Below are 144,179 nucleotides of genomic sequence, written 5' to 3' on the forward strand. Positions count from 1 at the left end.
CCTGTTTTAGCAGATGGTCCCTGTTCTCCCAAAACAGATTGATTTTTACACTTAGACCTAGGAGGGCTCTGAGATCAGACTATTTTTCTCTCTTGGATGCCTTTTTCACCATTCAGGTGCAATTCATATTGGGGAACACATTGATAGGCACAAATCTTCTTATGTTATAATAAAATAAAACATAAAAATGTACAAATGTGACTAGGCCACAAATTATATTTTTACTTTTTCCAGCATGCGCATTCTGGATCCTCGCTTCACCATCTGCTGCCTCTCTCACATGTCTGCCATGTCTACTCCTGGCTCCCCTCTCTCTAGAATGTAAGGGTCCTCACTACCTCTTTCATCTGTTGGTCATGTCTGAATGTCCCTGTGCATTGTACACTGCATATGGGATGCTGAATTGTGCTTTTTATTAGGTTAGCTATGTGTATTGTTGTATTTGTTTTATTCTAATTTGTGCCTAGGTATTATCTGCTTTATGCATTATTACTGTGTGTGTTTTGTACTGATGTACTTTTGCTGTGAGGTGAATCTGTGGCGCTTTATTAATAAACGTTGATGGTGGTGGTGATGTGGTGGTGATGAGGATGAGGATGATGATGGTGATGATGGTGGTGGTGATGAGGATGATGAGAATGGTGGTGATGATGATGATGATGGTGGTGGTGGTGATGATGATGATGAGGATTATGACAATGGTGGTGGTGATGATGATGGTGGTGGTTGTGGTGATGGTAATGATGATGGTGGTGACGATGGTGGTGATGATGATGATGGTGGTGGTGGTGATGATGATGGTGGTTATGATGATGGTAGTGTTGATGGTGGTGATGATGATGGTGGTGGTGATGATGATGATGATGGTGTTGGTGATGATGATGAGAGTGGTGATGATGATGATCATGGTGGTGGTGATGATGATGGTGGTGGTGTTGATGGTGGTGATGATGATGGTGGTGGTGATGACGATGGTGGTGGTGATGATGATGGTGGTGGTGTTGATGATGGTGATGATGATGGTGGTGGTGATGACGATGGTGGTGGTGATGATGATGGTGGTGGTGTTGATGGTAATGATGATGGTGGTGGTGATGACGATGGTGGTGGTGATGATGATGATGACAGTGGTGATGATGATGATCATGGTGGTGGTGGTGATGATGATGGTGGTGGTAATGATGATGGTGGTTATGATGATGGTGGTGGTAATGATGATGGTGGTTATGATAGTGGTGGTGACGATGGTGGTAATGATGATGGTGGTGGTGGTGATGATGATGGTAGTTATGATGATGGTGCTGTTGATGGTGGTGATGATGATGATGACGATGGTGTTGGTGATGACAGTGGTGATGATGATGATCATGGTGGTGGTGTTGATGGTGGTGATGATGATGGTGGTGGTGATGACGATGGTGGTGGTGATGATGATGACGGTGGTGATGATGATCATGGTGGTGATGATGATGACGGTGGTGGTGATGATGATCATGGTGGTGATGATGATGGTGGTGGTGGTGATCTGGGACGAGAGGAACTTGTCAATATCGGAAATTGGACATGCAACTATATATGTATTAGCCAGGGAAATAGGCACATTGGTAGAGAATAAATATGCCGCAGTTAGTAAATTACCCTTTCAAAGTCCTAGTAACTGAAAGGCTGCATTCTCAGGGAAAATGACTGCCTCTCCCGATTGTAGACGACAGATGCTCTTATTACATGTTGTGTACATTGAGAAGACAGACACTTACATATTAAGCTGCCCCATACTCAGGGCACCAGGTGGAGAGAAATCTCATCATTTTATTTGAATATAATTACAAGAATGATAACTACTGAGCACTACATGTGATTTACTCTCTACCAAGATTATCCTAGAATTAAAGATAATAGTTACAATAATTGAAGTAAAGATCTATCTCACATCACTGCTGTTCAGGGCAGGCTCCAGAATCTTTCCAAAAAGTGCCAGGCATGTACCAGTATTTTCAGTGCATCCATTTTTCCCACTTTCTGATAAATCCAATGGCTATAACCACATGTGTGACTTGCACAAGGCTTTTCAGTAACAGTGTTGCTTACAATGTGTAATTTTCCATACTTCTTAGCTATAATAGAAAATAACACATATGTTTATAATGAGACAACCTGAGGCAGCTCTCTCTGGCAGCAAAATGACAAGAGTTATTTATTCTTCATACAGAGTCTAAATTAGCGGTGTTTTTCTTGTTGGAAAATGCAACAATGCTTTAAAATTACAATATTTTTCATTCAAAGTGCACAGAACGCAAATATAAATAGAAGTTTGCATAAGGGATGAAAGAGACACCATTTCCGTTACACATCCTTAATAACAGCCTGAATTCCCATGGTGCAACAGATTCCTCTTCGTACCAACTACCTCCCCGTTCTGTCACTCAAGTCTCAAAAATATCTTTCCAGTTTTATTGTTGGAAGCTGCAGCTACTATATGTGTTTCTTGTCCTTCTTAGTCTCAATGGCTTTTCACTTTTTAAAACACCAAAGAAACCATATAAGTATTGCTAATTAGCTAAATTGTTGTCTATATCTTGAGCCATGATTAATACGAGCTGCAGCGGCTCTGTCACAAGCCGTAACTGCTCGCTTCCTCTGTCCCAAGGTTGCGTCCCGGCTGTCATAGCAAAAGCCAGGACGTCACTTCCGCCCTCTTTGTCCCGGCCATCACCCTGGCAACGGACATTATGCTTAGTTGATTAGTGCCATGTCCCGGCAAGTGTAGCAGTCGGACGCATGCGCATTATAGGATTTTATTTTAAGCAGAATCTGGGGCTCATTAGCTTCTTGGTGGAGGCCGGCTCCTGATTGGCCAAACTATATATATAGTGTATATAACGTATATATACTGTATATAAGGCAGGAAGGGCTTAGCCTCCCTGCTGGTTATAGCTTCTGTGTTCTGCAGCATTGCTGACCAGTTTCCCTGTTACTATGAATAACCTGCTACTCTTGATCTGATTCCCTGTTGTGACCCTTGACTCTGTTTCTGGACCTCTCTTGTTGCCATGACCTCTGGCTTAGTAATTGGGATGTTTCTGTTCCCTGCCAGCCCTGTCTCTTTGGCCTATTCCTGACTATTCTGTTTGCATCGGATCCACGACCTATAGGACAGTTTCTGGATATTCTGCCATCTCCTGGTTACTCCTCCTACTTCCCTGCACTATGGTTCCTAAACATAGGCTCCTACTACCCAGGAGTTAGGACTTGGGGGCATCTGAGTACCTGTGAGCAAATCAAGCTCTACGGGAAATGTGGCTGCTATAGGTGAAGACCTCTATCACTTGTTCTAGGAGTTCATGTTTGGGACGCTAGGCCTAATAATGATGATTAGATCTGGTCCAGTTTTGTACAACTCCCTCAGTATAACCTAACCACGTAGTTGTACTGTAAAAGTGTGATCAGATACCATCCGCAAGGCAGGGATTATGGATTAGGTGTTTGTCTCTCTGTATTGTATAGATTTGCTGTTTTATCTTATCCAAATTAAGGCTAAATCATATGCCTGCATTTCATGTTTGCTGTGGGCTACATTAGTGAATTAATACCCTTTGGCATGGTGGGGCTTAAACTCACGATAATGCTGTTTGCAGGGCATTGACCTGACTAATATATTTGTTACTTTAGACACTGTTTATCTATTCCTTCTGATCTGTTTGCGTTTTATGGTTTTATGTACAGATTTTAGTGCTAAGAGATTTCTCAATGAGACAGGGTTTGTGATTTACTATATCGTAGTTGAGTGGTACTGTGGTTTTCTTATTTCAATAATATATTTTGTTTAGGCTTAGGTTTATTTGCTCTTATAACAATTGTTAGTAATTTTGCATGAAATGTTTTTTTTACACACCGACAGATATCTGTTACAAACACACTATTTGTGTTAGTATGGTATCCAGTGTTCTTTTGGCACAATTTTATTGTATTGGTGGGATACATAAGAGTTCATAGACCTGTAAGTATTCTAATGCTCTGATTGACTAAAGATTGGTCTTACCATGCAAATATATTCTAATGTTGTGATTGATTCTAGATTGGTCTAGGTCTGTAAGTATATCTATGCGCTGATAGGTTCCAAGTTGGTCTAGTCCTACGACTATTCAATTTCACTTACTGGCTACATGTTGGTTTAAGCCTGGGAAAATGCTAAAGCTCTGATTGACTATAAGTTGAACTAGTGCCAAGACTGTTTGAAAGTACAGATTGTCCACGAGTTAGTTCTAGCCCTGCATTTCTTAAATTTTGTTTACACTTAGACATCACTGAAACTGAAAGTGAATACATAGGAATTAGAGAGTCCCACTTTTTAGTATTATTAATGTTTATTAAAGGGCACCACAATATTTGACAGCGCCATCCAGTGGGGAATTTACATAAAACATAATGGATAAGAAAGCATAATACTGAAACAACTAAATAACTAAAATACTAGACAAATATAAAACAAAATACTAAACATAAAAGAAGCAAAAACAAGGTCACACATCCTGATCAGATGGGAATGGCAAAGAAAACAAGAGGAAAGAGGACCCTGCTCCTGAGAATCTAATGGGGAGGGAATAGGATAAAACAAGAGGAGTGGGTATAACGCTGTGTGGACGTATGGCCGAGGATATGCTGGGATTGTGGGAAAAGAACTAGGTGGGTGAATGATAGGCTTTGATTGAGAGTTGGGTTTATAAGAAGCGTGTAAAACTTTTAAAGCTGTGGTAGAGAATATTGAGTGTTTGAGAGTCTAGTTTGGCAAGAAAGAGCATTCTACAAGTGATACCCATCAAAAAAAGTGTAAAAAAAAAAAATTCTCTCTCAATTGCTATTACACTTCCAAATAATTACAATAATCCCACACAATTATCACACTTACTCCACCTGAAAAACATAATGTATTGGTCTACCTGCACATATACAATAACCAATCTAAGACAGAAAAACAAAAACGTATAAAAAATACCAGAAAACAGAAACAAATTATTTTATTTTACAACATAGACATTTTAAGGTTGAGGTTTAATATGGTTCAATATGCAGTACAAGTTACTTTCTTTGAACTGAATTTTTTTTTTATTTTTTTTTTAAGTAGGCAGAATTATGTCTCATCAGATTTCATGGGACCTACTCGTCACATACTAGCATTACACTTATGGCTTGAGTCATTAAGGCACGCATACTGAGCGCAGCGCACGTACGTACAAGGTAAGCGAGACACGTATTGTCACATACGCAGCTCAATGACTTCGGGTGTAACTGTTCCTACCATATGTGCCGACGCCCGTACACGTCATGAAAAACTAAGATGTTCGTCCGTACGGCACTATTCTGCTGTACCTGCGGCAGCGAACGCAACACTTTCCAATGCCATAGGAACATCGTCGGTGTATTTCTTAAATGTTGATCTGTGTATAACTGACTGCCCTTGTTTGTTATACAGTGGTGGTTGTAATGAACATTAAAATAAGTGTTCCTCGTTGTTATGCTACTTTGTTCACCTATACCACCAATGGTCTCTGTGAATCCCAAAGTGTCAGCATACCTATTACCCTGGTACTCATGAATAGGTGGTTGTTGTTTCTACAATTTGCAAAGTTTGCCACTAAGCCTGGCATTAATACGAGGTGTGCCCCTATTATACTGTACTATTATACTGTACTTGGTCTCTTCTCTCATTGCCTTTTAAACCACTGCTTTACTTAAATTAATCATGATAATATAATAATAATTTATAAACCAAAAACACGCCCCGTCATCACCCTTTTCGCTCCCCAAAATCGCAGGCCGTCGTAAGTGGCGATTGCGTTCGCATGCGTGGAGGTTCTGCGTTCATGGCCGGTAGATCGCTCCTTTTCTGGGCATGCGCACGAGACTTTTGCGTACGATACACACAGAAAGAGGACATATGTCCCTTAATGACTCAGGCCCTAAGTCTTCAGTATTCATTTACATGTTGCAGATTACTAAGCAGTCTACTGCAATATTTTCAGATGCGTAATCTATTGCAAGACATAACAATCAGTGATAGTGGATCACATCACTTTTATTTATTAAAACCTATTTCTAAAATTGTTCTATGCTAAAGAAACTACCATTTGCCAAGTGTTAATATTTATCTATTGTTATCTGTTTGTTTGATGTTTTTTCCTGGTAGATCAGATTGCGATGCTTCCAGGGTCACTGACCTTAACATAAATCTGGAGTATCATACTATTGGTTGACATGCTCAATGGACATCTGGGCATGTCTTCACCAATCTCCAGCTACTGTGCAGACCAAGGCAGGGTACACACTACAGGTTTTTTTACCCCAATTATCGTGCCAAACACACGATAAACGTCCGTTAGGTTCGATATTGCATTAGTGTGTACGTTCTCACGATTATGTTTTATAGTTCCAAAGCACATTGTATCGTTAGATTTGATTTTATAAACGGATTTAAAATCTCTATCAACGAAGGAATGATGTCGTTCCAATTCTGCAGTGTGTGCGTACTCACTACCAGCAGTGTAGGCAGATCTCCAGAGAATTTACAGAGTCGCCATCTTCTCAGCCGATGGTTATGACAGATGAAGAACACAGATCTGAAGGTAAGTCTTGTAAAACGTGTATAGTGTGTACACATAAATCTGAATGCTGATCGGGACTTGGTAAAATCATTTGCAATATCGCATTGGGAGAAATTTTCTGTAGTGTTTACCCAGCCTTATGCTATTCTAACTCTTGAATAACAAAACAGTACAATAACCTCCATGTGAAAATTGCTATATGATTGTGCATTTGTACCATTGTACTACTTTCTGTGGAAGGTTATGAAAAATGTAAGCAGTTTTTTTAAATATTGCATCTGCCAGCATATACATTTTCATTACTATTTTATTAACATATTGTCTGGGACGTCTGTTATGCAAGTTAGATTTATTCACTGTAATTATGTGGCACATCTTGTTACTAGAACACAGTTGCATAGAAACCGTGCTCTTAAAAATAGTATTGTCAGAACCCTGGTATTAAGTAACCCTGTAAAATGTAATTCTCACGGCTTTATGGTAACAGCTATTCTCTAAGAGGCTGCACCAATGCTCTGCATGCTTTAGAATTCTATGTACTGTGATAGATAAATGACAGATTTCATATTCAAGCATTTAAAACATATTAAAAAGGGGAACAGTTATAGTCAAGAACAAATGGATTCTGTCTAAAATTTACAGAGGGAAGTCATTTTAAGCATAATAGTAATGATTTAATATTAGTTTACTCAGGGGGAAATAGATCTTTTTCATAGGGTATTTCCAGATTTGCCTTTCTCCAGAATTTCCTCTGTGTATATAAATGTACAGAATATACTGAATATAAATAATGGATATATGGAGTCAATTACAGCAAGTAAGCACAAGTTACCACGACATAAGAGCGACTTTTGTGTGTTTCCAACATGATGGCGTCCACGTATCAGGCCACAGATATCTGAGGTTACTTTCAAGAAATGAATATTAGACTCAGGATGAAAGAAGCAGTGTGACTTTCAAAGGTCAAGGTCATTTATTAAGATAATTTGATAAGGGGTCAAATGGGACATAGATAAGTATTACTCAGACCTGACATTGATTCACAGGCGAATGCTATCCAGTACTATGCTATACAATACCATATTGGTGTTTGACCGTGAAAACCTTTGCAAGTTGTAGGCAGACAAATGAGTGTGAGCCACTGGAGCAGATAACTAGATGCACTAACTTATTAGGGATTGTCTATAAAAGTGCAAAAATTGCATTAAGTTTTGGAAAATAAAGGTTAGTAAATGTAATTTTGTAAAATAATACGATAGGACAAAGTACCTGTAAGCAATGATCATTAGGCCAAAGAGTGTGCATATACATACTCAATGTATACCATACTTGCCAACTCTCCAGGAATGTCCGGGAGACTCCCGAAATTCGGATCGGTCTCACGGACTCCCGGGAGAGCTGGCAAATCTCCCGCATCCCGCTACTGCCACCACTAAATGATGCGATATGCTGTGAATCGCGTCATTTTGGCCCTGCCCCCCGCTACAAAATGGTATTTTTGTCGTGGAGGTGGGGCCAAAATTACGCGTTTGTCCGCGTCCGCCCCTTCCCGCCCTCCAGTCACGCCCCTCTCCCGGGAAAAAGCTTTGCGAAAGTAGGTAAGTATGATGTATACCTAACGATGGGCCCCCTGTTCCTATGGGGTAACAATTTTATCCTTGTAGGACCGCACAAAAGGCTGAGAGAACAACATTATAATGGGGGTGGTGGTTATTTATTAAGGATTTAGTGGTCATTTGTACATACATAATAATAAAATAATGTTCCTGCAGTATCACTAAGCTACAAAATGTGATTACACCATGTGTAACTATGTGGAGGTGTAGAAGGACGTGATTAGTCTGGTAACCTTTCTTTCAGTGCCAAATAACTTTTTTCTGGACATTAGATTAATAATGGATTAATATAGGTCCAATGTAATTCAGTGTGGCAGTGCTTATAGCAAACATCATTCTCTAAAGTATAAATGTAAATAAATATGTCTACATAGAAGAATATAATATTTTATAATCTAACCAATTATAATACATAAATATGTTTACCACATTATAGGCATACACAATTCCATAGGTCAAATAAATATAATAATGAAATCAACTCCAGCTGAAAAAAAAATACTACGGCAGCAGTAAAAAGGCTACGAGCAAAGTAGTTCTTAAATGAGCTTTTTTGAGGTTAATTGAAAAGATAACAACATTAAGTGATGCTTTTAACATAATTACAATATAGATGTTACTACATCTGCTATAAAGGTAAAATTCATGCTAATGCCACAATATAAGCAACACAACAGCGTATGGCTATTTAATAATGTAAATATGCAATTGAGAAATATTCTTTTGACTTATCACTAAAAAAAGATTTTTTTTTAAATAAAACATTAGGTTACTTCTTACAGTTACTCTTTAAATCCCCAAAGTGGCTCCACTTTCATTTACCTACCAAGAGAATTTGACCTTTAATAATGTTGTTTCCATAAATTCTGATAAAGCCACGGAAAGCACATTATAAGCCTGTAAAATATATTCATTGTTTATTATTGTGCGTTTGTATCTAATTATGAGGGATACCTGATTGTCTACACAACATGACATTTATTGCAATATCACATTTTTTTTCCTAAGGGGCTTTCAGATGGAAAGATATTTGTCATGATTTTTTATGTACTTGAACACTTGCATTGATTTATAAATTATTTCTCTAATTTTATGGACTCTAATATATTTTCACTATTAGAAAGAAAGGAGACAAATAAAATATGTCTGTATACAGCGCCTATACATTAATTACACTGATGTGCAGTTATTTCCAAAGATTCAAAACTCCAAAACTGTTAGATTTGTGTTTTTTTTATATTGAGTTTGTTCCCTATTGTAAAGTGCTACGGAAAATGGCGCTACATGAATAAATCTTCAAGATAGTGATGATATTAATGTAATCAAGATTGTCAATCAAAATACATGGAAATGTACAAATATATATATTAGTGGTTGAAGTGGGGGAGTATACGGTAGTATGGCCCTATACACCCCCACTTCAACCACCACTTTTCCTGTTGCCCTCATTGTATATAAAATTCCATATTGCCAAACCTAAATTTCCACTTCACGCAAAATATTTTTATATATATATATGTAGGGTCCATAGTTGTTCAACAAATGAAAAGGCAAGCACCAGCAGTAGGAAAAATACAAAACCTAATACAAAAATAAAATATATATATATATATATATATATATATATACATATATATATACACACAAGTTAACCCGTGCATGATACTCATGCATTCTAGTCAAATCAAGCTACTTAAGGTGTTAAAAAGGTTCTTGTCATGCATTTGGGGCTAGGCCAGGCCTCCTCAGGGGAAGAGCGTTACTTCCCGACGCAAGCGCCCTTTTTTAACGTGGTTTTGTCCACATGTCACCACCTCATCATTCTTCTCCATCACCTCATCCTTCATCTTCATCGCCACATCCTTAATCTCCATCATCTTACTGTTCTAAAACCTCTCGATACACAACGTTTCTGCTAAACACCTTATCACTGTGCTCAATCAGTCTTCCTTGAAGGGCAGTATTCATAACCTGCACTTTCACATAACTGCTTCTCCGTACTCGTGAAAATGCGACATACAATTGTCCATGACCAAAGACAGGCTCTGGTAAATAAATACCCACACGGTCAAGTGTTTGACCCTGTGACTTGTTAATGGTTGTAGCAAATGCCGCCTTCAAAGGGAACTGCCGCCGTCTTAGCTTAAACGGCAGTCCTGTTTCGCATGGACATATGTCAATCCGAGGTATCATCACCTTCTCTCCTTCAGCAGAGCCAGTCAAAACTTCTGCTTGTATCACATTCGTTTTGAGTGCTGTCACTACTAATCGAGTGCCATTGCACAGTCCTCTCTTAACATTCAGATTTCTCAATAGCATAATAATGCTTCCAACTTTCAATCTTAATCTGTGCCTTGGCATTCCGGAAGGAGTCAAGAGTTTGAGCCCTCAACTCGTAAATTTAGCCTTTACTACCCCTCCCACGGGGGCAAAGGGGGATGATGGAAGTTAACTGACTTCACTATTATAATTTTTTTGTCAAATAATGTCAGTATACCAAATTTCAGGTCAATTGGATGAGCCCTTTCTGAGAAAATAGTTTTTTCCACACACACACTAACACACGCCGCTAGGCTTGTATATATTATATATATTGACAGAAATATTGGGAAAGTAGTAAATGGCAGGTATATAAGACCATAATCTCTTGCATTTGTGTTTTAAAAAAACCAGGGAGATTGTCTGTGTGTGGGAAAAAGCTTTCCAAAGAGTGTGTTTGGCTATAGGAAAGGCCGGTATAAAGGTTCCTGGGCTATGAATGGAGATAGAAGGGCGGGCTCTGTTCATAAGGCCCATTTTGGGTTTTACAACCAGCTAGCAAGTTGCTAGTAACCTAACGAGGTGCTGCTAAAAGACTGCTAGGCAGTTCATTAAGTCTCTAAATACCTGAGGAGGAGGTCAGATGGCTCCTAAGAGATACTGCATTTTGTGATCTGTAAGTCCTGTTGTTTTGTATGTGTGTGGGATACTAGGTCCCTCACTTTAGAGAGGGAGTTCCCATGTGTTAAGTTAGAAGCTGGACAGGCTAGGACTTTTGTTTCTGTTTGTTCATTTTTATGCCTGAAGAATAAATCTAGCTGAAACTAATTGAACCAAAACACAGGATTGGTGTGATTTATCTGGATGAAGTGTTGGAAGTGCAGGCGTCTAACCCCAGGAGACGGTACCCCTAACCCACACATACACACACTAAAACTTTATTTGTTTTTACCATATAATTATAAATGTTCTGGGAACTGCCATGCTGGATCAAAAGAGCATACACATTTTCAAAATATAATAATCATACTGTCACGCGCCGCGGCGGTACTCATAGCTGTCGCCGCTCGCTTCTTGTGCGCCCCGGCATCCCGGCCGTCACCATGACCATCACTTCCCCCTAACTCCCGACTGTTGCCAAGGCAACGGCCGGGCGCTCTGCAAGGTAGCGCCACGTCCCGGCAACAAAGGGACAGTCGGGCGCGTGCGCAGAGACACTTAATAGCCTGATGGCTATTAAGCTATAATTATTTAATCAGCCACCCCCTGGGAATATCTACAGAGCTAGGCTCTAATTGGTCCACTTGTATATTTAAGGCAGTGAGGTCTGCAGCCTCCTTGCCGGTTATAGCTTCCTGTTGCCAGTTTGCTGACCAGCTGTGTTCCCAGTTCTGTCCTGTGGATATTACGATTGGATTGCCTGTGTATAACCCCTTGACTGGATTTGGACCCTTCCTGTGTTGCTTGTGACCCTGACCTTCTTGCCTGTATCTGGACCTAGCTACCGTGCCTGTGACCCTTGACCCCGGCTTATGTATTGGATTCCCTGTCTGCTGCCGGCTCTCAACCCTTGCCTGGACTTCACTCCGCTTTCCTGGGTTCTCCCTAGTTGGTACGCACTTCACGACCCTCTGCTAGTCTGCGGCCAAGTCTGTCCCCACCACTAGGGGCTCCAGTGAACACCTGACTGATAGAGCAGACTCCGGGTTGTGCTGTACCGGCTAGAGGGGTTCCTAACACATACATAAGCTCACATGACTGCTATTCTGAGCTGCTGATAAAGTATCATAATTTGCCTATCATCATCAAATGTCTAAGAGGACTAATATGAGTGTGATCCCTTTATTTTAACTCTTAGGTTTGTTTGTTCTAATGAAGACTGAATGTGAAAAAATATAGGACTAATTCTGAAAATGGGCTTTGTCACAGAGTGAAATGAGTAGGCATATATAGGACTAGATGCTGCAAATAATCATCCCTCCCTCCCTGCTACACACACACACTCATGTATAATCAGACCAATCTCAATAAAGTTTACAGAAAGGTGATAATTGCAGCACAATCAAAAATTGCATGCCCAAAATCCTATTAAGGTGCAGGATTTTCCCTCTCATTCATACTACTTCCATGATAGCAGAAACATCTGCCAAAGCACTACTGTCCCACAAAACTCAGTCATTTCATCAGTTTCACATCAACAATAACAAGTGGGCATTTCAGAAATGTAATTTTTGATGGCAAAAAATAAAATATAAAATTCTGATATTAATAAAAATGAACCAGTAAGGGAAAATCTCAAGATTTACAATCATCATCATCATTTATTTCTATAGCGCCAGCAGATTCCGCAGCACTTTACAATTGGGGACAAACAGTAATAAAACAATACTGGGTAATACATACAGACAGGGAGGTAAGAGGGCCCTGCTCGCAAGCTAACAATCTATATAAAATTGTATGGGCAGAAACTCCCAATAAGGGTCATTTATGAACTGCAATAAGTGCAGAATGATAATGCTTTTTTTATGGGGGGAAATGTGACTCAATGTGCATAGCCCTTTAGTGGTCATAGTATAGTGAAAATTATATATAAAGTTCAATGTTTTATCATTCAATATTTCAAAAGAACACTCAAGATTAATTAATGTATTGTGTTGTCGTGGCCTGGGCGGACTCTTTCTCCCAAACATAGTTCTACTGTCATATCTGTGCTTTATGCTGGTTTAATAAACAAGTAAAATGTGAATGTGGCTCACCAGGACAGGTTGCCCAAAATTACACTTCCTAGAAATGGATTGTCCCAATTTTAAGCAATGTGCTTAGATTGTGAGCTTGAAAATGGCAGTGACTCCGGGTAGCAAAATTTGCAGGAACTGGGTGTATCAGGGTGTTCCTTGCTGCTTTTGCGATAGACGTATGAATTCACCAAAGTTATGCAGCTAAATGGAAAAATTACACTTTCCTGTTTGGGAACGAGATTCTTTAAATAAGATTCAAAGGGTGAGGAAGATACATTTTGGGGGTGTTCCCTGTTTAGTGAAGGTCTGCATAACATTTTTCTTGACCAATGAGTCAGAAAGTTGGAAGGCAGCCTCGTGTCCACCTGCCACTGGGGTGGTAAATGGTGGCTGGGCCCCAACTGTGATAAAGCTATGCCTATCATGACCTGGGCACGCCACCTGTCCCGATTCCTGGTGCTCCAAAGTTGGGAGGTATAAACAATAGAGTCAGGGCAAGGATAAGACCACCCCAAAATTCCTTGATACAGTGTGGATCAAGGGACATATATGTACAAGTATGAAACACCACATATGATCTTAAAATTTACTTAGCTTGTTATGACTGTGGCGAGGGAGAAAACTGTGTCTCGCAATGTACAGACTGGAGGCAACCTATGGACTGTGACTGCAATCGAAATAAAAATTTGGGGCAACCTATGGACTGTGATGGCAATCCCATAACACTGTGGATTGGTGGGAAATATTCTGGTAGTGATGACACAAAATAATTTTGTGAAACCTATTAAAAGTGCAATAAAATTAGTTTCGGGGTTGTTAGCAGAAGTCCTGAAGGTGAATCAAAAAAACTATATAGATATATCATGGTTGCATATTGCAGAGAATTATTACCCCACTGGTGTCTTCTGGGTAGAGATTTTGGTATAAGTAAAAGGTAGGGTGCTTTTCCCTCTATCATATGCAGTTATAGGGTGATATTTTGAGTGAAAGGGAGTTGCTGAATCAGAACATATCTCAGAGGGAAGCTTAAGTACCATATCTCACTCAATGGCCCGGACTTCCCACTGGAATGAGGAATCAACATAAGCCTAAAAGACAATGCACACAGGATAATATGAAGGAATCTAGAATTCTAAACAATGTGATAAGAGTTTGATTACTGATCACCTGGAGAGTTTAGTTATTGATCATCAGTCTAAACCCAAAACCCTGACTGACCAAAATCTGGTAGCTAGTCAAACTTTCCCCGAAAGTCAGGTATACCCAACTCTACAATTGGTGTAATACAAGATTCTCAGAAGATGGAAAATGTCACTAGTTGTCACGGTCCGGAGTTTGGATGGGAGCCCAGTGGCAGGGAGGAAGGCTGGCTAACAGGAGATGAGATGGAAGAAAGGTCAAACAAGCCGGGTTCGGTACACAGAGAGGCGTAGAAGTCCAAAGGTTGAGGCAGAAGCGAAGTGGAGGGCAAGCCGAGGTCGGTACACAGAGAGGCGTAGAAGTCCAAAGGTTGAGGCAGAAGCGAAGTGGAGGGCAAGCCGAGGTCGGTACACAAGTAGTAAATGCTGGTAATCAGGAACAGCAACAGCAGCAGGAGCTAGATCACAGGCACAGAGCACAATAATCAGGCACCAGAGACAGGAACTGGCGAGGCTTTTATAGGAAGTCAAGGGGGCGGAGCTAAGGCATGCTGGAACATCAGGAGATCACTGGAACTGATCTAGAACACAGAATACAGCAAGGAACTGTCCAGCAGCCAGAATAGCTCAGTAGGTAGAGCAGCAGTCCACAGAGGCAGAAGCCCTGGGTTAGAATCCTGACACTAGTGGTATTTAAATTACTACAGTCTTAAGGGAACTGAAGACCATCACTCTCTGCAACATGTAACAAAAAACAAAACAGAAAATAAATGGACCAAAAACAAAAGTATGAAATGAGGAACTAGGACTCCCTGCATACTAAAAAGTTTGAGCGCTCCTTGTACCATTATCCATTTGAAAGAACAGCTATGAGTATCGTGGGACCATTGGAATGATCTACTAAAGATCAGCAACTGCCCGAGTCACTTCAATGTCCACAAGTTGGTGGAGGTGACTAAAAATTTATAAGAGGAAATACCCTTTAATATGGACGTTCAAAATGCAAATCATGGTCAAGGTTCCTTCTGGCCATGTTGCTGAACTGCTAAGAGGACTAAACTATTGCAAGCAAGGATGCAGTTGAAATCATGCACATTGTGAAAAATACTATGGGAGGAATTCAATTGGCCAAGTTACTGTAAAATGTAAAGCGGCCTGCGCACTATTACCATTATTACGGTAATAGTGCGCTTAAATACTGTTATTACGGCAGTTTCAGCGCCGGCTGCCGGGTTAAATTTACCGTAATAACGGTAATAGAGTTATCGCTGCGCTATTTCGGGGTGAATTGAACTCCCCCCTATAAGTGCTAATGATATTTTCGTAAAGTAATTTAACCTCATCAATGCTGTTTCCAAATCATACTAGCTGCTAAGAGCAAAATTGCACAAGTTTCAACTTTGATATTTGCAGATTTATTTAATAAGCCTAAAACCAAAACATTATTCATTAAATGTCACATTAGAATTCATCACTGGTTGACCACAAGCTTTTAGTCCCAGAACTGGCAAAATATTAGTCAAAATCCTAAATAGCTGTTCCTGTTTAGAAAGCAAAATAAATAGAGAAAAATAATTATGCAAATGAAAGATTTTTTTTATCAAGTTGTCAGTATTAATGTACCTTGGTCTAGAGAGAAATAACATTTTAATGTAAAAAAATGAGACGTGAAATTGAGGCAGCTACAACTGTAGTTACGCATTTTACTTAAAACTGCTGCCGTGAGTGATGGCTCTCAAATGCGAGGGACCAATTTGAAACAATGGTCCATTTAAAATGGAAAATGCACTGTAATTTAGACGTTTCATCACGGAAATTGTTAACATGAACAGTTGAAATATATCGAGACCAACGGAAGAGAAATGAAATATAATTTGGATCATAACTGTAACATTGTTTTATGGAAACAGTAATTTCTTTTTATGCTTGTTTATTACCGGCAGTGCGGAAATGATAAAGGGCTGTGTCATGGTCCTATTTCCTCCCTGCTATAGTGTAACGTTAATTCTCTTTGTATGTTATATGTAATTTGTGCGTCAAGCAATCTGGCAGGATAAAAAATCGGAGGCATTACCCATTATCATTTATTAAGGCTACAAGCCAAGCGTGAAAACAAATTAGACTAAAGATGCCGCTTTCACATAAGCTTTCGCCCTTCAATTTTATCTAACGTTCCAGTTACCCTTCGGTGAAACAAGTTACTTTCCTTTATATTGACAAATATATCATTAGAATATAGTGTATGTTAGAGATACCATACTTGTGTAGTTGGGGGGAAAATTTACAAATACAATGTAATGCTGGTACATTCTTTACAGTGTTAGGAGCAAGTTGCTCACTCAGAAACTAATGAATGCAAATATACATGTCACGTTATCAATGTATGTAAATGTTTACCTTTATTGTAATATAAAATAAAATAATTTTCTTTTGCATTGCTAGGAAGAACTTCTTAAGGGTATGTGCCCATGGGCGGATTTTGATCCCTACTTTGCTCCCTTTTCTTAGAAGTAGGCAGAAGATAACCACAAGTACAGGTAGGGATCATTGTTTTGTACATTTGTAAGAATCACTAGTATCCTGGACTGGTTAAAGCAGGTGGGCAACAGGTGTGTGGTCTCCCTACAAAAGTGGCAATCAGCACTTGACTATGCCAGGCTGGTCAGATCACACTAGAAAATGGGTACCAGCAGTATGTGTAACGCCAGCGCCAGTTTGGGGATGGAATTCTGTAGGGTAATCATGCCCACAACCAGAGTGGCGCTCATTTGGCACCTTACAATGCACGTCTTGGTGTGAGCCCGCGCTTGTTGTCCAGCTGCTTTAGCTATGGCACTAGAGCCACGTCATTTTACTGCCAAATTATTTTTATTCATTCCATTCATTTATTTACATTTGTTTTAGCTAGAAAAAAATATATGCCGATGATGACCATCAGCACATATCAGTAGACCAGGGCTTCAGGAAATGCGCCTTCTATAAATTGGCCAATTGCAGGGGGCACTTATATGCACAGCCACCTAATGTAAATTACTTGTACTTGCGTGGGCCACCTTGCTGAATTCGATCATTGCCACTCTCAGAGGCAACCAATGGATTAGAGTAAAATGAGCCACCTACTATCAACAGACTTGTGAAGAATATAATACATTAGCTGTGGCCCCAGTGATGTGACCACCATATACATGGGGTCCTATGGAACCCGGGCTGCTAGTGTGGCTTGCACTTCAGATATAGGTGCTGTGCAAGTTTGTCACAGAATAGATTATCCTGAGAAAGGCTCCATGCAAAGAGGAGAAAATCTACTAATACTCGCTCCTGCCTGGTTACACCTGTAATATTAATATTCCCCTTACTCCCTCATAGACATTACAGCCCTCCCCTACCCTCTACATATGCACTACTTGACTATGTCTGTCCCAAGGCCAGTGCTAGTGTACTAGGCACCCTAGGTGAAGCTTCAGCTCTCCGGCCACGCATATAGAGCACACGTCCTGTAATAGCCTATGTACAGAATTAAATTGTTACGTCTCCACCCTGTAATTCATCCCCCATTACCTCACCCAAACCTGTAATCCATTCCCCCCAACCACCTTGTAGTTCATGCACCTTCCCCTAACCCTCTGTAATTCATTCTTCTCCTACCCAGCCGCATTTTACCATATGCAGAGCAGGGGGCAGGCAGTGGAGGGGATACCAGTATCATTGTTATGACCACACATATAAAGCTGCTTCTCCTCTGTGGCAGTGACTCGGACTATGGGAGCTACATGGTGACATCACAGCAGAGCACCACACGCCCAGCCTCATTATTATTATTTTTAATTATAAGGCGCCACAAAGGGTACATGACATATACAGAAAACGGTGACCCATAACACAACATGATACAGAGAGAACAAAAAATAAAGAACAAAAATATATACACAGACACAGGTAACATGGTAATGCAAATCAAATTATTTCTGGGACAATGAGTGAAAGTGATGGTAGAAATCAGCAAGAAGTAGACCAAAGCTTAAAAAATAGAGCTAGGGAAGCAGGCTAAGAGGTACAGGGGGTGATGATATAGTAGAAGGAGCACACAAGGAAAGAGGTCCCTGCTCCTGAGAGCTTACATCCTAAAGGAAAGGGGGAGACACAAATAGGGTGGTACTAACTGGGGGAGAGAGCCGGGACAAGGGAGTTAGGAGGAGGACTGATAGACTTGAATAAAGAAAAGAGTCTTCAGGGCACGCTTGAAGCCTTTGAGAGTAGGTGCTAACCTGATGGAACGTGGAAGATAGTTCCACAGCTGGGGAGCAGCCCGGGCAAAGTCCTGGAGACGGGAAAGAGAAAAGGTTATCAGTGAAGTAGTGAGGCGGCGGTCACAGGCAGAGCGGAGGGGGCGGCTAGGAGTGTAGGTAGAGATGAGATTGGAGATGTAGGGAGGGGAGCCTCAGTGATACACAAAAGTAGCAGCTAGCAGTATCACACCACTGAGACTAACATCCTTTTCCTCTATATAAGGGAGGAAGAGCAGAAGACAGGATAGAAGGGGAGGGCCAGGCCACACAAAGTGCACACTCTTTACATACCTGTCCCTTTTTATTCTCTCTACGGGGCACATGATGTCACTCATTCAGTGTTTTAGGCAGCCCTGAAATGGTGCTACTGCCTAGCTACACAATAATAATCCTCTGCAGGATGAATTCTTCCACCTTACTTTTCCCTCTTTCCCCTTTTCTGTCCTGGATTTTCTGCTGAATGACGTGTAACAACAGACTGCACATAACAAGACTGCAGGTAGCACAGCCGTTATTATTCACATACTTGTATTCCAGCTCTATCATACTTGCCAACTCTCCCAGAATGTCAGTGAGACTCCCTGAAATAGGGGTGATCCCCGTCATTCTCCCTGATGCTGAGCCAGTACAAGACGTGGTTGGCTTCGCCATCTGTGGCATGATGATACAGTTCAGAAATTGTGTCCTATGTCATGTATTGATGCCTATGGAGGTGGCCATGTTCATCGAGACAAAGATTTAATCAAAGACTGACAGGTAAGACAACATGACTCCAGTAATGGAGACAGAATTGTAAAAGACACTTCAGTCTCTAGAGATTCATTAGCTGCTTTTCTTTAACGCAAAGTTGCCTACTCTCCCGGAATGTCCGAGGGACTCCCGCATTTCTGGGAGAGCAGTGCAAACTCCCGGTTCTCGTCTCCACAATAGATAAGTGACGGGGGCGGGGCTTAATAACGCAGATATGACTACTGTAATTGACCAAAATTGTAATAATCGTTTAGGGGAAGGGGCCAAAATGATGCAATTCGTCAAGCCCCGCCCCTGCACACCCACCTCCCCCGGGATCTCCCTGAAGCCAAAGAGGAAAAGTTGGCAAGTATGAGCTGTATGTATAATCAATGGCACAATACCATTATCCCTGTTCTATATGCCAGATACAACGATGAGTATATGTTCGGTGACATTTAAAATGCAACAGAACTGCATAGTGATTTGTGCAGTGGTTCTTTAATGCTGCAGTGTAATGACCTTTACTCTGTATGCTGCCCAGCCTCAACATGTTGCTGAAAAAGTCAAACATTGGGCAAGGCACAGTGGGCCGACACTGCACCCCACAGGGTTTCCTTTTTCCGATGCTGCAGTTCCAATAACATTTTATAAGAATTTTTACACCATTATGTTAGTGCTTTGTGTCCATATAAGTGTATGTTCATTTGTACTCTGAAAGTATGTCAAGATACATGCTCGAGTGTCCTTACTTTTATAGTTGTGCTTGATCAAAGGTAAGTGATAATTGCAGGATATGGGTTGCCTCCTATTTGCATATGCTTAGTAAATAACGCCCAGAGAGCTCACTTATACTAGTTTTAACTCTTTGGCCACTTGAAATGTCAACGTATGTAGGAGCTAAATTGGCACTGGGCATGTATTTTCCCTATAAAATAACAATGAAACTATGACTACGGTTACTTAAATTTACACTAAACAATAAAATTAAATATCTGTCTAGTGGAAGTAAGACAATGAGTCTTGAATATCTTATTGTTTGCTAAAGATTTGTGCAAACTTTGAGCAGGTTAGTAAATAAACTTTTATGGACAGTATGTAGCATTGGAAATATTTTTTTTGCATAAAATAGGCATTTCTGCACTGTTCATGTGCTCCAAAAAGGTGTACGCATATATCACTTCTGATTGGCTGATAGCATCTTGATCCCATAGATTGTAAGCTTGCGAGCAGGGCCTTCTCACCTCTTTGTCTGTTTTACCCAGTTTGTTTATTAGTTTACTGTGTTTGTCCCCAATTGTAAAGCGCTACGGAATATGTTGGTGCTATATAAATGATGATGACTCTACTTAATTCATTAGTATGACTGCTGTAATATATGAAGTCCTTGCAGTCTACTCATATTAATTGCTATCTCCATGGTTTGTATTTCTTTGAATTTCATTTGAAGTTTTATTTTGTATTTATGTTGTCAAAGTTCTTTTTTTGGATGAAGCCAATATATTAGTAAGAAATATATTTATACACCGTTTTGTTTTATTTGATAAGGTATTTTGTGATCGGTTCGTGTGAGCTAAGGACAGGGATGTGAGCAGCACTGGAAGAGTTAATTCAAAAAACAGATGTTCCTAATCAGTAGTGGACAAAGATGTTCCAAGTCTTCTAAAACATTCCATTTAATCTTTAGGAACCTAAAGAAAGACCCATATTCTATCTCAGCCAATTGTAGATTACCATTTGAACTGTAATACAGCCTATTTTTTCTACTCTGTTAAAAAGGTATTCTTTGTGTATAGAAATCAGAGCTTCCAAAGTGAAGCTTAATGACAACTTTATCACAGCGCACAATTTTTTTCTGTAAATAAACAATTATACTTTTTTTTTCTTAGTTTGCTGTAGAAATTCAATTATTACTCTAACAGTGTCTTGTGTATTTAATTGTGTTTTACATAGTAAATGTAACTGGTGCATTTATTAATTAGTGTCCAGACACTATTCTCTGTTGTGTGTTTAACGTTTCATTCCACTATTATATTGTGTACTAATAGGGTAATGTCAACTCACATCTCACTAGCATGGTGCGTAAGCCCTATAGAATGTAATCCTAGCAGATATGTTAGTATCTTCATATGCCGCAAGCATCTTGAGATGCTCACCACTGAGCATATGCACATAAATGAGCTTTTTCAAGCACACGGTTTTTCTGTGTATGCCCGGGGTGCAGTGCGTCCAACTGCACCTTAGCCCGAATGTTTTGCAATGCCCTGGAACTGCATCTGATGCAAAAGCCTTTTCCCTCATATTTCTAAAAGGATGAACCATATCAACATGATAATAGCTGTAACATTTCTGCAGACAATACAAATTACCATAGTAACTTGCAGGTGAAACAATTAAGACGATTTAAAAATGATTTCCATTCCACAGGAAGAAAATCATGTCACAAAGCACTATGTTATATAAATGCAAATAATATATTCAGGTTCTGTTGCCATTAATGCTGCCTAGCTATAACTAAATACCTCAGCGTTACAAATTGCATATTCTACATTATAAATAATGCAATATGCACACATTGTTATAAATGCTATCACTTAGTGATCCTCAGAATGTAAATGTTACAATTTTGAAAATAAATATATGTAATAAACCGGACACGCGCTCAGGAGGAAATCATGCTGCGGTCTTGAGGGATATTAGCAACCTAATTGTTGTATCGATTCATTTATCACAAAGACACTTTTTGTTCATGTTAGAAATTAGAAAACATTATTCTCGGAGACTCGTGGTATCTAACAATGCATAGTCCATTTAAAAGGGAAATAAATATTTATATCAAGCGTCCTCTTGATAAGTAGTACAGTGAATCCACTAAAATACATTAGTTTTTCAGCTTGACAGTGTAACATTCACAGATTAGTAAGAGTTTATCTTTGCTTATCTCATCACTATATGTTAGGCTAAGGCTTGTCCTTTGCTACTTATAGTATAGTCAGAACTGGTTTAGTTCGTTACCTCTGGATAACAGGTCAAACCTGCATATTAATATGAAGATACCATACTTAATCACAACTTTTCTTTAATGCAGGGCCAGAACTGAGCAATAATATCTATTTTATTGTTTTTTTGTTTATATTTTAAATTAGAAAAAAAAATTGAGATTTTGCATTTATACATCCTAACAAAACTTCTACAGTGTCATGAAAGTTAGCACATTTCACTTTGGGACAGTCCACTTCATTCTTTTATTTGGATGATTCTTTTATTTGGATGTTTTGTTTCCATCTAATCATTTATGAAAATATCCCTGTGATTCAGGATTACACTATGTATTTTTCTCTTTTATTTTGAGACAATATGGGAACAACCCGTGTGAAGCTACACCGAGGAATATAAGTATTACTTTTCATTCTTATTTTTTCACTTATTTGATCGTTTTGATTCCAGTTAAAGAGGCCCCACAGCGCAGAAGTATTTACCTCTCTGCATATTTGAATTTGTTTGACTTGGGTGTTTAGTCTATGGTTTAGTACATCCGCAGCAGTGGCTAATGTAGCGTTATAGGGGATTAGTCTACTTATATACTTTTTAGCACATACATGCCAACTCTCCCGGAATGTCCAGGAGACTCCTGAATTTCGGGTAGGTCTCCCGAAATCCCAGGAGAGTTGGCGATTCTCCCGCTTCTGCCCACTTCACTAAATTAGAGCCAGATTGTACGGGCGGATGGGACGGGGCATCACACTTTTTGGCATTTTGGCCCCGCCCCCAGTGATGTAATGCTTGTTTGGGGTCTTTTTACAGTGGTAAAAAGACCCCAAACAGGCATTACATTGCCGGGGGCGGGGCCAAAATGGCAAAAAGCGCAATGCCCCACCCATACACCCCTCGTGCCCTCCAGGATCTCCTGCACCCGGCCAACATAAGGTTGCAAAGTATGAGTTAGCATAGACTAAAACAGCAACACAGACAATCCAGAAATCCATAGGCAAAGAAAGTACTCTTAGACCGCTATTGTTCTGCTTTTTACAGTTATGTATTACATTAACCAAATGTAGGGATGTCAGTCAAGTAGGAGCCATCTCTGTGCGCACATAAGTACATGCAATGATCTATTCATCCATTAACCATTCTACCTCTGCTACACTCCTGATGTTCATGCACAAGCTTAAAGCCGTTGTGAAACAAAAAAACACAAAACTGCGTTTTGGAAAAAGTGAAGCAACTTTAACTCCGTAATGACTGGAGGTGTGGTATGCTTTAGTGACCGAACCAAAAATATTTGTTATAATTGTCTCAAACCAACAATAACTTTTTAACCACTTTCTGCATATATGTGAATTGTACATGCTTTAGGCTTTCTTTTGATGTTATATTGGAATAAAAAGCCCATTACCTATTATCCAAAATGTGAGCACAGATATAATTGGATTAAATGTTATTGGACATAATTTAGAGTTGTTTATTTTGGCCCTAAAAACACCTTCATGATACTCCATAAATATACACTTTTAGTTTTTGGAGAGAGAGCAGAGTTTGTGGAGGAGCAGACGTTTGCACAGGAGTTGGCCATGTCTAGTTTTGTCGAGCAATGCAAAAAACAAATTTTTATTTTGCGGAGCACCTCTATGAAAATGATATGAAGAGGTGGAGAGAGAGCACTACTAGGGCCACTCCTTTCTGTGTGGGAGGGCACATGGCAATTTAAACTCCACAATAGGATTTGAGCTTGTGTTGATCAGTTCTCATTGTCTATATTCTCCATGGGATATATCTTGCATGTGTGATATCTAAAGCATAGAGGCTTCTTGGAAAACTTAGGAACATTTAGCCTTTCAACTTAGACATCTATCTTTACTTGCACAGAATAATTAATGTTTATTTAAACATGCAAAATCATATGCATAGAAAGTTATATGAAACACTTAATATGAGCATGTTAAGTATTCTAGACTTGTAACATTTTACTATTGGTACAGAAGAGTTGTGTGTTATTTAAGCTTTATACCATTTAAGCATTGTCTGATCTATGATTACACTATGTCAAATTAAAACACAGTAGACTGTTACCATGGGAACATAACAGAATAATTGATATCAGCAGCTTTTAAAAAGTTTCATGCCTTTAATCCATTTTTTACTGGTATGCCTTAGTGACGAGACGTAACAATCACTGTGCAGCGATGGCACAACTTCTCAGTATACTCCCTTATTTATGTTGGATTAATATTTGGTGTCTAAAGTCTGTTTTACATTTCTTTCCCGAATCAGGACCTATGTGTTTATCCTGGAATCTTCGGTCACTTGGGTGTAAGAATTGTAGCACATTGTTCTACTAATACATGTATACATTTTCATTAGCCTTGTATTTGCAGATTTATTCGCAATGAAAAAAATAAAAAAAAATAAATGTATTTGTCCAAGAAATGGATTTATTAAACAAAATAAATCTATTGCTTGATGAAGCATGTATACTACTATTTTGCTAAAATAGGCGGCGGGAGCACTAGAACTGTTCTACTGGCCTCAATTTGGGACAATCATCTGGTTGCTAGTTTCTGTTTACCCAATTTGATTTCATTTGTCTAGCACAGATTTGAACGTCAGAACTGGTTGCTGTTGGTTATACTACATTTTCCCCCTCTAGTAACCCCCCTCCCTTCTAGTTTCCCCCCCCTCTATCTGTTTCCTCTTTATTTCTATATGACGTTACTTGATTAGTATTTGGTATGGTTCTCTATTTTTAAATAAAATTACACCCCCGCCCAAAAAATGCACTAAACAATTTTTTTTAAAAATCAATATGAGCAATACACTGCTAAACTATTAACTTTCTAAATTTGGCATGTTATTATAACCTATTTACAGTTCGATACAGTGGTGCAACAATAAATTATAACAGTGTATGCAACTCACATATAGAATATTACTGCCACCATGTGGTCATCCAGCATATTAAAGACAGTAGTTCAATATTTTGCTGTACAGTACTTTAAGCTTGTTCGAGCCTTTGCTCAACAAATGGGAATAAAAAATAAAAAAACAAAACAAAATTCTGATAATGTGCATTGACTTACAGTAATGAAATGGTATTATTTTGCCTTTGCCTTATGCCCGGTGACGCGACCACTTTTAGGCTTCAGACATAACTATTTGTTTTCAAATAATTATTTTAAACATTTAATATGAATAGTTATAAGGAAAAAAAACAAAAACCCAAAAAACATATAAACAACTTTTAAACCCTCCAAGTCGGGGCCTATAGATAGGCACTCAAAATCTGGGTCCCCACTCCTTTATGTGTCAGCCTCCATGATCTTCTCATTGCCAAACTATTATGCACTATCGACTAAGAATTTAATTAAGTTCCACATTTCCTATTCATAATACTATTAGAATAGTTTGGGACATACCATTTTTCTTTTTTTTTTTTTAATAAACCATAGATTAGATTTTGAAAAAACCATAGAATTGATATAACCATAGCTATTACCTCAGTTTTATTTATGGAAATTTACAGTGTGAACACATTTGACTAAGAATATTTTCGAGGTATGTGTTTTTCATAGATATATGGGATCAGTGTATTGTTGACTTCTAAAATATGTTCCATTTTCATTACAAAGTAGCACAAAATCTGATATTTCGGGTTTTGCTTTTTAGAAATCACTTACAGTTGTGGTCAACATTACTGGCACCCCTGAATTTTAAGAACATCAAATACAATAGCTCCTGAAATAAAGGAATGTAGTAAAAGAGTTTTGGACTATAAAACACTCATGTTTGGCCCCGAACAGCTAAGGATAAAACAGTAACAAATTTAAATAGCAACCCGATGAAAAACTATAACAATTGAAAGATTGCCATTACACAACTATTGGCAACCTTTGGAAAAAAGAGAGAGCTAGATTAGACTCAAGTGTGATGAAGTAGAAATTAGAGTCGCCTGTGATATATTGTCAGCGTTCCCATAACTTGAATTAACCAATGAATTATAGCTTTAATGTTTTAAAAGGCCACTTTTCATTCAGTTACTTTGTCCCAATGGTGAAGGCAAGAGAGCATCGAACGCTATTATCCCCAAACACAAGACATCTAAAGGGTACAAGGCCATCTCCAAAGACCTTGGCATCCATGTGTCAACAGTGCACAATGTACAATGTTATTAAGAAGTTTGCCAGTCATGGAACTGTGAAGAACCTCTCAGGACGTGGGAGAAAGAGGAAAATCGCTGTGAAAAGTCTTCGAAGATTGGTACGAACTGTAAAAAACCCAGCAAATAAACATCCATAGAGCTGAAAGCTGACCTAGAACACCGCACACTTAACCAAGAAGGGCTTTATGGGCGAATGCAAAGGAGGATCCCACTGCTGAATAAGAGACATAAAAAGGAACAACTGATCTTTGCCAAACTGTACCTGGACAAACCACAATCCTTCTGGGCAAATGTACTGTGGACAGACACAAACAAAATAGAGCTCTTTGGCAATGCAGACCAGCAAATTATTTATAAGCGACAAAATAAAGCTTTTAAAAGGAGAACAACCTACCTATGGGTAAACATGGGGAAGGAACCATAATGTTGTGGGGCTACTTTCCTGCCTTTGGTACTGGAGGCCTTGACCATTTTAAAATAAATCATGAAATCAGAGGGTTATCAAGGCATTTTGGAACAAAATCTACTACCCAATGTAAGAAAACTAGGTTTGGGTCAAATAAAATTGGTAAGCATGATAAAGACCCAAAACACACATCCAATACCACAAAAGAATGGTTGAAGAGAAAAAAAAATGGACTGTTTGAAACTGGCCAGTTATAAATCCCGACCTCAGTCCAACTGAACATTTTTGGAGGGAGCTGAAAGCTGCCATTAGGAAACGGAATCCTGCAAAACATTCAAGAGCTTTAACAAACTGCAATGGAAGAGTGGGAGAAACCACCAGCAGACAGATATAAGAAGCTTATAGATGGCTAAGAAACGTTTGGAGGAAGTCATTGGTGCCAAAGGGTGAGCAGCCAAATATTAAAGAAACTGCAATTGTTTAGTAGATGTGATGCTTTTATGGTTGTATTAATAAATTATGACCTTTTTTTTACAATATATTCAGAGTTAAGGTGTATTTAGGAGTAGAAGTGTCTTTGATCTCGGCGCTGTACAATTTTAAGTTTTAGAGATGTATGAAACAAATATAGTAGGCCTCAAAGAACAATTAACAAAAAATACTGGGTCGACAGGATTTCTTTTCTTTAATATTTTTGAAAGTGAAATTATACATTTGTTTAAATTTTTACAAACATACATAGAGGAAAATGGAAACAACACTTCTATACAATATGCAGTTATCTAATGTTACACCACCAGGCTAGTCCAAAAATTCGGTCAGATTACCAATTGGTGTAAAATACTCTTAGATACCACTTTAAGAAACTTTATTAAATGGCAGATCACCAAACCACATCTCTATTACCGTTACGATTATACCCACAGCCTAGGCTCAATGGGGAAAGCCATTTATTGGTCTGATCCCATATTCATGAGAACGCAGTCTTATGAAATCCCAAAGAATTGGTGACAACCCTGAGGCATGAGCCACAAGGTGCCTCAGTGTTGTCACTATTTCTTAGCGAGGTGACTGCCTCTACTGCGTGTAGATGAAATACATATTGAAACAAGCAACTCAATCACTGCTTTCATTATGCAGGATCTTGAACTAAAATATTAATGGTGAACTTTTTGCTGAACCACTTTTTTTTTCTTAAAACAAAACCAACAAAAACCAGCAGTGTCTGAATATTATTTTTATCACCAATGTAACTTTCCCTATTACAGTAAATCACAATTTCACTAAACTGCAACTAAAGATAAATTCCACATAGGGCTGAACTCGTACAAGAACCCCCACACTTTTATTAAGTATTTTTAAACACTCTGAAATATTAAATATTTCATTGTGAGCCTAGAGGATAAATATAGCATTTCACAGGCGATATTAAATTAATTATCTTACTTGGACCTGCCCCACCCACCCTATCTGCTTATCTTCTGAAATCATTGAGCAGACACACAAACAGATCAGCCGGTCAAATGATTGGACTCCTCTATTAGTAAAACAATGAAGCCAAAACAAGTAAATGCTGTGAGCTCTATATAGTGCAGGCAGCCCATGCCTATGCGGTCAGCAGCAAACTAGATTTACAAGCATTGATGATATAACATCAGGCCAGTAAGAGGCATGCTTGTTTCTTAAACAAGCATCTGAGAACGCAATAAATTAAACACAATCTGACAAAACCATATTGCAAAACATCCCTGTGTGTTAAATATGCATTGTTAATGTTTAGCAAACAAATAAAGCGACAGCCTTTTTCTCTAAAAAACAAACAATCAAACACATTTGAACTGAAGATATCCTCATGGATCTTTGGAGTTTAAACAAGCCACTCTCTTTCCAAAACTTTTAATAATGATCAATTTGAAGAGAAATCAGTGTGGCAGACAATGACTCCCAAGTCATTCCAGGCAGATTCCTTTTAAATAGTTTTAACATCAAACAAATCTTGTTTAATGGCTTCTTGACTAACGTTTTCACACTCCTGAAAAATGAAAACACATAAAACAACTTATTAACATAAAGAAATGAGGTAAATGAAGTGCATACAATAGAAATTACATTATTTTTTTTTATACAACGCCTCCATATAACACAACAGTAAACAGAGACTATCTATATACACACACACAGGGTTAGATGCCAATTAATCTACCAGTATATCTTTGTGTCGAGGAATCTAGAGCACCCAGGGGAACACCACACAAACACGTGGAAAATATAAGTCCACACAGATAGGGCACTTGTCCATATCTGTTATGGAGATGTGAGTGTCTTTTGTATCAGGTTAGTCGACTATCAAAGGCATCAATAAACTGTTGCCATAACTGCAGATAGATGTTTTAAGATTGATAACTACACAGTGTTTGGACTGTTGGATTAATAGTCGCTATGCAAAATTGGAAAAAGTTACCCAATGTGGACCTATTGGTTGGATGAACAAATTAATGTAGCCTTTTAAATTCCATAGGAACAAATATCTCACACGTATACTGTAAGCCAGAGTGCGCCTTACTGATGTTACTGCTGCCTCAAAGATCCACTGCCTATTAGTTCAGCCCAAAAAAATGGAACCTACCACTGCATGTAGGTGGAAGTTCCACTTTAAATAATCAATTAAGTATCATAGAACAATTAACACAGACCTTTTCCTATAATACACATTTTCTGGACAATGTATCTAAATAAATATGGGAATCACTTACTGGATGCACACTACCAAAATGTTGTGTGCTTTTTGGTAGATATCTCTGCAAACTAGAAATATGCTTAGGTGTGCAAAGAGGCTGAATATCAATGTCCAACCTTCTACCACATTTACAGTGAGTAAACAATCCTAACAATTAATTAGTTATCTTTTATTTACAGGGCGCCAAAAGATTTCAGCAGCACCGTACATAATACAAACAGTAGACCATACAGGGTAAAACAGTACAGAATAATAAAGGAGTAATACCAAGACTCCAAAAGCTCCAAGCATAGCTGGTACAGTGAAGTTGGAGCAGAAAAATAGGTACAGAAACAGGAGGGAAGAGTGCCCTGCTCGTAAGCGCTTACATCCTACAGGGAGGGCTAATAGAACACACAGGGAGTTAATGGAGGGAGTAAAGGGGCAGGGAAGAGAGAGGTGATGAGAACAAGCACGGAGAGAGGGTTAGGTGGATGGCTGGTAGGCTTTGAGGAACAGGCGAGTTTTAAGTGCCGTTTGAGGAGCACAAATTAGGGGAAAGTCGGATAGAGCGTGGGAGTTCCAGTGGAGGGGGGCATACCAAAGCTTCCTCTAAGGTAGTCGATTGCTATGAAACAGCTGCGTGTAACATTTTGCGTGCAAAGCTGGTATCTTGAGATGCAAAGTCCTGCAATTTGCAGAATTTGAAAAGGGTATGGACAGAGGACAACATAGCAGCCCAGCACAACTGTTCGACCAAAGCAACGTGACATGCAGCCCACAAAGCACCAACAGCCCTGGTGGAATGAGCCTTCAAACCTACCAACACGCAAGCCAAATGAATGGTGGATTTAAGCCAGCAAGCATTCGATTGCCAGCCAACCTTAGTTGTGGGCATCATACAAAATCAAAATCGGTCAGTCTTAGGAATGAAAACCGTCCGGTCAACATAGCACCGGAGGGCCCAGATCACATCCAGAATATGCAAGGACATAGCAGGGTTTCAGAAGCGATGCCGTGAAAGCCTGACAACCTAAAAAATGGCAAAAAACGGGGCCTTGTACCACAAGATATGGACAAAGAGGCAACCAGTAAGGTGTATCTACCACCATCCCAATGTCTGAGTACCAAGTTCTGCGCGACCAATCTGGAGTCCCCAGAATGGCGGGAACCTGTTCTCTTGAGCAGGTGTGAAAGCATGGGAAACGGAGGAAACCAGTAAACCAGACAAAAACAGCCATGGTTAGACATGGCATCTGTGTACCCTGCCGCTGAATCCCTGGATTTCTTGTAGGAGAGAGAGACCTTGAAGTTCCAATGGAACTTCAGGAGATCGATCTTCAGCTGATCGCAAAGTTGAACTAAAAGAGCAAAGACCTCCGCGTGAAGGAACCATTCACCAAGGTGGCTCCTGTTGTGGATGAGGTAATCGTCTTCCCAGTTCTCCATCTCCTTGATGGTTCAGTTAGGTTATTGCTGTAGTGATGAACGACTGGACCTTCAGGGGTTACCAGCTAGAACCTCGACCCTTAAAGAGCACCCAGTATATTGCTCTGAGTTCAAGTACACTGATGAGCAAGGAGAACTCCTGAGGAGACCAGAGGCCCTGGAACCTGAGCTGACCGAACATCGCGCCCAATCCGAACTGACTGGTGTCTGAGGTAACCAAGTCCCCTCCCAAATCTGGAAGGACTGATCCTTGATCAGATGTAGTCTGGTCAACCTCAACATGAGAAAGTGACGTGTGGCCAAGGACAGCGTGATGAACAGCCTGTCCAGATGAAGGGTAGAACCTGACCATTTCTTTAGAAGCTCCCTCTGGAGAGACCAGGTATGAAAGTGGGTGAAGTGTCACACAGCAGACAAGGGAACTGGTCTTGTATTGAAGCAAAACCTTGTCCTCCCGAAGGAATAACTTCTGACACACTGTGTCAAAGTCTAGGCCCAGGAATCGCATTCATTGAAAAAGAACATGGAAAACTTGGGTAGATTAAGAATCCAACTATGAGGTTACAGAAACTGAATAGGTTGCATGTGCTGGAGGATACTTTTGGACAGTGCCTTTGACATGTCGTCAAAATAAGGTATGATAGAAATGCCACAAGATCGCAGGTTATCAGCCAAGACAACAATAATTTTGGTGAAAATTCTCTGGGCAGAGGCAAGACAAAAAGGGTAAAGCCCAGAAGGGATAATGCGCATCTTGGACTGCAAAGTGAAGGAGCACCCTTTATGTCTAAGGATGCCAGCAACGCCCCCCTGCTCCATAGCAGATCGCAATGACTCCATCTGAAACCTCAGAACCTGAAACTGCTTATTGTGAGTTTTGAGATCATTATTGTGCGAAACCAGCCACCCAAGCTTTGGGACCAGAAGAGGTTGGAGTAAAACCTCAAAACTCTTTTCAAAGATGGGACCGGAGCAATCACGCCCAGGATGAGAAACTTTCAGAGAGCACACTGTAGCATCAGTCTCTTTAGTCTGCACAAGGGCAGACGTGTGGTGGAGAATCTGTGTGTGGGTAAGCTTACGAGGTTTATGACATAGCCCTAAATCACAATCCCAGGTATCTAAAGTCGAAGCTCGCTACTGATCCTGGAATCGCAGCAGACAGGCCCCCAGCACAGAAACTAAGGACTTGGGAGCCCAACATCTGCCAGAGCCTCAGTTCTTATGGGAACCACCTCTGAAGGCAGAAAACGGTCCTCTGGAGGGAGCTGCCCTTGACCTTCCAAAGAGATGAAAGGACCAAAATCTGGGTTGCTTTGGTTTAGCACTATTGACAGGAAGAAAGTAGCGCTTACCACCCTTGGCCCCCTGAATGAGCTGTTCAGGCACAGAACTAAACAGAGTAACACTATCAAATGATAAAGACTCCAGAGTACGCCTCAGTGGACCAAGAGCACTACCACAAAAACGCCTCACAGCAATAATGTCAGCAGAAAGCCTGGATTTAACAGAAACCGCATCCAAAACTGCTTGACCTAAGAAATCAGAAGCGTCCTGAATGTGTTCAGCTATTGCCAACCACTCAGCCCTAGGTCTGTGTTTCTGCACACTCTTAGACAACTGTTTCGCCCAGAATTATAGTAAGAAAAAGGAATAGGTTGCGCTTCCTCCAAATATGTTAAGCAGCCAAATAAGAACCGGAGATTGAATGGGAGACCCCTAAAACTCCCGACCAAGGATATTATTATTATTATTATCATCGTTTATTTGTAGGGCGCAACAAGGTTTCCGCAGCGCTGCACACAGTACAAACAGTAGACTATACAGTAGACTATACAGGGTAGAACAGTACAGAACAATAAACACACAGTACCAGTAGTTCAGAAACTCCGGGAGGGCAGATGCAGTAGAGACGGAGCAGAAGAACAGGTATGGAGACTGGAGATATATGAATATAGAAATAGACAGGTTCTGGGTGCTTGTAGAGAGGTATGAAAACAGTTTAATGATGATAAGACTTTATAAACAGTGTGTTCCGGCCGGAACAAAACAACATAGACTGATGTTGTGAATGCAATAAAAATACATACATGTAATTGCAGTACCAACAAATAAAAACAAATAATGCATCAGACTCCAAATGATTTGCACATGAGTCTATAGCTCACTATGGAGCCGTGGGAGTGTGTGGTGCAACGATGGATATACCAACGTGATGCGCAATAATGTAGAGAAAAATTGTCCAACGGTGTTGATAAGACAAAAAATACTAGGCATATAAAGTGTTGTCATGCAGATCGGACTAAAAACGCATTGTGAATCACGGGATACAGGAGTATAAGGTAGTCTATAATTAAACAGCGGTGGTCCCGCAATAGTCCTTAGTACTGTCGGATGATAGCGTACTATATGCTGGAATTGTAATGCGATAGATATCGACAACAAAGACGTTGTAATGTCCGGTGTTAAGAATTAAAGAAGTTGCGCTGATGAAGACAATGCAGGTATAGTGAAAGGATCTGAAAAACAGTTACTCACATGGTGCGGGAACGTCTGAATGTCTGTAGTGCAGGCAGGCACTCAATGGCAGTCCTGCAATCTGTAATGGTGATGTTGATTATTAGGTGCGAACTGAACGCTTACCTCTGATGGTAAGCAGGCACCCAGCAGGGTGCCAGTAAGTAGATCCGATTGGAGTCCTCCTAGTTCCCGGAAAAACCTCTCTCCTTGCGGTCTTAATGGCTTTGTTGACCCAACCTGTTGACATAGCTGGTCTAAACAGACTTCTGACCGCCTGGTATGCAGAACCAAGAAGAAAGTCACAATTCTAGGCAGTAGCATCCCAGAGCAAAACCGCACCCTGCACCGGAATAGCAGTTCTGGATAGACAGACATTGGGCGGATTCAATTTTTGGAGAACTCCGATTGGCTCCAAATGTATTCTGCAACAGGACATTGACCCCAAGCATACAGCCAATATCATTAAGAACTATCTTCATAGTAAAAAAGAACAAGGAGTCCTGGAGGTGATGATATGGCCCCACTGATTTCACCATCAAGGGGTAAATGTATTAAGCTCCGGGTCTTCAACACCCACGAGTTCGGCGTCTTCGGCGTTTAAATTTAAAGCGGCGCTGCCTTGTAAAGGGAAACTTCACAAATTTCCCACCCGCGTGACACAGCTGTCAGGATCAGGATGACTGGGCAGTGCCATAAAATAGTGACTGTCCCGCCTAAATCGGGATGGTTGGGACAATAAAAAAAAAAAATGTATATACACAACACAAAGCTATCCACTTGATCCAACAGAGTGGCATAATTAACATGATAAACTTTCACAGATTCAAACTCTTCACTACTCTAGCACCAAAAACTAGCGATCAAAAATAAATGTAGGGATCAAGAAAGAAAGTTAGTTGCTTTCATTACACCAGTTTTTGAGGTAAACTGGTGTCAGTATATAGTACACACACTACAAAAGTTATTCCTTTAATCCAACAGTGTAGAAGAAACATGATTGATTGATCCAGAGAATTAATCCAATTGCGGTTTATAAAGGTCAGGCAAAATGCACACAGAGGAAAATTATTCCTTACCCCCTAAAAGGCTGTTTCTTAGAGTAAAAACCCATTCCACCACTATGAACAATGCTCAGAAAAACAGACAATTAGCCCCGGGTGTCGTTATATTCATAAGAAAACATAAGAGTGAATAAAAACGAAATGTATGCTATCTTACCGTTAATTCTTTTCCCACAAGCCTTTACTATGATATTGCTTCAATTTTGTTTAGCTAGAGACATGTCAAAGAACCCCCCCCCCCCTCAGAGGCTTTTGAGTACTTCCCAAGCTGTGTTTTGAACCATATAAAAAAAACAACCTGCATGGGAATATCCTAGGCTGCCATAGAATACTTTGAGGAAAAGAAAAGAACAATGAGATAATTCACATTTTCCCCTTCACTTCTCCACAGCAGCCTTTGCTATGGGATATACCAAATCAATACAAAATGGGAACAGAAAGAGAAAAAAAAAAGTCAGTCAGTAAATGAACAGGTCTGCCAAACCGAGACTCTCCCGATGATATCGCATCAAGGGTATAAGGAGTGGAGAAAGGAATTGACAGACATGCATCTTCCTGCTTTGTAGAAGAAGCCTGCGCCTTTATTTTATTTGCCAATGATGTAGCTCCCTCTTGTGTTGAATGGGCTTTTCAGCACATCAGGTACCTGCAGCTTACTCTTCTTGTCTGCCTGTACAATCACTTCTCCGATACTGCTGGACATATCTTGTTTAGAAGGAGCATATCCTTTCCGATGGCCTGCAGGTTATCACAAATAGTTATTCTGTTTTTCTAAACACTTGTGTCCTATACAAGAATATAGAATAGTTCTGGCCAGAACTAAAGAATGCAGTTTCTTCGTTTTCTCATCTTTAGGTTGTGGAAAGAATGCCATTAGCACTAATTCTAGATAAAGGCGGAGTAAATATACTATTTTTGGTAGAAAACAGGATTGGCTCTCAACTCTACATATGCAGGAAATGTTCCTTGCATCACAGTGCTTGTAACTCTCCAACATACTGGGCAGAAATCACTGCCACTAGAATTAACACTTTTAAAGTAATCCAATTCATTGGTACTTCTTGTAATAATACAAAGGGGTTGTTCATTAGAATATGGAGGACTAAATTGAGGTCCCATGGTGCTACAAAAGGTCTGACTGAAGGACGGATCCTTTTTACTGCTTGGGGAAAAAAAATAATAACTAGTTCTTCTTAAGCTAATTTGTTATCCAATAGGACATTTAATGCTGACTATTGTACATTTGGTGTGGCAAGGCAGGACGTTTAGCAAGTCCATCTTGTAGAAAGTCTAAGGGCTAGATTTACTAAACTGCGGCTTTGAAAAAGTGGAGATGTTGCCTATAGCAACCAGATTCTAGCTGTCATTTATTTAGTGTATTTTACAAAATGACAGCTAGAATCTGATTGGTTGCCATAGGCAACATCTTCACTTTTTCAAACCTGCAGTTTAGTAAATATACCCTTAAGATTTGTTGAACAGTCACTGAAGCTGGATTAAATTTAGACAGAAATATTTTCCATATTCTGTATTAGATAACATTTTTTTTTAAATAACTTGCAGGAGTGTACTGATCACCAATTCTGATATTACTTTACCTCTGAGCAATTACCACTCAATCTCCAAGCCATCAAAGCTAGAGGTTTTAAATTTTAATTTAAAATTGACCTCAGTTTAGTACATCTGCCTGACGTGGCATTCTGAGTTATTTCCATTATATCTACTTGTAGAAACCCAAACTTGTTTATTAGTAACCTCCTGATTTAGACTTCACTCCCCGGGATGGGTTGGATAAGTGTCCAACTGAAATAGTTAGCTTGTATGTTCTGCTAGCATACTAATTGTAATGTGGACTGTGCATTTACCTTATTTACTGCCCAAAGCATGGTTTTGCCATCTCTGCCACCATTGCTCTGCTTCTGGTTCCTCCCTGATGATTTATGAAGCAAACCAAGGTTATGTTGTCACAGTATACTCTTAGAAGAAATATTGACATAAACATCTTGGACAAAATATTGGTTTGGAAAGCAATTCAACACTTCCAGTATCTTTTCCAGAGAAAATATCTTTCTGTGACCATGAACCTTGTTTTATCGTCTCTTGAAGATGTGATCCCCATCATGTTGCACTGGAGTCTGTTTTATCAACCTTTCTGGCTTAAAGAGACATTCCTCTTCTCATTACTTTTGGGCTTCTCTACGGGTTGAGAGATCTCTTGGTGGCCTGATAATTTTATAGTTTGATCCCTCATGTGCCAACTTGCCCACATGACTACTTCTATTGCCAAAGAATATATTCCCAGCAGCCATACCTACTTTGGTTATCAATAGACCTTGCAGAATTGTGTGTAACAATTCTATCTCTATCTTACTTGAAGTTTCTGAGCAGATGAACCAAAAATTCCTCTGTGATAATGACTGAACTCTATTCTTTATCCCCCTCTTTATAACACCCAACACCCACTGATCTGAGATGGAGTATGTCCATACTTCTGAAAAATGGGAAATTCTGTCCCATGTAGATGTTATTGAAGGCTGTTCCTGACAATAGTCATTGTTGTGAACCTTGATTTTCTCTGCCATCTTTAGGGCTAAAGGGCCAAAAGAACTGTATAGGTGCAGTATAGAAATTTTGCGTACATTACTGTTTTCCTGGCATATAACTCTTTGAAGTTTTAAACTGTTGATGAGACATTGAAGGGACAGAGAGGAAGGGGAGGAGCAGTTGGTTTGTATACTCTCAGAAGGGGGTTTTTGATTGACCTCTATCTAGTTAAACAAAACGGAAGCAACCCCATAGTAAAATGCTGGTATAAAGGAGTGAAGGGAAGAAATGCTAAATTCTGCCCACATCTAGAAATCGTAAGAGGCTTAATATTATAGGCTTTTATTTATTTTTACTTCAAATATTTACAATTAAAAAAATAAATTTTTAAATAGATAAGTTAACATGTGACCACTATGAATTAAACATTTAACCGTTTTGCGCAGCTATATATTGAATTAATACAACAATACTTACACATATTCTCTGAAATGAAGGGCTAGGTGAATACATCACTTTGGCTGCAAATGGCTTTTATGGAGAGGAAATGTGGCCTCATGGTCCAGTTTGACCTCTTCAGACAAGTAATGTTTAAGATTCCATTTCAATGCACTAGGATTTAGCGTCACCTTGTGAGAATCTATATATGCTGAATTCTCATTATAGCAAACATCTTGTAAATTCTGATTAGTGTATGAGAGCGGTTGGAACGAATATGTTGACGTACAAGTATCTGCTGCAGCTTGTGCAGAGGTTCCTCTCTGCTCACAGTCTATTGCAAGACCTTTAGAGACCAATTTATGTGCCAGATTCCCATCACCATAAAGGGACACTTCTGTAAGATTTCTGCCATTATATCTAATAGGCAGAATGAGCAAGTCGTGGTTCTGTACAAAATGGATAAAAAAGCCAACAGCATCTTTGGACCAACATTTGCTAACTTTTGGAAGGACACCATGCAGTGTGCAGTGGTAGGTCAGTGCCGGTAGACAAACAAGTTTATCAGAAATCCTTTTCAGCTTGCCAAAGTCTGAGTAAGGAATGGACTTGTAAACTCCAAAATCAAGAATGTACAGCAAAATGGAGTTCATGTTAATGCTCACTATTTCCGACCTGCACCATTCGTTTTCTGCAAAACACTTCATGAGGCCAATAGAACCAGGTCTTAATGTATCAACAGCTAAAGGCAAGAGGTCATCTGGCAGCTTTTGCATTAACTGTGATAAGTTGTTCATTATATCAATAGAATCCCCCAGCTGAACAAAGAAATTGGAGGGATCGTGAAATGAAGTAACGAACCCAGGGTAGATCTGTAAAAGTTTTAGGGAGGCTCTTTGAATTGGAGAAGGCAAACTTTGGGTCTCTAAGGGACAGCAAGATTCTGCATTGCTCCGTTTGTTTTCTGCTTTCTGGTATTTTCTATTTAAGTACTGCATTAGCAATAATCCATTTACTAAAATCTCCACTTTCCATGCATTAATAGATTCCAAAAATGTAAGAAACATGATTTGAATCTCTTTTGGCAAAATGGATTGCATTCTTGTTTTAAACACATTTTTTCCAATTGTGCTAGTCCACGACCATGTACAAGGAACTGCTTGCTTAGGTATCAATAGTTCTGCAGCAGTAAGCCTTTTTGCGTTGTGTACACTTATTATTTCACGTGCACCATGGTCCACAAAGAACACAGCTATCTTCCTTGTGCTTCTAAAGACCTTCTCAATGGTTGCACGGAGCCAAGCTTGCATTTTATCTGATTTTGCTAAACAAGGCATTCCTTCCGAGATATCTTTTAACATAAGTCGGTTGTCAGGCCGCTTTAATGTAGCAGAAATGTGTGCACTTAGTTTAGGTTCTTCGGAATATTCAGCCAAGTTGACAAAGAGCATTCCACAATTGGCGATGTAAATATGTTTAACTTTTTCTATCTGACCTGGCTTCAATATCTGACTATTAAATTCATGAACAATTGTACTTGTATTAGGTATGACTACTTCCTCTCTCATAGTTTTGTTTGAGACATGAAAATAACTGAGTTCTGATTTTGAAGGACAGTCTCTTCCAACCATGGAAGGCTGTTTTGGAGGAGACACAAAGCTTTGAAGAAGTTCTTCTAAAACAGACTGTCCTTTCCAGGTTATATTGACTTCCCACCGTGTGTCATGCTTGCAGAGAAACTCACAATTGACTGGTTCATTTGAAACAATCTCAGAAAACTTTTCTATAACTTGTTTACCCCATTCACTGCTATTTTGAAGTTTCTCTACACCAGTGAGAAAAACAGACACACTTAACTTGGGTATAGTTAAAAACTTTTCTGGGAGCTTAAAAATGCATGAAGAATTCACGTGTGCTGTATTGCCATAATCAATAAACTCTACTTCAAATGAATTGTCTTGCAGAATTTCTTTAACCTCTGCTCGATAAAATAACTCATCATCTGGATACTGAGCGACAACTAAAGAGCCTTGACCAAGATCTTTTACATCAATGATTTGGAATGACATATCATTGAGATCGTCCCCTAGTTGCATTATCTGATTCTCATTTTCTTTAAGCTGTAAGTAAAAACTGGATGGGTTGTTTACATGGGAGACATAAACAAGACAATTATGGCCTGCTTCTTGAACCACTTGAGGAAGATCAATACATTTTACAAGTTTTCCATGGTTTGTTCGACTCCAGGAAGAAGCATTAACATGGATGTCATCTCTAGACTTTGAAGCTTCTACCGAATCAAATAAAGAGGTTTCCTGCAAGTCTTTAGGATTGTCTGAGAAAGACTTTAGTTGATTGACGGGTATTTCATTTCCATTTAAATCAGATAAATAGATTGTTTTGCATGCATTTTCTCCACGGTGACAATGAAATTCTTGAATTTTCTTCTGATCTTTTGTAGTGTCAACATCGCCACAATTGTTTGGTTTAGCGTTGCTGGAATTTGCATCTAATGCCTTTTTAGTTTTCGCTTCTAAAGGATGCATGCACAATAACTCCCTAATTTTTTTATTTACCGAGATATTTCCACAGTGCAGTTCCAATTCTAGCTGTCCTTCAATATCTCTGGATACTACGACGGCATTTAACAGTTTGCCGACACACTGATCTTCAAACCACGCTTTAGCTTCTGTTGTGAGAGGGGCTTCTTTTAAGCCCGATAGATAACAAGGTATAGCTTGCATTGGTTGAAAAAAAATATCTGTAGCTTCCTCAGGTATTGGCAACAATTCACTTTTCTTCACCACCTGACTGTCTCCAAAGTCAACAAAAAAGGCTATGAGCAGAGAGGACGACTCTACAGGACATGCCAACGCTCTGTAAAAATTGCCGTCTTGATTGTACTTAACAATACACAGATTCTTTGCTTTGGTCACAGTTCCTGACTTTATCTGCTCACCTATCTTAGATACTTTCTTCATTAACGAGTCAAATATCTTGTCATTTTTTGCAAGTTGGCAATAAAACCTTCCAGTATTGTAAACAAAAGTTATATATACATCTTCTTCCCTTCCCATTTCAATGTCAAAACTGGAGTAGCAAAATGTATGTAGATGAATAGATGGAACTGTTCTTCGTAAGACTAGAAGACCTTTACTAGCTAGTAACTGGTTTGCATTACCGAAAGGACTTTCTAAATTTACTGCATTACACAAATCCTCAGAACCAATACTAAACAGAGCAATTATAGTGCATTTCATGACATCATGGGCAGAATCAACAAACGTTCTAAAATCTTCACATGCATTAACAGACCATTCGCGATCAAGGTATAAAGGAGAAATTATCGCGCTCAAGCAGCATCGAAAAGCCTGTCCTTCAAGTGTAAGAAACTGTGGCTTAATTTCTCTAAGTTCTGAAACCAAGACTCTCTCGGTATTTCCATAGTCAATGCAAACAACATCAACTTCATTTCTTGAAACGCGTTTCATAATAGCTGCTCGGTAAAACTTGCCAGTGCGTGAGGACTTTGCAACACAAGCGATTTGTCCATGTTGATACTTGCTCCTGCAAGATACATAAAATTTCTGTATTTCATCCATTAAGAAAGCTAATTTGGGAAGGTCGCTGGACAGCTGGCACCAGAAATTTCTTGGCGACTCCATGTGAGAACATTTCACATCTACTAGAGACCCAGGCTTAAATATATATTGTTTATAATAAACAGGGGAAACACTGGACAGGAGCAGTTCTTTAGGTGGTGTATAAAATGAAGATTTTGGCTCAATGGCTTTTAGATTCAAGGTCCAAGTACACACTGCCATCATTTGATCTTTTTTTGATCTGTAGTTTTGAACAGTTATACTTTTACCGACTTTCCTTTCATTTTTTGTGCCATTTTCTTGGGAGATGCACTTTGGACTTAAAGAGCTTGAATTTAAGTTAATTTTCCAGAATTCTGCATATCCAGCTTCCACCAGAAGCGTGACAATATCCGAGGACTCAGAGTTCTCCGAAAGGCGCACTTCCACCACATATTTGTATTTCTGTTTTGTTAAAACATGGCAAAGGAGCGCTTTCCCAGACACTATTTGCTTAAAAAAATCGTTTGCACTTTTAATCCACACATCTTCAAGCGGATAAGCGTGCGCTAGCGTGCAGCACATTGCCAAGGCAGGCAAAGCACTGAAGTGCGGCAACAAAACCTTGATGTCATAGAAAGGAATGGTCTCTGTGTTACCAAAGTCTATGAAATAAACAGAAATTTGGGGACTGATCACTTCCGTGACTACGGCTCTGTAATAGTGGCGGTCTTTTGCGTAAAGTGCACAGCAGAGCTGTCCAGGTTTTGGATCTTGCAAAACCATTTCCGTAAGCTCACATTTACTGTATCTCTCAGCGATCTCAGCCATCATGGCAGAAAACTCATTCTGACACTCATCAGTTCTTATCCAAAAGTTTGAAGGGTTCAACACATACTCAACATAAACTACATGGACAGATTCCAAATCCATCTGTATGGACTTGTAAGAAATGGTTTCGTCTTGTTCCAATGTGAAAGTCTCAGGAAAAACTATGCTTTGCTCTTTCCCATCACATTCTGACTTTAAAATTTCTGTATAGGAGTTTGGAGAAAAAAATGGAACTTGCTTGTTCGTCAGATGACATTTTGCGTTAAGTTCATATTCCTTATCATACAAAGATATGAAAAATAGACGTTCATCACTACAGAAATTGTTTATATGACCAATGACAACATGTCCCATCAACGCCTCTTTAAACACCTCAAACTGCTTTTTTTTGACACTCTCTATATGATCATTTGCCCGAGATAATGCACACGGGATTGCCATCATGGGCAAAGACAGGAACTCTGGTTGTAGCTTCTGAACATAAGAGGACAATATGGTTTCACTACTGCCGACATCAATAAACCAGACTTTTACCTCGTTACAAGAGATAAGTGTCTGAATGATTCCCCTACACCATAAGCCATCATTTCTCTTGGCAGCACAAAGCACTCCAAAACTGCCAAGCGTAGAAGTTTCTTCTGTTTGAACAGTTTCATAGTGGGAACGCATAGAAGCAGACAGTTTATTTAACTCTGCCTCCCATGACAATATACGACAATAAAAACGATCTGGACTCAATGCAGCAGAGATTTTAAGTTTTTCCATGGTGCCCACACAAATATCAGGTCTTAGATGATCCAGTATTTTTTGGAATCGTGGAAAATTGTCATTCAAACTGAGAGAGATGTCCGACAGTTTCTTCTGTTGAAGCAAGTCAGGCATTTGCTTGGAATGAGAGTTTGTTGGGACTTTGTGAAGAATTTCTACTAGGAGGCAGAAGGAGTCCGAATCCATGTACTTTGCCAAATTGAATTCAATGGCATGGCTGATGACTTTTGGTACATCTAATAGAATAACTTGATGTGGCAAGAAGATTTGCACCTGACCATTAAGCTGCTCTCCCACCAAGGACGAAAAATAATTCACAGCTCTTGAGGTCCACTTCTCATCAAGTGGAAGTAAATTAGAAAATATCCCATTCACTACTTTCGGTGGAAGGGTGAACAATTCACCAGTAGCCAAAGCAATTTGCGGAAGACCAACTTTGACTACTTTCCCTAGATCTATAAGAGCTACTTCAAATGTTTGCTTCACTTTATCCCAAATTTTTCCTCTGTGCCATACTCCAAGAGGTTTATCTTGCACCAAGCAAAACTCTCCAATATCAATGTCCTCATGCACTTTTGGAACAAGCTGTATTTCCTTTTGTAATATATGATAGTCAAATTCAGAGTCTGATATGTACTTTCCTTGAAATTTTACCAATACATCACCAGGGTGGCAATTGATATTCAAGATCTTCAAGTCCATTTTCAAATCAGACTTTTCTGTCAAAGACATATAATCCATTGCATCTGAAAATAGAATAAATAATGGTCAGTTTAAAAAGTCAAATATTTTAGGGGTTCAGAGCACTCATTTTTTTTTTACAGTCAAGTCTAAAAATATTAAAGGGCTAGATTTACTAAGCTGCGGGTTTGAAAAAGTGGGGATGTTGCCTATAGCAAACAATCAGATTCTAGCTGTCATTTTGTAGAAAGTACTAAATAAATGAAAGCTAGAATCTGATTGGTTGCTATAGGCAACATCCCCACTTTTTCAAACCCGCAGCTTAGTAAATATAGCCCTAAGACTTTCAGACATGATTTATGAGCATATTTTAACTCTGGTGCCACCAACTTCACTGCAGCAATAATGCTCTTTAATCCACCTACCCCCAAAAGGCCATGGATGTCTATGTGAGAACTTCTTAAAGTGGCCTCATGTGGGTGGGACTAAATCAACTGTAGGTGGGGCCAACACAAAAGTAGGCGGGATTTTTCAAAGTAAGGCCTATGATCAACCCGCCACTGGGATCAGCGATGCTATCCTTGCACATGGTCACTTAAGGTTTTGCTCTACTCTGTAAATTAGTACACTAAATTTGGTGTGTTTACTATAAAATAGGTAACATGATAGTGTATGAATTTATTGGTGGTAATTAGAAAACATGATGCTGGGTAACTGAAATCTTTATGCAGATCAATGACACTACAGCCCCAACCGAGATTATTTGCACTTCCTCAGACAAATGTTCCTAATCTGGGCCTCTCTATCGACAGTCAACAAATAGCAATCATTGGGTATGTTGGGTGTATGCAGTATTAATAAATATTTTAATTGAAATAGAAGACGAGTCACAATAAATTACTTCTTAGAGATGGTTTAAATTAGGTATAAATGTAGTTTTCTCTCAGCGATACACATCCACTACAGACATGTACATCTGTGCAATGATTTTCTCTGCTAAACCAACCAAGCGAATACGCAGCTTCACGATCTGCCTGCAAAGTTTGTGCTACTACCCCCTGCCAGAACTAAAACTACTAACATACATTGCTGTGGTCATCCCAGAGCTAATCAATGCAGCTTAATACTTCATGCTGCCATTACCAAGAAATCTTATCGAGGTCGGAGACATTGTATGGATGTTGGCGTGACAATACTATGCATACTTCTCTCAGTATAAACCTCTTGTATTTAGAATCAGGGCTGATAGGCATCGGTTTGTCTGTGTGACTACCTCAATCTTTTGTCTGTGCATTGAACTTAAGCTGGGTAAACACTATATAAAATTACTTCAGATGTGATTTCTGTAACGATTTTACCACAATTGAAAGTCCCGATAATCATTCAGATCCATGTGTGCACACCTACACCATATAGCTTCAGATCTGTGCTCTTCACCTGTCATAGCCATCTGCTGAAAAGATCGTGACTCTGTACACTCTACGGGTGTTTAGCTACGCTGCTGGTCATGAGTGCCTACACACTTCCACGTTTGCCCAACATCGTTGGTAATGATTGTTAGGAAGTTTATAAATCCAAATCAATAAATCCGATGTGCTTTGGTACGATAACACATGATCGTGGGAGCGTGCACACTAATGCGATATCTGACCAAATTTATTGTGTGATCTACACAGTAATTGCATCTGTGTGTACCCAGCTTTAAGTTAAATTCTACTTCTACAACTGTCCAGGTTGTTGAATTAGATTAATAAATGCAACCAGCTCTGTTATATAATTGTATTAAATATGCCTCAAACCCCCAGTTATCTGTATGCCTTGGTGATTGTGCTGCATTATAAAGTAATGCCGAGTATACATCTTCATCTTCTATTACAGCTGTCTCTATGCTTTACTATGGCATATCTGTCTATTCTACACAGTGGTACCCTCTACCTCATCAACCCATAACGTGCACAGTGGACAGACGTACCAATCATTAAACTATGCACTGTCAGTAAAAACCTGGTTGACACTTTTAACATCATTAAGAAAAAATAGAGGTACTTCTAAAAAAACAGACCTATCTTTTGCATCTACAGTACTACTGAAATATTACAATCAATCCCCTTACTGATAATCCCTGAGCCCCCTTCTACTTTTAGCCCAAATTCGGACTCAGCGTAATAATGTGCAAGTAACATTTTTTCTTTACTTAAGCAGTTATTAAAAAATGGTCAATAAAAAAAATTATTTCAATGGTTGACAGCTTTGACAATCTGGGACATTTATGAATACTGGTACAAAGGGGAAAAGGTGCAGTAACTGCACCGCATCCAAACATCTGAATAGTTGCTATAGATAGTATGAGAGAAAATTAACACAACAACTATAAAAGGTATAATTGGGAGTTATAGAAATATTATCATATATTACAATAGTGGTTATTTTATCAGCATGCACAATAGTTAAAACAAACACACAAAAAAAGACAGTAAAATGCTCCACATTTATAAATAACTCTAGTAATACTGTTACTGTATAAATAATCACTACACCTTACATTGGCCTATTGTAAGAAAAGTGCATGAACTGCATAAGATTTATAGTCACATGTACTATTTACCTTTTAACAATATAATGCTGAATTTTGCACAGTGAAGCCGAACATCCAAAGTCCATAATTGCATTTTCTTAGTTTAATAGCTTACCTGTGCCGGCGTCGCTCAGCTCAGCTCCGTGATGCAGGAGACATCCTTCTGGGTGAAGCTGAAACAAGTCACGCGAGTGCCTCATTAATCCACGAAATTCACAGTAAGGACTATGGCCAATCTGCCCCTGGACCTGAATGAAGTCCAAAGTGTTAAAACTATCTCCCAACCTGCTACTGGCCTTATCTACAACCTCTCCCCTGTAGGCTAATCATAACCTCTCCTCAGCCTAAGCTTTACTTCACCTGTAAACTAACCCTAGCTTCTTCACTACAGCTTTACCCTAACCTACTCCTACTCCCTCATAGACCAGTATTAGCTAACCTGTGACACTCCAGGTGTTGTGAAACTACAAGCCCCAGCATGCTTTGCCAATATATAGCAGCTTATTGATGGAAGGGTATGCTGGGACTTGTAGTTTCACAACACCTGGAGTGTCTCAGGTTAGCCAACACTGTCATAGACTAACCCTAATCTTTCCACTACAGCTTAAATCTAACCTACTTTTACCACCTCAGTCTAACCCCAAACACCTCCTCACAGTTTATCCCCAATCTCCTCCTACCTCATCACAACCTAACTTTACCCTATTTCTACCTCCTCTTAGCCCAACCCTATCTCATACCTACTGAAAGCTCCCCCGTGGGACCACTAATTTGCACCCCGACTTCAAATGAATCTTCAGCCTAAATCTAACCTAGTATAATCCAAGTGCAAGTTGTGGTTCTAAGACCTGCGGAAGAAAATATATTCAGGGAATTCAATTCCCCCCGAAAGTACCGCCGCGCTAAAACTATTACCGATATTACGGTAGTTTGAGCCATGTCAATGCAGAAATATCAGTAAAAAACAGTATAAAACAGCTGTCATTCCACAGTAATCGGCCGTCATTCCACATAATGAGACTTGTGTGGTGGGGTACAGGTGTGGGGGAGCGCATATGCAAACGGATTAGTGTGTGGGATTAGGGGATATGGGAGAAATAGGGGTGTTTTTGGGAGAGAAATGCAGGTTTTTACTGATATTTCTGCATTGACATGGCATATAAAACGGCTGTCATTCCACATGTAAAACATGACCGAGTACCTTAGCAATAAGTGTGTGTGGAAGATATATTTAAGAAGTTAAAGATTTTTTTAAAATATACATAAAATTTAAATTTGCTATCATAGAAGTCTATTGGCATTCCTTGTAGCAGACTGAAGCTGTCATTCCTTTTATGTGCAGTAATATATAGGTATATATGTGCAATAATACATATCTCACCGTGTGCTCCCCATACACCTGGGATAGAAGAGGATCTGCATTGCTGTTTCCTCTTTGACCCTTATTATGTCCACATCAGAGCTGATCTCCCGTCTTCCCTGAGTTTCCCCCCCCTCACTTATCTCGCATTGTATTATGTTATTGACTTACCTGCGCCGGCGCCGCTCAGCTCCTGTGATGCCGGAGACACCTGTCTGGGCGGAGCTGAAGTACGTCACGTGACATCCTGGGCAGCCCCTCCCTCTCTATGACCGGCAGCCGCCTTATTTGTTCCTGGCTGCCTGCCAGTACAGCGTCACCGAAGTCCGCCCATTCAAACCCTGAGAGGCTGTGTTCAGACGGCCTCGTGTGGTCCATCCGCCCCTCTTTATATACATGTTAGATGAACAAAAAAAAAAAAGGATATCAGACCATACAGTATTTTCTCTTTCACTTGGTTGACGTAAGTTTTGTACTTTATACACACTACTGATGTCTATGGTTGATGATGTGTGTGACCCCCAGGACCTGATATAATTATTGGAAGCTCAGTGATGTCCCAGCACATATTAATGACATTATTGAGATGCACAAGAGGACAAAAACGAAAATAGAGAGATACAGACCTCCTGTAACATTATCAAGTCTCTAGAGTCACTAAGTAAAGATACTGCAAGGAAATTAGGAAGATTATCAGGTTTTACATGTATATTAAGCAGTAAGCCCACTCAAAAATGAATTTGCCAGCTTGTTTCAATTAGGTTGCTAAGCAAAGGAGGTTTCACTACATATGTATCCTATATGTTTCCTAGGTTCTAACAAGCGATTTCAGGCAGAAGCAATATTTAAAGTAATCCGTAAGCTGTAGTGCCCGACATTGCAAATTGTAAATATGCAAAAGAAGTTTTGTGAAGTTAATCTATAAATAGTCAGGATATTCCATTAACCAAGCAGCAGATTTGTCCCTTTATTACAACTGGAGGTCTTGCATTCAAGTTATACAAGTGATACTACCCTTAAGGATTTAACTCTGAATGGAGTTCTTGACATAGGCTGAGAGTGGAGTTTGCATACAGCTCTATACTCCACTTTCCACACATACCATTGTAAATTGAGTCAATATTATAACACTTATTTTAGTTGCCCTATATGAAATAGGTCTTGCAATATTAATAGTAATTACTGATATTCATGTACATTAGTGAAATATTTGAAATATGTTATAATACATTAATTGCCATTTTATTATATATTGTTGCTCAGTGGTTAGCACTTCTGCCTCACAGCACTTGGGTCATGAGTTCAATTCCCGACCATGGCCTTGTCTGTGAGGAGTTTGTATGTTCTCCCCGTGTTTACGTGGGTTTCCTCTGGGTGCTCTGGTTTTCTCCCACACTCCAAAAACATACTAGTAGGTTAATTGGCTACTATCAAAATTGCCCTTAGTCTCTGTCTGTGTGTGTATGTTAGGGAATTTAGACTGTAAGCTCCAATGGAGCAGGGACTGATGTGAGTAAGTTCTCTGTACAGCGCAGCGGAATCAGGTGCGCTATATAAATAAATAAATGATGATGATATATTGTTGCGACATGAATTGCGCAGTGTTAAAATAAGTATTCAATGTGTGAATTGTTTATATAATGTGAATAGCTATGCTTATTCTACTATACAAAAACATTCAGTGGATATACCGGTTTTATAAATCAAGTCACAGAATTTTAACATAGAAACATAGAATATGACGGCAGACAAGAACCACTTGGCCCATCTATTCTGCCCAATTTAAATTTATTTTACATTTCTCTTCTATATATAGAAATGGTTTTACTTTGGTCTTACTCCTGACATTTCATGGCATATTGGGCTGGTGGATCAGATTGGTAATCAGGACTTCCAGACTTTAGGCTAGATTTACTAAACTGCGGGTTTGAAAAAGTGGGGATGTTGCCTATAGCAACCAATCAGATTCTAGCTGTCATTTTGTAGAAGGTACTAAATAAATGAAAGCTAAAATCTGATTGGTTGCTATAGGCAACATCCCCACTTTTTCAAATCTGCAGCTTAGTAAATCTAGCCCTGTGTCTCTTTAAGCGCTTTCCAAAAAGAGTGTGACATAATTCTTGGTCCAGCAAGGAGGGAAGACAATGTGGCTCAGCAGATGTATCAGCACTCAAGTGTATACAGCTCCTCTAACATAAAGTTGTATATTAGGTCCAGTGCAGTGGACAACTGTTTCATTGAAAGTTCTTTAATTATTTGCAGTGTGTATTTAGAATAAAAGTGCATTTACTTTACCAGCTACTTGTCTATGTGATTTCATACCTACTAGGGGTACCAGCTGAGCCTGTCTGGTGTACTGGGTTGTCTTTGAGCACTTCTTGCCACCTAGCACGTAAAAAAGCTGAACATAAACCCAGTAAGTGAAATTTGTATCAATGTTTGAATATAATGCATAATATATTCTCAGCATATTTGGTTCTCTGAAGTTATCTTAATCATTTTTTTTTTATTTTTTTTTTGTATCTTTCCAGATCATCAAGAACATATATCAAATCCTATTTTGTGAACAGATAGTGGTAAATATTTTGATCATCTTTGTATTTTTTGCTGCAATCAACATACCATAGATTGAATAATCCATGATATCGATTACATTTTTAAGAGTTTCAACAGTGTTTTTATCCATGTTGGACAATTTCAACAATATACTTTTCACTCCACTCTTTGGGGCAGATTCAATTCCCCGTACTGTTCTTTAGAACAACGCTGGCGCGCATTATTACTTGTAGTACAGGCTCATAGAGCTGCAAGCAAAAGTCAGTGTTGAAATTACTGTGCCAACAGTAATAATGCGTATCTATTACCACAGTAATGGTAATAGTGAATCTGCCCCTTTAACTGTATGGATCTGAAATGTCCTGCGTTGTTTTTTTTTTTGGTTTTTTTAAACATTCTCACTGATTAGTAATTTTGTTTTCATAACATCAACATTTATCAATCAATGTTGCTAGATGCAACATTACAGACATCTGCTGTCTCAGTCATGAAATATCAGGCATACACAAAGACTTTCAATCCCATCTCCATGGTTAATGCCCTTGCAGATGAAGAAGCAAAATTCCTCACAGGAGGTATCCAACCTTGGAGTATAATAATTGCAGGCAAGGTCATCTTGGTCAATCACAAAACGGGAGAGAGAGACTTGTGGAAAAAAATATTAAATGGGTTTTGTAACCACTAATTTAGTCCTCAACACAATGGCACGGTCTGATAAAAAGAAAAGGAGACAGGTTCAAAGTAAGGGAGGGAAGAACTTGATATAAAAGAGCTGGCATAAGAAGGATTTAAACTGACACAGGTTATGAGCACAACAAACAGTAACTCACTGGGTGTCATGGTCACTAGGAGTCTCGACCCAGAATTTACCAGAATAGAGCTCTACTCACCAGAGGCGCGAAGTCTAACACAACGGCTGGTCTTCTCCAAGAACTCCCGCAAGGAAGGATGGGTTTTAGCGGCTTCCACTGTGCAGGTCGCGGCCCTCTGGAGAGTATGGTAAATGGACGGATACAGCTATACACGATGGGAACAAGGACCTCCTAGAGCTGGGTTGAAGGAGGATTGCCAGGAGAGTAGATAGTCTCTGGGTAGTAGGAGCTGTACTGACACAGCGAGAGGAATGACCAGTAATAGCAGAGAATAAGTAGTTCAATAGTAACTGGTATACAGATGAACTGTAGACGGTAGATAGGTCACAAACGTAGAGGAAGACTTGTTCAAGTTGCCAGTGTATTGCAAAGTAACGGGGTAGTCTCCCTCTCCACTGGCATCTTCCCCTCCTCCTTCAAACATGCTCTCGTATCCCCCATTCTTAAGAAACCTAATCTCAACCCCACTTCTCTCTCGAACTATCGCCCTATATCTCTACTCCCCTTTGCCTCCAAAATTCTTGAGAGGCTCGTCTGCAGCCGTCTTACCGCCTACCTTTCTGAACACTCCCTCTTTGATCCTCTCCAGTCTGGTTTCCGCCCCCTTCACTCCACTGAAACTGCCCTGGCTAAAGTCACCAATGACCTCCTCTCTGCTAAAGCCAGGGGCCACTTCTCCCTTCTCATCCTCCTTGACCTCTCTGCAGCCTTCAACACCATTGACCACCCCCTTCTCCTCCACACCCTCCAGTCTTTCGGCCTCTCCGGCCCAGTCTTGTCCTGGTTCACCTCTTACCTTGCTGACCGATCCTTCTCTGTCACCACCTCTGGGTCTCTCCCCCCCGTCCCCGTCCACCCTTCTAGTCGGGGTCCCTCAGGGCTCTGTTCTGGGACCCTTATTCTTCTCTCTATACACCTCCCTGGGTGAACTCATCAGCTCCTTCGGCTTCAACTACCACCTTTACGCTGACGACACCCAGCTATACCTCTCCTCTCCTGATCTCTCTCCCTCCCTCCTCTCTAGGGTGTCCGCGTGCCTCTCTGCCATCTCCTCATGGATGTCCTCCCGCTTCCTTAAACTTAACCTCGCCAAAACTGAGCTTATAGTTTTTTTCTCCCCCTCATACCTCATCCCCTTCTGACCTCTCCATCACTGTCGATAACTCCTCTATCTCCCCTGTCCCCCAACTTCGCTGCCTTAGTGTCATCCTCGACTCCTCTCTCTCCTTTGGCCCCCACATCCTCTCCCTTGCTAAGTCCTGCCGCTTCCAGCTGCGTAACATCACTCGCATCTGGCCCTTCCTCTCCCAAGACGCCACCAAATGTCTCATCCACTCTCTGATCATCTCCCGCCTGCACTACTGCAACCTCCTCCTCACTGGCCTCCCCCACTCTTATCTCGCTCCCCTTTGATCTGTTCTTAATGCTGCTGCTAGACTTATTTTCCTTTCTCGCCGCTCCTCTTCTGTCTCCCACCTCTACCTAGCCCTTCACTGGCTCCCATTCCCCTTCAGAATCCTCTTTAAACTCCTCACACTCACATACAAGGCCCTCGCCAACTCCACTGCGTCCTACATCTCTACCCTCCTCTCTATTCACACTCCATCCCGCCCTCTCCGTTCTGCCTCTGACTGTCGCCTCTCTTCCCCCCTTATTACCTCCTCCCACGCGCGTATCCAAGACTTCGCCCGCGCTGCCCCCCTCCACTGGAACAAGCTCCCTCCCTCCATCAGAACTTCCCCCAATCTGTCCAGTTTCAAACGGGCTTTAAAAACTTACCTTTTTCTTAAAGCCTTTCGGTCTCTCACTTAACTTCCTACCTTATCTTCTGCCTCCGTCCCCCTACTCTCCCTCTCTCCCCTGTGTCTCTCTGTCTGTCCACCGCTCCCCTTAGATTGTACGCTCCTCTGAGCAGGGCCATCTCTCCTCCTGTTTCCACCACGCCTAACTCTGCTCTCCAGCTACTTAGCCCTCCTCCTCGAGGACCATCCACCCCCCGTCCCCTCTGGGGGTCTCCCTGTCTTCCACGCCCTCCTTCTTGGGCTCCGTTGTTTGCAGATCCTCCCTCCCCCTTCCCCCGCCCTCTCTAGCTGTGCATTGAGCTTACTGAGTTACTGTGCTTACTGTTTACTGTACTGTGCTGTCTCACCTTGTACTGTAACTCGTTTGTCCCTGTACGGCGCTACGGACACCTTGTGGCGCCCTACAAATAAAAATTAATAATAATAGTTTGCGGCTGGCAGCAGTACCACTGATGCAAAGTAGAAACTTAGTCTAGATACAGGTAAGATACAAGGTGGCGTGAAACGATCTGTGGCTGACAGGTATTACCACAGGCGTGGAATGAAGACTTGTCCAGATTGCAGGTAGGATACAGGGTAGCGTGGAACTATCTGCGACTGACAGGTATTACCACTGGCGTGGAATGGAGACTTGTCCAGATGGCAGGTAAGATCCTGGGTAGCATGGAACGCTTGCGGCTGCCAGGTATTACCACTGGAGTGCAGGAGAGTTTCCACAGCAGACAGGAACCACGGACAGAAGCAATGAACACCTTGGTTACCTCAGAGGAATGGGGACCAAGAACTGGCAAAGGTAGTAGGGCAGCAGGTGTCTTAAATAGTGAGGAGTAATTAATCATCCAATGAGGAGAGGAACAAAGGATTTATCAGTCCTATAGGTCTGCACATGCGCAGACCCCTGGTCAAGATGGCGAACGGCCGTGGCGCAAGACAGGCGCTGGCAGAGCAGAGAGAGACCTAGATCTTGAACCAGAGGAACCAGCGATCCGGTGAGTGACACTGGGTAGCTTGCAAACTTATATGACGTCTGACCTCTCACAAGAAGACAATTATTAGCCGCACGAAAGGAGACAATTGAACCCAGCTTAAGAAAGCTAAATACGCACTCTTCTACAGGAGGTGCTTCAGTATACAAACTGGCTCCAAGGCATTACTATTGTAGATTTCTAATGAGTCACAGCTAGAAATGGGGAATACAAGACACACAAAACAGACATACAAGGTAGTCAAAATAAATGAAGACATGAAAACAAAGGTATGAAGGGCCCTGCTCATGAGCTGACACTCTTAATCAGGCAGCCTTCCCTTTGGTTCTCCCTTCATCTAAACATATCTCTTACACCTTACTTTAACCAAAGTTATTATAAACAAAATTGTCTCCCCTGACCAAGAGTTATCATAAACCAAAAGACCTCCTCTGTTTCAGCTATGTTATATTCTAATACTAAGTCTGACATGTGAATTCGCAAGAACAGAGACATGAACTTAAGTGTAATTTAATATGGAAAATAAATCAATGCTTAAGATGAAAACCAATAAACAAAAATGATATACAAATATATAATATAATCCTTTCTTGTAAAATAAAAAGGATTAAAACACAAACAAATGGTACTCGCACAAATGATCAGATATCTGTCTGCTAGTAGAGCATGCACACTGGAACACTTCTCAATAAGAAATGGACTACCAAAAGTGAACAAAAACTGCTAGATTTACGTAACATTACAGAGCCAGGAAGACTAAATAGTTTACGGCCCTCTTTTCAAAACATTTTTACTCAGGCATTCTTCATACTGGCCTAACTTCTTACCACCATGTCCTACAAAGATCGTATTACCTGCCATGAACAGGTCATAATTTTCCCTTCATTTACATACCAGACATAACTCCTCTATTTCCCTTCATTCATCATCACTCTTTATTTATATAGCACCACTGATTCCGCAGCGCTGCACAAAGAACTCATTCACATCACTCATTCAAGCTTATCCCAGCTGCTCAGCCTCCTGTCAACCAGTTGAGATGCCCTAAGATATCACAGACCTACAAAGAATGTCAGGGTTCTGTGTTTGGATATTATTGATGATACTGATATAACCCTAAATAGAATTCATAAATACCTCAATGGTAGAGCAAAATAATTAAGAGACAATCAATGAGATACCAATGTAATTTAATCTCTCCCTCTCAGGTTTTAACCCATGTTTGGAAACAGTTCCTGTAAGCAACACCAAGCTAATACTATGAATTAAATCACAAACCCCTATTTGCAGTTTTATATGTATTGTGAGTAGCTTGCATATGACAGTGAATAATTTAAATTGGATTCTGGAGGACGAAGGAAACCAGTATAAGGATTTGCAAACTGGTGCTGCAGATGTGGAGTGGCATGAAAGGATTGGTCTTGCTGTGGCATCTGAGATTGAAGCAGTGATAGATGGGTGAGGGGAAAGCCAGATAAGATGCTTTAGTAGTCAAGGTGGGAAATGATGAGGGAATGAATAAGAGCTTTGGTAGCAACTTGGGTAAGAAAAGGGAATATTTTAGGCAATATATACAAGATGGAGGTGACAGGATTGGGAGAGAGATTAAATCGGAGGGATAAAGTACAGAGCAGAGTCAAGTGCGTCACCAAGTAAGCATGCTTGGGAGGCTAAGGAAATTGTGGTGTTATTGACAGTAAAGGAGATTTGAAGAAAGGTGGCGACTCTGAAAGGAGGGAGCATGATAAACTCTGTTTTGCTTTAGATAGCATTGGGACATGTGATCACAGAGAGAGATAGTTGATTACAAAAGCTAGTACAGAAGGGGAAAAGTATGGGAGGACAGGTAGACTTGGGTGTCATCAGAGTAGAGGTGGTACTAGCTGGATGGCTTATTTAGGATTGGTGAGATGAGCACATGTTTGCAGCAGGATGGAAATGTGGCAGTGAAAGGAGACAAGTTGAAGAGGAGAATATGTAGTGAGGAAGGGCACAGTAAAAAATTGAAAGGGAATAGGGTCAAGGGGGCTTGTTGCAGAGTAAGATGTTGAGATGAGTGCAGATACTCTTGGGTGTGGATTGGGATAGTGTAGGAGAAGGAGTGTTTTACGCAGGATTTGACATGAGGCAATAGCTTGTTGAATGGTGTTGAATAATATCTTTGAAGTAGTTGGCATTGGCTGTGAAAGTGGATGGGGTAAAGATGCCAGTAGGCAAAGAGTTGAAGTTGGCAAAGAGGTGATTATGGTTAGAAAACTGGGTGGATATTAGAGAAGTCAAGTATGGTTGATTGGCAACTGAAAGGACAGTGTTATAACATGAAAGGATGAATTTAAAGTTGAAGAAGTTAGCAACTAAGCAAGTTTTCCTTCAGTTGCGTTCAGTAGTGTGGGAGAACAGAACGGATCTGTTTGTTGTGCCATGGTTGATGTTTGGATCATTGGAGACTATGGGGTAAATGTATCAAGCTGCGAGTTTGCAACTCCAGCGATTTTCTCAGGAGAGTTGAAACTCGCCGATGTATGAAGCTGAGATTTCATGCAAAATCGCCAGAGTTGTGCTTCTGTCAAAATCGCTGTTTGCAAAATCGTGATCAAACTCCCGACTGTTTGCCACTGCAGCTATACAGCTCTCAAATGTATGAAGCTGCGAGTTAGCAAACTCAGGAGAGTTTGCTTCAAAACACGCCAGATACAACACGCTGCTTGATAGCAGCGTGTTGTACAAACACATCACTGTTACACTGCCCTGGCAGTGTTAAAATGGTAAAGAACAGATAAAAGTTGAAAAAAAAAAATAGCGGGGGGACCTCATGCTTTTTTTTTTTTTCAACTTTTATCTGTTCTTTAACATTTTAACAGCTGCCGGAGCTCCGGCAGCTGTATGACAGGTCAGTGTAACAGTGATGTGTTTACATCTCACTGTTACAACACAGGAGAGTTTGCCAAACACAGGGAGTGTTTACATCGCTCAAAATCGCCAGAGATGACCAGCGATTTTGAACATGAGTGTCAAAATCGCAGCTTGATACATTTCCATTTTTTTAAAAAAAAATCGCGGGTAAACACCCGCGATTTTCCGCGATTTAAACACGCTGGCAAACTCGCACTTTGATACATTTACCCCTATATGTGGTATCTGTATAGTGCTGAAGTGAGAGTTTTGTTGTAGAAAGAGAAAGCCTGATCAGACAGGACAAGGAAGTCTTAGGTGAGAGTAGTGGTTTTAGTGAAAATGAGAAAAAGACCGGGTAAAGAGTATTTAGGTGTCGCTGTGTGTATGTGAATTTTGGTGCAGGGCAGGAACGTAAGGTAAGGTGAACCTGAAGCAAACAAGTCTTTCTGGAGAAAATAGAGGTGGTGAAGCAGCAAGAGAAGACACAGCCAAGGCAATGTCTATCACAATGATTGGAAGATGAAGTCCACTGCAAGAGAACAAAGGAGAAAGTGAAGTTGTGTGTGTCAGTAAAGATATTGGAGTTGTCAATGGCAATATTTAAATCACCTAGTATGAGAAGGTAGGTCAAAAAATTGGAAATGAGTAAACCAGACAGCAAAGTTGTTAAGGAATTGAAAAACTGCACCTACACACTATAAATGAATGCAATGCAAAGTGGGAGAGGAGGGAATAGACCGAGAAAGTGTGGACTTTAAAGTTAGAGAAATAATGGAAGGGTTCTAGGGGTAGGTTCAGCATAAAAGAAAAAAGCCTACTTTGCTACCTAATTTGATTCCAGGTCTGGGAGGGTGGCTTAATGAGAGCCTCCCATAAGCGACGTGCTTCAGGAATGTTGTGTTAAACTAGGTAAACCAGGTTTATGTAATGGTAATGAAGTTAAGTGATTTTGAAATTAATAGATGATAGATGGAGTTGTTCGGAACATAACTTGCATTCCAAAGTGCACAGAAGAAATGGAAGGTGGAGATAAGTGGATAAGGTTGGTTGGGTTGGAAATAGGAGGTGGATGGAAAGTTTTGGGGTGGAGTGTGAGCAAATGGTGGGGCCAGGGGCAGAAACAGATTTAGACCTCATGGGGCCATAGGCAAGATACCGGTTTGGGGGCCCCCTACCTGAAACAATCCATAGCACTATATTTTTGTACCATACAATATACCCCTATAGTTGAGTAGAAGGGAAGCTATGTGCCGCAAAAGGAGGGATGGCCATACCATTGGGGGTGTAACTTGCATCGTTGAGGGGCGTACCTAACATGTGAAAAGAGCTAGGCCACCCTCCTGCAGAAAAAGGCAACACTAAATAATTACAGAGCAGTCTCGTTTTTTAAGTAGTTGGGTCAAAACAGCCTAATAAGTATAAGTCAGGACAGAAATGCTTATTAAGTTGTTTGCAAGAATACACATAAATCCAAGGATGTGCCCTTGTAACTTTTGTCCCTCTATCATCACACTGCCCCTTCACAATAACACATTTGCCCCTTCATTGTCACTTTTGACAATGAAGGGACAAAAGGGGCATCATAACACTATGCCCCTTCATTGCTACTTTTGCCCCTTCACAATATCACCTCTGTGCCCCTTCACATCACCTTTGTGCCCCTTCACAATTGTATTTGAAACAACTTGTTTACCCTTTATCGTTGTGTGCCATTGTGCCTCCGTTAGTTTGCATACTTTTCTACTGCTTTCTTCTCTTCTGTTTTCTTCTTTCTGTTTTCTCATCTTCTGTTTTGTCTTCTTTCTTGCCCCGTCGCGTGCGCTGCTCCTCTCCACTCCGCAATGAGTCTTCTCTGAACATGATGTTGAGCGTGATGACATCACACGGCATGACTCACGCCCGACACAGAGTGGAACGCAACGGAGCAGGGAGGAGGCTGCTGGGGGCCGCTGCAACCATGTGATTTTGGTTTTATTTTATTTTTCTCCCTCGGACACAAGATTTTTGTTTATTGGCTGGCATACCCCACCACCCGCCTTGCTGCCAGGCCCCTTGGGGACCGCTGGGCCCTAGGCAGGTGCCTACGTTCACTAGTGGTAAATCCGGCTCTGGCCAGGGGTTGGGCAAGATGCCGTAAGCAGAAAAAGTACTTATAGGGCTGCGCTCAACTCTTTATAGGTAAGTGCAGCTACACTAAAAGGAATCCCTTCCTCTATTACATCCAATTCTAATAAAGTATGCGCTCAATTGCCTATAGAGGGAATATTAAAAGGGTGGATACCAATGAATAAAAGAAAGCAGTTTAATAATAATTAACGTATCTAAAACAACACACAATGTGTGTATAGAATTAAATGAACAATCCAAAGCAATACAAAAATTGCAGGATGAAATGAACAGGCAACAAGAAAAAAATACAAATGATTGATGTGATGAATGGTAATAGATTAACCAGACAAAATTAATTATGATTGACAAAGCAACTAGAAACGGACTAAATTTAGTCCAATATCACAAAGTTCACATGATTCCAGTAGTTCAAATAACAATGACTGAGTCCTCTAGTACCAGAGAAATGTAGAATGAAAAGAATGTGAGAACCACCAATAGGGTAAAGTTCTTAAACTCACTGTCCTCTGTAACTTGGTCGGAAGTCAAGCGGCTGACAAGGTGCAGCATCTGCGGTTCAATGTTTCTGAATGCTGGTACGCTGGATTACCAGGTTATCAATCATCGACAGCGGGGAGGTGATAGGGTACTGAGTAGAACAGAGCGGCAAGCGACGTGCGTTCCACAATGGAACGCAAAGTATCCACTTCCTGTGTGACGTCACTATATGGGCGTGTCCGAACTCGTTCCATTTGACAAGCAAAGTTCTTCAGGGGGTTGTGTCCATCAGCATGAAAGGAGGATATTTATAATCCTTATAGTTAAGTAGTTGTATTGCACCGCACCAAGTAGACCATTAATTACTCCCTTTATGTATATAATTTGCGGATATTCTCCTTATAACACCTAGTGGAGGGTGCACTCACACACTATAGTAGAATCAATATTATTAAAGGGAAGAAAGAAAAGTGTGTTCTAAGGATGAGGCACTCAAATGGCCATAAATCTTTAAAACTTGCAATTTTATTAATTTATATTTAAAATAAATATCCAAAAAATAGATCCCTCAAAGGGCTTGTAGCGAAAATATTAAAAGTAGAGTGTAAAGGATAATGTATTGAAGTAAATATACTGTTAAAATAGGTAGAAACAAACTACCTAGCCGCGCGATGCTGCTCAGTATAGTCCTTATATAATAATGTTATAGTTAATATTTTCAACAGACCTCATTCTGAAAACTAATCTAAAGCCACTTGCAACCAAAAGACTTTGGCCTCAATAGTGTGTTGTTGTGGTAGTCCACATATAAATTCAGTATACTATGGATGATACTTCTTCTTATCAATTCTCTAAGTAATATTCTTTTCTTAATTTCTTACAAGTAGATTTATTAGTGCCATCCGTTGTTTTGTGGCTATGTTATCCCCTAATCTATCCTTTATATTACCCCTTAGGTACTTAGTATACTAGAAAAAGCGTGTACACTTGCCTCAGTTAGCAAGTTACATTCACACAGGACTGGTATACTCTGGCTTGCCTATATCTTGTAGCGCCTCTGTTAGTAAGTTGCATTCACACGGGGCTGATATATTGTGGCTTGCCTATATTTTGCAGCACCTCAATTAGCAGATTACTTTCACACAGGGCTGGTATACTATGGCTTAGATATAATACAAGGAGTCCCTATATTATGCGGGGCCCGGAGGAGAGCAGGCTCAGTTGAATAGAGAACACTTAAACTCCCTACAGATATATTTTCTAAATAACTGGTCTATAATGTTAATTTGTCCGGATCAAACGAGCAGCGAATGCAGCATCCCCCGACGCGTGTTTTGCTATAAGGCTTTGTTAAGGCAAGCCGATATTCGTGTTAATTGGTCTTTTAAGGAGAGAGAACCTAACACATTTAATAACATCACATGGCAACATTGTTGGCAGCCCTATTGGTCATGTGATCGGGTCTGCCTATCATCTGGATTGTTGATTCAGGACGGAAGTATCCGTAGATGCTGGGAATGATCATTTATATTAGTGAAGTTATTCCACCTAAATAAACAGTTACTTGTTATAGAGTATAAAGGTGGGTTATTTTAATAGTGACTTATCATGTTTTAGAGGGGTATTAGTGATTAACAGTATCGTAGCATAATATCCAAGATCCGCCCACATTTGATAGCATCATATATAGCAACGTTGTTAGCAACCATACTGATCATGTGGGTACCACATGATCACCACAGTATGCAACGATACTGTTAATCACTCATACCCCTTTAAAACATGTTAAGTCACTATTAAAATAACCCACCTTTATACTCTATAACAAGTATATATAACAATTATTTGGATACACTTTTATACAGTTGTAGACATTAAGCGCACATCAATAATATACCAATGTATGGTTTTGCACAAATAGCATTACATCCTATGATTGTTGACTCCTAAATTAATAACACATTAGGTAAATGTTATCAAATAAATGTGCATGGCATATTAATCCTAATTAAAGAGATCGCTCTAAAATCTACAGGGCGGATTGCTATAGATATGGGGTTAGATGGAAGGGAAATAGACGGGTTAATAAATGATGAGGAGAAGGGGGGATTACATTTCTATTGAGTTAATCCATTTTAACATAAATCGATTAAATTAAACTTGTACACAGCCAAGTGGGTGGAGTAAGAAGGATCTACCGCCAGTCTCATTACTACCACTACTCTGCTATATGCTAAAACTTGCCACTTGCTTTATCTGAGATGCAGCCACAACAGACAGGAAGGCAGAGGCCCCCTGTTGCGTATACAGGCTAAACAGACGTGTTGGCCACTGAGTGATGAACAGGGCTAATTAGCATGAGCTCACCTGTCTCTAGACAGTTTTAAAAAAACACATCCCCTCCATTCTATTGCTAAGTTGGGAATTCCCAAAGAAAAGTTACAACCCCAAACAAGACATTTCCATACAAAACACATCCCAATGTAACACGATAAGTGCATTTGCAATTCTATACATTGGTGTCTGCACCCCTGATTGAAATACATTTCTACATGGTCCAGCCTTAAATAAGTTATTGATAAGTGATCCAGTCACACCACCATTAAAACTGAAGGTCACATAACGCTATCCTTTCAGTCATTCCGACTAAATAATTGATCAGATATTTTCTTTTTAGACCCAATTACAATGACCTGTTTCTAGGTTAGTGTTAGGTTTCAAAGTTACCTTAGTCAGTATTTACGCCGGCCTTCCTAGGGCGCGGAGTCTAACGGCCCTCCCGGTCTTCTCCAAGAACGGCCGCAAGGCAGGGTGGGTTTTGCTGCCGGAGAACCGCAGATCGCGGCCCCCAGGTTAGCCTACTGACGTAAGGAGAGAGTTCTATGAGATGGACAACCAGAGGTACGAACAGGCCTACAGCTAACTGATGACCAGGTTCACTAACCGTATATCTAGAAGGTAGCAGCCTGGAGTAGAAGCTGGTTGGTATGCAGGAAACAATCCGCGGTGTAGCCCCAGGGGCAGAAGGATAGTCAGGAACACAGCCGGTTTGGTACACAGGAGTCAGTCCGATATGCAGTACCAAGGGTGAGGCAGGAGAGTAGTCTGGGATATAGCTGGTTCGGTACACAGAAGTCTGTCCAATATGCAATTCCAGGAATGAAGCAGGAGAATGGTCAAGAGAACAGCCAGTTCGGTACACAGGAGTAGCAAAAGGGAAGCACAGGGGAGACAGGAGCACAGAGAACACAGCCAGATGGAGGTAACTCGTTGCTCTGACACAGACAGTGTGTCAGAGCAGCGCTGAAGTAGGATTTGAATTCCCCGCCCAGAGATCAGCTGACCTCCGCCGGGACCTACCCGGAAGTGCGGCGGTACAGAGCGGGGAATCGGCACTGGAACACCGTAAGCGCCGTGACAGTACCCCCACCCCCCATTAAGGATGGCCACCGCACATCCTGTAAGGTTTCTGAGGGAATTTGGCGTGGAACCTCTTCAATAATACTGGAGCATGTAGATCACATGCCGGGATCCATGAACACTCCTCTGGTCCGTAACCTTTCCAATCAACCAGAAATTGTAGGGAACCTCTGGAAATGCGAGAGTTTAGAATTTCTTCGACCTCAAATTCATGATCTTGCGTAGAGATGGAGGCAGGAGGTCTTTTGGAAGAGGAAAATCTATTAATGACAAGTGGCTTGAGGAGGGAAATGTGAAACACGTTGGGAATCCTTAAGGTAGGAGGTAATTTTAATCTGAAAGCTACTGGTTTGATAACTTCCAAGATCTTGAAAGGTCCAATGAAACGGGGAGCGAACTTCCTAGAAGGAACCAACAGTCGAAGGTTCCGCGTAGACAGCCATACCTTATCGCCAGGAGAGAGTAATGGGGAAGGTCTTCTCTTATCAAACGATTTTTTACTGATGGCAGTGGCATGAAGCAGACTACGTTTGATCATATCCCATCTGGACGAGAAGTCTGACCACAGGGAATCTACAGCAGGAATTCCGGATGTAGGCAGATCATTAAAAGGAGGAACTCTTGGATGAAATCCTTGGAGAGCAAAAAAGGGAGAAACTGAGGTAGAGTCATGAGAATTATTATTGTGAGCAAATTCTGCCCAAGGTAACAAATCGGCCCAATCATCATGTTTGGCTGAAATGAAGCATCTGAGGAATTTTTCAAGCTCTTGATTAGTCCTCTCCGTGAGACCATTACTTTGGGGGTGGTATGCAGAGGAAAAATTCAATTTGATTCCACAAACACGAGAAAAGGCTCTCCAAAATTTTGCAACAAACTGAGTTCCACGGTCTGAAACGATGACTTCTGTGCAACCATGGAGGCAGAATATTTCCTTTATAAAAAGTTGTGCCAGAACTGGAGCAGATGGAAGGCCTTTTAAAGGTACGAAATGAGCAGCCCGAGAAAAGCGGTCCGTGACTACCCAAACCACGGAGAAACCTCTTGAAGGGGGTAAATCAGTGATAAAGTCCATAGAGAGATGACTCCATGGACGATCCGGATTGGGCAAAGACTGTAACAACCCATAGGGAGCTTGTCGACGAACCTTGTTCTGGGCACAGGTGGAACATGCCGTAACAAACTCCCGAACATCAGAGTGGATAGATGGCCACCAATAATTTACGGGAGACGAAATCCAAAGTCTTCTTGATCCCGGCATGGCCAGAGAACCGAGAGGCGTGAGCCCACCTGAGGAGTCTGGACCGAAGACGAGGAGAAACAAAGGTCTTCCCACGAGGAATCACCAGATGAGCAGGGGTGGTAGCCAGTATACATTTCGGACCCAGGATGGGTCTCGGAATATCCTCTACAGCATCCATGGCATCAAAGGATTGCGAAAGGGCATCTGCTTTCTTATTCTAAGAACCTGGTCTAAAGGTAATGATCATATCAAAGCGGGAGAAAAACAAGGACCATCTGGCTTGTCGAGGGTTTAAGCAAGAAGCAGTTTGCAAATATAAAAGGTTCTTGTGATCCGTAAAAATCGTGATCGGAAACCTGGCTCCTTCCAAATGATGTCTCCACGCTTCTAAGGCTAATTTGATGGCCAGGAGTTCCCTATATCCAATGCCATAATTCTTCTCTGCAACAGAAAGTTTACGGGAAAAGAAACCACAAGGAGACAATCTTCCAGAGGAGTTCTTCTGTGACAAAATAGCCCCCACTCCAACAGAGGATGCATCGACCTCAAGGAAAAAAGGAAAGCTAGGATCCGGTTGATGAAGAATAGGAGCTGACGTGAAGGCTTTCTTTAGGGAAGAAAAGGCCTTTTCATGCCTTAAAGAGGCCAGAGTTTAGTATTGATAGCCTTCTTAGATAGTGCAGTAATAGGTGCGATAACTGAAGAAAAGCCTTTGATGAAATGCCGATAATAATTGGCGACGCCTATGAAACGCTGGATCGCTTTCAGACCTATTGGCTGAGGTCATTCAGAAACCGCCTTTACTTTCTCAGGTTCCATGCGTAGCCCAGAACCAGAGATCACGTGTCCAAGAAAGGGAAGATGGTCCTTCTCGAAGATACATTTATCCAGATTACAGAACAGCTGATGTAAACAAAGACGTTCAAGCACCAGGGAAACATGATGGCGATGCAGAACAATGTCAGGAGAGAATATCAGGATATCATCCAGGTAAATCACCACGAAGTAGTAGAGAAAATCTTGAAAAATTTCATTGATGAAGTTTTGAAACACAGCGGGGGCATTACATAACCCAAAGGGCATAACTAAATATTCAAAGTGTCCATCATGGGTATTGAACGCCGTTTTCCATTCATCCCCTTGTTTGAGACGGATCAAATTGTAGGCACCCTTAAGATCTAATTTGGAAAATATAGCAGCCCCCTTAATCCTATCAAATAGTTCCGAGATCAATGGTAAAGGGTATTTGTTTTTCACAGTAATGGCATTCAGCCCACGATAATCTATACACGGGCGTAGACCCCCGTCTGTTTTTTTAACAAAGAAAAAGCCGGCTCCTGCAGGGGAGGAGGATTTCCAAATAAAGCCCCTTCTTAGATTTTCTTCTATGTACTGAGACATGGAGTTGGATTCTGGCAGTGACAATGAAAAAACACGTCCTCTAGGTGGTATTTTGTCTGGTAACAGCTCAATAGAACAATCCCAAGGTCTATGTGGAGGTAGCTTGGAGGCCTCCTTTTCGCAGAACACATCTGAAAACGAACGGTATTGAGGAGGAATACCAGTGGACGTTAGTAGTGCTGAAGGTTCATTATTGGTGAGCCTATTGATCCTGGGAAGGCAGCGAGAATGACAAGCTGGGCCCCAGGCAAGAACTTCTGGCCTGTGCCAGTCTAAAGTGGGAGAGTGGCTTTGGAGCCAAGGAAGACCAAGAATCAGAGGATTAATAGCCTCTGGGATAACTAACAAGGAAATTGATTCAGTATGCAGGGCTCCTATGCGAAGAGAGAGCTTGATGGTGCGTTTCTTGAGCGATCCTTCAGTAATGCGATTTCCATCGATAGCTGTGAGGCTGTGATAGCAATCGGGGGATCCAAGGGAAGAGTAGGTAAGGACAACTTCTCCACTATATCGGCTCTTATGAAGTTCCCTGCTGCTCCGGAATCAATGAGTGCTGGAAGAGAAAGCTGCTTGTCAAATGATTGTAACAGGACTTGGATAGAAAAGCTAGGATCAACAGGAGAGGAAATACGTACACCTAACTTGGCCTCTCTAGCATCAGTTAGGCTCGATCGTTTCCTGGACGTTTAACAAATGACCAGGTTCTCCGCAATAAAGACATAAACGGTTTTTGAATCGCCGCTCCCTCTCTTCCTGAGAGAGATGAGCTCTTCCCAACTGCATTGGTTCCTCATCAGACACCACCGGACTCTGAAAACGTGGGACCAGACGAAAAGGAGAACGACGAGAAGTCTCCTTCTCCTGAGAGCGTTCACGGAATCTAATGTCAATCTGGTTACATAGGGATACCAAAGCGTCCAGAGAAGTTGGGAGTTCACGACCTGCCAATTCGTCTTTGATGCGGTCGGTCAAACCCTGCCAGAAGGTAGCTACCAGGGCTTCATTATTCCAGCGTAGTTCGGCCGCCATAGTACGAAACTGAAGAGCGTACTGGCCTAGGGTAAGAGAGCCTTGGCGCAGACGAAGGATGCCGGAAGCAGCGCTGGAGACACGTCCTGGTTCATCAAAGATATGTCTGAAGGTCTCCAGGAAGGTGGAACAGTTATGTAGTGAAGGATTATTGTGCTCCCATAGAGGAGATGCCCAGGCAAGAGCCTGACTGGACAGTAAAGAAATAATGTATGCTACTTTAGTTTTTTCCGTAGGGAAGTTTCCTGGCTGAAGTTCGAACTGAATAGCACACTGATTTAAAAATCCACGGCATGCCTTGGGATCCCCATCGAATTTTGGGGGGTTAGGGATACGAAGTTGAGAAACTGACGGGAGAGGAGCGGCAGCACCCCCTCTGGGAAGGAGCAGGTTGAGGAGGAGTTGGTGGAGGGTCAGGTACAGCTGCCTGGATTGCCTGAGCTGAAACGGTATTCTGAAGTGTGTCCAGATGAGCAGACATGCTCTGAAGTAACTGTGCCTGGTTCTTTTCCTGTTCCTCTACCCGGACAGCTAAGTGTTCCAATAAATCCCTAGCAGAGGGGTTCCCATATCCGTCCATCAGATAGATATGTGTTTGTGTCAGAGCAAACTGTTAGGTTTCAAAGTTACCTTAGTCAGTATTTACGCCGGCTTTCCTAGGGCGCGGAGTCTAACGGCCCTCCCGGTCTTCTCCAAGAACGGCCGCAAGTCAGGGTGGGTTTTGCTGCCGGAGAACCGCAGGTTGCGGCCCCCAGGTTAGCCTACTGACGTAAGGAGAGAGTTCTATGAGATGGACAACCAGAGGTACGAACAGACCTACAGGGAACTGATGACCAGGTTCACTAACCGTATATCTAGAAGGTAGCAGCCTGGAGTAGAAGCTGGTTGGTATGCAGGAAACAGTCCGCGGTGTAGCCCCAGGGGCAGAAGGGTAGTCAGGAACACAGCCGGTTTGGTACACAGGAGTCAGTCCAATATGCAGTACCAAGGGTGAGGCAGGAGAGTAGTCTGGGATATAGCTGGTTCGGTACACAGAAGTCTGTCCAATATGCAATTCCAGGAATGAAGCAGGAGAATGGTCAAGAGAACAGCCAGTTCGGTACACAGGAGTAGCAAAAGGGAAGCACAGGGGAGACAGGAGCACAGAGAACACAGCCAGATGCAGGTAACTCGTTGCTCTGACACAGACAGTGTTTCAGAGCAGCGCTGAAGTAGGATTTGAATTCCCCGCCCATAGATCAGCTGACCTCCGCCGGGACCTACCCGGAAGTGCGGCGGTACAGAGCGGGGAATCGGCGCTGGAACACCGTAAGCGCCGTGACAGTTAGCTTTTGATCCCAAATTAACTGATGGCAATTAGTTGTAATTCAGCTCTATGTACCATTTCCATTATGCATTATTTATAATATTTTGAGCCCTTGTTTAAAACAGCATTTACTGGCTTTGATTTAGAGCTGCTTTGTGACTATGCCCTTGTTGGAATTTGTTGATGCAAATTTAATTGTGTGTGTGTATGTATATGTGTATGTATATGTATGTATATGTATGTGTATATATATATATATATATATATATATATATATATATATATACATATATATATATATATATATATATATATAAAAATATATTTACAAGTTAACCTGTGCATGATACTCATGCATTCTAGTCAAATCAAGCTACTTAAGGTGTTAAAAAGGTTCTTGTCATGCATTTGGGGCTAGGCCAGGCCTCCTCAGGGGAAGAGCGTTACTTTCCGACGTAAGCGCCCTTTTTTTAATGTGGTTTTGTCCACATGTCACCACCTCATCATTCTTCTCCATCACCTCATCCTTCATCTTCATTGCCACATCCTTAATCTCCATCGTCTTACTGTTCTAAAACCTCTCGATACGCAACGTTTCTGCTAAACACCTTATCGCTGTGCTCAATCAGTCTTCCTTGAAGGGCAGTATTCATAACCTGCACTTTCACATCACTGCTTCTCCGTACTCGTAAAAAAGGCGACATACAATTGTCCATGACCAAACACAGGCTCTGGTAAATAAATACCCACACGGTCAAGAGTTTGAGCCCTCAACTGGTAAATTTAGCCTTTACTACCTCTCCCACGGGGGGAAGGGGGGATGATGGAAGTTAACTGACTTCACTATTATAAAAAAAAATTAAAATAATGTCAGTATACCAAATTTCAGGTCATTTGGATGAGCCCTTTCTGAGAAAATGTTTTTTTCCACACACACTAACACACGCCGCTAGGCTTGTGTATATATATATATATATATATATATATATATATATATATATATATATATATATATATAATCTTACTGAAATACGCTTAATATTAGTTGGTGCTTCGTATACTGATCCACTTGTAAGAATTGTATTATTTCATTGGGAAAGTGCATATCCACTTTATTATTATTATTATTATTATTATTATTATTATTATTAATAATCGTAAATAAATGCAGACATGAAAACAAAGTGTATAGAGGAACCTGCTCATTAGAGAACTTACATTTTAAGTGGAGAAGTCCTGTAGGTGGGAGTGAGAGGCGGTTACCAGAGATGTGACAAGGGGCAAGTCAGAGGTAAAAGAGCAAACGCAGGATTTGTAGAGAGGGGTTTCCATGCCACACCACCAGTGGGCGTGGCCAGCATGCATCAGGGCGTAGCTATAATTTTAGACAGTGCTTGGCTGCTTACCAACTCTTCCTAAACCCATCGTATACAATGCTGCACTACTGTTACGTGCACACAGCTCTCCCTTTTTGAGCAGAGCTCTGTGAAGTGAGACATACCTCCCAACTGTCCCTACAATAAGGACAAAGTCCTGATTGAGTGTGTCAGAACAGCTGGCAGACTGTCCTGCTCTCTCCTACCTGTTCTTGCTGCTTTCAATACTTGTTGGGGAGAGACGGCTGTGAACAGTGGAGACAAACGATCTGCACACAAGCTGCAAAGTGGCTGGTCCCGGGGCAGGGTCCAGCCACCTCAAGCATACAGTACCCCAGGCTGGGAGAGGGGGTTTCCAGGCACTATGAAATCCCCCTCAGTTTGCCTATGAGGTAGATCTAAGAGGGCGGGAGAGATTGTATTTTGATATGAGATTTGAGATGTATGGAGGGGTGGTGGTGTTGAGGGCTTTGTAGGGAAGGGCGAGTAATTTGAATTGGATACATAGGGAGTCAGTGTAGGGATTTACAAAGTGGTGTAGCAGATGTGGAGCAGTGAGAAAGGAAGATCATTTATGATGGATTAAAGTGGGCATAGATGGGCATTAGGAATGCCAGATAGCAGAACGTTGCAGTTGTCAAGACGGGAGATGATGAGAGAATGATGATGAGAGTTTTGGTAGCATGTTGGGTAAGAAAAGGACACAGTTGACAGGACTTGGAGAGTCTGAATGTGAGGAAGGGGCGGAAATCAAGTTTGACACCAAGGCAGCGAACTTGGGAGGCTGAGGAAACTGTGATTTTATTGACCGTGACTGATATTTGAGGGGAGGTCGTGACTCTGTTCATGCAAAATCTATAGATAAATAATATTCCATCCAATTACTCTCAGCCCACAGTTGGATACAATCTTCTTCCAATAACAATTGATAGCTTGTTGAACTAAAAAAAAACTAATTTAAACAGTGGTAGGTAGGAAATACTATTAATATTAATGTTTTATATGTAACAAATTATTGATATTTTGCAAACTAGTAATACTATTAAACCCTTATGATTAATAACTTATTTTAATTATTATAATGGTTTCACTGTATGACTGCAAACCTTTATCATTATCAATAAATAGCTTGGTTTATAACATTTTGAGTGTTCCTGTATTTGAGGATGGGGTAGAATTGTTCCTCTGAAACACCTAATAGAGAACACAAGTCAGTCTGATCTTTCATTACCAATGTGGACGAAGACTGTCAAAACACTGTTTATCCAGAAATGGTTAGTGCTTTTTTAAACAATTTTTATCAAATACATATAGCTTGCATTTGATCTACAGTGACAGTGAGTCCAAGTGGCCCAGACTGGAGTAGCAGCAAGATTCTAACATAACCACTTTGAAAATCTTTATAAGACTTCAAATGAATTACAATTTGTATTGGCAAGTGAGTAGCACTTCCTATTCCCCGCCTGTCTCCCATTTCACAATGTGCCTTCCATCATTCTGGTTTTGCTTCTCTTCATGTCTCCCCTGTTTTACACTGTGCACTCCATGCTGCTTTTGCTCCCCTTCACTTACCTTTCTATTGGCTTATTCTTATAGCTCCTCTCTGTGTGCACCTCACTGCAATTGTCGGGTGTGATGACGTCAGGCCCAACATTCAGTGAGACGGGAGGAGGATGCCGGACGCTGCCGCATCAAATAATTTTTTTATTTTTTCCTGCAATATGCGTTTGAGCAGTATGCGGGCTGCGAGCCGTGAGTTTGACACTTCTACTGTAGTATGTGTCAAAATAAGGTGGTTGTAATTTCAATGAGCTGTTCGTAGTAGTATTTTCGCCAGCAATCAGAGGCGCATGCAGGGAAACCGCTCCGCTCCGCTAAAGAAGTGCCCCTACACAGCGGCACTGTACTATACAGCAGCCGCGGTGCTGTCAAAAAACCGTCTGCGGCGGTGCTGTATTGTATACAGCTCCTCTGCGGACGCTTCTTTGACAGCGCTGCGGCTGCTGTATAGTACAGTGCTGCCGAAAGCGGGCGCATGCGCAGTAGCTCTCTCGCGGGTTTTTTTTGCATGCGCCCCTGAGCGATGGGGCTCAAACCACTCCAAGCGCAAGTACAAGATACTTGCAACTCTAAATACACAGTGCATTAATTTTGCGTAAATGGAACATTTTTACGGTGCACAAATGCACTTATATGCAACTCTTAGGCAGGTCTTTTGTATGAATAAATGTTTTAAAGATACCAGCTCACGTCCAGGATGCTCTCCTATTTTATCTCTCTTAAGTTTCTTGGCCTGAATAAAATACAGTACAAAGCAATCTACTTAAAGAAATTATTTAACAAATTTTCTTAGGCTTTACTGCCTCAGACTATTTCTACCGAAATGGGTAGTAGTATGGTGTACAAGGAGGGACAAATAAAATGTTATACAATTCTAGGTTCTGTTCATTCTCTTAGAGGTAGATTTATCAAACCTTCTAAAAAGCTAAAGTGGAGGTGTTGCTCACAGCAACCATTCTAACTCATTTATTTGGTACAGTGGTGGGCAACTAGTAGCCATTGGGGCATTGACCATTTATCTTGCAAATAGATGCTTGTGAGGAAGCTGTCGGCTTAAGTTGCACATGACACACCCCATGCTTCAGCTTCTACAAATGGCAGAAAAAGAAAAAAAAAACAACTTACCTTTTCTAAGAGTCACACTGATGAGTCAAACACAGCACACCAATGTGAAAGATTATTAAGACATCAGATTCTAGGGCCTAATTCATTAAGGATCTTAACTTGAGAAACTTCTTATTTCAGTCTCCTGGACAAAACCATGTTACCATGCAAGGGGTGCAAATTAGTATTCTGTTTTGCACATAAGTTAAATACTGTCTGTTTTTTCATGGAGCACACAAATACTTGATAGCTTATTTGTACACTGAAATTTAAAGTTGATATTTGTGTGCTACATGAAATAAGAAGTTTCTCAAGTTAAGATTCTTAATAAATCAAGCCCCTAGTTCTCATTTATTAAGAGTCTACAAAATGACAGCTAGAATCTAATTGGTGTCTGTAGGCAACATCTCCACTTTTCAAACTCGCATCTTGGTACATTTACCCCCTGGTCAGGCTTAAGAGAAATGCTCAAAATATATTGACACCTCTATCATGTCTCAATCTCGTACACCTTGTATTTGTAGAATGGTGGAGGATTAATGTACAAACTAGCATCTCATTAGACAGTCCCCTTGAATCCTGGGAGGAAAAAAAAAGGCAATTTGGAGCCCTTGTACTAGCTATGGTGTACATAAGCTGCCCACCTTCCAGCGTGTACTTGGAAAGAGTGTGTAGCGTAGCCAGGAACATTGTGAGTGATCGTAGATGGAGACTGGTATTCATCAAAATGAATTACAAATTAAATGAGAAATACAGTTGTTGCCAATCACAAACAGAATCTGTAACGGTATAATCTGTGGAGATGAACTAATATTGTGATAATGATCTTGACATCAGTGATGCGGATGATGAGTGATGACATTGTCATCATAAAGGAAGATGACCATTGTTAGCCAAATGCCCATTAGTAATTTGTTAAAATCCCTATCTATTCTGTCCAGTTCATAAACCAACATTCAAAATGGTCTCTTTTGTGGAGGCCCAAAAAAATCAAGCACTTCAGCCACAAAAATGGCATTCCCTGTCGCAGAAGTGCTTGGTTTGTCAAACTATGCACGTTCTTTTTAACATATGGGTAGGTGTAAGGGCCCAATGACAATTCCATCTTGCACTCTTATCTATCATGGCCTTGGTCTATCATCTTGTGCAAAATGTCTACTGATGCTGCTGCTTTTTGTCTAACGAACTCTGATTACAGCCCTTTTATTTTCTTTGAGGCATGCTATCTAACGTTAAAAATATTGTGTCTGTGGTCTTTCTCCCACCACTTTTCTTCTGGGTGCAGCCCATCTTCATCTATGTACTTGTCTAAATGTCTATTGATGCTGCTGTCCATCTAATGAGCTTTGATTACTGCCTGTTTACTTTCCATGACACATGATATCTAACATTAAAAATATTGTGTCCATTTTCCCCAACATTTCACTTCTGGGTCAGACGCACCTTTGAATATTTCCTTTCTAAAATGACCATCCTATTAGCGAGTGCTCTGCCACTATGTTTCATAGGGTTTGTACCATGCTTTGGTCACAAAACTTGGTCAGAATGTCTTAAAAATAAGTGGTCAGTGCAGGAGATGGCCTGTAAAATGTCTGGATATTTTTCGGCATTCAGCGACTGCAGCAGCTTGAAAAACAATTACCTGCCATGCCACCAACTGAAGCAAGATGTGGTAATGAGGTGGAGTTCCACACTTTATATGCTTCAACGATTTTCTAAAACCATTTCCGTTTTGGGGTGGGCCTATCCTGGGATATTTTTCTTTTCCAAAATTATCATCCTATAAGCCAGTACTCTACCGTTATGTTTTGAAAGTGCCCTCTACTTTATTTAATACCATCCTGTCTGCCACTGCTGTGCTACGATGTTTCATAGGGATTGTATCTTTTATTAAACTGCTCTGGCGCTAAACTGAGCCAGCCAGCTTGCTGCAGACTTTAGCCAAAATTTAATATTTTGACAGTTTTGAATAGGGATGAGCGCACTCGGATTTATGAAATCCGAGCCCACCCGAACGTTGCGGATCCGAGTCGGATCCGAGACAGATCCGGGTATTGGCGCCAAATTCAAAAGTGAAACTGAGGCTCTGACTCATAATCCCGTTGTCGGATCTCGCGATACTCGGATCCTATAAATTCCCCGCTAGTCGCCGCCATCTTCACTCGGGCATTGATCAGGGTAGAGGGAGGGTGTGTTAGGTCGGTGGTCCTCTATGCTGTTTAGTTCTGTGCTGTTTAGTTCTGTGCTGTTTAGTTCTGTGCTGTTTAGTTCTGTGCTGTTTAGTGCTGTGCTGTGCTGTGCTGTGCAGTGCTGTGCTGTGCTGTGCTGTGCTGTGTTCTGCAGTATCAGTCCAGTGGTGCTGTTTGCTGTGCTCTGTCCTTCTGAGGTCAGTGGTGCTGCTGGGTCCTGTGCTGTGTCCTGTTCAGTCCAGTGGTGCTGTGTCCTGTGCTCTGTGCTTCTAAGGGCATAGTTATTTCCCCATTATTCCCAAGTTTTTAAAAAATAAAAAAAAAGTAAAAAAAAATAAAAAATTAGAAATTAAAAAAAAAATATATAATTATAACCAAATGTGCAAAACCAAACCAGCAGTATAAGTCCATTGGTACTGCAATATTACCAAGTTCACACATTCTGCAGTATCAGTCCAGTGGTGCTGTGTCCTGTGCTCTGTCCTGCTGAGTTCCGTAGTGCTGCTGGGTCCTGTGCCGTGTCCTGTTCAGTCCAGTGGTGCTGTGTCCTGTGCTCTGTGCTTCTAAGGGCATAGTTATTTCCACATTATTCCCAAGTTTTTAAAATTTAAAAAAAAGTAAAAAAAAATAAAAAATTTAAAAAAAAAAAAAATATATAATAATTATAACCAAATTTGCAAAACCAATCCAGCAGTATAAGTCCATTGGTACTGCAATATTACCAAGTTCACACATTCTGCAGTATCAGTCCAGTGGTGCTGTGTCCTGTGCTCTGTCCTGCTGAGTTCCGTAGTGCTGCTGGGTCCTGTGCCGTGTCCTGTTCAGTCCAGTGGTGCTGTGTCCTGTGCTCTGTGCTTCTAAGGGCATAGTTTTTTCCCCACTATTCCCAAGTTTTTTAAAAATTAAAAAAAAGTAAAAAAAAAAAAAAAATTTAAAAAAAAAAAAATATATATAATAATTATAACCAAATTTGCAAAACCAATACAGCAGTATAAGTCCATTGGTACTGCAATATTACCAAGTTCACACATTCTGCAGTATCTTGTGCTACATATAATGGAGACCAAAAATTTGGAGGATAAAGTAGGGAAAGATCAAGACCCACTTCCACCTAATGCTGAAGCTGCTGCCACTAGTCATGACATAGACGATGAAATGCCATCAACGTCGTCTTCCAAGCCCGATGCCCAATCTCGTAGTACCGGTCATGTAAAATCAAAAAGCCCAAGTTAAGAAAAAGTAGCAAAAAGAGAAACTTAAAATCATCTGAGGAGAAACGTAAAGTTGCCAATATGCCATTTACGACACGGAGTGGCAAGGAACGGCTTAGGCCCTGGCCCGTGTTCATGACTAGTGGTTCAGCTTCACCCACGGATCTTAGCCCTCCTCCTCCTCCCCCCCCCTACAAAAAATTGAAGAGAGTTATGCTGTCAGCAACAAAACAGCAAACAACTCTGCCTTCTAAAGAGAAATTATCACAAATCCCCAAGGCGAGTCCAAGGGTGTTGGTGGTTGTCAAGCCTGACCTTCCCATCACTGTACGGGAAGAGGTGGCTCGGGAGGAGGCTATTGATGATGTAGCTGGCGCTGTGGAGGAACTTGATGATGAGGATGGTGATGTGGTTATTGTAAATGAGGCACCAGGGGGGGAAACAGCTGATGTCCATGGGATGAAAAAGCCCATCGTCATGCCTGGTCAGAAGACCAAAAAATGCACCTCTTCGGTCTGGAGTTATTTTTATCCAAATCCAGACAACCAATGTATGGCCATATGTAGCTTATGTAAAGCTCAAATAAGCAGGGGTAAGGATCTTGCCCACCTAGGAACATCCTCCCTTATACGTCACCTGAATAACCTTCATAGTTCAGTGGTTAGTTCAGGAACTGGGGCTAGGACCCTCATCGGTACAGGGACACCTAAATCCCGTGGTCCAGTTGGATACACACCAGCAACACCCTCCTCGTCAACTTCCTCCACAATCTCCATCAGATTCAGTCCTGCAGCCCAAGTCAGCAGCCAGACTGAGTCCTCCTCAATACGGGATTCATCCGAGGAATCCTGCAGCGGTACGCCTACTACTGCCACTGCTGCTGTTGCTGCTGTTAGTCGGTCATCTTCCCAGAGGGGAAGTCGTAAGACCGCTAAGTCTTTCACAAAACAATTGACCGTCCAACAGTCGTTTGCCATGACCACAAAATACGATAGTAGTCACCCTATTGCAAAGCGTATAACTGCGGCTGTAACTGCAATGTTGGTGTTAGACGTGCGCCCGGTGTCCGCCATCAGTGGAGTGGGATTTAGAGGGTTGATGGAGGTATTGTGTCCCCGGTACCAAATCCCCTCGAGATTCCACTTCACTAGGCAGGCGATACCAAAAATGTACAGAGAAGTACGATCAAGTGTCCTCAGTGCTCTTAAAAATGCGGTTGTACCCACTGTCCACTTAACCACGGACATGTGGACAAGTGGTTCTGGGCAAACGAAGGACTATATGACTGTGACAGCCCACTGGGTAGATGCATCCCCTTCCGCAGCAACAGCAACAGCTGCATCAGTAGCAGCATCTACAAAATGGCTGCTCATGCAAAGGCAGGCAACATTGTGCATTACAGGCTTTAATAAGAGGCACAACGCTGACAACATATTAGAGAAAATGAGGGAAATTATCTCCCAGTGGCTTACCCCACTTAGACTCTCATGGGGATTTGTGGTGTCAGACAATGCCAGTAACATTGTGCGGGCATTAAATATGGGCAATTTCCAGCACGTCCCATGTTTTGCCCACACCATTAATTTGGTGGTGCAGCATTACCTCAAGAGTGACAGGGGTGTGCAGGAGATGCTTGCGGTGGCGCGCAAAATTGCTGGACACTTTCGGCATTCAGCCAGTGCCTACCGCAGACTAGAGGCACATCAAAAAAGCATGAACCTGCCCTGCCATCACCTCAAACAAGAGGTTGTGACGCGCTGGAACTCCACCCTCTATATGCTGCAGAGGATGGAGGAGCAGCAAAAGGCCATTCAGGCCTACACAGCCACCTACGACATAGGCAAAGGAGTGGGGATGCGCCTCAGTCAAGCGCAGTGGAGACTGATTTCCGTGTTGTGCAAGGTTCTGCAGCCATTTGAACTTGCCACACGAGAAGTCAGTTCCGACACTGCCAGCTTGAGTCAGGTCATTCCCCTGATCAGGCTGTTGCAGAAGCAGCTGGAGAAAGTGAGGGAGGAGCTGGTAAGCCATTGCGATTACACCAAGCATGTAGCTCTTGTGGATGTAGCCCTTCGTACGCTTTGCCAGGATCCGAGGGTGGTCACTCTTTTAAAGTCAGAGGAATACATTCTGGCCACCGTGCTCGATCCTCGGTTTAAAGCGTATGTTGTGTCTCTGTTTCCGGCGGACACAAGTCTACAGCGGTGCAAAGACCTGCTGGTCAGGAGATTGTCCTCTAAAGAGGACCGTGACATGCCAACAGCTCCACCCTCATTTTCTTCCACATCTATGGCTGCGAGGAAAAAGCTCAGTTTTCCCAAAAGAGGCACTGGCGGGGATGCTGATAACATCTGGTCCGGACTGAAGGACCTGCCAACCATTGCAGACATGTCTACTCTCGCTGCATTGGATGCTGTCACAATAGAAAAAATTGTGGATGATTACTTTGCTGACACCATCCAAGTAGACATGTCAGACAGTCCATATTGTTACTGGCAGGAAAAAAAGGCAGTTTGGAAGCCCCTGTACAAACTGGCTCTATTTTACCTGAGTTGTCCCCCCTCCAGTGTGTACTCGGAAAGAGTTTTTAGTGCAGCGGGGAACCTGGTCAGTGAACGGCGAAGGAGGTTGCTTCCTCACAACGTTGAAAAAATGATGTTTATAAAAATGAATAATCAATTCCTCAATGAAGTACAGCACTGCCCTCCAGATACTACAGAGGGACCTGTGGTTGTGGAGTCCAGCGGGGACGAATTGATAATGTGTGATGAGGAGGAAGTACACACTGTAGGGGGAGAGGAATCAGAGGTTGAGGATGAGGACGACATCTTGCCTCAGTAGAGCCTGTTTAGTCTGTACAGGGAGAGATGAATAGCTTTTTTGGTGTGGGGGCCCAAACAAACCAATCATTTCAGCCAAAGTTGTTTGGTAGGCCCTGTCGCTGAAATGATTGGTTTGTTAAAGTGTGCATGTCCTATTTAAACAACATAAGGGCGGGTGTGAGGGCCCAAGGACAATTCCATCTTGGAACTTTTTTTTTTGCATTATATGACCAATCAACAGTCGTTTGCCATGTTCAAAAAGTAAAACCAAATGTAAAAAAATTCAAGAAATTAAACCAAAAGTAAAATGCTGTGTCATAATTTAAAACAAGAGGTATTGACGTGCTCTAAAACTACTGTATTGTTGTTTATATTTTATAAACACTACACTTGAAAGCTTGAGTCTTTCAATAGAAAAGTAACTGTCCATTGCACGAATATTTGCAACAGGGACAATTTTAGGGTTAAGAAAGTCAACTAATAACACTTCGACGCTGTCTGTCTTTATAAACACTACACTTGGAAGTTGGAGGAGGTATTGTGGCCCCGGCACCAAATTTACTACCGGGGCCACTCCACTGTGCAGTCCATATTTAGGTGTATCAGATATTAAACAACGGTGACAGTTGATGCCCAATTTTTTAATTATATTGTGGCCTCGGTACCAAATTGTGTACCGGGGCCACCACACTACGCAGTCCAGATACTTGTTTGGTGGAATTCAGACCAGTTGAGGGTTTTATTATTATATTGTGTGGACCACTCTATCTATACCACACTACAACTCTATACCACTCTATTTCATACTTTAATTCTATTTCATACTTTAATTCTATTTCATACTTTAATTCTATTTCATACTTTAATTCTATTACTAATTAATTACCATAAAGAGGAACAAAATAAACCAATTTTACCAAAAGTATAATATGACTTAGACTTACAAACACTACACTTGAAAGATCGTGCCTTTAAATGAAAAAGTCAGTCTTCATTGCACGACTATGTGCAACAGGGACAGTTTTTTGGGTTTACAAAGTCAAACAATAACACTTTGACCCTGTCTGTCTGGGATCTCAATGACGAATTGTCTGTACCATGTTTGGAGGAGGTATTGTGGCCCCGGTATCAAATTGGGTACCGGGGCCACCCCACTATGCAGTCCAGATACTTGTTTGGTGGAATTCAGACACGTGGAGGGTTTTTTAATTATATTGTGGCCTCGGTACCAAATTGTGTACCGGGGCCACCACACTACGCAGTCAAGATAGATAGATGCGTATTGCGTATCATAGATAAAGTACATTCAGTGGTGTGGGGCAAATTGAAAAATATTCAAAATGCACTGACATTATCAAAAACAAGAGGTTGTCACACGCTAAAACTCCAACATGTATATGATGGAGAGGATGGAGGAGCAGCCGTATGTGTAGTGTAATGCAGATCTGTTGAAGGTTTTTTATATATTTTATTGTGGTGCCCAGTGCCCACTCCTCTACGCAGTCCAGGTACAATTATTGGTGCGAATCATAAAAGTTCAGGGTTTTTAATATATTGTGGTGACCCACTCCTCTACGCAGTCCAGGTACAATTATTGGTGCGAATCATAAAAGTTCAGGGTTTTTAATATATTGTGGTGACCCACTCCTCTACGCAGTCCAGGTACAATTATTGGTGCGAATCATAAAAGTTCAGGGTTTTTAATATATTGTGGTGACCCACTCCTCTACGCAGTCCAGGTACAATTATTGGTGCGAATCATAAAAGTTCAGGGTTTTTAATATATTGTGGTGACCCACTCCTCTACGCAGTCCAGGTACAATTATTGGTGCGAATCATAAAAGTTCAGGGTTTTTAATATATTGTGGTGACCCACTCCTCTACGCAGTCCAGGTACATTTATTGGTGCGATTCATAAAAGTTCGGGGTTTTTAAGATATTGTGGTGACCCACTCCTCTACGCAGTCCAGGTACATTTATTGGTGCGAATCATAAAAGTTCAGGGTTTTTAATATATATTGTGGTGACCCACTCCTCTACGCAGTCCAGGTACAATTATTGGTGCGATTCATAAAAGTTCAGGGTTTTTAATATATTGTGGTGACCCACTCCTCTACGCAGTCCAGGTACATTTATTGGTGCGAATCATAAAAGTTCAGGGTTTTTAATATATATTGTGGTGACCCACTCCTCTACGCAGTCCAGGTACATTTATTGGTGCGAATCATAAAAGTTCAGGGTTTTTAATATATATTGTGGTGACCCACTCCTCTACGCAGTCCAGGTACATTTATTGGTGCGAATCATAAAAGTTCAGGGTTTTTAATATATATTGTGGTGACCCACTCCTCTACGCAGTCCAGGTACATTTATTGGTGCGAATCATAAAAGTTCAGGGTTTTTAATATATATTGTGGTGACCCACTCCTCTATGCAGTCCAGGTACAATTATTGGTGCGATTCATAAAAGTTCAGGGTTTTTAATATATTGTGGTGACCCACTCCTCTACGCAGTCCAGGTACATTTATTGGTGCGAATCATAAAAGTTCAGGGTTTTTAATATATATTGTGGTGACCCACTCCTCTACGCAGTCCAGGTACATTTATTGGTGCGAATCATAAAAGTTCAGGGTTTTTAATATATATTGTGGTGACCCACTCCTCTACGCAGTCCAGAAAGATACCTTGTTGCAACGTTTTGGACTAATAACTATATTGTGAGGTGTTCAGAATACACTGTAAATTAGTGGAAATGCTTGTTATTGAATGTTATTGAGGTTAATAATAGCCTAGGAGTGAAAATAAGCCCAAAAACTTGATTTTTAAACTTTTTATGTTTTTTTCAAAAAAAATCCGAATCCAATACCTTAAATCCGAACCGAGACCTTTCGTCAAGTGTTTTGCGAGACAAATCCGAACCTCAAAAATAACGAAAATCCGGATCCAAAACACAAAACACGAGACCTCAAAAGTCGCCGGTGCACATCCCTAGTTTTGAAGAGCTCATTAGACAATAAACTGTAAATTAATGTTTATGCTATATATACTAATGTAGGAAAAAAAAATACCTCAAAATCAAATGTTTTTACCCATTGTCACGATTTTTAATGAAATCCTGATTAAAAAAAAAGAAAAACCGCAAAGATTTTTGATTGAGACCAAAACACAAAGAAATTTTTAGAGCCAAAACCAAAACACAGGGGTCTGCGCTGATGAGCAGTTCCGATTCTGTGAAATTTGACAGCTGCCTGTTTTGGAGTGTCTGTGTGTGTTTGTGTGTGTGTTTGTGTGTGTGTGTGTGTGTGTGTGTGTGTTAGGGAATTAAGACTGTAAGCTCCAATGGGGCAGGGACTGATGTGAGCGAGTTCTCTCTACAGCGCTGCGGAATTAGTTGCGCTATATAAGTAGCTGATGAGGATGATGATAGGGTTCCAAATCTATTCAAAAAGGACTGGATTTCTCACGCCAAATTCGGATCTGAAAACAAGGCAAAACTTATTTTCCAGTAAAAATACAAATCTCGTGATTTTTGAATCGATATCTTTATATATAGCCCTCCCTCCTGTTCTCATCTGACATTTTAGAAGAGAGCACGTGGGGAGGAGGGTGGCGGCAATTTATATAACAATCAATATCTGTGATTTTACTGCAGTTTACTGTATGTAGAGAACAGTCTGCTAGAATTGTGTGCTGCTGATCAATAAGGTGTCAGAGAGTTTAGAGTATTGGCTGTTATTGGTTGTTAATATATATATATAGTGTAGACATCCGAACTACTTAGTGGCGAAAAACAGGGTGCTGTATGATTGTGAGTAGCACACCCCAAAAAAACAAATATATTTCTTCCATTTAAAATCCAAAGTTTTTGAAGCTGAAAGCAGTTTTGCCTCTGTTACAGCAAGTGTCAATTGTGAACACAATTTATAAAAAATTTATGTGCAGCAACTATCCTTTCACTTGTTTTCATTTCCACTCTTCATCATTATAATCAGCTATTTATATAGCGCCACTAATTCCGCAGCGCTGTACAGCTTGCAGGTTTATGAGTGATCTATTACAACAGCCCTTCATTGGAAAACATTCTTTTATTAGAACATTAGTACTCAAGTTTCCCAACCCTTGGTGGCTTCACACAGGACAGGTGACAATTTTAATTAAACAAACAATAGGAGTTAATCACTAGCTCAGTGATTATGATTAAACCACATCCTGAAGCAGAGAGATTTATAATCTGGCCTGGTACAACCCTTAAAGACTACACTTGAAAATCTAATTTGTAAGATTTGATGAACCGTACATTCTTGATATGGAAAGACAGCTGTTAAACGCAGTAAAACATTTACACTTTGCTGAATGGACACAAACACATTTCTGAAAGCAGTTCCAGGTCCTGCACTCCATTAAGTAAATAAACTGCTAGCACCAATATATAAGTGGCGACCTAAATTATGGAAACACTGATGTAAAGGGTCTCAGGAGGGTGCTGGGTCACCATAAGCCAACAAAACAGTTTCTTGGCATAGTTTCTATAAGTGTATGGAACTTTGCTGGAGATATGTAACAACATTGTTCTGCAAAACTTTCCATCAGTTGATGCTTTGTAAATGACGGTAAAGAAAAAGCTGTCTCAGATACTGCTCCAAAACAATAATTGATAATATCTTTGCTTGAAACTTTCATGCCAACATTCCGTAAGCTAAGGGTAGTGGCAAACTGGCAATCTGTCTACGCCTCCACAGGGGGACCAGACATCGTTAATAAGTTCAGAGCTAAACAGAACAGTCTTCATCAGAATAGCTTCTGCCAAACATGTCTCTTGATATTTTGTGTGTGAAAGTGTGTCCTGGTAAACAAAATATTGGGAATTAAGTATACGAGTATGTTTCGCTTGAGCACGGTGGCGTAGTGGTTGGCACTTCTGCCTTACAGCACTGGGGTCATGAGTTCAATTCCCGACCATGGTCGTATCTGTGAGGAGTTTGTATGTTCTCCCCATGTTTGCGTGGGTTTCCTCCGGGTGCTCCGGTTTTCTCCCACACTCCAAAAACATACTAGTAGGTTAATTGGCTGCTAACAAATTGACCCTTGTCTGTGTCTGTCTGTGTGTGTGTGTGTGTGTGTGTGTGTGTGTGTGTGTGTGTTAGGGAATTTAGACTGTAAGCTCCAATGGGGCAGGGACTGATGTGAGTGAGTTCTCTGTACAGCGCTGTGGAATTAGTGGCGCTATATAAATAAATGGTGATGATGATGATGACATAATGTCCCTAAAACCACATGTAGGTTGGGGCCAGCCATACATTGAGGATGAAGATGGCAAAAAAGACACATTTATCCCAGAAAAAGAAGTGGGAGTGGTCTATGGACACAAGGCAACTGTACCAGCAGTTTTACCTCACATCCATTGCCCGCGCGTACTGAGGGTTCACCAAAGGGTTCAATTGAACCTTATTTTTTGAGCAATCACAGAACTTTAGAAGCGTCTTTAGCATAATGCATATTATTGGATAATAAATGGGTAAAAATAAAACATGATCCCACTGTGTAAATCAGGGTTGTCCAACCCGCGGGCCGCATGCGGCCCAGCCCGCCTGTAAATGGGGCCCAGCGGTTGTGGCAAGGGGGCAGCGCTGTTAATGAAAAAAATATCCTGCGAAAAAAAAAAAAAAGAAAATACTTACCTTGCGGTCACGTCAGCTGGCGCTCCGGCTCTCTCCCTGGTCTCCTCCGTGCGGTGCTCGCAGTGAATGTCGGGGGTGACGTCATCACACCCGACATCCATTGCGTAGCGCAGCACAGAGGAGTCACCCGCGCGAACTATCAGCAGCAGTGAAAGATTATCCAATATCTTATTGTTGTTACTCTGAATTTGGACTTTCTGCACCATGCAATTATGAACTAGCTGTGTTCTCTGTATGTATCTAATATAAATATTAAGAGATGATTGTATTTATAATATTTTAAACCATTTTAAATGTACAGTGCTGAGTAGGGTGAAATTATCACCCACTGTTACCCTCATCGGAGGCTGCTCCATGAGCCATTTTTCCCGCCACCCTATCTTTAAATCTCTGTAGATTTCTATTAGTCCTCCTGATGCTACCTATATCGGTGACCATTTCAAACTGGTCAATAGAAAAAATGATTCATGGGTGCAGAAAGAGAAGAAAAAAAAGTTTTTGGCATTTAATTCCCCGAACCCCACTAAGGGGCAGATGCAGGTAAGTTAAATTGTAGCTGGTAATGGGACTACTGCTTTAATCATGATTCTGCAACAGGTTTCCTAACTCTTACCAACTTCATTTCCAAGTAAGTTTAATATTGTAACTATGTTTTCTATGTTTTTTTGGATGATCAGCTATCGTTAGTGTTAGTGTATTTTTTGTGTGGCCCAAACCAACTCGTCGTCTTCCAATGTGGCCCAGGGAAGCTAAAAGGTTGGACACCCCTGGTGTAAAGCATATTGGGTTCTGGTTCTGCAATGGGAAATGGGTGAAAAATAAATTAAAAGGGGTATTATAAAATAATCTAACCTCAATTAGTGATCATCACCAGATAAAGGAGCAGCAGTCGCTGCATGTGTGTTTTACACCCAATGCACCACAGACCACCTGTGTTTCTCCAGCTGAACCACAAGTCCAAGCATGCCGGACAAAGTTCAGAGAAAGAGACACGGGTTGCCTGTCGAGGAGTTAGACCACATCCATGCAGGCTGAAAATAAACAAAAACGTACATGAAAAAACAGTCAGTATTTAACTTATGTGCAAAACAGAATACTAATTTGCACCCATTGCATTGTAACATGGGTTGGTCCAGGAGACTTAAATAAGAAGTTTCTTAAGTTAAGATCCTTAATGAATCAGGCCCATTATGCTTATTGGACACAATTCTCACTGTTTGTTCTCTTCTGGGCTTTATATGTTAATATTTATGGAAAATGTTATATACTGTATAGTGTTCTCCCCAGGAAATTTTGCCAGCCGGGTTGCATTAAATAATAACCGGGTGGGGTAGTTGTAATACTTTGTAATAATATTGAAAAATGTTGGAGGTTATTGCCCACACCTGCCAGGACTGGTCAGACTGGTGGTCAGTGGTCTAACACACACTGCTGGCTGTAGTGCTCATATAGTGCATGTTCTAATAGGAGAAACAATGGTTTATTCTATTATAATAGGACTCTGTTGGGCTCCAAGAGCCGTGTGGCAAGTGAAAACAGCCGGGTGGATCACCCGGGAAATAGGTGCTGGGTAGAACGCTGCTGTAATATAATTAGTTTTTTGCATTACTAAAACAAAACAAAAAATTAAATAAAATGCATTAAACCAATTTCATTTCTGTTTTATGAGTTTTCTAGGGCATTTCTATAATTTAATTATAGTACTAGTCCCACTTCAGTTAAACCATAGGACCATGATCGCGCATGCTTTGCATGCCACAATATGCTCAATTTCTTAAGTGGTATAAAGTGATATTTCTTGATTGGTATAGGTCTGATATGCTCACCTTCGTGATTGTTACAGTCCTGACATACTCACCTTTGTGATTGGTATAGTCCTGATATGTTCACCTTTGCAGTTTCTTCAGTATCACGGAGCCAGGGTACCGATATAGTTACCTGAACTTGTGATGGCACCTTTGTCATTCAGGAGCTGCCGATTAAGGTTTAGTATCTACATAACTGGGGCTCTCATATGACACATTGGTGTGGGATGCTTTAAGAAAATATTTAGGTTATAGTTCATATAGCACAATAACACTTCTATGTTAATGTAACATGGGAACCACAAACAAGTGAAATTTGTTCCCAAATCTGTCTTTAAACCCATTGTAATTCACACCATGATGAAATGTGAGAACCCCAGGCTCAGATGGCAGAATAGTAGGGGAAGCAGAGACAAGGGTCTCGCCCAATTTGTAGGCCTCACCCGATTCTTCACCATTCCCAGTATGTCCACTGTACTGCTCATATGGTTACTACAGGACAAGACGTGAATCTGTGCACCTCCTCTCCAGTGATTATATGGGGAGTACAACTGTCTGACCAAGGATTTGTCACACTGATTGGTATGTGTGTCACCATCTGCTCCCTGTGGTAGTGACTGCGCATGGAATTTAGGTGTAGTGTTACTAAATAGGACATTTCCTGGGGTAGATTTTGAGGAGGTGACAGTGTGGAGGGTCTTCTTGCAGCATAGGGACTGTTAGGTAAATTAATGCAAGTTAGAGGCAAGTTCAAAAAACTGTGACTTTATTAGCATATTTTGAAAACATCCAGAGTAACCAATGATCAGAACAGCATGCTTATGATAAATACACAGAGAACAAAGTTTCTAATAATGACCGTCTCTGACCACTATAATTAACTATATCAAGAGACACTGGCAGTATATAGTACTTCATACAAAATAATAAAAGTGCAGATAGTAGCAACAGACAGTTCTCTCACAATGCAATCGTGGTTATGTGGTGTATCCAATATTCCTGATTACTTGAAAGCAGCAAAATCCCTAGTACAACTGAGACAAGCTTAGAACCCCTCAGTGTAGTATCAGCAGGCAGAGTGATATAGAACGATATTCTTCCTAGCCAGCAGACAATTGTTCAATATATGCATTTCTATGTTCAATCTGTGGTACTCAGCGAGTCTGTTAGGAACCCCTCCAGCCAGTACATCAAAACCCGGAGTCTGCTCTGAAGTCTGGTGTTCACTGGAGCCCCTAGTGGTGGGGACAGACTTGGCTGCAGACAACAGAGGGTCATGAGTTGTGCATTGACTGGGGAGAACCCAGCGATAGAGTATAGGAGCAAACAGCAGAGTGAAGTCCAGGCAAGGGTCGAGGGCCGGCAGCAGACAGAGTATCCAGTAGACAAGCCGAGATCAGAGGTCACAGGCAAAACAGCAGCGTAAGAGTCCAGGCAATAAATCAAGGGGCACAGGCAGTCAAACGTAGTCAGGTATCCAGGCAAGGGTCGGCAACAATAAACAGATAAGAGCAAGCAGGTGCAGAGAGCAGGCTAGAGCACTGAAACAGGAACTATAACATACTTACCTACTTTCTTCAGCTCCCTTACGGGAACCAGCCAGTGGAGGGGGGGCGTGAGGGGGTGGGGCCGCACAAAATCGTGTTATTTCGGCCCCGCCCCCTGTGACGTCATGACGCAAATTGCTGGCTGTAGTGCTCATATAGTGCATGTTCTAATAGGAGAAACAATGGTTTACGCCGCGATTCATCGGGAATCGCGGCGTTTGGGATCTAATTCTGCCCACTTCACTAGGAAGTGGGCACTTCCTAGTGAAGTGGGCAGAATTCGGGAGATTGCCACACTCGCCCGGGAGTCCGGGAGACTCTCGCAAAATGCGGGAGTCTCCCGGACATTCCGGGAGAGTTGGCAAGTATGAACTATAACCGGCAGTGAGGCCCAGTCCTCACTGCCTTAAATACTATGATGGTCAAATCAGAAAGGAGGAGGACAGGCCTGATAATCAGACTCAGGAGGCTGCTGATTAATTACTAGCTGGGAACTAGCATAGGTCATATCACAACCAGGAACATGTATGAATGACAAATAGAATCATGTGAGAGCTCCCCTGGAGTTGGAGGATGTCCCTACAACCTCCAAAAATATAACAGTGCATTGAAACTAATGTAAGCGCTCGGTTGCTACCTTACGCCAGGATGCGGCGTACTGCCGCGTCTCGTAACAGTGTCTGAAGTCTTTGTATGCTATTTGCCAAGGTAGTAGGTCCAGAACTAAAGCAGAAACCTGTAAACTGAAGAATCTCAGAGAGCAGTAAACTCTATCACTGCCAAAGAAACATAGAACAGGAGGGGGGGTTTAAACTTCACAGGTCCAACCAGGTTAGAAGAGAAGTGCACCCTAATTTAGTGAGACAGGTGTGCAATGACACATGCTCACCACAGCTGAAGAGGTAATGTCAATATACACAGTCAGGGACTTATGCTTACATTAGGCTACACATTGTTATAATAAGCATTTCAGCCTAAATAAGCCTCCAGCTTTAAACAAAATAGTTGGAAGCCACTGCAAACTGAATTTGTCCCTCTATACTCAATCAGTTTCGGTGCCGGTACTTAGCACTTGTGAGCCTACCAGTGAATTATGGCCAGCGAAATATCTCTATGTTTATGAATGATTCACATAACCCATAGTTCACCAAACAGATTTTCTTATTAATTTTATTATTTCTTATTCATTTTGGTAAAAACGGTCTCCCTGTATAATATAATGGATTTTTTTTATTATTATTCTTCAACAGTGCATTGGTTTTGATTGTGAATAGATACAAAATTACTTTTAGAACATAACCAGTTTGTGGCAGTTTTATGCCCATTTAATATCTCTCTGAATAAAAACAAACAGCGCAGAATTACATCAATGCATATTTAGATTTGCGTCATGTGACGCTGATGTTGATTTGCATGATTGAGAAAAGATGAAGTGACAGGAACACCCCGAGTAAAGAATTCAATTGGTGGCTATACCACAGTAATAGGGGAGGAGTCTACTAGGTCTCCTGCCAGTGGTGAATATCCTCTATAGATACAGAAAAGTCTTAGTGCCCACAATATATTGAACAGACTTAGCTTTTAAAGGCCCTTTTGGGTTAAACTATTATATCTATAGTCTGCAGGCCCATTTTTGCACCTATGGTTTTATATCTGGCCCCTACTCCTTAGGATCTGGAATGAGACAGAGTTGTCCCTTATCCCTACTTTTCTTTGACCTCGCAATTGAAGCACATTTAAAATCTGCAGCACAGTGGCCTAGTGGTTAGCGCTTCTGCCTCACATCACTGCGGTCATGAGTTTGATTCCCGATCATGGCCTTATCTGTGTGGAGTTTGTATGTTCTCCCTGTGTTTGCGTGGGTTTCCTCCGGGTGCTCTCTTTTCCTCCCACACTCCAAAAAAACATACTGGTAGGTTAATTGGCTGCTATCAAAATTGACCATAGTCTATCTGTGTGTGTGTGTGTATATATGTTTATGTTAGGGAATTTAGACTGTAGATTCTCTCTCTCTGTCTGTGTATGTTAGGGAATTTGGACTCTAATCTCTCTCTGTGTGTGTGTTTTTTAGGGTATTTAGACTGTAAGCTCCAATGGGGCAGGGACTGATGTGAATGAGTTCTCTGTACAGCACTGCAGAATTAGTGGTGCTATATAAAATAACTGGTAATAATAAATCTGCAAAAAAACAATAGGGTATGTTGCCTATAGCAACCAATCAGCTTCTAGCTTTCATTTATTTAGTGGATTCTACAAAATGACAGCTAGCATCTGGTTGCTATAGGCAACATCAATTCAAAAACAAGAAAAAGGACGCTGGATTTATATTGGTGCACTCAAAGTCTCCAGATTATTCCACAAATTATTTCAGAGATCCTAAAAATAGGATTTAAAACATAACTTTTATTATGGATTTAAGTTAAAAATAATAATTTATTTATGTTTTATTTTATTTTTTATGAAAACAGCGAAATATTTGTGATTATGTGCAATAAAAAAGTGATTAGTAAAAGAAATGCTGTGTGTGATCTCTTTGATTAGTATGTATAAGGTTGGTTTGCCTTTGGCTATATGTGGATGTTATTATATATTGTTATGTCCTTATAAATCTGTATTCCCCCAATGCTTATATATAAGGCATAACCTTCCTGCAAACTGAATAGTCAATCCTTCTTTTGTTGCTGTTGCTACTACAATCGTAACAAATATTGACCCCAAAGAAAGTACTATGTAGCTAATTCTTATTAGGGCATATATGTATGTCGTTAATGCTCTCATTCCATGTGTTGATAGTATCGGATATTCTAATTGTAAACCTTTAACTATATAAACTAATGATCTTAAGCCAAAAGCTTACAAGCTGATTTTAATGTTCACTAAGCGTGTTGGCTGCCAGTTCTATAGAGATAAATCTTGAATCATGGTGCTTAGGCTATCTAGATGTCCAATAGTAATCATGGTGCTTAGGCTATCTAGATGTCCAATAGTATTCTGTTTGGCTCTGAACAGTTTTACTTACATCTGCTCTGCTCTATTGATCAGTTCTCCGTTGATATTGTACCAAAATAGATGACGGCAGTATGGTGCTCTCTTTCTATTATAATTCTAACTCGGAGGGGTAAATGTATCAAGCTGAGAGTTTTCCGGCGGGTTTAAAAAGTGGAGATGTTGCCTATAGCAACCAATCAGATTCTAGCTATCATTTTGTAGAATGTACTAAATAAATTATATCTAGAAGCTGATTGGTTTTTCAAAGCCGCCGGAAAAACTCTCAGCTTGATACATTTACCCCAGAGTTGGGTCAGTATGAGGATTGGTATTACAGGTTATTTATAAATTAGACTTTGAGTGCACCAATATAAATCCAGCATCCTTTTTCTTGTTTTTATATTGATATTGTAAACTGCGCTGGGGGTTGCACCTCGTGCTAATTTAATGACAAAACAGAATGATCTGTGAAAAATATAAGATAATTGGATAGCAAGAGTCCATTTAAATTATGTACTATTGCGACATATTATTCTTTTCCCCTTTTGCTATAGGCAACATCTCCACTTTTTCAAACCCACAGTTTAGTAAATATACCCCAATGAGTGTTTTCAGCTCCCAATAAATCTAAATGCTAATCTCACTATTAAATTCAACGTTATGAAGAAGAAATAAATACAGTTATACATGGATAAAATGTGTTACACAGTGCAAAAAGCGGAGAAAACCAAATTCAGAAAATTTACGTAAAGATTTCAGTGGATTCAAAACTAATATCTGATCTAAGAACAAAAAGTTTTGAATGGAATGTACAGGGAAATTATGTTCTCCTGTCAGCACTTTGAAGAACAAAAACTAGTTGTACGAACTGGTTACAAGTATTGCTGTGAACAAGTTTGATTGAGCACTTCATCTTTACTTTTGGTTATTTTGTTAGAAGAAATATTTGAACATTTCAAACTGGTTCAAAATATTTTGATCGAAATTCACCGGTTCAATGGTCTGTCGAAGTCAAATAATTGGATATGGTAATTTCAAATTAATATCTATCAATACTATTGTCTACGTCTGAAATTATGCGAATAGCACGCTATGGTGTGGAGGAGCGTAATTTAACCACAACACGTGCAAACACTTATACACACATTTACATGAACACATACACTTGTAATTAGTTCATATAAAAATAGTTGCAACACATAGTTATTTGTAATGAAATGTAGCGGAGTTTATAGTTAAATATTATAATGTTATGTACACTTTAGTGAGATCTAAGGTTCAGGTCACAGGAAACATATCATGTCTGGTATCATTCTAATCCCCTATTTATCCACAGACGTCCGGTTCAATCGCCTAAAGGATCGCACCTTGCGTATGCTAGATATGGATTATAGGGAATAAATGATCATGAATGGTATTATGTGTGTAATGTAAATAGACCAGATTGAACCAGCTTTCGGCGGGAAGATTAGTATACACCTTCTGGAGAGCTGACCCCCACCCTTGGAGGGCATCGTTTGAATTGGCCAATGACCTGCATTGCACTGGACCTTCCTGAAGCCTGAACCTATGGAAACATGCCAAATCATCTGTATTGTTTTCACTGTATCACTGACTGTATATAAGCAGGAGTTCTGGGAACAGCAGACAGTCTCTTTGACCACAGACTTCAGGACTAAATGACTGTATGCTGAATACAGGGCGCCTGCGAATGTAACTGCTGTACTTATTTTATTTGAATTGTTACTCTGCTGATTTTTGCTATTAAATCGCATTGTGCTTTGGAACCACATAACTGAAAGTGGACAATCGTTATTGGATAGCGACTAGACGTACATAACAGTCACAGACAATTAATGGTACATTTTTCAATAGATGCTGATTCGACTTTGCAGATCAGGACCTGACAGTCTCTTTCACAGAGCACATTCGTTCACCATTCGAGGTTTGCAGTCCGTATTCGAAGTTCACGTCCGCGTTAAAATTTGTATTTTTAAATACTCTTAAAATACTTTTATAACATTTATTTTAATTAGAAAAGTGAACACTAAAGTGTTGGAATTTCACTATTTGCCAAGGTTAGCCGTTAGCATCCAGAAACAGTTAAATTTTATCAATTTAAGCTTGAACATGTTAGAGCTCAATCATGTGCATACCGACTTGCCCAATGTTGAACAGGTTTTGCCCATGGTCAAAGTGGCTCAGATATGGTCGTACCTGTTCAAGTTGCTCAAAACTAGCTCCATTTTTAAAATCAACCTACATTTTGAGAAATTCAAATAATCTTTTGGTTTGATTCGGTGAACCAATTTCAAAAACAAGTTAATGCAGGTTCGAGAATCTCTGTTTGTTAATATAAACCATAAAAAAATGTGAAAATGTTTCTCCTACGTAGTGTGTGCTATTTGCTTGCCCTCTGCTGATACATGTATATAGCCAATGTTATCCTTTGGGAAACTTAATTCTAGTTGTGAAACTTAATAATCTTGATGCTGAATACAGATGAAACTTCAGAATCACCTCCTAAATTAAATTGTTGGCAGATCTCACAGTAACATTTGTTGATCACGTCTGTGTATGAGACAATTAGCTAAAAGTTATTTAAACATTTCTTCCTTTCTGGTTTCCAGAATTTTTGGAGAGTGGATATTTCAGATAAGAGATTCTATACTTATTTCTATTTCTATGTGTTTTTTTTTTTTATTATGAGTGCAGATGTTAGAGATTTATCATTCCTCTTCCTGAATGATTTGGACCACCAGTAAAATGTATACCCAGTTGTGATCTTTGAACAGACAAAATTAGGAAAAAGTTAATGATTTGGTTTTCCCTGTAAATCTGTAACAGAAGGTATATGTTTATAAACAAAGCAACTGACCTAGAACTACTGGCTTCCATTGGCTACTTTCATGTATCCTCATAATACAAACAAAGTAACAGGTCAGTTCCAGTTCGTTGTTGTTACACTTAATATTGATAGAGGGCCAGTGGCAGGCAGCCACTTAATATGCGCAATAGTAAAAGAGTCATAGGTTCTCTCCGGCTCTTTATAGTTTGTTTTATTTTGGACATTTCAGTACCTGGAACTGTTTTAGATGGAATCAGAAATACTTGTTTATTAACCCGTAGCAACCACTGATACTTAACATTCCGTGATTTAACTATTACACTAAACAGATGCAAGCTAGAATCCAGTGGTGGCTGTAGATCATAGCAAACTTGTGCTATTTATCGAATGCATCTTTCTCTTAATAGCCAAACTATATTAGTAGGAATAAATCCCACATAATAAGGGTCATTTATGAGCCATAAAAGCTCAGTGTAAATCAGAGGTGGAACTCGCAAACTGCGGGCCCCGGTGCAAGGAGGCGGGGAGGAGGGAACCGGGGCCCCCGGCCCTCTGCTTCTGCCATACAGTGGGGCCCATTATCTCCATGCTGCACCAATGATAGTTCCACCACTGGTGTAAATGCTGCTAGTGATATCATTCGCCTACATTTGTGCCTTGTTTTACACGGAATCGCACATGGGGCTGTGGACCAAGATTGGGACTTATGCGTGGATGCCAAAGTTTGCACCAGTCTATAGCAGGAGGTGGGCTGATGGAAGGTGTTCCTCGCTAAGTGAGGACTAAACCCACAAATGCACCTCTCGTTGCAGAGTCGTTCACTACTTTGCAGAAGGACAAGCCGCTTCTTTCCCACAAAATGACTTGACTACTCCACCACTTCTGATCGCCTAAACATTGTTACTGGTCCCTATACTATAGGGACGAGATATGATGGGCATTATTCAGTGGCGAAGTGGACATTAAGAAGTGGCGGTATGAAAAATGTAATGGTAATCATCATCATCACCACTTATTTATATAGCACCACTGATTCCGCAGCGCTGTACAGAGAACTCATTCACATCAGTCCCTGCCCCATTGGAGCTTACAATCTAAATTCCCTAACATACACACACAGGCAGAGAGAGACTACGGTCAATTTTGATAGCAGCCAATTAACCTACTAGTATATTTTTGGAGTGTGGGTGGAAACTGGAGCACCCGGAGGAAATCCACGCAAACACAGGCAGAACATACAAACTCCACACAGATAAGCTCATTGTTGGGAATTGAACTCATGACCCCAGCACTGTGAGGCAGAAGTGCTACCCACTAAGCCATCGTGCTGTAAGTGAATAGAATGTGATAGTCTTACAATGATGGCAGTAAGAGAAGTGGCGGTATGGCATACCACTGTATACACCCCCATTCGACCACTGGCGCTATTCATGTTCAGGTATAAGTCCATCTGCATGGCGTATCTTGCGTTAAATAGCTCTGCACATACTCAGAAACGGGACTTGTGTCAATTAACACAATTGTATGCAATTCATGTCTGGATGCATATGACATTTACAACTACCTATGATTTAAAGGGCTGAACGGGAGAGGGAAGGGGTATATGGAAGTAGACAATGTATAGTAATGGTGTGCTGACACAGAGGTGGCTGATTCAAGTCCTGTCTTTCTCGTAAATACATGTTTTTAGCCGTATCATTTGCTCCAGCTCCAGGACAGGTGCAAATGTCGACTGATAGTGATGACAGTCACGGCATCGTCTTTATATTGCAAATTACAAGCGTGCCACTACGTAACACAGAACATGTTTATGCAAGTAAGGTATACTATAAAAATGCATCGTATTTACAGTATGCATTAAGAACATCCTGATTTACGTATTCAATGTAAGTAAATACATTTTATTTAAAACACATATTTTTATTAATGATTCTATTATTATGGGTTATTAATCTCTTTTATAGAAAAAAAATATTTTTGCATGCGATCAGATGGGACTGTATATTGCACATATGTTTGTGTGTATTCTGCACTGTGTTCTATCTGTCTACATACGGTAAGTCACGTTCAGGTAGACCGCACTTACACACGGATTCAAATTCTTGAGATCCACTTGAAATTAAATATGGGCATATGTACGCTCAAGTTCTGTGCTCGCTGGAAAAAGAATTCCAGAACTCTCGCAAGTTTTGGATCGATATCTTCTATAGCTATAGCCCTCCCCTCTGTTCTCATGTGCCATATTAGAACAGACAGCATGCTTGGAGGAAGGTGGCATATATATATATATATATATATATATATATATATATATATATATATATATAATTAGTGTAGTATTATGTATAGACATAATTCTAGTATTTCTATTTAATGGGACACCATTCCAAACTAGTATGTCTTTCAGATCACATTTAGTGGTAATAAACGCAGGGCACTGTTGCTGTATGACTCTGAGCAGCACACCACAAAAAACAGTTGGATTTATTTAATTTTAAATTCAAAGTTTTTCTAGTTAAAGAAGCAATCTTATGAGGGTCAGTTTTAGTGACATCTTTATAAAGCAGGCAAAAAATGGGGTTTAACTGTGAGCAGTATCCACCAAAAAAACAAATATATTCATTTCTTTTAAAAATCTTTACTCATTTCTAGTCAAAGTAATTTTAAATTTTTCGAGGGTCAGTCCCGGTAACTTCTTTATTAAGCATGCAAAAAAATGGTTGTTTTTGTGAGTATGAGTAGCAGTGTAGCAAGACCCCCCAAGAAGCAAAATATTTTTTTTCTTCTAATATCTAATGTTTTTTTCTATATTGCACTCAAAGTAATTTCATCAGGGGCATCTTTATTCTGCAGGCAAAAACAGGTTGTAGTGGCTGAGTGTGAGCAGCAATTTGTAGTGGCTGAGTGTGAGCAGCAGGGTGTAGTGGCTGAGTGTGAGCAGCAGTTTGTAGTGGCTGAGTGTAAGCAGCAGTTTGTAGTGGCTGAGTGTGAGCAGCAGGGTGTAGTGGCTAAGTGTGAGCAGTAGGGTGTAGTGGCTGAGTGTGAGCAGCAGGGTGTAGTGGCTGAGTGTGAGCAGTAGGGTGTAGTGGCTGAGTGTGAGCAGTAGGGTGTAGTGGCTGAGTGTGAGCAGCAGGGTGTAGTGGCTTAGTGTGAGCAGCAGTTTGTAGTGGCTGAGTGTGAGCAGCAGTTTGTAGTGGCTGAGTGTGAGCAGCAAGGTGTAGTGGCTGAGTGTGACTAGCAGGGTGTAGTGGCTGAGTGTGAGCAGCAGGGTGTAGTGGCTGAGTTTGAGCAGCAGGGTGTAGTTGCTGTGTGTGAGCAGCAGTTTGTAGTGGCTGAGTGTGAGCAGTAGGGTGTAGTGGCTGAGTGTGAGCAGCAGTTTGTAGTGGCTGAGTGTGAGCAGCAGGGTGTAGTGGCTGAGTTTGAGCAGCAGGGTGTAGTGGCTGAGTGTGAGCAGCAGGGTGTAGTGGCTGAGTGTGAGCAGCACGGTGTAGTGGCTAAGTGTGAGCAGCACGGTGTAGTGGCTGAGTGTGAGCAGCAGGGTGTAGTGGCTGAGTGTGAGCAGTAGGGTGTAGTGGCTGAGTGTGAGCAGCAGGGTGTAGTGGCTGAGTGTGAGCAGCAGGGTGTAGTGGCTGAGTTTGAGCAGCAGGGTGTAGTGGCTGAGTGTGAGCAGCAGGGTGTAGTGGCTGAGTGTGAGCAGCACGGTGTAGTGGCTGAATGTGAGCAGCACGGTGTAGTGGCTGAGTGTGAGCAGCAGGGTGTAGTGGCTGAGTGTGAGCAGTAGGGTGTAGTGGCTGAGTGTGAGCAGCAGGGTGTAGTGGCTGAGTGTGAGCAGCAGGGTGTAGTGGCTGAGTGTGAGCAGCACGGTGTAGTGGCTGAGTGTGAGCAGCACGGTGTAGTGGCTGAGTGTGAGCAGCAGGGTGTAGTGGCTGAGTGTGAGCAGTAGGGTGTAGTGGCTGAGTGTGAGCAGCAGGGTCTAGTGGCTGAGTGTGAGCAGCAGGGTGTAGTGGCTGAGTGAGCAGCAGGGTGTAGTGGCTGAATGTGAGCAGCACGGTGTAGTGGCTGAGTGTGAGCAGCACGGTGTAGTGGCTGAGTGTGAGCAGCAGTGTGTTCTTTACTTTGACTCTGAGCAGCACAACCCCCCCCCCAAAAAAAAATTGAAATAAGAACACATTTTTTAAATTAGTAGTATATTGAGTAGTGTCATAAGAATTGTAAATAACATTCCCTCCTTTCCCTATCTCATTGGTTGTTCCCCAGGTATGGTGGCGGGCTTCTACAAGTATCTCAAACTTGTGAAAGTAGCATTACTCCTCTTAGCAATCATGGATCACTGTACAGATCAGGAGCAGCCCAGTACCAGTACAGGCAGTAGTAGTACTTTTACGGTTACGACCTCTACTAGTAAAAAAGGTCATGTGGGAAGAAAGTGGAAGAAGGAGTCCTCAAAATCCAAACACTATTTGTTAAATTCAGTCTCAAAGAAAACATCAGTTCTTGTTGTAAGGTGGAGAATTAAGAGCGAAAATCCTGATGAATGTGATGTGTCAAAAAAATAGGAAAATAGCTAACATTCCATACACTACCCGCAGTGGCAAGACTAGGCTCAGACTATGCCCACTTTTTGCTAGTGGGAGTCCTGCTACTACTGGTACTGGTATACATACTAGAATGGCCATTGCAATACAAAGTGCCCAACATGGTCCTGCAACTTCCCATGCACCACCTTCTCGCTACGAGTTTAGGTCTGTCACTGTCACCTTCAAAACAACCAAACCAGTGCCTGAAGATTACACTGAGGCTGAAGAACAACTTGGGCACTCACAGAATTCCGAGGAGAGTCTAAGGGTATCCATGAGTGCTATATGTGAGTCTGAGGTTTCGGATTGTGACACTGTCATTATAGAACAGCCTCCTTCCTAAATTACTCAACCATTTGGAAATGTGAGGATGAGTGGTAGTAGTACTTAAGCTGCCCACTCACCAGTGTTTACTCAGGAAGAGTGTTTAGCGTAGCCAGGAACATTGTGAGTGATCGTTGGAGGAGAATACTTCCCAAAAATGTAGGAAAACTGGTGTTCATCAAAATGAACTACAAATTGTATGAGGAATACCGTTCTGCCGACCAATTATAAACAGAATCTGTAGATTCCAGTGGGGATGACTTCATACTCTGTGATGATGATCATGATGAGGATGATGATGAGGGTGATAACATTGTCAACAGCATAGAGGAAGATGACCACTGTTAGCCAAATGATCATTAGTCATTTGTTAAAATCCATATCTATTCTTTCCGGTTTATCAACCAAAAACCAAAATGTTCTCTTTTGTGGAGGCCCAAACAAGTCAAACACTTCAACCACAAAAGTGGCGCTCCCTGTGGTTTGTTAAATTATGAGCTTTTATAACATATGGATAGGGTGCGTGGGCCCAAGGTCAACTCCATATTGCACTATCTTACATTATAGCCTTGGGCTATCATCATCTGTTAAATGTCTACTGATGCCACTGTTTGTCTAACGACCTCTTCCTCTTCCACCAGAGTCAATCTGTTGGAAAAACTCAGGAATGTCATTAGCGGCGTTCAGTGACCGCATGTAGATACTTTATGCACACTGCTGTACCACTAGGGATTATACCTTTTAGTAAACTGCCATGTATTTTTGGCGCTCCCCGTCAGTAATGTTAGCCAGCCAGCTTGCTGCAGACTTTGGTTAAAATTGGTGAAAATTTGGACATTTGTGAAGAGATAATTAGAAAATAGACTGTAAAAACTGTAAATGAATGTTAATGCTATAAATAGTAATATAGGAGCAAAAACAGCTCAAACTTACATCATTTTACCTTTTTTTCACAAAGTTGAATTAAATCCAGATCCAAAACTGAAACCTTTCAAGAGTTTCAGGCAAAACCAAAAAGACATTATAGAACCAAAACCACATCCAAACCGAAACACAGGGGTCAACGCACACCTCTAAGTCAATTAAACTACCAGTATGTTTTTGGAGTGTGGTAGGAAGCTGGAGCACCTGGAGGAAACCCACACAAACTCCAGTTGTTGCATGAACTGAGCACTAACTAAACTTCACATAGGGATTAATGACTCTTACACTAAAGTAATAAAGTGAAAGCCATTTTGGATGCTATAAATACCAGATAACAGAAAATTAACTTTGCATAGTCTATTCTTTTTGAGTTGTGATTAGTAGCAGAATTACAACAGAGACTATTCCTCAGCAATTGAAGAGTTAATAGTTACATTTAACTGATTACAGCAGGGAGGAGAAATGATTGTGTGAGTTTATATGTTACCCCATACTTACCTACTTTTAGTAGACTACGTCCGGGAGAGGGGCGTGACTAATGGGAGGGGGCGGGGCACATTGATTCGCGTTATTTTGGCCCCACCCCCACGAGTAACATGACATTTTATCACGGGGGGCAGGGCCAAAATGACACGATTCTTGGTGAATTGTGTCATTTTCACAAGGGAATTCAGGGATGCGGGAGAAATGCCAGCTCTCGCGGGAGCCCGGGAGACTGCCAGCTCTCGCAGGAGCCTTGGGAGTCTCCTGGACTTTCCGGGAGAGTTGGCAAGTATGTGTTACCCATGATCATGTTGTTTCTTCTTCCTGTTTCTATGTTATCCTCCCTTTTGTTCCTCTGTTTTTGATGTGTTAGAAACAAGTCATGATATTCTATTTATCATACATACACTGAATACACTGAATAGTGTCCTTCTCTATTCACTTGCAAAGATTCTGGACTTACAGATCAGTATTCTAACACTCATTTAATCTGCTTTCTATAACGTCCAGGCGAGCAGTCCAGCTAGCAAAGGTGCCGAACTAAATCCTCTTTGATTATACTGGGTTTTTGGAAGGTGTCGTTGTTTTTTGGAGCAGAGCAGCGGAATTTGTGGAGCAGAAATTTGCACTGGATGATGGGACCATATAGGCGCACAAGGTGAAAAAACAAAGCAATTTGTGGTTGGCATCCAGTGCTCTTTGTAAATAAGGTGCTATGTTTTCCAAGAATGCAGTTCTGACGACTAAAACCACCCATGTGCTATAAATCATAGAAAACGAGAACGAACGACTAAAAGTAAATCACTAAATGTAGAATTTTGATCATCGTGGACAATGTCAGTTTGAGAATATGTAAAAATGTTCTAAAGTACAAAGGAAATTTTTATTTTTTGCTTAGCTTTAATGTTTCATTAACGGCCAAGCCACACACAGGACAGAGTGCAGCCAATAATTCCCTGTCTACAGGCCAATTTGTTAATTATTTCTGAAAAAATGACAAACAGGAATCGCTTACAATACATTACGGGAATGGAGGAATGCTGGTCATACCAGGAGTATGAAATGCTATGTCCTGATTTCTAGTTGTCATACAGAATTGTTAGGATTGCTGTTGGTGTTGCTGTTTGGAGCAAGCCCAACCATTTTCATTTGACAAATATCTTCCGTATTTATTGCTCTGTATTTAATGCATGACAGCAGAAACATTAATGGTTTGCAAATGATCAATTCAGAATAAATGACTTGGGTGTTCTCCTTTAAAAATGACCTTAGAAACTTTCCATCTTTGGATAGGCTGAGATAGTACTTGCTTATGTCAGAGATATATCTGGAACTATTAGTGCTCTTCTGAAAAAGCATATTTGTTTCATCCAAAACAAGACACCAGCAAGACAATGAAAACCTTTATTTCAAAAGCACTTAAATGTAAGAAAGCACACATAATTTACTGCCCTCGGTGAGTAGCAAGACATTTTGGAGAACTGCCCTAAAAAAAATATTAATTTACAACATTTCTATTTATTGTACAATATCAATGAATTATGTGTGAGGCAGCTCCTGCTTTGGTTAAAATATTCAATGAGTAATTGCAGTGTCATCATGTAAAGGTTCCAACATACATTTTCAAACTGTGCTGCTCTACATTGGTGAGTGGAATAGAAAATAATTATTAATCTAAGAGTAGCCTGAAAGCATAAACCAAAACAGCAAAGATAAAAATAATTCATGTGGCTGTTTTCTTGAGGTATAATAAATAAATTGAACAGATGTTAGTTATAAATTAAATTCAAAAATGATATATATATGTATATATATATATATATATATATATATATATATATATATATATATATATGTGTATATATATATATTAGGGATGAGCGCACTCGGATTTATGAAATCCGAGCCCACCCGAACGTTGCGGATCCGAGTCGGATCCGAGACAGATCCGGGTATTGGCGCCAAATTCAAATGTGAAACTGAGGCTCTGACTCATAATCCCGTTGTCGGATCTCGCGATACTCGGATCCTATAAATTCCCCGCTAGTCGCCGCCATCTTCACTCGGGCATTGATCAGGGTAGAGGGAGGGTGTGTTAGGTGGTCCTCTGTCCTGGTAGATCTCGTGCTGTGCTGTTTAGTTCTGTGCTGTGCTGTGCTGTGCTGTGCTGTGCTGTGTTCTGCAGTATCAGTCCAGTGGTGCTGTGTGCTGTGCTCTGTCCTTCTGAGGTCAGTGGTGCTGCTGGGTCCTGTGCTGTGTCCTGTTCAGTCCAGTGGTGCTGTGTCCTGTGCTCTGTGCTTCTAAGGGCATAGTTATTTCCCCAATATTCCCCTGTGTTTAAAAAAATAAAAAAAAGTTTTTTTAAAAAATACCAAAAACTACTTTAATTTTTTTTAATTACCACAAAATTTGCACAACCAATCCTGCAGTATAAGCCCATTGGTACTGCAATATTACCAAGTTCACACATTCAGCAGTAAAAGTCCAGTGGTACTGCAATATTACAAAGTTTACACATTCTGCAGTATCAGTCCAGTGGTGCTGTGTCCTGTGCTCTGTCCTGCTGAGTTCCGTAGTGCTGCTGGGTCCTGTGCCGTGTCCTGTTCAGTCCAGTGGTGCTGTGTCCTGTGCTCTGTGCTTCTAAGGGCATAGTTATTTCCCCATTATTCCCAAGTTTTTTAAAAAAAAAAAAAAAGTAAAAAAAAATAAAAAATTTAAAAAAAAAAAAATATATATAATAATTATAACCAAATTTGCAAAACCAATCCAGCATTATAAGTCCATTGGTACTGCAATATTACAAAGTTCACACATTCTGCAGTATCAGTCCAGTGGTGCTGTGTCCTGTGCTCTGTCCTGCTGAGGTCCGTAGTGCTGCTGGGTCCTGTGCCGTGTCCTGTTCAGTCCAGTGGTGCTGTGTCCTGTGCTCTGTGCTTCTAAGGGCATAGTTATTTCCCCATTATTCCCAAGTTTTTAAAAAATAAAAAAAAGTAAAAAAAAATAAAAAAGTAAAAAATAAATAAATAAATATAATAATTATAACCAAATTTGCAAAACCAATCCAGCAGTATAAGTCCATTGGTACTGCAATATTACAAAGTTCACACATTCTGCAGTATCAGTCCAGTGGTGCTGTGTCCTGTGCTCTGTCCTGCTGAGTTCCGTAGTGCTGCTGGGTCCTGTGCCGTGTCCTGTTCAGTCCAGTGGTGCTGTGTCCTGTGCTCTGTGCTTCTAAGGGCATAGTTATTTCCCCACTATTCCCAAGTTTTTTAAAAATAAAAAAAAAGTAAAAAAAATAAAAAATTTAAAAAAATAAAAATATATAATAATTATAACCAAATTTGCAAAACCAATCCAGCAGTATAAGTCCATTGGTACTGCAATATTACCAAGTTCACACATTCTGCAGTATCTTGTGCTACATATAATGGAGACCAAAGATTTGGAGGATAAAGTAGGGAAAGATCAAGACCCACTTCCTCCTAATGCTGAAGCTGCTGCCACTAGTCATGACATAGACGATGAAATGCCATCAACGTCGTCTTCCAAGCCCGATGCCCAATCTCGTAGTACCGGGCATGTAAAATCCAAAAAGCCCAAGTTAAGAAAAAGTAGCAAAAAGAGAAACTTTAAATCATCTGAGGAGAAACGTAAAGTTGCCAATATGCCATTTACGACACGGAGTGGCAAGGAACGGCTTAGGCCCTGGCCCGTGTTCATGACTAGTGGTTCAGCTTCACCCACGGATCTTAGCCCTCCTCCTCCTCCCCCCCCCTACAAAAAATTGAAGAGAGTTATGCTGTCAGCAACAAAACAGCAAACAACTCTGCCTTCTAAAGAGAAATTATCACAAATCCACAAGGCGAGTCCAAGGATGTTGATGGTTGTCAAGCCTGACCTTCCCATCACTGTACGGGAAGAGGTGGCTCGGGAGGAGGCTATTGATGATGTAGCTGGCGCTGTGGAGGAACTTGATGATGAGGATGGTGATGTGGTTATTGTAAATGAGGCACCAGGGGGGGAAACAGCTGATGTCCATGGGATGAAAAAGCCCATCGTCATGCCTGGTCAGAAGACCAAAAAATGCACCTCTTCGGTCTGGAGTTATTTTTATCCAAATCCAGACAACCAATGTATGGCCATATGTAGCTTATGTAAAGCTCAAATAAGCAGGGGTAAGGATCTTGCCCACCTAGGAACATCCTCCCTTATACGTCACCTGAATAACCTTCATAGTTCAGTGGTTAGTTCAGGAACTGGGGCTAGGACCCTCATCGGTACAGGGACACCTAAATCCCGTGGTCCAGTTGGATACACACCAGCAACACCCTCCTCGTCAACTTCCTCCACAATCTCCATCAGATTCAGTCCTGCAGCCCAAGTCAGCAGCCAGACTGAGTCCTCCTCAATACGGGATTCATCCGAGGAATCCTGCAGCGTTATGCCTACTACTGCCACTGCTGCTGTTGCTGCTGTTAGTCGGTCATCTTCCCAGAGGGGAAGTCGTAAGACCGCTAAGTCTTTCACAAAACAATTGACCGTCCAACAGTCGTTTGCCATGTTCAAAAAGTAAAACCAAATTTGAAAAAATTCAAGAAATTAAACCAAAAGTAAAATGCCGTGTCATAATTTAAAACAAGAGTTTTTGACGTGCTCTAAAACTACTGTATTGTTGTTTATATTTTATAAACACTACACTTGAAAGCTTGAGTCTTTCAATAAAAAAGTAACTGTCCATTGCACGAATATTTGCAACAGGGACAATTTTAGGGTTAAGAAAGCCAACTGATAACACTTCGACGCTGTCTGTCTTTATAAACACTACACTTGGAAGTTGGAGGAGGTATTGTGGCCCCGGCACCAAATTTACTACCGGGGCCACTCCACTGTGCAGTCCATATTTAGGTGTATCAGATATTAAACAACGGTGACAGTTGATGCCCAATTTTTTAATTATATTGTGGCCTCGGTACCAAATTGTGTACCGGGGCCACCACACTACGCAGTCCAGATACTTGTTTGGTGGAATTCAGACCAGTTGAGGGTTTTATTATTATATTGTGGGGACCACTCTATCTATACCACACTACAACTCTATACCACTCTATTTCATACTTTAATTCTATTTAATACTTTAATTCTATTTCATACTTTAATTCTATTTAATACTTTAATTCTATTTCATACTTTAATTCTATTTAATACTTTAATTCTATTACTAATTACCATAAAGAGGAACAAAATAAACCAATTTTACCAAAAGTATAATATGACTTAGACTTACAAACACTACACTTGAAAGATGGTGCCTTTAAATGAAAAAGTCAGTCTTCATTGCACGACTATGTGCAACAGGGACAGTTTTTTGGTTTACAAAGTCAACCAATAACACTTGGACCCTGTCTGTCTTTAACATACTTGATGGGATCTCAATGACGAATTGTCTGTACCATGTTTGGAGGAGGTATTGTGGCCCCGGTATCAAATTGGGTACCGGGGCCACCCCACTACGCAGTCCAGATACTTGTTTGGTGGAATTCTGACACGTGGAGGGTTTTTTAATTATATTGTGGCCTCGGTACCAAATTGTGTACCGGGGCCACCACACTACGCAGTCAAGATAGATAGATGCGTATCATAGATAAAGTACATTCAGTGGTGTGGGGCAAATTGAAAAATATTCAAAATGCACTGACATTATCAAAAACAAGAGGTTGTCACACGCTAAAACTCCAACATGTATATGATGGAGAGGATGGAGGAGCAGCCGTATGTGTAGTGTAATGCAGACCTGTTGAAGGTTTTTTATATATTTTATTGTGGTGCCCAGTGCCCACTCCTCTACGCAGTCCAGATACATTTATTGGTGCGAATCATAAAAGTTCAGGGTTTTTAATATATTGTGGTGACCCACTCCTCTACGCAGTCCAGGTACATTTATTGGTGCGATTCATAAAAGTTCAGGGTTTTTAATATATATTGTGGTGACCCACTCCTCTACGCAGTCCAGGTACATTTATTGGTGCGATTCATAAAAGTTCAGGGTTTTTAATATATATTGTGGTGACCCACTCCTCTACGCAGTCCAGGTACATTTATTGGTGCGATTCATAAAAGTTCAGGGTTTTTAATATATTGTGGTGACCCACTCCTCTACGCAGTCCAGGTACATTTATTGGTGCGATTCATAAAAGTTCAGGGTTTTTAATATATTGTGGTGACCCACTCCTCTACGCAGTCCAGGTACATTTATTGGTGCGAATCAAACAAGTTGATGGTTTTCTTATTATATATATTGTGGTGACCCACTCCTCTACGCAGTCCAGGTACATTTATTGGTGCGATTCATAAAAGTTCAGAGTTTTTAATATATATTGTGGTGACCCACTCCTCTACGCAGTCCAGGTACATTTATTGGTGCGAATCAAACAAGTTGATGGTTTTCTTATTATATATATTGTGGTGACCCACTCCTCTACGCAGTCCAGGTACATTTATTGGTGCGATTCATAAAAGTTCAGGGTTTTTAATATATATTGTGGTGACCCACTCTTCTACGCAGTCCAGGTACATTTATTGGTGCGATTCATAAAAGTTCAGGGTTTTTAATATATTGTGGTGACCCACTCCTCTACGCAGTCCAGGTACATTTATTGGTACGATTCATAAAAGTTCAGGGTTTTTAATATATATTGTGGTGACCCACTCCTCTACGCAGTCCAGGTACATTTATTGGTGCGAATCATAAAAGTTCAGGGTTTTTAATATATATTGTGGTGACCCACTCCTCTACGCAGTCCAGAAAGATACCTTGTTGCAACGTTTTGGACTAATAACTATATTGTGAGGTGTTCAGAATACACTGTAAATTAGTGGAAATGCTTGTTATTGAATGTTATTGAGGTTAATAATAGCCTAGGAGTGAAAATAAGCCCAAAAACTTGATTTTTAAACTTTTTATGTTTTTTTCAAAAAAAATCCGAATCCAAAACCTTAAATCCGAACCGAGACCTTTCGTCAAGTGTTTTGCGAGACAAATCCGAACCCCAAAAATAACGAAAATCCGGATCCAAAACACAAAACACGAGACCTCAAAAGTCGCCGGTGCACATCCCTAATATATATATGTATATATATGTGTATGTGTGTACATATTTATGTGTGTATATATGTGTATGTGTATATATATATATATATATGTGTGTATATGTGTATATATGTGTATGTGTGTATATATATATGTGTGTATATGTGTATATATGTTTGTGTATATATATATATATATATATATATGTGTGTGTGTGTATCTATATATATATATATATATATATATATATATTAGTAAGTGTAATCTCTTGTTTGCCTGGTTGGTGGTGGTGGTGATGTAGTTTCACACCTATGTAGTACCATTGGGTCAGCCAACTGGTTATCGCTCATTCTCTCTCCTGAGGCTTGATAGCAGCTATATTTGTAAAGTGCTGATTCTTCAGGCGTAGCCAGGGCGACGCAACCTTTAGGTGAAAATATGATGGAACCAAGGATGCCTAAAATTAAATGGGTAACATAACTGCTATTATTTTTCCTGTAGCGTGAAGATGCTCTTTTATGTCATTGATAGCCTGGGAGTGCATTGCTAGGTTATGATGTCACTGTCCAATGCTACATACCCAGTCTGACTAAAGCAGAAAATGCCGCCAGCTCTGCTGCCAAGGTAAGAGTTACGGTAGAAGTGTAGCACCCAAGTAGATGGACATACAGAGGGAGGGACGATTTTTCGCTGGCACTGGGTGTAGCAGTGTACAATTGTCATTGTTGAAATGATTGTGCCCCAGGCCATCTCACTTGCAATTTTATCTCCCAATGTTATTCTCCAGCAGAGTCCGCTTAGTATAACTTACTGGTGACTTCATTAGTACAGAAGCTGACACAGAGGGGCATATTCAATTGAGCCACAACATCGTGGCTGCGCATTTTTTTAGTTATCACTGTGCGAACGGAATTCCACGGTGTTGCTGTAACTCAAAATACATATCAATGAGCTGATGCGAGAGTCAGGTTCACTTGGTATTATTCAACCACACACAGGCACATATCAATGAGCTGATGCGAGAGTCAGGTTCACTTGGTATCATTCAACCACACACAGGCACATATCAATGAGCTGATGCGAGAGTCAGGTTTACTTGGTATTATTCAACCACACACAGGCACATATCAATGACAAGTTTTTAAAAAGCAAATGTTTTGGGTTTTATTTGTTTGCGGTTCCAGGTATATGCTGTAGGTGGTGCTATTGCTTTTTTCTCCATCCCCACTTAACTTCTAACTCTTCTTCCAATGTTTCAGCAACAAAAATCACAGTATTCTACAGTCAATAGAGCCTAGAGACTATTGAATGATATACCACAGTATGGAAATGTGACAATTACCATGGCATTGACACAACTGCACAAGTAAAAAGTAATTTGTGGCTGAAGTTGTCTTACTCATTCACACAGCGTTTTGTTTTTTTTGCAGAAGTTGCCACTTCAGAATGTAATATGACTGTGAAAATCGGCCAAAAATTGCCCATCACTGTTAGCAGAGCCTGACCGGTGACAGAGTAAATCGTGGGGCCTGGCAAAGCTATGGAAAAACATGCATACAGACTAACAGAATGAATTATAAGTATAGCTCAGGCTGCACATTACAGGTAATTCATCACAGATATCATTGATAATTATGTAATTTTCATGATTTGATGCCTGTGAATAGATTGCTCATTGTGCAGCCAAGGTAACATGTATGCAAACAGAGAGGCAACATTTGGGAAAGACTTAGGGGTCGCTAGCTCTCATGTGGTGGCCTAGTGGTTAGCACTTCTGCCTCACAGCGCTGGGGTCCTGAGTTCAATTCCCGACCACGGCCTTATCTGTGTGGAGTTTGTATGTTCTCCCTGTGTTTGCGTGGGTTTCCTCCAGGTGCTCCGGTTTCCTCCCACACTCCAAAAACATACTAATAGGTTAATTGGCTGCTATTAAGTTGACCCTAGTCTGTCTCTCTGTCGGTTTCTGTGTGTATGTTAGGGAATTTAGACTGCAAGCACCAGTTGGGCAGGGACTGATATGAGTGAGTTCTCTGTACAGCGCTGCGGAATCAGTGGCGCTATATAAATAAATGGTGATGATGACGACTCTGGAGGTGCACACATGCATCAGGACTGCATATAAATACAGACACATAACAAAAGCCATTATTTTATACTTTGTGATGTCATGTGCCTATTTTTGTGACTATCTCGGCAAAATGGATTTGATTGTGCCATGAGCAAATGATTTGCACAGTATGATGACCGGATAGATACAATAATGAATACCTCCAAATATGTAGACATGTGAAATCAGGTCAAAAAACGCCCTGCCCTTGACCCACCAAAATCTTGCTTATACACTCAGAAAGCCCCACTTTGGGGTGAAACTCCACCCACTTTTGCACAAGTTTCTGCCCTTTTGAAGGCCCACAAATCGGAACTGTTCTGTCAAAATCGGGACAGTTCGGTGGTACGATAATGCATACTTACCTACTTTTGAAGGCAGCTGTCCGGGAGAGGGTCAGTCGAAGGGGCGTGACAACGCGTGGTGTGCCGTTAGGCTCTGCCCCCTGTCAATCCTATGCAATTTCGGCCAATCGCAGCAGGGGGCTGGGCCACGAGGCCGCGTTTAGCCACGCCCCCACCTATCTTCAACAACGGAGACAGCTGGATCCGGGATTTTTGCCTGCTGTCTTGGGAGTTCGGGAGAACTCACAAAAATTCGGGAGTCTCCCAGACATTCTGGGAGAGTAGTCAACTATGCGATAATGCAAAACATGCTTAAACAAGATTTTCTTGCCGGGGGTGTTTTTTTTAGAATAAAAATTGGTCACATAACTATACCACCTCGCAGGTGGCGGTAATCAAACCTTAGCCACTAATTCCATAGGGTGTTGTTTGTTCAGTCTGTCTATATGTTATAGAGGAGGAGCATTAAAATGCATACAAAACCAAATCAAAATGTAATATATGAAATTGGGGAAAAACAGCAGTTCTAACATTCTCTTACTTTAATCTGTAAAAGAGATTCACTTTCCCTTATATAATTTAAATTAATTTAATATTACTCGGGCATTTAACATTTGACCTCACAGCAGTGAAATAGGCAATGGATAGAATGGTGCTTTGCTAGGAAATGTTGAAAAACAAGTTTGTGAGATCGCAAGAGGACATCAGATTAGTCCAGCAAATATTTAAAAGGCTTATTGTATATACAATAAATGTGTCCTGCCAGCTGTTAACTTAAATGCCCTACTACTAGTGTTATTCTTTTAATCCTCATGTTAACAACCAGCGTTAATGATTAGCAACAGAATAAACGGCATCCGTGTACTATATAGACAAATATATTTTTAAGGAAAATTAGTATGTTTAGAAGAAAATCACAAAACAGACCTATGTTATGTGTTCTTGGACATAAAAATGCCTCTTTGCATCTCCTAAACATAGAGGTATCAAAAATAGTGAAAACCGATTAAGGATAAAACATGGTAATTTAGTGACTCATATGTTTATAGTTATACTTTATGGCTATGCAGGATAAATTTACAGTATGTACAGTACCTTTTTAATTGTATACATATGCTTCAGGGAGGGAACAATGCGGGAAAGGGGCGTTTGGCCATAGTCAATATACAGTAAGGGCGTGGTAATCGCGAGCACACGACGCAGCAACTGATGTAAGCTTTGGTCATCTCAAAAGTTTTTCTCCCGTATCTCTTGCTCCAGGTACAGGGCTAGTCTGAGTGCCACTTGCATGCTAGAACAGGTATATGCAACATGTAGCAATTGTAAAAATATATTTTATGTACAGTAGACATTCATAACATCCTAATATATGTATTTCATGGGAAAACAATAAAAAAAAAACACTTTTTTTTTATGTTTTATCATTACAGCTTATATTATTACCAGGTTACATTAATTAAAAAAAAAAATTCTGTTTGACTTCCTCTTTAAGCTGTGTCCAGTAAGACACAGCTTAAAGAAGAACAGGCGGATACAGTGAAGCACTAAGGGGTATATTTACTAGGCTGCAGGTTTGGAAAAGTGTTGATGTTGTCTATAGCAACCAATCAGATTCTAGCTGTCATTTTGTAGAATGTACAAAATAAATGATAACTAGAATCTGATTGGTTGCTATAGGCAACATCGCCACTTTTTCAAACCCGCAGTTTAGTAAATATACCCCTAAGTGTATGTAGCTTTATAATTTTATCCATAGCCAAAGTAGTACAGAGCTCTTAGCATTCTTATTTTTAGGTGTTGTGAAAATAGCGCTCACCACAGACATGTATAAGCTACTGTAATAAGTTACATTAGGCACTCTAACCCTATATTTTATATTTTATCTTTGTTTTTCTCTAATGGAAATAATAAGTAACGAACATATAGAATTGTTATAGGACATTACGTTGTTTCTGCGATAATGCTAGAAAGGCTACCTGATAAGCTAACTGTAGAGTTTAATACAGTTCCATTGTTTGTCTTCTTTTCCCCAGAATCTTGGTTATATCCTCTTGCAGTACAATAGCTTGGGAAAGGTCTCCTGGTCTGGTAAATGCAAAAAACAGGCCAACTGGTGGCAAAAACCAACCCTCTGCATTTGTTCATAGCTTGCACAGAGGGATAACAAAACACTATGGGCCTGATTCAACATGGCACTATGTCCTGATATTGAGCGTATCAATTGCAAAATCACCCTGGCATGCTCAGAACCAGCAGATACTGTCGCGGAAGTAGCCTAATTTTTCTGCTGTATCTGTTGCTCCAGCTCTGGTTGAGCTGACAGGTGGCATTACAGCCGGTGGACCCGTTGGCTCTATACAGTGTAAAAAACAATGGGTGGGGTGTCTTCCTCCTAATCAGGGCCGGACTGGGACTAAAAAATCAGCCCTGGCATTTATAGCACACGGGTCCACCTCTATTGATGAGCAGGAAATAAAAATGCGCGCTGCAGCGCAGCATTATGTTGGGGGCGTGGTCAAAATGGTGCGTTGATACATACATTATAATAAAACATTACATTTATCAGGCCCTCACCATCCACATTACGCCACCCCCCCAGACACATTATGACACCCCCAGCCCACTGCACTTATCTATGCTTCTGAGGCTGCTGACATTCCTGTAGAGTGAGCAGGGAAGCTCTTAGTCTCACGAGATTAATAAATCTCATGAGACTTAGAGCTCCTCGGCCTGCTCTGCAGGCTGTGCCCTGTCCGGGACTGGGAGCACAGATTCCTCCTGCTGACCAGAACTGGATTAAGGCTCGGGGGGCCCACGCACTTAAGTCAAGGGGGCTCCAATGATGTAATTTGGATATTAGACACATTTTTGACAAATACACAGGCAATACTGTGTGCACTACTGTTAGGTGCACGCAATTCTGCCTTAACAAGCAGTACAGTCAGAAGCAGGACATATCTTCCAACTGTCCTTGTAGTCAGACCAAATCCTGACTAAGCGGGTCAGTCACCCACCAAATTTAGAACAGTTGGCAGACTGTCCTGGTCTCTCCTACCTGTCTTGTCATTGTCACCATTTGTGGCTGCTGGTGTCTTTACATCAGTTGCTGCTTGTCTGTATCCTGGAATGTTGGATGCCCTATTTGGAGAAAAAAATGAGTACATGAATATTAGCCCCAGTGTTAAATCAATATAGCATCCATGTTTTAAAATTAGGCCTCACTGCAGCCACAACATTAAAATACTAGTATTCACATTTGATAAATACATCTATTTCCCTCCAACTAGCCCTGACATTAAATAGTATTCCCATTTAATAAATAAAACTATTCCCTTTTCTCCAAACAACCCCAGCAATAAATGAAATAGCATTTAAGTTTAATAAATATATCCATTTCCCACAAACACCCCAGGCATTAAATAACTCATAATCACATTTAATAAATAGATCTCATTTTCCCCAAACAGCCCCACATTCAATTAATAGCTCCCAAACCACCCCAGCATTAAATTAAAAATGCAATCACCCCATCTTAAATTGATAGGTCCCACTATTTAATTGCCCCACCATCACTCCACAAATAAACTAGCACCCAATAATTAGCCCCTACCTGCAATTCACCATTAGATTAATAGCCTACCTCCCACATTATAGTAAGACCCTCCCCCCCTCACACATTATAGTCATACACGGGCCCACACACACATACTTTAGTTACACTGTCACACACACATTATTGTCATACAATGGCACTCACACACACACACACACACACATTATGGTCATGTCACCTATCACATGGTGCACGTCCCATGTGACCCTCATCGCCAGAGCCATTCATAGGGGAGGAGGGGACGCGCGGCCAGCAGGAAGTAAGTGTAGGGCCGGCCCCATTACTCAGTGCACAGACTGTCGTGCCGGATTCTGGCATGACAGTCTGTGCGCTGAGCAATGGGGCTAGCAACCGGCCCATCTGGCCATCGGCCCTTCTGGCATTTGCCAAAAGTGCTGGCCAGTTCAGCCCTGCTCCTAATTCTATTAGTCCTATTGCTGACAGCCCTAGTGCCGCTTCCCACAAAATTGGGGGTTGGAGAGGGGAGCTGGGGGGGTCCCCCCGATTTCACGATAACCAGCATTAGGCAAACCAGCCAGGTTGGTAGCACTATAGCAGGGGTACACGTAGAAGGGGGTCCCCCTACCATAATGACAAACCAACCTCAGGCTGTCCAGCGCTAAAGAGTGGCGGCTGCAAAAAACTTGTGCTGGCCCACCCTCTAGAGAGGCCCTGCCTCGTGCTGAAAGCGCTAGGGGGCCTATTTATCAAAGCTATCCCCCTGTTAAATTACCGCTAAATTACTATGTATCAGTCTAGCATCAAGATATCTGCTGCTTTGCATGTATTATCGTTTTTCTGAGCACTTCACATAACAGTCTATGGGTAGTGCTCATTAACGCTATGTATTAAAGTCTGCCCTGTGAAAACTTTCTCTTTTTCTACATGTCTGGCGTACATTTTCCTAACTGAAAAACATTCTCATCTGTCAGCTCTGCTCCGAAGAGCAGAGCTGGACAGCGCATGTGTGGAGGGATCATGTGATCCCTCCCTGTCACATGACTCACCTTCTTGAAGTCCAGGATGTTACTGCGCTTGCTCGAGGTTTTTGGTCGGTGCATGCGCATTAACCAAAAAAAAATTAGAAGTTCAGCACTTTCTTCGGATGAGAAGAGGATGAGAAGAGACTGCGATGAAGAGGTGAGTCACTTCTCAGAGACAGCAGGTTATCGCCACTGCTGTCCCCAAGATCTTTTTTGATACATTGCCGAAAATTTTCAATCCTTATCAAGGCGATAAAGATTAAAAAGTTTCACCCAAAAAAAACCCAAAGACGATGGCTACATTGCCAATAGTCAAAGATGGAGGAGGAAGACAACCAGGTTTGTCTGTATAATTTGCAGACAAGTATTAGAATTAAGGACGGCCTACCAGGGATTAAACTGTTTTTTCCATAATTTATTAGCTTTAGAATTACCTCACTTATCCAAGAAACTGGTGAAGCACTAAATTAGGTTATTTTAGACCAAAAAATTTGTATTTTTTTCAAAAATAGCAAAACAAAACCAAGCCAAACCAAAACACGCAAGGGCGATTTGGCAAAACCAAAACATGACAGTAATTCAGATCCAAAACACGGGGGTCAATGAGCATCTCTGAACCCTCGTGAAGTGGTTTTGGATTTGGTTTTGGATCTGGATTAGCTTCGTGCTTTGGTTTTGGAAAAACCACCCTTTGTTTGTTTTGGTTTTGGATTTTTTTAAAAAAATTGCTAAAATGTTGCTCTTTTTTTAATCCTACATTATTATTAACGTCACTAACACTAATTTAAAGTCATTTGCAGTCAATTTTGACCACCTCACAATATTATTTTCATACACTTTCAAACAAAGATTGCAGCAGTTCTTGCCAGTGATAAGAAAAAGGCTCTTGTCATGCCTGGGCATAAGACCGAAAATCCACCTCTTATGTGTGCAATTATTTTTACACAAATCCTGACAACAGTTGTCTAGCCATTTTGTCACTCACCGGACTGTGAGTGCTACTTCCCGTGTGCAGCCCTTTCAAACCTTCAGTACATGTTCCTTTTAGTTAATTGGCTGATCAGGCAACACTCCCTATTTAAAGCACCTGTTGTCTATACCTCGTTGCCTGATCTTGGAGTCTCATTCCCCATGAGCCTCTGAAGGTGTTCCTGTGTTTCCTCGTGTATTCAGCTCCTGCTGATTCCTGTTGTTTGTTTGTGGTTTCCAGACCACTTCATCTCTCCTGTGTTTCATCGTGACTGCACCAGCTGATTCCTATCCGCTGCCTCCGTGCACTACAGTTTCCAGCTCACTTCAACTCTCCCGTGTTTCATCGTGACTGCACCAGCTGATTCCTATCCGCTGCCTCCGTGCTCTACAGTTTCCAGCTCACTTCAACTCTCCCGTGTTTCTTCGTGACTGCACCAGCTGATTCCTATCCGCTGCCTCCGTGTATCTGCAGTGCCCTGCTCATCGCACCCTCCAGTACTCCTCGTATCTGCAGCCAGCTGATCCGCACTCCGTGCTTCTACAGTGTTCCTGCCTGTGTCAACTCGCCTGTCTGCATTGGATCAACGCTCCGCTGCCTTCATCTCTGCTACACCACTTCTACTCTCCAGTGATCTCCAGGTGTCCAGTTCTATATACTACTGCTTCCTGAGTATTGTTTCCATACTTGCTGGTCTACCTACCTGTGCGCTGCACCTACTTGGTTACCGCTTCCATCCTTCTGGGACTTCGTCTCCTGCCGGCCTCCAGCCGTACAGGTATCCCTGCACCTCTTACTGACAGCCTGCTCTCCTGAACCACGGTATGCATACTTATCATTGACTGCGCTGGTGTATTGCATACCTTGCTGGACTGAGTTGTTCTCCTCTGGAGTTACCTATCCACTGAGACTGTTGCCATCATTTGACTGTGTTACCTTTTAGCCTGGATAGTTCTTGTGACTTTGTATATTTGTGCAGTGCTGCTCAGTTATTACTATTTTGTGCATATCATCGTGGGATCAAGTTCAGTGTGCCCGTGTATACTCTGCATTACATTTATCTCCCCGTGCTCCTCCTCACTTATATATTTCAGTGGTACAACTTGCTAGAGGCAGACCACTGTTCCCTGTTTCCTGAGTCACCTGTTTCCAGTATCCTTTCACATAGCAGTGGTACAACTTGCTAACGCAGACCACTGACTTCCCGGATACCTCCACCTGGATTCCATTCCTTCACCTAGACAGCGGTACAACTTGCTATATGCAGACCGCTGACTCTCATCACCTCCTCGTTATTTCTGGACATTCCTCCTCACTATAGCAGTGGTACAACTTGCTATCCGCAGACCATTGACTACCCTCACGTTTCCTTGTCCACTCAGTTCCTCGTGTACAATTACCTATATATTACCAGTGCTGCTAGTCATAGACTTTCCACGAGCATTCTCTTACCATCTGCTGTCTCCTGTTCCGTGATCACCCCGCTACCAGAGTACCACATTACCACCTATACTGCTCTGGTAAGTCCATCATCTGGTGATACCTGGGTAAAGACTCCTAGTGCCCGTGACACATTTGTAGCATTTGTAAAGCCACACTCAGTAGAGGTAGGGACCTTAACCACCTAGGATCCTCATCCATGTTACGGCATTTTAAGCTTGTTCATGGGAAGCTGTTGGGAAAATCAGAAATTTATGTTAAAATAATAACAACAAGCAGTCCAGCATCATCTACCTCCCTTCTCTCATCTACATCCCAGCACCTGCAATCTACACCCCCAACACCTTCATCATCAATATCCTCACAATTGATGGGAGTTAGACCTGCATCCAAGTTGCTAAGGCTAGATGACTCCTCTGCTAACCATGATCCCTCTGAAGAATTATTGAGCGTTAGTCCCGCTGCTGCTTCTACTGCTGGGGGTGGATCTTCAACCCAGAAAAAGAATACTAGTAGTTTACAACAATTGACTGTTAAACAATCCTTTGCTAGAAAGTAAGAAAGCTGTCACCCAGTCGCAAAGCTTATCACAGACGCCATGGGGACTATGCTAGTATTAGATCTGCGTCCAATATTCACTATTAATGCAGCTGGTCACAACACCATTTTACTAGAAAAGCTATTCCTCGCCTCTACCAGAAGGTTCGTAAAAATGTAATTATTGGGCTACAAAATGCCATTCTACCCACTGTACACTTAACCACAGATATGGGGACAAGCGGAACTGGGCAAACTAAAGATAATATGACTGTGACAGCCCACTGGTTTGGTGTTTTGCCTTCACCAGCAGGAACAGGCTACTCTGTGTATCAACTGCTTCACTAAGAGGCATATTATTGTTATTATATATATATTATTATTAGTGTCAATAGTGTTATCGAGGATAAGGTCACCTCTAAAAAAGAGATGGGTTTGCAAATAGCATCTAAAAATTTGAAGGCTGTGGGAAAGTCGGATTGAGCGTGGTAGGGAATTCCATCATCATCATCATCATCATCATTTATTTATATAGTGCCACTAATTCCGCAGCGCTGTACAGAGAACTCATTCACATCAGTCCCTGCCCCATTGGAGCTTACAGTCTAAATTCCCTAATATAGAGACACACACTCACAGACAGACAGAGAGGGAGAGACTAGGGTCAATTTTGATAGCACCCAATTAACCTAATAGTATATATTTTTGGAGTGTGGGAGTAAACCGGAGCACCCGGAGGAAACCCACGCAAACACAGGGAGAACATACAAACTCCACACAGATAAGTCCATGGTTGGGAATTGAACTCATGACCCCAATGCTGTGAGGCAGAAGTGCTAACCACTAGGCCACTGTGCTGCCCCATGGGGAGCAACATGGGAGAAGTCTTGAAGAGGTAATATCACTGATAACTTGTTTTAAAAACTAAGGGATGTCATTGCAACATGGCTTATTCTGCTTCAACTTTCCTGAGGATATGTGATTTCTGATAACGCCACCAATATTGTTAGAGCATTACAGCAGGGGGAATGCCATCACATTTCCTGTTTTGTTCACACAATCAACTTGGTGGTACAGAACTTTTGAAAAAATTACAATGACATGCAGGAGATGCTGTCTGTATCCCAAAAAATTTAAGGTAATTTTTGGGATTGTGCCACAGCATGCAGGAGAATGCAGCAGCTGCAAGAAGACTATAATTTGAGGGGGAATGTACTTTAGTCCAGCGAAGTAGTCACCTGTGAAGAGAGTGCAGACACAGTTAGCTTGAGTCAAGTGATTGCCTTAATTATACTTTTTGAGAAGCAGCTAGAGAAATTGAAGGAGGAAATTAATCTAAACAAATCCACTAACTATATTGTAATCGTAGATTAAGTACTTAATTTGCTTCGCCAGGATCAAAGAGCTATCAACATCTTGTAATGACATCTCCTCCTTCAGTTTTTCTGGCAACTGTTTCTAGGAAAATAACATAGCTTTCCCAAAACACCCAGTGGTGATGCAGATGTGTCAGCACAACATTTTGACATTTGGTCTGCTCTAAAAGAATTGCCCAAAAATCGTGACAGCTCTGCCATAAAATGAACTAAAAATTCCATGAGGAAGGGCATTAGGCAAAGTACACAGACTTCTGTGATGGTGGATTCCAGCAGGGATGAATTAGTATTGTTTAAGTAAGATGTACACAATAATGAGGTGAATATGATGACAGTGTAGATTGCAGGTGCTGAAATCTAGCTAAGAAAAGGGAGCTACCTGATGCCGGTATGCCTGGTAATATTTTGGGTAGAATGGCATCTGGGCAATTTTTATGTTTTTCTACAGTAAACTTTCACCTTTTTTGGAGAGGTTTTTGTTTCTTTAAAAAGGTACAAGCTTTTTATTTACATTTTTATTTCCCTGACTTAAAACCACTATACACTTGAAAATAGGCTTTAGCACATGAGGTAGAGGGATTAGTATCATCATGACTGAGACTGGAGAGTGACAACAACAATGTCACCCCTCCTGTTTCTGTATGAGCTATGGCACAGTAGAATGTTATTGAAGACTTTTAAGAATACTGACAGCCATATTATTACAATTTCTGTTTCAGCACTGAACCCTGCCACCTGTCCTGTTTCTGAGTGAGCTATGGTACAGTAAAATGTAACTGCAGATTTAGACCAAGACAGCTAGCCCTATAATTTCTATTTCCGAAATGACTCTTAGCAATGGAGCACTCCTCTTTGTGTGTTACCTATATAGCACAGTAGAATTTGCCTGCAAATTCAGAAGACAAGCCTGCTAGCCCTCCTATTTGTATTTCAGGAATGACTCTTAGCAATGGAGCACTCCTCTTTGTGTGTTACATATATAACACTGTAGAATTTGACTGCAGAATTACACCAACCCTGACAGCACAGGTATTTGTATTTTTCTGCAATGAGAATTAGCAATGGAGCTCTCCTGAATGTCACTGTAGACTTTTTTGAACACTGCTGCCCCTCCTCTTTCATTTCTATCTACTTGGCTGACCAACTGCTCTACACAGTGTGCTACCCCTTCGGTGTCTCTCTTTCAAATGGCGCTAGATCGCCGTAAAGGGCGGTATTTATAGATTCCAAAACTCGCGAGATCGGATGATATAACAATGATGTTTTGCCTCGTTTTCAATTAAAAAAAAGAAAAAATACCAAGCCGAGATCCCCTAAGTTCGTGTGTGTTCGGTTCCCGAGGAACTGAGCCTGAGCATCTCTAGTCTATGTAGCAGGTTAGTGTGTGATTGGATGATGATGTCACAGAGTGAGCACAGTGCAGTCACACAGTCTATGTAGCAGGTTAGTGTGTGATTGGATGGTGATGTCACACAGTGAGCCCAGTGCAGTCACACAGTCTGTGTAGCAGGTTAGTGTGTGATTGGATGGTGATGTCACAGAGCGAGCTCTGTGCAGTAACACAGTCTATGTAGCAGGTTAGTGTGTGATTGGATGGTGATGTCACACAGTGAGCGCAGTGCAGTCACACAGTCTATGTAGCAGGTTAGTGTGTGATTGGATGGTGATGTCACACAGTGAGCGCAGTGCAGTCACACAGTCTGTGTAGTTGGTTAGTTTGTGATTGGATGGTGATGTCACAGAGTGAGCACATGTCAGGTTTGCACACGAAGGAATGAGTGAGATCCTGCTGTCTTAACTGGTATTGACTAGACTTCCCCAGAGGCGCGGAATCTAACAAGATGAAAGGTATTCACCAGGGATTCCCGCAGAGGAATTTGGGCTTCAGCGGCTTCCACCCTGCAGGTTGCAGCCCTCCAGGGAAGTTCCCAGTGAGACAGATGGAGAATAGAACTAGGCAGCATACAGAGAAATGCAGTTCAGATGATAAATGGTGATAATGGTAATACCACTTAATAGTGGAACATAAATACAAAGTTCAATGAAATACTGAGTAAACTACAGGTGATGGATCACGTCAGTATACAGGAGAGTAGGAATAGTCAGCGACGTTCAGTAGTGCAGACAGAATACATAATGAGTGTTGGTCACAGCAGGTACCACTAAGGAGTGGAACATAAATACAAAGTTCAATGGAATGCCAAGTATACTGCAGATGATGAGCCACGGCTGTTATACAGGAGAGTAGGAACAGTCAACGAAGTTCAGCGGTGCAGGCAGAGTAGATAATGGGCGTTGATCATAGCGATTGCCACGAATAAGTGGAACAGATGAGCAGAGATCAGTGGAGTCCAGATATGGAGCAACGATGAGCCACAGCTTACCACAGGAATGTGGAACGAGTCAGCAGTAGTCAGCTGTACATGCAGAGCAGGTAACAGCATAGGTTATAACGGAAAAAGCATCTGAACCAGGCCAGGTGTAGACTTGAAGAACCAGCAATGAATAGGTGAAAGGAGGAGCCTTATAAAGGAGGACTGACCAATGGCAGAAAACTGGCTAAAACACAGGTGAAGTAATTACAGGTGCAGACCGTGGGTGACAGCCTGTACTAGGAAGAGGTTTAAAGTGATAGTCAGTGTATTGAGGCTCGGGTAGAGATACCCGGGGAGCGGAGTGTGAAAGCACAGTCTTACAGTCTATGTAGCAGGTTAGTGTGTGATTGGATGGTGATATCTCAGAGTGAGCGCAGTGCAGTCACACAGTCTATGTAGCAGGTTAGTGTGTGTTTGGATGATGATGATGTCATAGAGTGAGCACAGTGCAGTCATACAGACTATGTAGCAGGTTAGTGTGTGATTGGATGATGATGTCACACAGTGAGTACAGGGCAGTCATACAGACTATGTAGCAGGTTAGTGTGTGATTGGATGATGATGTCATAGAGGAAGTGCAGTGCAGTCACACAGTCTATGTAGCAGGTTAGTGTGTGATTGGATGGTGATATTACACAGTGAGCGCAGTGCAGTCACACAGTCTATGTAGCAGGTTAGTGTGTGATTGGATGGTGATGTCACAGAGCGAGCGCAGCGCAGTCACGCAGTCTATGTAGCAGGTTAGTGTGTGATTGGATGGTGATATCACACAGTGAGCGCAGTGCAGTCACACAGTCTATGTAGCAGGTTAGTGTGTGATTGGATGGTGATGTCACACAGTGACCACAGTGCAGTCACACAGTCTATGTAGCAGGTTAGTGTGTGATTGGATGGTGATATCTCAGAGTGAGCGCAGTGTAGTCACACAGTCTATGTAGCAGGTTAGTGTGTGATTGGATGGTGATATCTCAGAGTGAGCGCAGTGCAGTCACACAGTCTATGTAGCAGGTTAGTGTGTGATTGGATGGTGATGTCACAGAGCGAGCGCAGCGCAGTCACACAGTCTATGTAGCAGGTTAGTGTGTGATTGGATGGTGATATCTCAGAGTGAGCACAGCGCAGTCACACAGTCTATGTAGCAGGTTAGTGTGTGATTGGATGGTAATATCTCAGAGTGAGAGCAGTGCAGTCACACAGTCTATGTAGCAGGTTAGTGTGTGATTGGATGGTGATGTCACACAGTGAGCGGAGCGCAGTCACACAGTCTATGTAGCAGGTTAGTGTGTGATTGGATGGTGATGATGTCATAGACTGAGCACAGTGCAGTCACACAGTCTGTGTTGCAGTTTATTCTGATGATATTTTCTTACTGACATGCCTAGCCAGAAATTGCTGAACTTGTGGCTTGGTTGTGATTGTCCTCCTCTGGCACCAAAGCCACTTTTGAAGCCTCTAATAAATATCATGTTTCACAACACTGCTCAATGGAACACAATGACAATGATTAGATACAATCCAAAACTTATAGGAACACAGCCATTTGTGGATAAATTGCTTGTTTCCTAATACGTACTCACCAATTTTTTCTTGTTTCCGGGAGATCCTGGAGGTGAAGTAAAGTGCGAGTGTAGCTGGGCAGGGCATAGAAAACTACGTTTTTTTGACCTAGCCCCATGACTCAATCACGTAAATGTGTTATTTTACTTTGAGGGGTGGGGTAAAAATTACAGATTTCACCAGGAATCACGTAATGGAGTCTTCTGGTCTGCCACCTTCACCAGGAAGTTGGCAGGATGTTGGAGATTTGACCTGCCCTCCCGTTAGTCTGGGACACCTACTCGGAATTGGCAGTCTCCCAGATATTCTAGGAGAGTGGGAACGCATGTCCTAATATGATTTGTATTTTAAAGATTTCATTTTGCAACACAGTACTAAAATAGAAGCTACATCTATACCTATAGAATTTTAAGGACACATTCAGGGTACTGTACAGACCAGTATATTTACAATGATAAAAGATTACTTTAGCTAGAAAAAGGGATAACTCCGCTGAAATATGTGATGATGTCAAATACTGCATTGATCTTTAGCCATCACTAGGGCGCATGATAGCTGTAGGTGATTAAAAGTCATATACTGATTGCTGACTCAGACACCATTTATCAGTAAAAGAGCATACAGGTTAAGGTTTTTCGAAGCAAGGTGGGGGAGGAGAGCCAGAGACTGAATAAGTGGACATGCAGTTTTCCACAGTTTTATCAGAGAAGCTGTAAAGAAGCTGCTTTATCTCATCTACCTTGGATTATAAAGAAACTAGGAGAAAATCAGTCTTTATTACTAAATTTAGACTTTGTCCCAAACAAGTCTGTTGGCTTTAACCTTTGATCGCTGTCATAAATATATTCACTGCGTGGCAGTGATTGTTCTTAGCAGTGAAAGAACAAAATACAGCTTACTTAGTCATGCAAAATGCTCATTAGGCTGAGAAAACAACCTGGATGTTTCCTGGGGATGTGCTGGAGAGATGCCAAAGGAACTATCTCCCTTTAGTTTCGAAACATACCTAAGGATTGCCTTACAACAGGAGTAGGTAACTTGTATCTCGCCAGCTACTGTGGAACTACAAACGCCAGCATACCCAGTCAGCCAGAGGCCAACGGTGCATGTTGGGATTTGTAGTACCACAGTAGCTGTAGGTCCACAGGTTATTCTCTATTACACAATATACCTTTGTCTTCATTGTCAGAAGCAACACATGGTTTTCTTATTTGTTGCAAATCAAGTTTAAAATATTGTTGTATAATCAGAATCTTTAGTAAATAAATGTATTATCTGTTACCTACAACATTCTTGTGACACAACCAGATAGCTATTATGATACAAAACTGATTCCTGACACATTGTTTAGGAATCACTGGAGTGTGGTGAAAACATAAAAACATTAAAAAAGTTGTTTGTCTAGGCACTGAAACTTGAGTCCTCTTTGGGCAAGTGCCCACTATATTACCTGCCTTCTAAAACTCATTACCTAAAGTTAGGAGCACACTATTAACCTCAATGACAGAGGTGAACTCACAGCGCAAACTGTTTCTTGATTTTTAGGTACTGGGAGGGGGAGCATTTCACACATGTGGTGGCAAAGGACTTGCTTCAAATTGGGGTTCCTTTCTAAGTATTTTGCTGTTATTCTCATCTGATTTCCAGTTATAACATGACACAGAATTTGGACTTCCACTTTAAATGCCTGGACAGAGAAGGGCTTCTTTCATTCTTTTTCGTTTTGATTTTTATTTCTTTGAAGCTCAAAAAACACCAAAACGGACACGAGGTTTAGTCAAATAAAAACTTGTCATGCTGATTCTCGGGGAATCGTAGCAGGTTAGTGAGGTTGGCAGATGCGGAAGAATTGCCAGCTCTCCCGGGATTCTGGGAGACCTACCCGGAATTTGGGAGTCTCCCAGACACTCCGGAAGAGTTGGCATGTATGAAAAAAACCTACAGTCATGGCCAAAAGTTTTGAGAATGACACAATCAGGTCCGCCATCAGGGGGGTACAGGGAGTACAGCTGTATGGGGCCCAGCAGCAGAGTGGGGCCCCACAAGCCCAGGGCCCAAATACATTAATTAGGGGTGGGGGACTCCGCAGTGAATTAAGGGAGATAGTAGCTATGCCTGAGATGTGAGAGTTGGTTGGGGAGAGACCTTTGTGTGTAATTAAGAATGCGGCAATGGCCCCCCTTGTAGGCATCATGTCTGCCTCCGCTCCCAAGATGTCGGGGCCCCACAGTTGGCGCTATTTGCTTCAGTCGCAGCCCCCAGGTGCCCGGCACCCGGACAGAGAATAATTAATAACGTCAGGGCGCTGTCAATAAAGAGGAGCCGGAAGGAAACACAAGAAGACACAGAGAGGTAAGTAAACTACTACAGGGGTTACATGGAACCAGGGATGGGGGCTGACTGTAGAGAATGGGGGAAAGGCAAATGTGGGGTAGAGAATAATTTAAAAATTATGATGGGGTGAGAAAAGGAAGTAGGGGGGCCCTGCCTATTATATTTGTACTGGGCCCTGCAATTTCTGGTGGCAGCCCTGGACACAATTATTGGTTTTCACAAAGTTTGCTGCTTCAGTGTTTTTAGACCTTTTGTTCAGATGTTGCTATGGTATACTGAAATAAAATTACAAGCATTTCATAAGTGTCAAAGGCTTTTATTGACAATTGCATTAAGTTTATGCAAAGAATCAATATTTGCAGTATTGACCCTTCTGTTTGAAAACCTCTACAATTCGCCCTGGCATGCTGTCAATCAACTTCTGGGCCACATACTGACTGATGGCCGCCCATTCTTGCCTAATCAATGCGTGGAGTTTGTCAGAAATTGTGGGTTTTTGTTTGTCCACCTGCCTCTTGAGGATTGACCACAAATTCTCAATGGAACTAAGGTCTTGGGAGATTCCTGGCCATGGACCCAAAATTTTGATGTTTTGATACCTGATCCACTTAGTTATTACTTTCGCCTTATGGTAAGGTGCTCCATCATGCTGGAAAAGGCATTGTTCATCACCAAACTGTTATTGGTTGGGAGAAGTTGCTCTTGGAGGATATTTTGGTACCATTCTTTATTCATGGCTGTGTTCTCAGGCAAAATTGTGAGTGAGCCCATTCCCTTGGCTGAGAAGCAACCCCATACATGAATGGTCTCAGAATGCGTTACTGTTGGCATGACACAGGACTGATGGTAGCGCTCACCTTTCCTTCTCCAGACAAGTGTTTTTCCAAATGCCCCAAGCAATCTGAAAGGGGATTCATCAGAGAAAATGTCTTTACCCCAGTCCTCAGCAGTCCAATCCCTGTACCTTTTGCAGAATATCAGTCTGTCCCTGATGTTTTTCTTGTAGAGAAGTGGCTTCTTTGCTGGCCTTCTTGACACCAGGCCATCCACCAAAAGTCTTCGCCTCACTATGTGTGCAGATGCACTCACACCTGCCTGCTGCCATTGCTGAGCAAGCTCTGCACTGGTGCCCGATCCTGTAGCTTAAACAACTTTAGGAGACGTTGCTGGCACTTGCTGGAGGTTTTTGGGTACCCTGAAGCCATATTCAGAACTATTTAACCTCTCTCCTTGAAGTTCTTGATGATTCGATAAATGGTTGATTTAGGTGCAATCTTACTAGCAGCAATGTCCTTGCCTGTGAAGCCCATTTTGTGTAAAGCAATGATGACTGCATGTGTTTCCTTGCAGGTAACCATGATTAACAGAGGAAGAACAATGATTTCAGGCACCACCCTCCTTTTAAAGCTTCCAGTCTGTTATTCTAACTCAATCAGCATGACAGAGTGATCTCCAGCCTTGTCCTCAACACTCTCACCTGTGTTACCAAGAGAATCACTGACCTGATGTCAGCTGGTCCTTTTGTGGCTGAAATGCAGTGGAAATTTTGTTTCTGGGATAAATTTCATTATCATGGCAAAGAGGGACTTTGAAATTAATTGCAATTCATCTAATCACTCTTCGTGACATTCTGGAGTATATGCAAATTGCCATTATAAAAACTGAGGCAGCAGACTTTGTGAAAAATATTTGTGTCACTCTCAAAACTTGTGGCCATGACTGTACAGTATTTCAAAAACTTACTTCTGGGTTTACTGTGTACCTATGCAGGTAAGCAATGCACTGCTGCTCTAAAGTGTCTCATAGAGTTACAGGTGTGACCAGATAATCCACACTTTGGATAGTTATGGAGCTGGAGGTGAGCTGTGTATCATAAAACATTACAAATGCAACAAACATGTGAATTGTGACAACCAAGTTATTTTTCCAGTGTTATTGTTTTTATTATTTTAGTTATTAAATTTTTCCATGTTTATCTCCATACAAGTAGAACACCTTTACAGATAATCTGATTATGTTCCATTAACTAAATATTAAGGAATGTGATGTTGTTGTTTTCAGCTGTTTCTTGTTTTGTTTTTTAATTTGAATATCTTTTATTTCTATGTTTATTATTGTCTCCCAAATAAAAAAAAAACATTGGACACTATAAACATACTGCATTTTAATATTTATATTTCCTTTTATCATGGCTGTTTTATTTATTGGAATTGTCACATAAGCACATGTTGAAATCATACTTGCCAACTCTCCCGGAATGTCTGGGACACTCCTGGATTCCAGGTGGGTCTCCCGGACTCCTGGGAGAGTATGGCAGCCTCCCGCATCTGCTCACTTCCTAGTGAAGTGGGCAAAAATAAATCCAAAATGCCACGATTCCCTGAGTATTGCGGCATTTGGCTCCGCCTCCCGCTGTAAAATGACATGTTTGCGTCATTTCGTCAGGGGGCGAGGCCAAAATTACGCGATTTTTTGAGCCCAGACCCCCGCACGCCCACCTCTCCCCCACAGCTGACGGACGCCGACTGCCATAAGTTGGCAAGTATTATCAAAATGATCTGTACTTGCTTTCTGCAAGTAGAAGCTATAGGGATCTGGACTCCTCCAACCCCAGCTTGCTGAAGGTGGGAAGTTTTCTGTTCTATACCTTTGTTAGTTCATTAAAAAACATTTTTTCCTGTAAATCTTGATCTTGAGGTTGCTCACTGATTTGCTCTAGTCACAGTCTGAATTATTCCGAACACGGTCAATATTATATTTTTTCTAAAGAAGAGATGAAACTGACCTTTATGTGAGGTCAAAGCCTCCAATACAGATCTTATATGTCAAAGTTCGAAGGAATATTAGCTAACAATGCAATTTAGACCAAATAAATGACATTAGTGAGCTTCCTGAGATGCTATCTGCTCACACAGAATATTTATCTGTTACCTCAATCATTATATCGCTATTCTGTTCAATGACCTTATTTACCTGAGATATTGTAGCTAGTGATTAAGGAGAGAAACTTTCTTCCCTTTATGAGGTCAGTGCCAGTGTTTCTGTTTTGTTACTAGAATTACACATATAGTATTACGGTTTATAGGTTTTTTCCTCACAAAATTCCTTTATTGAAAAAGATAGAAAGTGTTGCCCTTCTAACTATATCCAATGGTAACTTAATTTCAGAACAGCTTCACTAAAAATAAATGTTTTCCATTCTGTGGTGAAGATCTCTGATTTTAGCTGTAAATACCCCTCCACCCAATTTGCTGAATCACAGGGATCCTTTTTAGTGCTTACATTCTCTGCAGTTTTCATGTAGGCTTCAGACTGGGCATCTGAAATACATGCGGACCGCAGGTCCCGATCGGCGTGAGTTTCTCTTAGGCCACAACATTGTGTTTCCAAACTGGGGGCATGTTACTAAAAATAATGTGTTGGACAAATCCAATGAGCCAGGTGGACTTTGTGCCTGGATAATACGGCGATTCACCTTCTTCTGAAAGTTATAAGTCCAACATGCCATACTAGAGATACATCAAATCCATGTTTTAGGATTTTCCTAGCCATTCATCCCTGCTTTGACTACATACAGATCCTCATGTGAATCCTACTTTCCATACTAATATTAAGCAAGGAGGTCCTAAACTATAATATCTCCTTCATAGTTTTTGCTTTAGAAGTATAAATTATCCTGCCCACTAAAATCAGTACCCAGGCATTGGCAAACCGAGGGGGGGAGGGGTGGGGGTGGGTTTCCTAGTGCCTGGAACCCCCCCCCCCCAAGCCTGGGGCACTGTATAATTGAGGTGGCTGGACCCTGCCCCCGCTTCACATGGCTCTGTTTGAAAAGAGAGAGCTGCGTGCACCTAACAGTAGTGCACAAAGCATTGCCCATGTATATTATGGGGATAGGAAGAGTTGGGGAGCAGCCAAGCACTTCTAAAATTATAGCCATGCCCCCATGCATGCTGGTCACGCCCACTGGCGGCGTGGTGTAGAAACCTCCCGCTACAAATCCTGCTTTTGCCCCTGCCAGGTTGGAATTTTAGGATGTCTACAATTGGCCCAAACTAATCTTTCTTAGATTATTAAGGATTCTACCAAATCCTAAATCTTTTCTGGATTTGGAACATCCTTATCACCTACTAAGGGCTGCTTACTGTATATAATATGATGTTTTCTATCATAATATCAAGAACCATAACATGCAAGCTAAAGAATATCCATGTACAGTATATATCACTCATTCAACCTGAGATCAACTGCAAAATTGGGAAAAGGATGAACAGTTGCTTTCGAGTCAGGTACAGGGTATACACCTCAATATTCTTTTGTATGAATGATAGGTGTAATATATATTGTTTACTACTAAGTTGAATGTGGTGAATGGGTAGAACTTGCAGCAAAGGAGTGTAATTAAGACAGAGAAATACCAAAAACCACGAAATGCTCTTTGGTTCACAGACAATAAAAGGATGAGGAATCACACTAGAAGCACAATTATGTTGTTCAGGTAAGAACAAATTCTGTGATTTACAACCAGTGTACAGAACAAAAGAACTGATACTTGGCACTAAGGAGTTGTTCATACACACAGAATTAGATATATACCAAGAATTACATCCGGGACAAGAAATAGCAATGTCAATATAGAATGAGCACATAATTAATATGTAAAGAGATGTGTACTATATTGTGCTATATAAATAAAGGTTAATAGTTATTATAGTTCCCTTACGTTGACTGGTGATCCTTTAAAATTCCCTCTTCTTCACATGTCAAAGTACAAAAGTCAACTATACACAATGGAGGTATCTATTTTGTGGGTTGACTTCCCATTTCCTTTTTCTTTTTATTGTGATAATATGTTTTGGGGGGGATTTTAAAAAATGAACAGGGTGCGATACAGAAAAGAAATAGGGAATGGGGGTGGAGCAACAAAGCTTGAATGAGCATGCACGTCTTACTTTAAGAACCATATAACAGATATTGCAAGATACTTCGATAAATGTTCAGAAGAGCAAAATATGGATTGGGTTTCCATGCCAAGACAAGACTTTGGGATCCAATCAGAATAGGACATATGCATATAACATGACTAATAGGTCTGTTTTTATGTCATATTGTGAGTGGACATTGGCATGAGTTGCCATATAATACTTTTGTAGGTATGGAAGGCCTAGGAGAATTTGTAAAATATACTTTCTGCCAAAATTTGAGCTTTCTGCTCAACCAGACAAAGCGGGAGATGTATTGATGTAAATTTCTGAGGACATTGAAAGGGATTTACTGGCACAGTTTGAAACAGGTAGATTAACCTTGGCAGAACATTCATCTTTTCCACGGCCAACCTATCTTTTTTAATGTTTCAATTAGCAGAGAAAAATTAGCAAAAAATAAATGGTTATAGTGCCTGGTTAGGTGAGTGCCCAGATATTTTATTTTGTGGGGTTGTCACCTGAAGCTTTAAGGCACTGTTCTCCATCTGGTGGTATAGTACTTAAAGTGTGATGCATAAAGGGCCAGGAAACACAATCAAAGGCTTTCTCTGCTTCGAGAACCATCATGGGAATAGAACTTATTAGGAATCAGTGATATCATCATTTATTTGTAGGGAACTGCAAACTCCACAGCATCGGACATACGGCATACAAATCACACAAATACAAATTAAACATATTAGCAAATCATACAAGTACAATTTTTTTTTATTTATTTTTTTTAAACATATTTTTATTCAATTTTTGTCAAGGAGAAGCGGTACAGCATATGGTATGATAATACTACTCATAACAGTATTAACAACAAGGGTTTATAATACAGAAAGGGTATAGAACTCAGAACCACTACAGAAGGAATGGTCCTCAAATGTCACATGTGGACAGACGTATGTCAATAGTATAATGGTTATGAGATATCTGAAGTACCATGAAGGGAAACAGGTGAGGGGGAGAGGAAAAGGAAATATTTGACGATGAAAACAGAGAGGAGGAGGGTAGAGGGGGGGGGGTTGTGTTAGTAGAGGTAGGAACAGAGAAGAAGGAAGGGAAAACAGGTCCTACCGAGCCTCAGCTCAGGAATTTACTAAGATATCTATTTTTTCACTTTTTAAGAAGAGGAATGTGCAGCAGAGAAGTAATCCTGCCACCTATGCCATGTGGAGAGAAATTTGTAAGGACGATCATTAACTATACTAGTCATGTGTTCTAGGTTATATGTATACCAAACACTCTGAATTAGTTCAGGAATAGAAGGGCTCTCTGGTTGTTTCCATTTCCTGGGTATTAAGCATCTGGCTGTGGTCAGAATATGGCCCGGGAGTAACCACATTATTTTGTGGGTGTTAGGAGGTAGTCTAGGGTGGAGAAAGTAAGATATATGGAATTGGGGTCTTAGGTTAGTTATTTTATAAATAAGGTCAGCTACCTCCTTCCAGAAAGGGATGATTTTTGGGCAGCTCCACCAAATATGAGACAGGGAGCCACGTTGGCCACAATTGCGCCAGCAGAGGTCAGAGGATGTCGGATAGATTGTTTTCAGTTTGGATGGGACTAAATACCAGCGGAATAAGAGTTTGTAAGAATTTTCTTTTATCTGTGTACAGATAGAGGATTTGGCAACTGCCTCGCGAATCTCCATCCATTCCTCCGGTTCCAAACACTCAGCCATCTCCTCCTCCCAGCGGAGCTCATTAGCCTCTTTGTCAGGCAAATTGTGATTCATTAGTAGAGAATAGAAAGTGGATATTAAGCCTTTAGAAGACATTTTGTTTTTACAGAAGGTTTCTAGGGGAGAGAAATTGTGAGGAACCCGAGGGTCTATTAAGGTAGAGAAAATGTGCCAGATTTGCAGGTATTGGCAAAACACGGAGGCCGAGAGGTAAAAGCGCTTACGGAGATCAGCAAAGGACTATGTCAGAGAGAAACAAAATATTCTGTTTTGTCCATTGGGAAAAAGATTTTGGATTGATACCCGGGGGGAAAGAGGGGTTATGCCACAGTGGAAACATCTGTTTAGGATTAGCCAAAAGCTTGAAAGTGCGGGTGCAATATTTCCATATTTCTAAAGAGAAGCAAACTGTTGGGGTAAGAGTGTGAAGAGGAAGGTCTTTAGGGTCTAGCCAAAATAAGATATTGGAGGATAGCCTCTGAAGGAGGTCTGCTCCTGTGTCAACCCAAAGCCTGGTCCATGGAAGGGAATGAGAGAGAACTGCTTGGGTGAGATGAGATGCCAAGTAGTATTTATGGAGGCAGGGAAGCCCCAAGCCACCGTTACGTGCATGACGAAAGAGAACTTTGAGGCGAACTCTTGGACGTCGGCCTGACCATACAAAATGTGAGATGCATGCCTGGAGGTATTTGAGAAAAAGTAATGGGACACATACAGGTAGGGTCTGGAAGAGATATAGGATCCTTGGCAGAATATTCATCTTAATTGAGGCCACTCTACCTATCCAAGAAATATACTTCGGGGAACAGGATTTAAAGTCACGCTTCAGGGCGGTTACTAGTGGGGGAAAGTTGGCAGTGAAAAGATGATCATACGTTTTGGTAAGATAAACACCTAGGTACTTAATGTGATGAGGCTGCCAATGAAATTTGAAGGTGTCTTGCAAGTGTATTTGAACGTTGGAAGGGAGGTTGAGGGATAGGGCCTCAGTCTTATCAGAGTTGATTTTAAAGTTAGATTCAGCTAAAACAGATGGAACAGAGACATGAGGGTTTGTAAGGGTGAGATGCACGTTGTCTGCATACAGGGCTAGTTTGGAAGATCTTAAGCCTGTGGATATACCAGAGATGTTGGGGTTGAGGCAAATTTTGCAAGCAAGAGGTTCCATCATTAGAGCAAAGAGGAGGGGGAGAGGGGGCATCCCCGTCTGGTGCCATTCCGAATTGGGAACGCCGCTGAAGCATATCCATTGGCCAGAACCGTTGCTGAGGGGTTGAAATAGAGGGAGGCAATTCCATTAAGAAAGGGGCCCTGAATGTTCACTACTTTGAGGACCTCACGCATGAAGGGCCATGAAACCCGGTCAAAGGCTTTTTCAGCGTCAAGCGCGAGCAGCAGAGCTGGAGTTTTGAGCTTATTTGAAGCATGGATCCTAGTATTATCGGCCGCTTGGCGACAAGTACAATTTTAAGTAGCAAATATACAAGTAAAATTTCATAAGTACAAATTAAACAAAGACGTAAAAATCACACAACTACATTTAAGCATAAACATAACAAGTAAGGGGGGCAGGACCTGGCAGCCATTTTGAGCAGATGCATATTTTTTCGCCTCCTGTATCCTGAATCAAAAATCTAAGCCCGTCAGGGACATCCTCTCCCTAACTCACATATTTCTCACAGTTTTTGATTCAAGTGAGGGCAGGGAGTAAATAGGCCCCTTTATCCACCTAATGTCCCCATCAGAGCAGCATATTGAATTTCAACCACAATCAGGCTTCACTGGCTTACCATTCCCTTCTGGGACATTAATACCATGAAACATCTGCAACCTCACCGTGCACTCACTCCATTGCTGGGCTGTCAGAACACTCAGTTTGCACTCCATATGTCAGTGCACAACTTCCGAATGTGTCCTCCTAACAGGTGGCCTCCGTCCATAGTGATGCCCATGCTTGTGCACCACACCAGCCCACTGGAAGGTTCTAGACTCTACAGAGTGAACGGCAGTGTCCATCCTATCAACCCCCCATCGCTGAGTGACGAAAGGCACCTCATATCAGGTCAGCACTTTCGCACTGAGGATGTCAAACCCTCGGACAACTTCCCTTACTGCATGATCCTGTAGGTGAGATGCGGAGTCTATCCTTCACACACTGCTCACACACACACTACCTGATCAGACATTTGATGCCTCTTTTGCGGCTCACAGAGTGGCCTCCCAAGTCAGATTTTACAGACTCTACATGGCACATTCCAGATACAAACTAGCTGTCTGCAGTTGGCACGAGGTGTTGACACAGGAACACACAATTTCAACCACCCAGAGCTCAGTATCCTTTTTCACCAACCTTGCCCTACAACTGGGAAAATCACTTAAATCTTGGAGTGTGCACACTTAATAATACAGTACTTTATCTGGAAAATGTCCACTGTACCCTATAAAAAACTTCAGAGCCAGAGATTGGCCTAATAGCATGTGCTTCTCTGTAGCTCCTTCCGAGGTTCCAGCTAATTTGCCAATATTGGGGAGACACCAACTCACCTTTTATCTGCCTGGAACATCAAGCAGCAGCGTCTGACCTACCTACAGTTCTACACTGATAGCCTTCCTCTAACACCAGACTCAGGGGGCATTCAATTGCCATGTAGTGGCCAAATTAGAGGTTGCCAGCTGTTCCTAGTCTAAGGGACTTCGCTTAATTTCATGCCTTGTGTCGTGCCATGGTCGCTATGTGTGGCACATTTTGACTCTGTAATAATGCTCTTCTAATACTCTCCTAGGGTGACAGTAGCTGGAGAAGCCTGAAACTGGCTATGTTATGTGTTGATGTTTACTAGTTCACTGTGCACATCTCCTGTCTATCGGCTCTAAATAGGGAAAGACAAGAAGACGCCGTCCAAGAGAGACACTGGGAAGCCGAGACTCAACAACATAAGAGGCATTCCAACAACTGTTGGCTAACTCACCTGCACTAAATCCTTGCCCACACTCACCTCTCTCGCCCTCACAAGGAATAAGTGAGGGAGCTTCCACCATGGCTCATACATCTGAGTCTACTCAGCGAGATTGCAGTCACTTGGGAGAAATCCAAAGCTACCTTAAAACTCTTCCAACTAAACTTCCAAGCCTTAGAGCTCAAGTTTTAAGAGACCTTACATTTGTAAGTGACAACGATCCAATCAGACCTGACTCAGGTTTCTGACTGGGTTCTCTCACTGGAGGACCACAGAGATGTTGGACAAACTTCAAGATGTAATAATAAAAATGTGGAAGTGAGTGCTCCAGTGGAATTGTATATGTCTGCGGCTCCTCTATAGAATCGCAAATATAAGAACAAGAATGGAGCGCACTGATTTAAAGTGTGTCTCAATGAATATACTGTTAGTTGATCTGGTAATAGATAATGTGTCCCAGAAGATAAAATATACAATGTAGATTGCAATTATAACAGCTTTGGTGTTTTTTAATTAATCTGCCAAAGATTATGACAAGCAGATTAAACTCTGTGTAAGTAGATACAGTATTTAAAAGTATAGGCAGGTTTTGATTGGTATATAAAGCACTCGTCTATAATAAATATCGGTGTGAGACAGATCAATGAACCCAATAATTAATAATGAAGAATTAAAAATACCTAACAAATTGACACTGTAGAATAATCAATGTTCGAAGGTGTTTGCAAAGTGAGAGAGGAGGGGAGCGGCAGCAGAAGCTGGGACCTGCGACCATGGTGATTCTAATCCTAGTCTTACCATGTCACGTACTGGTGGTGTTGCCTGCTTGCAGGTCCTCCTTGCCTGACTGCTGTCTGTGTTACTTCTTTTGCATTGTTCACGGAATATGAGCAGCACTTGGAACGCGGAAGTAACCAGTGGTCGGTCTACCTCAATGCTCAAAAGTATATAGATGTTTCCTGTGTTTGTTTTCCTATTATGGACTTTATCAAGGATACAGATGGGTCTAAGGGGAGGCTATTTATGGCGTCTCTTCAGGTTGGTGTTTTTTTTCTTTCTTCCAATGCAACTCCATTGAATTCATAGGTGAAAATGGGTAAAAATTTATGAAAAATGATTAGAAATCATTTTGAATGATTAAAGATGTAATTGTCCAACAAGCAAAAGAGCTTTCAGGGGTTCGTAAAAAGCTGGACGACCTGCACAGCAAAGTCCACCGCTATAATCTCCGAATTAGAGGTATTCTGGAAGAGGTACCACCTCCAAAGGATTGTGGACACTTTCACAAAAAGTTTCAACAAACTTTTAGACAATGACTCCAATGACCAAATTATTTTCAATATAGCACATAGAGCCCTGAGACCTCAGGACTTGCAATCAGAGATGCCAGGTAATATCATCTGCAGCTTCATTACTTTATGGTTAAGGAGGCCATTCTCAGGAAAACTAGAGGACTCGACAAATTGAATTCAAGACCCATAGGATTTAGATATAGCAGGATCTGCCTTTGTCTACCCTTCAGCAGCTAAATATGCTCAGGACACTTACTGATAAGTTGAAGCAATACATTAGATCTCGCTGCTGATTCCCTTGGTGGATCACAGTGGCAAATTCTTCATGATGAATTGGAATACTTTTATGTATCCTTCGATATATCCAAGGTTCAGCTAGCAGACTGGCAGCAGTTCTCTGTGATTTCGGAGCTGGATTATCTCGCTGCGAGCTTAAATCCAGCGAGTAAATTACCGTATTTAGGCGCAATATTACCGTATTAATTTCGAGCGCGGGATTTTAGCAGTTCTCGCTAACAATTGAAAACCCCCCTTTGTCTTAATTATTCTGAGTCTGCTTATATTTCCTAAAGGCCATTTATTTTTTCTTTCACAATACTTTCTACTTGTTTTGCAAACCACATTGGCTTCCTTTTCCTTGTACTTTTCTTAACCCTTTTGCTACAAAGGTCAGTTGCTTTAAGAACTTCACTTTTTAATTTTTCCCACCTCTCCTGCACTCCTTTCAAGTTCTTCCACTCTGCCAAAGAGTCACACATTTTTTTCATCTCTACAAAGTAGTTTTGTCTCTTTGCATTATATTTCGAACATATCTGGCATAAATTGAGAGAGTTGTTATAAAGGGGAGCACTCTAATCCAGTTAACATATTTTTTACTTGTTGGATGCCCAAAAGATTGTTTCTTGTATATGTAATAGGCTCACATAAATATTCTGATCTACAGTACTAAGCTGGCTGGGGGAGTAGGTGCCACCTGAGGTGGACCTCTATTGAATGCCCTGGGCCTAGAATTGTCAGGCTGCGAACTATTATTGTGGTAACGGGCTGCCTATGCGAGACCTCCTGTAGACCAATATTGTGGTAGTGAATAATGCGGCTGGGCAAAAGTATTCGATGGGACCTTTCTTGACATTAGCAGACTCCTGTAGGCAGGGCTGTCATGGCTGAACACTGCACACTGTCCCCATTCTTCTGACATCTTTACTGGGAAATGACAAGACAGAAACGAGAAGACAATAGAGAGAAGAGATATAGAAAGAAGAGATTCCATTATATTTTTAATCTGGATGGATAGTATTGGATATATTATTGTTATACATATATTAGAACAAAAAATAGTATTAAAAAAGATCCTTTTGGGTGCAGAATTGTTTAATATATATTTAATATAAAACTTAGATTTTGTAGACTTTTTTTTAACTTAAATTAGACTTATTTAAATTAATTATATTACTTATTTAAATTAATTATACATCATCAGTTTATTTTCTTTTGATAATTTTACAGTTTTCACATCTTCCACTGCCTGTGTGACCAGAGGACTTATTCACTGACTTGAGTCAGGCAGTAGGAGATTTGAAAATAGTGAGCACGGAGGAGTTACAGTGCCATCCATATAATTAACAGGTACCTTTTTTAAAGTTCTTTAAGCAGTACTGCTTTGAACAAAATGGTTTATTCCAATAATAAAATATGGCACTACCAGAACAGGGGGTACTAGTTGCTAGAGATGTGCACCGGCCACTTTTGGTGTCTCGTGTTTTGTGTTTTGTATTCGGATTTGCTTGAGGTTTTGGGTTGGGTTCGGATTTGTTTCGCAAAACACCCGACGAAAGGTTTTGGTTCGGATTTAAGGTTTTGGATTCGGATTTATTTTGAAAAAAACATAAAAAGTGTTAAAAACCAGTTTTGTGTTTTTTTTTTCACTCCTACGCTATTAACCTCAATAACATTCAATAACAATCATTTCCACTAATTTCCAGTCTATTCTGAACACCTCACAATATTGTTTTTAGGCCAAAAGGTTGCACCGAGGTAGCTTGAGCACATAATGCCAAAAAAAGAGGTACAAGATGGAATTGTTCTGGGGCCTCCCTCCCACCCCTCGCGAGATTCGACGCGAGACTTGGACGACAGAGCCTCGTTTTCAATTTTTTGCCCGCCGGAAATATCCGAACAGTGCTCGGATCCCGTTCGGATCCGCACTGTTCGGGTTGGCTCAGATTAGCGGAATCCGAGCCCGCTCATCTCTAGTTATTGCCTGTGGTGCAATTTCCCCTCATACTAAACTCATAGAAAACACGCTGCAAATATAGGTGGCAAAAGGAGCAGGTGATATGGCATAACCTGTTATTTTTTGGGGGGATTTCCTTTTCCTATAGGTGCCTACTCTACAGGGGCGGAATGGGCAGCACAGTGGCCTAGTGGTTAGCACTTCTGCGTCACAGCACTGGGGTCATGAACTCGATTCCCGACCATGGCCTTATCTGTGTGGAGTTTGTATGTTTTCCCTGTGTTTGTGTGGGTTTCCTCTGGGTGCTCCGATTTCCTCACACACTCCAAAAACATACTGGTAGGTTAATTGGCTGCTATCAGAATTGACCCTAGTCTCTCCCTCTCTGTCTGTCTGTCTGTGTCTATGTGTGAGTATGTGTCTATATTAGGGAATTTAGACTGTAAGCTCCAATGGGGCAGGGACTGATGTGAATGAGTTCTCTGTACGGTGCTGCGGAATCAGTGGTGCTATATAAATAAATGATGATGATGATGATGGGCTGGGGGCATGGTAAAGCTATCCGCAGGTGGGATGCCGGGTAGACCTATTTAATTGGGACAGTTTGGACATATGAAATTCGAAAGGGTGGGGTTTATGGAATCAGCAACAGCGCCTTATAACAGGTAACCAATGTCAGCAATGAAATATTATCGCTATTAAGGTAACTTGACTTTTACTGTTCCAGACAAACGAGATATAGAACGAAGGCAAAGTTCTAGTTGGTTTTAAAAACCGTACAGTATTACTCTCCATTATTTTTGGTGTGCTGTTTCAGTGTATTTTAATTCTGCAGCAATTTTTATTAAATTATCCTAAGTTATTGTTTGTACACATTGATGTTCCTGGTCCACACTCAACCTAAGTGTGAATTACATCTTGAACAGTCTGGGATATCATTTTGGGATGACTCTGGCTACATCCGAATCTATTATTCAAATTGTAAATCTTCAAAAGCTATGCAGATGACAATGGACAAACTTTTTCATACAATACAAAATACACAAGTAGTTGCAACCCTGATTTACATATATATATATATATATATATATATATATATTTCCTACAAGAACACACTTGATAGCAAGTATCATAAATTATTTATTCAGAGGAAAAAAACATGCACTTTACAAACATTGACAGCAAGCAGTAACAAGCAAACTTTGGTGTGCAACTAAGGGACATTTTCTACTCAACCGTAAAACTTGTGATAATGTATCTTGAATATCTATATTAATTACTCTGTCAGCAGTGCACATATCTTATAACGAAGCAAAGTCATGGCAGCTGTTTTGCTCATTAGTTTAGATGAAGAACATAGAAAGATTATTGCTATCTGACCAGCTTGAAACCAGCCTGATAGAGCAAGTTTTATGTTTGTGATAATGACAAGCAGAATCTGGAACAGAGAACAGTACTTGAATGAACTCGTAAATGTACTGAACTGAGCTGAATGTACTGGACTTAGCTCCAATTCACTTGCATATTTTAGTTGCAGCATTCAAATTAGACTGTGGAGGCAGCCATTTTTAATTGTTACCCACAGAGCCTCTGCAAGTCCTGGAGGTGCCACAGGCGGCAGTCCCCCCTCCCACCGGAAGCGGCAATCCCCTTGCTTATGACATCATAGCGCCACAGTTCCAGTGTAACACTGACATGAAGAACAGCAGCCATATCAGTGTTACACTGCTCGGGACTCTGTGTGGGGTCTCCGTGGAGCCATTGAAAACACTCCTTCATCCCTAACCATAGACGCCATAGGTAACCGCTTAATGGTAGTGCTGGCTCTGACTACACATCTCATTGGAGGTTTACCTGTAAAGTTTAGATTAATTAGGGAATAGTTTATGAACAATTATCTCTTTCTTTGTAGCTTTGTTTGCTTGGCTTTGATTCTATGAACTTCAAACACTCTGCAGCATATTGCACAATGCCTTCCGAGATACGTTACAGCGTTTCACACATACAGACCGCAGCTCATCTCACTGTACCACATGCATACTGCAGCACATGGTCTGATTAAGGGTTCCGGCCACCTAGGCTAATATACCCATGGCGACCCTTTCCCCCCCCCAACCAATGTTTACATTCGTATTCAGTAATGAAAAAATATTTGTGCTATTTATGCCCCAGTTATTTTATGTCCCATCTTACTTCAGTCGTTTCATACCTGATTGTCACTGGCAGTGATTTTGAGTCTATAAATGCTGAGGTAAGTGATATAAAATGATTTATAAAGCAGTAGAATCACAGGGCATAGGAAAATTAAGAAGATATCCTTATAATGACACATCCAATATGTCACTTGAAAGCGGCTCAATTTTTGAAATGTCTTCTCCAGCCATTTTATCACCCCCAGCCAACTCATCACCACCCTCAGCCAATACATTACCCACCTCAGCCAATTCATCATATCCCTTAGCCAATTCATCATACCCCACCAACATTTTGTCACACACCTCAGACATTTCATCACCCACCCCCACCAGCCATGTCACCAGCAGCTCCTCTCAGCACAGACACAGCAGTCGCCACCCTCGTCACCAAATCAGATAGATTGCTGCCTGCAGTACATCACACAGCTTGCCATACACTCTGCAGCACATCACACAGCTCATCATACACTCTGCAGCACATCACACAGCTCATCATACACTCTGCAGCACATCACACAGCTCACTATACACTCTGCAGCACATCACACAGCTCACTATACACTCTGCAGCACATCACACAGCTCACCATACACTCTGCGGTACATCACACAGCTCATCATACATTCTGCAGCACATCACACAGATCACCCTACACTCTGCAGTACATCACACAGCTCATCATACACTCTGCAGCACATCACACAGCTCATCATACACTCTGCAGCACATCACACAGCTCATCGTACATGATTTTACAATTAAATGTTAGCAGACTGCAATTGGACACTTAATTAGTATAGCACTTGCTGCAGTGCATGTCTTGGCTATTTCCCATTAATTAAATCAATGTAAAGAGAGTTGATAACGTAATTGCTGCTAATTCTGCAGCTAAATTATTGAAATATTGCAATATAGTGGTATCTTACACCTGATAGACTAGCTAAAATGTATCTGACTGCTTCCCCTGCCTGTTGGCAGGAACGCGGTCATAGAGGTACCCTCTTACATACCTGGTGGTCATGCCCTGTCATCTCCTACTTTAGGGATAAAGTAACTAGCCTCCTGTCCTCCCTCTCCAATCCCCTGTTAGGAAGGACCCTTGGTCCTTCCTCCTCTGCTATCCTATATAACATGCTGATGTCCACTCTGCCAAACTGGCCTTGGATGTCCTGGTGGCCTCTAGTTGCCGATAGCCAAAATGTGGAAAAGCACAGCGCCTCCCTGCATCTCTTCTCTAAATTCCTATATCTGGTTCATTGCTAACATTGAGAAAATCCAGGGAGCCCAGATTTGGTGAAACTTATCTTCTTTATCTTTTAGGTGGAAGGTGATTTTCTCCATGTTAGCAATGAACCAGATATAGGAATTTAGAGAAGAGATGCAGGGAGGCGCTGTGCTTTTCCACATTTTGGCTATCGGCAACTAGAGGCCACCAACACATCCAAGGCCAGTTTGGCAGAGTGGACATCAGCATGTTATATAGGATAGCAGAGGAGGAAGGACCATATAACATGCTGATGTCCACTCTGCCAAACTGGCCTTGGATGTCCTGGTGGCCTCTAGTTGCCGATAGCCAAAATGTGGAAAAGCACAGCGCCTCCCTGCATCTCTTCTCTAAATTCCTATATCTGGTTCATTCCTATATCTGGTCATTCCTATATCTGGCTCCCTGGCTTTATCAGTAATGCCCCCAGTACGCCCCCCTACCCCCTTATGGATTGCAGCTTCCATACCTGACACTCCTGCTCACAACGTTTCCTTTGCTCTCTGAGGTACCTCCTCTTCTTGGTTCACTATGGCCGACGACCACCCCCAACCCCACCCATTACCCTCCTAATTATATGGATATTGCTGGAGCCAGTACAATGTTTCCTTGTTTCACTATGCATAACAATTCTTAACGTGTATTGTGACAGTGTTTGATTTTTCTTTTCCTGTTATCTTTTACATGATTGCGTTCACCCATGTGGATTTAATACAACCAGTTATTTTAATTGTATGCCATTGCCAAATTTGTACTGAATGAAATAATGAGCTACTCTAAACCCCCAAAATATAATTTTTCATTAATGAACCATGTAACTAAAATGCATTATGCAGTTAACTACAGCTCTGCTAAAAAGTAAATTATTACCTCCACACGCCAATACAGACAGCTGAAGTCCCGCTAACATCTTGTACAGTGTCTTGTTAGAATGTGGCACAGGTCAAAAAGCTGAAACTGCAGTCATTTCAGCTGCTGTGACATCACTAACCCTACCCTGTATATTAATACACAAATCCACAGCATATTTCTTGCACAAATCTGCAAAGCTGTTAGTGAGTTACTTTCTGCTGAGTTACAGAAACACCTCCCGCCTAACATGGACAACCTATAGTATTGGAGAGGGGAAAAGTGAGCATGAAGTACATATTTAGCTCTGTATAGACACAATATTTGATATATCCTAATGTGACATAGAGGCTTTACTTTCTTTCATACATGCCAACTCTCCCGGAATGTCCGGAGGACTCCCGAATTTCGGGTAGGTCTCCCGGGAGAGCTGGCGATTCTCCCGCATCTGCCCACTTCACTAAATTAGAGCCGGCATGTACGGACAGAGGGGGCAGGGCTTCACAATTCCGCTCCATTTTGGCCCCGCCCCAGTGATGTAATGCTTGTTTGAGGTCTTTCTACCACTGTAAAAAGACCCAAAACAGGCATTATGTAACCGTGGCGGGGCCAAAATTATGCAATTCACGAAGCCCCGCCCCCTCCGCCCATACACCCCTCTGGCCCTCCAGGATCTCCCGGACCTGGCCAACATAAGGTTGGCAAGTATGCTTTCTTTTCTTGATTTTGTTTGCAGAAGGCCCAGTACTCTGTGGAGCCTGACAGGTCTAAGCTAGCGCTGCTCCAGTGTCTGGGCCCGCATTACCTGATAGGGTGTGAGCACAGGGAGCTGGGGCTTGGTGCTATCACAAGCTCCAGTCCTGTCTCTTCCACTGTTGCTCTTCAACTCAGGAAAACATGTAACTGAGTTCAGGGCGGGATACACACGTGTCAGCTCGGTGTTCATGGAGGCTGGTTCTAGGCTGGGGCTTGAATCGTAGTCCTGTTGCAGTGCCATGGCCCCAGGGTCTGTGATTTCTCTCCACGGCCCTGGTTTCCACTAAGCTGCTTCCAGCCGTTGGAGATATCAGTCTTCATACTGTAGAGTCACAGCCAGAGGAGCCGTTGTTTGGATATCACACAAAATCATCATTGTATAAGGTAAACACATACAATGTACTGTATACCAAAGGAATGAAATGTCCTGTAGAAAATTATGTTAAATGTTAAACTGTTTAATAAATAACCTGCAGACAAAGGCTATCTTCATGGCTTATAGTGAATTCTGAGTTTGTCTACTGTATTTGTATAGCTGCACAATCATGGCAAAACTTTGGACAAGTAAAATTGCAAAATACCTACCGTGCTATGTAGATAGTGATGTAAATGGTGAGCGTCCAAAGGACAATACTGATAAAGAGGTTACTAGATTTATGAAAAAGTTAAAACAAAAGGTCAAACAATATATAAATATATAAATATAAAGATATATAAATTATGATGGTGATAATTATTATTATTACTATTATTATTTATTATCATTCAATTTACATATTATAACTTGACATTATTGACTTTTATTTCTAGTATGTTTAGCAGGACATACAGTACACAGTTTGAAGATTATACATGATATTGACTCAGCAAGTTTATCATATCACATTCTAGTGAAGAGTTTTTTATAGGAAGAGATGGACAGATAATATAACTTCAGAATAACCTTTAACCAAGAAAGTGTCAATACTATTAACAGTTTCCTAGGATTAGGTGAACCTAGTGCAGGGAGATGCATACCGACATAGTTTTATGCTATTGCTCTTTAAAACGATCAGCAACGTCCTGTTTCTGTCTGAATCCCCTTTGCCAGCTCTCTATCATTTTTGGGGGCCTCTAAGTCTTGACCACAGTAATGCCGACCTGTTGCTATGCCATGTCTTCAAGCTGCTGTAATGTGAGAATATTATAACACATGAATCAAATTGACACAATGGTGTGAGGAAGATATAATGGGACTATGGAACAGAAACAAAAACAATGGCATTCCGGTGAACTGTAAGCCCTTTTTATCAACCTTGATACCAGCTTCAGAGAAGTTAAATAAAATACTGTCACAATATTTTTCATGCATTCATCTCTTAATATTTGTATTAAACAGAAAGTAAAAAAGAATAAGCTTAGTGTGTCTTTATGTCAGATTTGAGTCCACTCCCCGTCAATAACCACCAGTAATGAACCTAGTATGCTCTCAATCTATTGCTGCCCCCCCCCCTCATCCAGGTAACCAACATTCAGGCAGGTACAGTTTCAAAACATAATCCAGTGAATAGCCCAAAGCCAAGGTAAGAGTAGGCAAGTAGGAAACAAGAGCAGGTATTAGATAAGGTCAAAATGCCAGAAAATCACAAATAACAGTGCTCCCATAGACCTAACAAAACCACATCACACAGTTTGTGCCCTGGACTTACATTGGTGCCTAGTACCTATCCATTACTGATGAGCGCATCAGTACATCTCAGTATGGGAGAATACTCCAATGTGATTCATCTGCCAATCAATCACCACCAATTCCAGAACCTGGCAAGCACTCGACTATGCCTTAGGTTACACAAACTTGAGCAGAAGACTTAGGACTCAAACCAACCGTGTTGCAAGGATTGTTAGAGTGGATTCTTTACATTTTTGCATGGTGGCCAAGTAGTTAGCACTTCTGCCTCACAGCACTGTGGTCATGAGTTCGATTCACAACCATGGCCTTATCTGTGTGGAGTTTGTATGTTCTCCCTGTGTTTGTGTGAGTTTCCTCCGGATGCTTTGTAGGTTGATTGGCTGCTATCAAAATTGACCTTAGTCTGTGTGTGTGTGTGTGTGCGTGTGTCTGTTAGGGAATTTAGACTGTAAGCTCCAATGGGGCAGGGACTGATGTGAATGAGTTCTCTGTACAGCGCTGCGGTATTAGTGGCGCTATATAAATAACTGATGATGATGATGATGATGAATTGTCAATTTGTTGAGTTTTCTTTGAATATC

The 144,179-nt window shown here is 41.1% G+C and overlaps 1 protein-coding gene and 1 long non-coding RNA gene across 2 annotated transcripts; one reads left to right on the forward strand and one right to left on the reverse strand.

Annotated features, from left to right (window-relative positions):
- Positions 1-27,603: 27,603 nt before the first annotated feature.
- On the reverse strand, positions 27,604-47,702 carry TDRD15 (tudor domain containing 15). The gene is made up of 5 exons (XM_075201374.1): positions 47,624-47,702; positions 46,208-46,340; positions 41,579-43,582; positions 37,696-41,530; positions 27,604-28,960 (listed from the first exon to the last, which is right to left on the reverse strand). The coding sequence occupies exons 2-4, from the start codon at positions 46,290-46,292 to the stop codon at positions 37,731-37,733; spliced, it is 5,889 nt and encodes a 1,962-aa protein (XP_075057475.1). The 5' UTR covers positions 46,293-46,340; positions 47,624-47,702; the 3' UTR covers positions 27,604-28,960; positions 37,696-37,730.
- Positions 47,703-49,787: 2,085 nt separating this feature from the next.
- Positions 49,788-107,667, forward strand: LOC142143497 (uncharacterized). Its single transcript, XR_012689539.1, has 3 exons — positions 49,788-49,868; positions 49,984-50,028; positions 107,524-107,667. It is a non-coding gene; the product is annotated as an uncharacterized LOC142143497 (long non-coding RNA).
- Positions 107,668-144,179: the final 36,512 nt, after the last annotated feature.

Source organism: Mixophyes fleayi, chromosome 3, assembly GCF_038048845.1.
Source record: "Mixophyes fleayi isolate aMixFle1 chromosome 3, aMixFle1.hap1, whole genome shotgun sequence".
In the NCBI taxonomy this organism is placed as follows: domain Eukaryota; kingdom Metazoa; phylum Chordata; class Amphibia; order Anura; family Limnodynastidae; genus Mixophyes; species Mixophyes fleayi.

Excerpts from the sequence above, each read along its gene's own strand:
- TDRD15 (XM_075201374.1), bottom strand. The coding sequence starts at position 46,292 with ATGAGGCACTCGCGTGACTTGTTTCAGCTTCACCCAGAAGGATGTCTC. Across the intron at positions 43,583-46,207 it reads GCTGAGCGACGCCGGCACAG|ATGCAATGGATTATATGTCT; the intron begins GTAAGCTATTAA and ends TTCTATTTTCAG. Across the intron at positions 41,531-41,578 it reads CTTAAATTCAAGCTCTTTAA|TCGGTAAAAGTATAACTGTT; the intron begins GTCCAAAGTGCA and ends ATGAAAGGAAAG.